Source organism: Ixodes scapularis, unplaced genomic scaffold, assembly GCF_016920785.2.
Source record: "Ixodes scapularis isolate PalLabHiFi unplaced genomic scaffold, ASM1692078v2 PGA_scaffold0__279_contigs__length_252992795, whole genome shotgun sequence".
NCBI classification, from domain to species: domain Eukaryota; kingdom Metazoa; phylum Arthropoda; class Arachnida; order Ixodida; family Ixodidae; genus Ixodes; species Ixodes scapularis.
In genome coordinates, this window is record NW_024609835.1 from 206,885,063 (window position 1) to 207,029,241 (window position 144,179).

The 144,179-nt window shown below is 45.9% G+C and overlaps 1 protein-coding gene and 1 pseudogene across 1 annotated transcript; both read right to left on the reverse strand.

Annotated features, from left to right (window-relative positions):
- Positions 1 to 938: 938 nt before the first annotated feature.
- LOC115323974 lies at positions 939 to 1,796 on the reverse strand (annotated as a pseudogene).
- Positions 1,797 to 17,660: 15,864 nt separating this feature from the next.
- Positions 17,661 to 108,444, reverse strand: LOC8024715 (protein VAC14 homolog). Its single transcript, XM_029984440.4, is given in 18 exon segments — positions 17,661 to 17,810; positions 24,197 to 24,321; positions 26,207 to 26,369; positions 31,395 to 31,474; positions 33,939 to 34,057; positions 34,146 to 34,320; positions 40,594 to 40,820; positions 42,190 to 42,255; positions 52,133 to 52,401; positions 58,197 to 58,331; positions 59,260 to 59,366; positions 73,088 to 73,197; positions 80,074 to 80,181; positions 83,426 to 83,488; positions 91,946 to 92,113; positions 95,196 to 95,267; positions 95,269 to 95,347; positions 108,254 to 108,444. Coding segments are annotated over 18 exon segments (2,229 nt in total). The 5' UTR covers positions 108,364 to 108,444; the 3' UTR covers positions 17,661 to 17,757.
- Between the last annotated feature and the right edge of the window lie 35,735 nt (positions 108,445 to 144,179).

Consider the following 144,179-nt stretch of genomic DNA (forward strand, 5'->3'; position numbering starts at 1 on the left):
CGACCAACGTTACTCGATCAACTCAGTTGGCAAACTCCCACGGAGCGTGATCCCTTCTCGTATTCCTCAGCCGGGCTATGCATAGTACACCATAGCCGGGTTAACGCTGTTCGAAGCGCCAACCTTCATGCTCGCTGCGGCGAGTCTTGCAACAGCAGTTCAAAACACGGCCGCAGCGGGCAAGGATGACGCTTCAAACAGCATTTCCGAATCTAGGGGTTGTCAGCGGAAACCAACGTTAGCGGAAACTGACGGGTTTCAGCGCTGGTCTTTGAAGGGATCACGCTCCCCGTGGGTAGACTCCCTGCCGTGGGAGTTGGCCAACTCAGTTGGAAGGATGGATGAATGAATGTTAAGAGCCATACCCTTTGTAACAAGCGGTAGCTTGAAACACCTAGCCTAAGTCTAAAAAAAACAAACATATTAGTACTCCCGCCTTTCTAAGACCTATTTTCTTACCCTAACTATCACCAGGCGGTGTGGGATATCACCAGGATGACCTTCGTCATCACTTCTCACTGGCGAGGGAGTCGTCAATTTTCCTCTGGCCAAACCTTGTCGGCGTTACCCCACCACCGGACCCACTGGGAGACAGGATTGAGACTTTGGGCCGGAGCCACGTGGGAGGGAGTCCCAATTTTCCTCTGTCCCGCTTGTCCCCAGTTGTGCTAGCTAGTTGTGCATCATTCAATTTTCCCTAGATACTTTCCACCAATCTTCTAATCGCCCCTTTGTGACTGTAATCCTTTTCTCTTCCGTCCTTCAAGGTTCAAGGTGTTTAATGGCACAACTTCCACACAGCCGAGTGTCTGAGGCAGCCAAAAGGCAAAAGCCCGTACAGCCAAGTGCTGGCTGCCTCCTCGGCTGTGTGTTAACAGGTGAAATGATGATGATGAATATACAAATGAAAGGGAGGAAGAAATGGTAGGTGCACAAAGCTACTGAGCTCGGAGGGCACGCGACACAGTCTTACTGAAGTCGCGGAGTTCGTCCCCAGTCCTCGGCAGGGGTGGGCGCGTGCGCTCAGGTAAGTACAGGTACGAGCTCACCGCGGCGGGGAACAGCGAAGCTTCGTGTCGCCGGGTGCGGGCGCGGAGAGGGATAGGGCAGCCTGTTCGGCTAGAGATACGGGGAACTGATGCTAGGTAGGAGCCGGCCAGCAAAGGGCCAGCGGCAACAGCATCGAGTCGGACACGCGCCACTGTTCGTCGGTGGCTCAGGCGGTGCCAGCCAAGAGACCGCAGGCGTTCATCGTAGTCAGAGGAATGGTCTTGGCGGGCCAAGGTTCGAGTCGCGCGGGGCTGCACACTTTCTAGGCGCTCAGTGAGGTGTATCTGATGAGGGCTCCATATTGAAGAACAGTACTCCAGTCAAGGAAGTACCAGAGCCGTGTACAGTGTTTTCAGGGTCTCCCGTCCAAAACGCCGTGAAAATCGAGACGCGAATCCCAGTACCCTGCGAGACCTGCTTACCACCTTAGCCACATGGCAGCTGAAATCGAGTGAGGGCGTGGATGATACACCCAAGATGCTGAGCTCCTGTACAGGTGGGAGAGGGAGCCCTCCAAGCGTGTAGTGTGGAGTCTGGACCTTCCTGGCCGAACTGAACCGTATCACGGCACACTTGTCGTGGCTGACACGGAGGTGTTTAGTGGCAGACCAGACAGCCAACTTGTAGAGGTGAGCTTGCATGGCGGCAAGATCATCGGGGGAGCGTATGCACATCGCCAAAGTAGTGTCGTCGGCGTATTGGATGGTGAGGAGCCTGTCGGATTGCGTAGTGTCACGAACATACATATTGAAGAGTGTTGGGCCAAGGACGGACCGTTGAGGAACACCCGAGGGGGCTGAAAGGGTATGCGATACAGCACCCTTGTGCCTTACACGAAAGCTGCGATCAGCGAGGAAGGCATCAATTCAATGCAACAAGCTGCCTCCTACCCCGCAATCCGACAACTTCCTACTAAGGCAGTCGTGGTACAGCGTGTCAAAAGCGCTGCTGTAGTCCAGTTGGACCACGTCGGTGGGAAGGAGGCCGTCCATGTTGTCACTAACGTAGTGAGACACAGTTGCCAGGGCGGTCTCACAAGAGTGAGAACGTCGCAACCCATGTTGGGATGGTGGAAGGAGCTGGAGGAGCTCCAAGTGGTTGAGAAGATGCCTGTTGATGATTCGCTGCAGGGTGCGGCACAGGATAGAGGTGTGGGAAACTGGAAGGTAACTAGATGGGTCGCCTGTCGCCAACAATCGGGCAGGACAGAGTTGTCCAAAAGAGATTGGTAGATAGCCAGAAGGGATGGAAGAACGTAGGGCTGGATCATCTTGAGGAAGGTGGGAGGGATACCGTCGGGACCAGTAGAAGAGGAAGGTTTGATGCAGCGGAGGGCCTCCTCGAGATCTGAGGAAGTGAGAGAGAGAGATGAGAGGGTATCAGGGTTGGACGACAAGTTAATGTCCGCATCATGGCGGGAAGGTAGGAAAGGGGTAGAAACAGGTGTGAATGCTGAAGCGAACTGGCTACAGCCTACCAAACATGTCGGCAAACTCCCCAGATGAGGAGAGCATCCTGCCATTGGGACGTGAAAATCGGCTGCTGTCGCGTAGTCTGCGACTGGCTGACGTAGGACCAGAACACCTTTGGTTCCTTCCGCGCTCGGAAAGCAATCGTGTTAGCAAATGCAGTCTCAGCCGCGTTTAGGACGGCCTTCAGGGAGCGCTGGAGTGCCTTTGCTCGCGAAAGTGTCTCAGCGCACTGCAGGCGGGCCACACGCTTGAAGAGTGCCCGCTTCTTCTGAGCAGAGCGGATATGTTCTTTTGTGATCCACGGGGGTCGAGAGCGTCCCCGGCGAGAAACAACACAGAGTACGCACCCCTTCTGGATCGCACACACATAGTCGCACCAGAGGTCCATGTTCTCCAGGCAGGATCGTCACCCATAGTCGTCATGCACCATGGGGTGAGATGAGACAACCTAGCCATGTGGTCTCTCTCAGTCTGGTGAAACTTCCATACTGCGCGAGCGAAGTGGCCCTTGCGGGGAAGCGCCATGGCGTATGCGAGTTCGATGGCCAGGTGGTCACTTCCGGAGAGGCCAGGGTGAACATCGCAGGAAAGGCTTTGAGTTGGATGGGACACAAATACAAGATCGAGGAAACTGGAGGATGGGATATAGGTGGGGGAGCGGCAGATCTGGGAAAGCCCCAGTGTCGACACCAGGCCCAGAAGAGTGTCGTCAGGCGCATCAGAAGGGATGGGAGTATCAGTACCCCACTAGTCAATATGGCTGTTGAAGTCACCGAACAGCAGTACTTCGCGATAAGGCTTCGCCAGCGCTTTGGTCAGCGATACGTCGAGGAGGTCATAGGCAGTAGCCCTGGTGGACGGCGGGCAATAAGCTAGAACTAGGAGGGAGCTGCCTTTTGGGTGGCGGAGTTTAAGAAAGACGGCCTCCAACTCCTGGTGCTCCAGGTCATACCTCCTGACTGCCGGGAGGCTGGACGGCACGGCAATGAGCACACCACCAGCGTGGGATGGATGGTCACGACGATGGACGTTAAAGGAGGCCTGGTCGAAGAGCTCGACGTCACAAACGCCAGCGTCCAGCCACGTCTCCATAAGGAGAATGACAGTGCTGCCGGGGAGGGCTGAGGAGGCGAGCTTGAGGTCTGACAACTTATTCTTCACACTCCGGCTGTTAGTGTACCAGAAGGTGACTGTCTTGTTGAACGGATTGCTCGGCTTGGGGGACGGTGATGTGTCAGAAACGCCCGGCGTGGAGGGAGATGAAGAGTCAGGGGCAGCCAGCACCTCAAAGAAGTCGTCTGCGAGCGGTGGCAGCGAGCAGACTAGGCAAAACCATGGGTCGCCTCCTTTACCTATCTCGCGGTTTTCTCCTAGTGACATATGAACGCAACCGCGATGAAACCAACCATCGCACGAGTCGCAGCAGATGGCCGCTTGATTGTCTCGCACTCGCTTCGTGCAGCTCGCACAGGAAGTATGCTGCGGCCCAGGGTTTGTTGCGATGTCGCCGGCCAGCAGAAGAACACAGACGGTGCGAAGGTCGAGGCGGTGTCCCGTGATGCCAGCCCGAGACAGTCGGCGGTGCGGCTGGGAGATGCGCCGGTGTTCCGTTGCCGTTGTCGAGCTAGGCCTAGCAGGTGTAAATGGACCGACGGCCGTCCATGCGGAAAAGCTCGGGGGAAAGGGGCGGGCGACGTACACTGAGATCTGCTGCTTGGCATGATGGTCGAGAGCTAAAGAGTTGTCAAGTTGGAGCTTACAAAGCGCTACAAAGATACAGCATACCCGGAGCAGCGCAAACATGCGACTACCCGCCATGACATGACATCGTCGCCAGTAAAACCCAGGGCCCCGGCCAAATCCGTTACCCCTTCAGGGAGGGCAGGGCGAAGCCTCGTGCACCTCCAAACCAAGTGCTCTATTCTCTGTTTCACTTTATGATGTACCGTAGGAAAGGCTGCAAGCGCGAGCTCCTTGCTCTAGGGCACCGCTCGGCGCCACAAGCTCTCGTGCGTTAAGAGCAGCTCCCAACGCTATGAGCTCGCGCTTCTAGCCTTCCCTGCGGTACAACATAAGGTGAAACGTAGTATAGTGCCTCGCTCTCATTATGGCAGGCGGCACATAATGTGTTTGTCTTTTGGAATTTGGCTCTATAGGAAGTATTCACTGGCGGCCATAGCTGTGTGCGCGGCTGCTGAACGCGTGCTGATGGCGAGCTTCCCTGGTTCTTTTGCAACGTGCAATCCACACCATCAAGATTGTCGGTCTTGGCAGCCTATTAATGTGGGCTCGTTCAGAGCATGCGCTCTAGACATCACCCACAAATATGGCGCCCAGTGAATACTCCTAATATGAAGTATTCACTTGCGGCCATAGCTGTGTGCGCGACTGCTGAGCACGTGCTGATGGCCAGCTTCCACAGTTTTTTTTTTGTAACGTGCATTCCGCACCCTCAAGATTGCCGGTCTTAGCAGCCTATTAATGTGGGCTCGTTCTGAGCATGGGCTCTAAACAGCACCCACGAATATGGCGCCCAGTGAATACTCCTTATACGTCCTTGTCCTCAAAACTCCCGTTCTCGCCTAAAACAGCAAAGAACTTCCCAGTGAATTGTCAAACACATTTTCCTTTCTTATATCCTGCTTTCGTGACCTGTGCACTGTTAGATCTGATTTCTTCTGCATTCTTTCCTCCCACATTTTCCTCTCTGCCTCTTTCACCCCCTTTTCGAATGAATTAGTCTGCTCAGCACAGTGTGTAGGTATTTAAATGTAAGCTTTCGGGTTCGGTTTGTCCATTTTGTGTTTAAACTTTTCATGCATAAATACTTAACAGAGATTGACCATTTCGGTCAATCTCTGTTAAAATTTCAACTTACTAATTGCCTCCCTACTCTTAAAAGACGACTACCCCATGTCCCTTTGTACTCCTTCATTTGGTGTTTTTCCATATGCTCCTAGTGCCAATCTGTCTGCGCTTCTTTGTAGAGTTTCTAATCCTGATTGAACCTCCGATTTCATGCACAGTACTGCATTGTTAAAAGACAGTCCTGGTACCATCACTTCTTTCCATATACCTCTGACCACTTCATATCTATTATGGTTCCATAGTGCCTTGAGCTTCATAATATATGAATTTCTTTTCCCTTTTCTAATTATATTCTCATTGTGTTCCTCTAGATCAGGAATCTCAAACACACGGCGCGTGGTCCGCATCTGGCCCGTGACTCGCTCGGAAGCGGCCCGCAGGCAACCGGCTGCGAGAACCCGTTCACATGTCTCGAGCGGTAGAAATGGCATGCCCTGAAAATGTCTCACGTCGCCGAATCATTTCCACTCCGCGTAGCTCTGCTCTTCAACGTGTGACACTGTTTATACTGTTTGGTTTTCATTTACCTTGTGTTTCGTTTTAATCATTGCTTCCGAGCTTTCTTCGCTCAAGGACGGACCTCGGCTTCACGAACTCTCGCTCAACGGAGAAAAAAAAAAAAGAAAAAAAGATAAAGCCACGAGTTCGAGATTCTCGCCTTCAAATCCTATCACCATTAAAATCCGAGCATATTTCCCTCCAAATTGCTGCTATACAAGCCGTTAGTAAAGCAAAATCCGTCTTATAATTTTTTTTTCGGGACATGTTGAGCAGGAATAATTCCCGAGTGAATTGAGCAACGGGAAAGATAGCGTGCTTAATCTCTTATTCTCTTTAAAAATGGCAACACGTTGGCGGGGTGGTACCATATTAATTTGTGCTATTATATCAGGTAAGGGGCCTGAATTCGTTCAATATACAAATCAAATCTAAATATGTCACTGCCAAGCTCCGAGTTCACAAAAGGCAGAGAGGCATAATAAACTCCCTACTCTCCCCCTCCCCACCCCCCTTCCTACCCCAGGGCCCTGCTTTGGCCCTCTACTTTTCTGCAGCTGGCTATCTGGCCCCCATACTCAAATTAGTTTGAGACCACTACTCTAGATATTTCCTTCCCTCATTGAGCCAGACTCCCAGATATTTGTATTTTCCTACATGGTCCGTTACAATGTCTTGTATCCTCAGGGGCTCACTCTTTTCGTCGTTAAACACCATCTCCAGACTTGTCACTACTAAAACTCATGCCCAAGGTGTCCCCTTCCTCTCCACATATTCCAGCTAGTTCCTGTAATGGATCCTGGTTATCTACCATGAGTACTATGTCATCCGAATGCATCAGTCCTGGTGTTACCTGTATTTCATCTCTCCCTCCTTTCATATAACTCACATCAAAACCTAAGTTGCTCTGCTCTAATTTATTTTCCATTTCACTGAGATATATCATGAAGAGCAGAGGTCACAGCAAACAGCCCTGCTGCAGTCCTCTTTTTATTGGTGCGTGTTGTGTAGTTTCTGCTTCCAATGTTCTAACTACCTTATTGTCTGTGTATTTGCTGAAGAAACCTAACCAAACTTGTATCTAAATTGATCGAGTAACGTTGTTTTCGACGGCGTGTTTGCCGGCCAATTTGCGCCCATGCAGCGAAAGAGATCCTGAAGTGAAAACAAGTTGTGTCACACGCGCCGGCGTCCTCTCAGATGTCGCGATCCTAGCGCGTGTTCGTAAGAATGCTGACGAAAAAGGAGAAAACGCCAGAGCCGCTGTACTCGCGACGTCCCATCTTGCGTCTGCTTTGGTCTCCGTCGACTGTCTGGCAATCACTGCGCATGAAGCAGACAAACTTTCGGTCCGCATTAGTTGATACTGTGTTTCGACGCTTGATTTGTTCTGTTCTAGCGCTCAGTCAAAACCATCGAAACTGCATGTGTGGCTGTTTGAAGAAAGAGTAAAAAAAACGGGTGAAAAATGTTACAAATTTTGAAAAAAAAGAAAAAAAGAAAAGAAAAAAAAAAGGAGGCTATGGACGAAGAGGAAAACAAACAGATTTCCGGCTTTTTTTAAAATATTTGTTGCTATTTTTTTTTTTTTTTTTTTTTTTTTTTTTTTAATGAGAGAATTAAAGCCTTAGTCGCACGGTTCTGGCGTGCATCCGGCGGAAGAAATGGGTAAGGTGGGGGGTACATTTTTGCCTTTAACTTGTTCGAGATACCAAGATAGCGTTCTGGCTCGGCTGTCTTTGTGGCGCTTGATATTGTTATTTGGCGAAGAGTTCCAGAGTGTTATTCGCAGATTTGCCGAGTTGCTATTTCAGGAGTGGAACTCATGAAATGTACTTGGGAGCAGCCACGGGAACAGTTGAAACAGCTGTTTTGGAGCAGGTTGGGAGCAGCTAAAACTACGTTCTGGAGCAGGCTAGTAGCAGCTCAAATCAGTCTTCATTGCACGTCAGCTTGTGTCTTACACGAGCACAAGAACCATTTCAATTGTGCTTAGCAGCACAGATGAGCGTGAGTGGTTAGGGATCTAGGTGGATTGGATAACAGTGAAACTGATGCGAAAACTTGAAACAAAACAATATCGGGCTGAAATGTTAATGACTTTGCAGAGGCGTACTGTTCCTAATCTGGCCCAAGTAAACTCGCACAGACCGCCACTGATTCAGAAGCTCCATTGTCGCGGTGAAATAGCGAGGATAAAATGGGACTATTCCTTTCAGTCATGCCTTCGCAAAGCTTGATGACGTAATTGTGGGATCGAAACAACCCGGCTCATGGATTAGACACGAGAACTGCCTGAGCACTCGACTTCGGCACGTAACAATCAGTGCCTCGGGGGACACTCGGATAATGGCTCGCGACCAGCCATTGCGGCGATGAGAATCGCCAAACTCTAACAATGCATGGAGCTCAGCAGGTGTTTTTTACTTTGCCAACCCCGGCGCATGGCAATGATTAATGTTGGCGGCATACCTAGGATAGGCACCAGGCCACGTGGCCGCTTCTTCTCGCTGAGTTTAGGGGATGAACGATGCTCATCTTTCTAGAATGTTTTGGAGCGCAGCTCTTCGGCGCCCGTTTCCGGCTTGAGCGGGGTCGCCGTCGGCGTAACCGTGATGTCACGTAACCCCGGTCACCCCCGTGACCCCACGAAGTCACGTGACCCCCGTGAAGTCACGTGACCATTACACCGACGGCGACGCCGCTCGTTGGGAGAAGTAGCAGGCAGGATGAGGAGGACGAAGGAGGGGTATACCCTCCACTCAGTACCCTTCTCTTTTCCTTCTCAAGAGCTGCGCTCCGATTCGGCGTTACAGGGAGTTGTAAACGGCTGTCATTTTTTTGTCGACTGCCATTGACTGGGCAAGTTTATTCAGTTATTAAGCTTCCGTCCGAGCGCAGCCAAAGCTACGTGTGGCCGGAGCCAATCGCACGCCGGTAATACGTCACGCGATCCCGCCTGCACTTTTGTATCACTCCGCTGCGCCGCTGGTCGTCCGCACCGCCCGCTCTCGCCGAGTATTTCGTCTGCTACGGGTGTATCAACGGTATCGTCTTCTACAGGTGTAAAAAGTGCCCTTTCACGTCCTGAAATTTAGTCACAGGGGATGTCAGTACGTAGGCTGGCCGCTGGCGTCTGTGTCCGAGCTTTCTACCTGTTCGGTATTTCGGCATAGTTTCGAGATGTAAGTTCGCACTGCGAGGTGCCCGATGTCCCGGCCGATGCTGTTTCCTTGTATTGTCTGGATATACCAGGGCTCGAAGCCCAGTCCTTTCCACCAGCTTCTCGGCGTTCAATGTGATCGGCAAGTAAAGGGGTGCCCTGATTTCGCCGTGTATCAGTGAACTGTAGTGGTCCGAACGCTTTTCTTGTTTACAACACATTCGCGGTACGACGCGGCCAGAGTCTCCTGCCGAATTTGAACGTAGACATTCATCACGACCTCTCGCACCTGACGCCCAAACGTGCCTTTGCGAAAGGACTTTTTGAAACGACTCCCCGAGGAAAGCAGCGAAGCACACGATTCGGCCATTACGGGAACGAAATCACACAGAAAAACCGAGCGCTGGCGCCGCTGCAGCCGTGTTGCCAGCGGATGTACGTGTTTTCACCAAACCACATGCATTTACATGTATTAATGAAAACATAAACTTCAGATATTTAATTCCTTTAGTTGCGAATCATTCTGTGCACTATACATCTGGGATATTGTGCAATGTTTACGCACAAAAGTTATTTAAAAAAAAAAAGCTTCTGCGGACTATTTTGTGGTTCGTATGCTCTTCTCGATGTTGCAAACCGTCCCTCAGCCTTTGGCTGCGCTCGTACGGAAGCTGAAACGAAGTATAGAGAGAGATTTTAAGTAGTAATTGCGAAATTGGAAAAATCGTTTAATGGCTCCTTTAAAAGACCTCTGACACGCCAAAAAAAAATTTTTTTTCATGCTAGGCGTTGAAATGGCATGTCAGGACATTACAAAAAAATAGTTTCACTATAGAGGAGCGTAGTTTTTTTTTTATAAAAAATAGAAATACGAGGCCCAATTCAAAGTTCCCGCCAGTGCACTGTGACGTAACAGTGTACCGCAAGGTGTCGGGGCGGTCAGAAGGGAGGCATCGGCGGAAGTCACGTGAGTTGTATCAATCCTCGTGCTTACCGCGAGCGTGTGTGATATTTTTTAAATATTTTTGTTGTTCTCCGCACCTCCACGAGCGATCTAATCAAACAAGGTTTTCTTTATCTGCTTTTCATCGCTTAATGTTGCTGTAAAGGTAGAAGAAGAGGAGTCAGTGAATTGACGTGATCAACTACAATGCCTAGAAGGTGCTGTGTGAGGGACTGTCCCGGTATTTCAGCAACTGAAGAAGAGATCACACTGCATGCATTTCCGATTGACGGCAGGCATCTCCACTCTGGAGAGTATACGATGATTCGACGACCTCGGTGTCCGAACCTTCAGCAATGCAATTGGGCGTGCCGTACGCAAGCAATCCTAATTCCTGCGAGCGTTCTAAACTTTTTTGTCAAGACTTGATAGCTTCTTTTGCGCCTCATCGGACTGATTGCATGCACTCGTACACTGGCTTGTACTCGCAACGCTTTCATCATTGACCTTACTGACTCTTCGCCCTCAACTTTTACAGCACGCTAACTAATCAACGGTGCAGCGATAAAGAGCTAGTGGAACTTAGGGTGCCTTCAGTGGAACTGAAACTTCGTTTTCTACAATTGCTCGTACAAAGAGCAGAAAAAAAAGTCTTAGGCACGGTCGCGGAGAGGACGGGGAGTGAAACTCACGTGACTTCCTGCGAACCCACTTTTAGTGACGTAGGTCGATGCCTCCCTTCTGACCGCCCCGACACCTTGCGGTACACTGTTACGTCACGGTGCACTGGCGGGAACTTTGAATTCGGCCTGCTATTTCTATTTTTATATAAAAAACTACGCAACTCTTTAGTGAAACAATTTTTTTGTAATGTCCTGACACATTGCCATTTCAACGCCTAGAATGAAAAAAAAAATATATATATATATATTTGGGGGCGTGTCAGAGATGTGCCAGAGTTTACAGGTTAGAGGTGTTATGACACGCCAAAAATAAAATATGAGATAACAATACTGCTAGGACCCATTGTATGTTCCTATAGACCTGTTCCGTTTACTCTCGTCCCCAGCCCTCTGCTAGGCATATCCTTTATGCGCGATGAAAAAAATTAAACATTTCAACCTACACATAGCAAAAAAATAGAGGGGAGAGGCAAAACGAGAATGGGTGACGGTTAAGGCGCGTTCACACTCTTGCAACCGAGTACGACCGAGAAAGACTTCTTGGGACCGGATGCACTGAGCGGAGCTGGTCCTAAGAGATCGCAAGAGGCTTAAAAACCGGTTTGGTCTCTCTCGGTCGCACTCGGTCGCAAGAGTGTGAACGGGCCTTTACGCTTATTTCCTAGATGTAGACGGTGCTTACGCCCATACTGGAATTTCGGATAATCGAGATGGCGGCGCTCTTGTGAAAAGGTCTATAATCCTGCTAAATTTGTTTTGAAAATGCGCGATGTTGCGTGGATAAATCGATTTATATGCGGGTCCCTCGGAGGGGCGGATCCGGGCGGAGCTGGAGGCTGGTTACGTAGCCAGCTTCCAGCGCGGCGTTTCCTTGCGCGCACTCTCTTGGCGTCTCGAGCTTCAGCTTCCTCGCTTACCTTTCAAGTTTCGAGCATGCGGTCTGTGACGATTACGTCTATGGCATCGCTCGCCTTGTCAATGTGTTCGACATTGATCGCAGCAGAGGTGTTGGAAGTTGTTCATTTTGAGTTACGGACGAACTCGCCGTGGTCACCGTTGTCCGAGAATATCTCGCAGGCGCATGCAGGGTGGAAGGTCAACGGGCCGGGGGTGAGAGCGAGATTAGCGTTCGGATTACCGAGTTGAGTAAGCCGTTTTGATCGTACCGCGGCAAGGAGAGCTTGGGCGATCAGGGGTGCCTAGTGAGAGCGTTCATGGTCACGTGGTTTATGGACACCATGGTGTGACTAACTTGGGCAGTGTTGCCTGGTCGCCAAATGAAAATGATAAAAATTTGTAAATTGAGTATTGCAATTACCAGAGCCCTAAAAATCGCGTAACTTGGTGTATATACTATGTAGCCTATGAGCATTTCATTTCAACAATAATCTATCCGTTTACTTTTCGTGTCATAACATCTTTAGAGAGATACCGACACCCCCCTGAAATGTTTATTTTTTGCTAGGCGATTAAACATGGTATCAGTCTACCCAATCAATATTTTGCTACAGCGCGACATAGATTTTTAATAGTCAAAAGCCGCCACTGATCAAAACCGAAATTGGACTAGGGAAGAAGAAATTTGAAGGGGCAGCTGCCGGAAATCACGTGGCTACCCTCCGACCGCGTTATTATTTTTGTTTTTTTAAGCGCAGTGCGGCGCCCGTTTGTGGGTTGAGCGGCGTTGCCGCCGGCGACACTGTGACCGCGCGTTGCATTATGGGACGTTTTCCCGCTAAAAATAGCGGGAAAAAAAATTCCTGCTAAATTTAGCGGGGACATTTTTCCGCTAAATTTAGCGAGGAATATTTTTCGCTAAACTTAGCGGGCAAATTTTTCCGCTTAATTTAGCGGGAAAATTTTTCCACTAAATTTACCCAAAAAATTGCGCCGCTAAAAAAAAAGTTACCACTTAAACATGGAAGACCATGACCTGTATTCTCACACGGTGATTACATTCAGGCCCAAGTTGTCCATGCAGGATATTATGCTTCAAATTAAGCACTAGATAATAGACGGTGATCACAGCTCAGAACTCGATATCCGGGCCGTTCTTGGCCTTGATCTAACCAAAGCGTTCACCACGTTCTTGGCCTTGATCTAACCAAAGCGTTCTAACCATCCTAACCCAGCCAAACAAACGAGGAATTGGCTTCAGAGAATACAATTATATCAAAGACTTTTTTACAGACAGGACAGCCACTACCACCGTCGGTGGCGTAACCTGGGAGAGCATTTCGCTTGGGAATAGAGGGACACCCCAAGGCTCGCTCCTGTCTCCCTACCTCTTTAATATGGCCATGCTAGGATTGCTAAGCAAGCTAGCCAAAATCCCTAAATTACAGCATAGCTTATATACAGATGCCGTCACACTCTAATTGTAGGGAGCGACGGAGAAATCCAGGAAACTTTACAAACCGCCAATCAATGTCGTCAACGAATACGTAACACCTAGAGGACTCTCCTGATCCCCGCAAAAGTCAGAGTAACTACGTATAAACCAGGGGTGGCCAGGCTGACCCGGCCTGAGAGCGGCAAACAAAACCACGAAACTTCCAAGAGCCGCGGGGGGGGGGGGGGGGGGCAACTTATGTCTGGAACAATAAACAAAACTCAGACTACTTTCAAACCATCAGAGTCAAAAGCAGTCCAACTGTACGTAAAGTAGCACTAGCACAAGGCTACCAAACCGTAACCTGCCTTTTGATTTAAAACGCGTTCCATTTCTCTTTTTGGGGAAGTGCTCGTGTGACCGGCAGGGAGGAGGGGGTAGGGGAGGGAGCCGCGAGCCGCACTTTAACACGCGAAGAGCCTCAGCTTGGCCACCCCTGGTATAGACCTATGTGCAGAATAGTAGAAAAATGTCTCCATACCCCCTCAAATCACACTCAGATGTAATGGACAGGGCATTCCAATAATATTGAGCATCAGGATCCTTGGACTCAGAATACAGTCCAATGGACACAACAATGAAGTGATACAGTCCATAGACTCGCACGTTCATCAAATGACAAGATACATTTCGCGCGTCACCAACCGACACCATGGCATAAAAGAAACTAATATACTCAGACTGGTACAGGCTTTCATCATAAGCAGAATAGTCTTCGCTACCCCTTTCCTGCAACTAAAGAATGATGAACGTTACAAAATGAATGTTACAAAGAGCCTATAAGCAGGCTCTACACCTCCCAATAGGTGACCGGCGTTTGAGCCGGAAGTTTCGTCATCCGAAGCGAGGCACCACATGACTTCGCGCTTCCGGTTCGTCCGGCGCCGGTCGTGGTTCGTCCAGCTGCATCGAGAGCCCTTCTAGGCGAGGTAGCCGCGCTGTATTCGCGGTAAAAATTGTTCCCAGCTCCGCGGTACGTTGTTCTAACGCAAGCCAGAGAGGGCATAAGATGTTCCAGTCCCCGTGAAACAAAGCATGGAAGCAACGATGGGTGATGCAGCGAGATGACCTGTGACAGACAAACGTCGGTGACCGTTTATGCGCGGTCAATATTGTTACAGGCCAGTACAACGTGTTCTCTCTTTCTTCAGGTAGGGGCCGCGGGAAATAATGATCTCTAACAGTCTTTTGGCACCCACCCAAAAGGTCTCGATTAATCCGCGAAGGGGTGAGCACTGCTTGTCGTACAAGGCACCCGCGAGAACGCGGGATGCTATCTCGCAGGCAATCAGTTCATGGGACGACGTTTCGTCGACATACAGTGCCATCGCCAGGCCGTTTAATCGTTACATCGACAGCTCGGATTAACATTTTCTGAGATGAGCCGCCGCAGACTGTTCCCGCGAAGCGGCATGAATGGGTGGCTTGCTACAATATAAATAAACAAAAGGACAGGTCAGCTTTTTTTAATATAAAGAAACAAAAGCAAATGGGCAGCACCTTCATATTGACGGATAATAAAGCGGTAGTACGACCCTGCGTAGCTCATATCAAAATCGGTGTTCGTTTGTGCATGCTTTCTTACTCGACATCATTAAAAATAACGTGCGGGAAGGGGGGGGGGGGGGGGGGGGGGAGGGTTATGGTAGTTCACGGGGGACTACTTAGTTGAAGTACCAAAAACGCGTGAGTGTTAAAAAGCAAGGATTGTCACATAGTCAGATATCGTCGAAACTAACTTTTGTACGGAAGTGGCGTTTCAATCGCGCGAGAAAACATATTATCTGAGTTTGAAACGCCCGTCTGACCGACTTCTTTCCCTGTCTTCAACTTTTGGTTGCCTGAAGATTTTCTTACCCAGACTCAGGTGTTCTAACGAAAAAAGAAAAGTACGCCAGACCTCCGATCGGGCATTTCAGCTGGCCGCGTCCCACGGCTTACATTCGCGCCTATTTCAGTCGGTGATGTGATCTAACGTAACCATCAAAAATAAACAGAATCCAAATGAAAAACGCTGGCTTAAAAGGAAAACGAAACATCTAACCTGAGTTTTCACGCGAAGATCCGGAAAGCGCGGTGCGAGTGCAGCTTGCCACCGGCCGCACTCGCTCTGCGCTTTCGTGGCCGTTCTCGATGCTTCTGCGTACCGATTGCTACTTAACATATGCGTAGAAGTAACTTGAGACGTTCAGAAGTGCGTAAGTCACCCAGCAGCAGAGGAAGGTGGCCCGGATTGATCGGGTTTCAACACCCGCACACGCTTCCATAGCTGTCATGGGGCTGCGTCGGCTGCTAGCTACGAACCGGAAGTGAATAATACCCAGAGTGCTTCGAGGCTGCTGCCAAACGCCGGTCACCTATTACCACCGCAAACGAAAAGTTTGAGGCTCTAGGAATACACAGTACTCTTGACGAGCTCATAGAAGCCCAAAGAAATGCCGAACTTGAAAGGCTCTCATAGTCCTCGACGGGGCAACACATTCTCCAATTACTCGGGATTACATACAACACCCAATTCGAACGAAAGCGGGACATTCCCATAGAGCTCAGAAAACACATACAGACCCCACCATTATTTAAGAACACCCAACCTTTGCACAACCAAGAGCGCAGAAAGGAAAGAGCCAGAGCCTTACAGAAGCACTTTGAAAGTTCTAAAGACATGGCCTACGTAGACGCGGCCGAGTATCGTGATTGAGACGCCATGGTAGTGGCTGTACTTGATCAACAAAATCAAACCATCGCTGCAAGCTCAGTCATTACAACATCGCCAGAGGTCGAGGAGGAAGTCGCAATCACCTTGGTGTATGACTCATCTTCAACCGAATTCATAGTCAGCAACTCAGACAGCCATACAAAACTTCGTGAAAGGGCGCATTTCGCTCGAAGCCCTCAAAATTCTAGCCCAGGTACCCAAAACCCGGCGCAGATGGACATAACTCGCTTGGGCACCGGTACACTCCTATCTCCCGGGAAACGAGGCTGATCACAGTGCAGCCCGAGGATTGGCCATCCACGGTGGCACGACAACCTCTCACGATGAGCAGCTCGAATCCCTTCGTCGTTCAGGTAGGGACCGAATGGTGTTCTGCAAGGAAATCCTACAATACTACAGACGGGGCAGGGGGCATTACCCCGCCGCTCACAAAAGCTTAGATAAAAAGCAATTAGTTACTTGGCACCTTTTACAAACACACACATTCCCAAACCCAGTAATGCACAGTCACCTCTATCCCGGGCTACCTATATACAGCAGATTGTAAATTATGTGCAGGTAGGGCCGATCTTCACCACATCATGTGGGCAAGCCCCCTGATAAGTACCCGAAAATGCACCAGCTCATTATCTCCCCTTCCCATTACCACCCTTGAGCAGTGGGAGATTGCACTGCTTAGCTCAGACCCGGATCTCCAACTCCGGGTCCTCCAGATGGCCGAAGACGCCACCAAAGCCCAAGGTCTGGCCGCCGCCTTAGGAAGAAATGGACGGGCCCTCCCACTCCCCTCCTCTCTAAACCCCAGCTCGGACAAAATAAAGTTTACTACTACCACTACTTCTAGTACTACTACTAGTTTTTTTAATTTTTTAATCAACACTTTTGTTGTTTTTTTAGAAGCCACAAAAAATGGGTATCACATTTTTTAAAATTTTTATTATGGAGTATGTGCCTTCAATACCCACAAATTTGATTATATTTGGCACGTTTATCTATACCAAAGAGAATGGCACGTGAAACGAATTTCAAGCCTTAAATTGTGTTTTGGGTAGTTGGCTCTCATATGTCATGTATAAATAAAAACCTTGGCGAGCATAAATACCCTGTCAGTGACCCTTTGGCAACATTACAGACCAAGTTTGAACCAGAGCTTCTTCAAAAACTCACAGGAATGTCAAAGGAAAATGGCGGGCTCCAGACTGTTAGCAACATTATAAACCCTAATAAGAAATTATAACTTGCAGAATAAAAAAACTTGATTATGCAACTTACCAAAATGATTGAACCAAAAAAAAAGAAAAAAAAGCTCACCAAGCGCAAAAAAGGTCCCGTGCATTACTTACGGTGGCACTGACGTGCATCAATAGGGTTCTTCGTTTTCGGGTTTTATTTTTGTCAACGCCTATATTAACGTTGGCCAAGTTTAATCTTATTCCAAGGGTTGTGTCCCCATTGTCCTCTGCGAGTCCTTGCTTAGGGCTGTCCTTCCTCTTTTGTGCATCTTAGTTTAGGGGTTCAAAGCTGCCAAAGTCTTCAATGGGTTTTGCCCATTTTCCTGTTGGAGCCATCAGGCTGAACCTCGATTTTCTTTTGTTTTTGCTTTTCTATTTAGAGTCACAGTCTAAAACAGTTATAAAAAATATAAAACAATTTTTTTAATAACGTGTCGTCAAATTAGAAAAAAAAAAAAATTCCTCTGTCCAGAAAATGATGTCACAACCATGAAAATGAAAATAGAAACCCGAAATCGAAGAACCCTATGCGTAAGTGGGTAATCAAGCACCACTTTCGGTGACCCTAATGATCATCTGTTGAAGTGAGACCGACCTACTTTGCAGAATAATCAGCATTCAGACACTGGCAACAACACCGTAATATGAGCAATTAATTTTTAATCAGACATATAAATTAAAGGTATGTACACGACTAAAGTAGCCAAAGATGGTGCATGCCGAGAATCAAACGAAGCCGCCTAGCAAGCCGCCTGCACGGAATCCGAGACACCGCTAAGCCGCAACAGTTGATCTGAAGAGACAGAGAGAGCATCCTGTCAGCTTCCGGAGGCAAGAGCACCAGTCTTGCACAACAGATACACGCAATCACCTTGACACCGAAACCATTTCGTGGTTTAGTTGAAAAACCTACATGTACATATCAAGTCAGCCTGTTTTTAAGCGACGCCATCTGCAAGAATAATGCCAACTTCAAAGGGACACTGAAGTCCCAGAAAACGTTTTCTGTTATGTCCTGGGGTAGGACATGCGTCATAAAACAAAATTTAAGACCCCGCCCCCCTTTCCCCCCAAAAAAAATTGAGTGCAATATTTGCGTTGTAAGCCTCATTTCGAGTAAGGAGCGATTCCGGAATTTCGGCACATTGTTCCGAACAAAGCACCAAACATAAGCATGTCGCAATACTAAGTTAATGTCTACAAACAAAAATGTTGCAAGAGAACTTTTTTCGAGGGAAGTACTTTTAGTAACATACCAATCCTATCTAAAAATTCAAACAAAAACAAAGATTTTTGTTTTGCCGTTTTTTTTAAAGCTTTTTTAAGGAAGCACATTCACTGGAAACATGAAAGTGTTCTGACAATCACAAAATCAAAAGCATCATTTTATGCAACTGTGAATGAACAGTAGTTTATTGCCACCGCTTAGAGAGAGGATGTAACTCTTTCACGTAAAATGTAATTTTACCTAATAGTGGTAAACAAGCAATTCGGGTTAAATCACATCTGGTGTGGAGCATTTACTCAAACTTCATAGGAACAGTTCGGCTCGGGCGCAGCACTATAAGTGAAAAGACACATAAAAAAATATTTTTAAATGCCAAACAAATAAAAAAGTTTTCTTTTCGTATACTTTATTAAAAATGTTATATCCCACCAAAAATAATTTTAATTGAAATACCAAAAAAAAAGGTATATAGTATATACAGGGTGCTTACTTTTAATTCAAATATATTTATACTGAAAAATCTGTCAAAGGCAGAATAATGTGGTCTGTGCAGGTGGAGTTATACGGCCAGGAGGACGTATTACAGGTGGCTAATCGTCACAATAAGTTGAAAAATTAAAGGGCAACTCCGGTTCATACTTTCGATTTGGGATTATGACTGTTTTTAGTGCCGTCCGCGTCCCTGAATTGCAAGGTGTAAATTTTTTCTCGTTATTGTGCGTAGTTTCAAAGATATCGACGCCTCAAAGTGTTGTTTGGGGCGCGGCCAACAAAACCGAAACTAGCCGCTCGAGGCCCCGGCAACACTGGAAATCAGCTGCTATGTGAACGTGACGTAAGGATCGTTCTCGTTCAACGAGTATGCAGGCCGAGCGGCACCTACCTCCGTTGCGCTAGCCGTCGAGATAGGAGGTAAGCTGATTTTGTTTTAATTCTGTATATGTGGTAATTATCCAGCATATGTAGCAAGTTAGTGCGTATATTCAAAAGCTACCGACTGGAAAACACGTGAACTCGTTCGGTGCCATACTCGGCGGCCGCCGCCGTGCCTGCGCTATGCCGTACTCGTCGCTAGTATACCCAAAAGCTAGCGACTGGAAAACGAGTGAACTCGTTCGGTGCCGTACTCGGCGGCTGTCGCCGTGCCTACGATCTTCCGTACTCATCGCTAGGTCTAAATTGTCATCGGGGCTGCGTGGATGGAGCGGCGTTGCTCTACGCCACGCTGACAGTGACGTACTAGTACTGGGGGCCCTCTCGCTTTCGCGCTGCGGGTCAGTCACAGACACAAAGCTTTTAGGCTCTCCGGCGTGGGCCACGGTGCCCGAACAGACGTGTGCTGGGCTGTACACATCCGTTTTTCATTCTTTTTTCCTTGGGCGCGTAAAGGCCGAAGTCCAAAATCCACTCGTCGAACAGCGTTCACCCACACCTTTTCCGATTTCCGGTCCGTTGGAAACTTGTGAAAAAGCACCTCCGGGTTGTGCAGCGGGTTGTTTAAGCAGCCCACAGTGCTACAAGTTGTACTCGGCATCTTTCGAGGAACAGTTCGGCAGTCTTGGGCGCACCGAGTCGCTTGTCTTGGAGTCCTCACAAGCAAATAAACAAAAGGCTATACCGAAGCTACACGGGCTACAGATGAAAGCAACGGCTAAACACGCCAATCACAAGCCAAAGTAGCGGTGGTAGCGGCTCAAAGAAGCGCACTCCGCGCAACGCCCAGACCAGAGAAAAAAAAAAAGAGAATGATACTGGCGTCACGAAACAATGTTGCTTTAGCGATCAGCTGGCCACCCGCTAAAGAGCAGCAGCTCGCAGCGGGTTGCTTTTTTATTATCGGCATTAGTTGAGAATGCGGCGTCCCCCAGACGCAATATTTTGGCTGGGGTCGTATTTTGTGTCACTACAGCGATACCAGTAATTTATTTGATTTTGAATTTTGGCCGGAGTTGCCCTTTAACTAACATATGTTAACCCTTTACTGACAAGATATGCAAAAACAATTCTTAAAACATTTACTTTTTAAGATATTAATGTTTAACAAGGTCAAATAAAAGAACAGAGCTGAAATAACAAGAACTGTAAGATAAAACTTGCAAGTTATGACCTTGTTGCCTGTGGGAGACAACAGGCAAAAACCTTGTTTTTGCCTGTTGCCTGTTGCCAACAAGGCAAAGACCTTGTTGCCTGTGGGAGACAACAGAAAACAGGCAAAAGAAACAGGCAAAAACAAAAGGCAAAAACCTTGCGTAACCTCTATGGATCACTATAAAATGTCAATATTAACTTAATATTTGTGTATATGATAGCCTCAAGTAGAATGGTTCCCTATCGTAATTTATTAGTCGCAAGAAGACAACACTTGCCCATATTTTTTGGCATTCCGCCGGTCTCAATTGCCGTGTACTTGCGCGCCCAATTTCTTTTTCTCGTCAGCTATTTGCGTATTTTTCACTAGATGGCGCTGTAGTTTCAATCGTCAAGACAACATGATAAACCCGAAACTGTTAAATAAACAAAATTATTTCTGTCGAGACCGGTTATAACTAAGTCAACAGGAATCGGAAATCAATTCGTTATACAGTAGACAGCCAAACCGATTTATAACGAACAGCAGGAAACGCTACGATCAGTTCGATATAGCAAGTAGTTCAATATAGCAAAAAACATTTACAACGAACTTCCACGATGCGTTCGTTGTAAGGCAACAGCTTCACTTTCTCTCTCATCTCTTCGCTTCCACCTTTAACAAAGCCCAGATTGTTTTTTTGTTTTTTTTGCACGCGTGCAGTTTTTTTTTTTTTTTAGCTTATCTCTTTTTTTTAATCACTTTTCTTTGTAGGCAACCGCTTTGGGAGGAAGATTTTTTTTTTCTGTGCATGCGTGCAGCGTTTCTTTTTTTAGCTTTCTCCCCTTCTGAATCGTTTTTTTTTGTCAATTTTGTTCACGACTTGAGGTTTTGCAATTTTCTTTCTTTCCTAGATTTTTTTTAAGGGGAAGGGGACAGGCTAGAAGACGATTGTTTGCACGTTTTTGGAAGCCTTCCCGGGGGGGAAGAAGTTTGATATACCCAATATGTTGTTCGTTATAAAAAGTACTTTTTACATGCATTTTTATTTAAATTTTCCGTAAGTTCGATATCGACAATAATTCGCTGAATGTCAGTTCGTTCTAAACGGGTTTCACTGTAGACCATTTACAATGTAACCATTATAGTGCAGAACCGGGTATAACGTGGCTTTTTTCAACCACCGGTTCACCTCCCATACAACTCCATGTAATTACATACCGCTTAAAATGCAGGCACGCGAGGGGAAATACCGGTTATAGTGCGGTTTCTGGAACAACCCGCCGACCCCGCCAGCTGACCGGCGCAGCAAGCACGCTTCCCTCTGTGGCACTAGATCACTAGATAACGGCGCTAGCCGCAAGCGGCACTCGCCACTCGCAGGGGCAAAGATGGCAAGGACGTTGCTCGAAGAAGCGAGGAAAAGCAAAGAGAAAGCGGCGCGTCCAAACACATGCGTCCGTAGCGACCGCAGCGACTGGAACAACCGAAACGACTGTTGCAAGGGTCTGCAACCATCAGTTGTCATAGCGACGAAGGGACGCACGCACGTGTCGTTCACGACAAAAGGAGTTGGAGTGAGCCCAACTTTCCCCCGCTGCGTTGGAAACAACCGAAACAACCACAACGACAGACCAATCGTAGGTCGAGGAGAACTGGTTGCGCACGCTGCATGCCGGTCGCGTGCCGGCTTGTTCTACCTGCAAACATAGCGTCGGTGGTGACCGCCGACGTGGATGGCGTGGTGGAAGCTCATCGTTCTGCGTAAAAGCGCTACCCTTGACTGTGAATTTTAGTCGTGTTTCGCTACAATAACCCAGCACATACTAGAAGGGAAGATCCACCTACTCGTGCGGCGATGTCGTGGCGGCACTCTCAAGACGGCAGAAACACCCGTGTCGTTGTGTTTGTTTACTTCGACTACAGTGGTGCTTCCTAAGCATTTGTGTCCTTGAGCATTGCCTGGATTTCTTATTTGGAGCATTTCAGGCGTGTGCTCAAGTTCAAGGTATTACTGGTGCATACCGTATAAAGGATGCAAATTTTCACGCGTTTTCATCACCGGAGAAAAGTGATTAGTGGTAACCATCCTGAATGCTAGCAATGTCTATCCGATCACAAAATCATATTTTTACGTTGCTAAGATTACATCGTCTTTTATAATCATAGAAAAGGCGTGTAGCGAGATTTGTACTATTGGCGAAGTCATGTATTAGAGTTGTGATCGTCCAAAACGACGTACTGCATGTTTTTCTTTTGTTTTTTTTCATCCACTGTACCCTGAAAGCCTATCATGAAAAAATTAATAATAATAATAAAGCTTTAGGCTATAGAAAACTGTCTGTCTATATACTGTTACGGCATTGAATGGCAGTGCGTCCCCTTTTTAGAGGCAACGCTGAGACAGCTGACAGCGGCGTAGAGGCAGTCGCTGTGCTGACGACCCGCTGCACTTGTTGCAGTGGTTGCAGGTGTGCGTACACGCGGCGCAGAACAGTCGTTCCGGTCGCTCCGGTTGCAATGGACACAGTCATAGATAAAGCGCTCGTTGCAGATGTCTGAACCAGCTTGAACACCTTCGGTGACGAGGTGTTCAAATGCCTTAGCGTTGTCGAAGACCAGGTCGTCCTCAACGCCGTTAAAAGGCTGCGCCAGGCCAAAGTCACTCATTTCTTTCAAAATGTGTGACACACTTTAGAGAGAAGTGTACTAGTCTGGTAAAATGAGGGCTTTCCTCAGACTAAGGTTTATTTTTCATCTAACATAAAATAAATTGTTTTACAAAGGTAAGTTGTCTCATGGCATGTATTTTGGCCTGAAAAATTGATGTTTTGGTTATGGCGCGGTACCGCTTATAGTGCGGAGTTTTGCGACTCCCGTGACATACGTTATATGCGGTCTACATTGTATCCGCTATTTCATTATAACCGACTTCGGTTATAACGACATGCAAAAGGAAATGGGAAATCAAGATCGCTTTGCTGTAGCCGCTATTTTGTTATACCGTAACTGACTTTGCTATAACCGGTCTCAACAGTATGTGGTTTGTTGCCTGTAGGCAACATTTGTCAGCAAAGAGTTAATTAACTTTTCAATTAGTGAAAATAAGCATATTGTTCCGATTATAAACTTGCTGAGCGTCATCTAAAACCACTAAATCAATAAATTTTAGGAAGATTTCAAGCATGTGGTAAGTGCGGGGCGACTTAAAGTCTTCCCTCATGCAACAGGTGCAACGCCATCGTTTTGAAAAGGCAAATGGTAATCTTTTCATTTGCGTTTTCCACTTGTCACGACCGTATAACTCACCCGCACAGACCGCATCATTCTACCTTTCGTGGATATTTTAAAAAACAGATTTGTATGAATTAAACTCAGATACCTCGTATGATATTTTGTAAAAATTTGTTGTGTCAATGAGCCTTGCAAGTAAGGTTTTCGGGCCCCATCAGTTCATAGGATAAAATGAAAAATTGGCAGAAAATTCATTTCTTCCCTTTTCCCGTAAAAAGATGGAACCTAATTTTCATGTTCAGATCTAAAAAACAAATAAAAAAACATCTCCATCTATCAATATAATATGCTTCCCTCATGCCTCGTGTAAGTCTTCCGACACCAACTTCGAAAAGGACGTCGCGCCCTCCCCGTACAGCTCCCCATTAAATGGAATAGCTGGAAATGGAGCTAAAATTAAGACCCACTCCCCGCAACATTCGTCAAGTATAAAAATTTTAAAAACATACTACGGCAACAATTTTTCTACACCTCTTTGCCATAAAAAGGGCATGAAAACATTGGACGCGTCTGGGAGCTGTGCCAAGAGGAAACTTGCTGGTCGACTAGGCGGACTAGCTTGTGCCACCGGGGTGGTCAGTCCTCTCACTCAGCCTGGTGGCAGGCTTGGACTTCTTGTGGCACTCTTGGACTTGCTCGAAGTGGTCCAAAAGCTCCTGGAAGTCAATCTTCGACTTGTACGAGTCGCTCTGCGGGGCCTCGGGGGTGGTGGATCTTGAAGACATGGAAGGAAGATGGAAAAACACTCGTGAGCACCTGCCGAGTAATATTTCGCTGGGCGAGTGAAAGACAATAGGCGCCCAAGAAGCCATCTTATGAGCTGGTTTCAGTCTAGGGAGCAACGGAAAGTTGTTACGAAACATGATTACACGAGTTTCCGCGGTGCCCACCAGGGCTCTTCGAAGCGAAAAACGCTTCCCCCTCGTCGGGAATCGAACCCCTGACCTCTTGCTACGTAGTTTGATGCTCTATCCTTGTGCCAGCAAAGCAGCTTGAATGTCGTTACAGCTGCTGTGGTGTCACATGATCTCCAGATAAAAATAGGTTACACGTGATGACCAATGCCACGATTAAGTAACCACTTGACAACTATAAGTGTTATAGCCATGTTACGTGACCAGATTAGTGATGAATCAGTGTCGTGTGATGTCACTTTCCATTGTGGTGTCTTGTGACATTATGCATGTGACCACCATTACGCTGATGTTGTCACACGATTAACAGAATATAGACATTGAGTCTGTATTTTGTACATTTCAGACTTGATAAGTAGGATTTTGCATCACATTACTAGGTGCATCTTACACCCACCGACTATATATGAAGACCTTTACTTATGTACAGTCGGGGACAAAAGTCTCCAGGACACGCGAGCTGCGACTGAAACGCATTGCTCTGCCATCTGCCAGCGGGTCGCCTGGTTTCGAGATCACAGAAAAGCGCATGCGCGTCCTACTGTGCCTGCCAACATGTGCGCTTTCCCACTCTTCTGCGGCGCGGCGCCTAACTCGGAATCGGGCGCGTGGTACCGCCTCGGAGATAGCGCTTACTGACATGGCACCTATCAAGCAAGAAGTCACAGCCGCTCAACTGAACGATAAGCTGAACTGGTTATCAAGCAAGGTGCGCTGACACGGCGAAATGCGGTGCAATGCCCCAGGCAATATCTGGAGCTTCAGAATGTGTAACAGACGCTCGTAAGCTGCAAGCACTATCTCCGAGGCGGTATACCACGCGCCCGATTCCGAGTTAGGTGCTGTGCCGCAGAAGAGCGGGAAAACACACATGTTTGCAGGCATAGTAGGACGCGCATGCGCTTTTATGTGATCTCGAAACCAGGCGACCCGCCGGCAGATGGCAGAGCAATGTGTTTCAGCCACAGCTCGCACGTCCTGGGGACTTTTGTCCCCGACTGCACCTAGAAAAAAACACACAAGGCATAAGGACTGTACCACCAAATGCCTAAAAATGAAACAACTCTCTCTTTGTTGTTCTGGACATACTGCACACTATGCTACAAAAGGTTAAGTTTAAAGTGGGTCTTGGCAAACCATACGGGCCACCAGAGACAATCTGACAATGGGTGCAAGCAATGCAAACTCACAATAGCATGTAGCTACATTCTGCTAAAACATAAATATTCTGCTAAAAAATGAACGACGTTTACAATTCTCTGTAATGCCGAATTAGAGCGCAGCTCTTGAGGAAGAGGAGGGGAGGGTATGGAGGGGAGGGTATGCTCCCCCTCCCCCTCCGCACCCTCCCCTCATCCTCTCCTGCTCCCCTCCCATTTAGCGGGAAATTTAGCAAACATTTCCCCGCTAAATTTAGTGGAGAAATTTTTCCAATAAATTTCATGTGCCGTCGCATTCAATCACGTGATGTCACATGCGGTGTCACATGGGGGTTGTCGTTATGGGAAACGTCCCATAATGCAACGCGTGGTTACGCCGACGGCGAGGCCACTCAATTCGGAAACGGGCTCCCAAGAGCTGTGCTCTAAAATTGCTTTTGCAAAGGAAGTTCATTCTGAGACTGTTGTGTCCCATCATCAAGGCACTGGGAAATCCAACGAGAAGCGGCACGGCACTCCGCTTACGTCTGCTGTTCCTGGGTGGGAAAAAGCTGCGCGTGGGGCACGCAGGCGAGCCGCGTGCGCAGGGTGTGGAAGGCCTCGCTCTGGGGCAGCAGCATGAGCAGCCCGTACAGGGACTTCACCAGGAACGAGTTGCGCGGCGTGTCCAGCAGCTGCAGCCGCAGGTCTGCACCCGATGAAAACCAAGAAATGTTCTAAACATGCGGTGTGCTCCTATTGGCCCTTTGGCGGAGTGGCCGGTGTGCCAAGTGAGCCCAAAGTGAAAACTACAAATAGCCCAGCAAAGCCCAACACGGCGTCAATATGACGTTTATAGCTCGCCAAAGACGAAATAAATACCAACACCTCCTGCGACGCGCGCAGCTTTGCGTTTAGGAGGGCACTTCCAAATCTGTAATCAGAGCCGTACAAGTATGGCGACGACCGTCGGAGGGTTAAAGGACCTTTCAAGTTGAAGGAAATACATCGGTTGATAATTGAATACCCTTCTTAGGATGCAGCACTGCAAAAGATTGAAAGAATGAGGAAACAAGAGGTAGACGAACAAAAGACAAGAGGGCACCGACCCAACTCTCTGTATATTCATCCCCTACTCCTTCACGAGAAATAGTACCTCGTAAACTGAGCTCTCTTAAGTATAATAAGCACCGTCTGGGGAAAGTGAAGGGCAGCAGATCATGCCTCACCCATCAGAACACATTGACATAGTGCCATTGTATCAAATTTTATGTCTTTTTATGCCCCACACTACCAATGCTCAAACAAGAATCGTAGAAAAAGACAATATACACACGGATAGGTGCCAACGATGTTGGTTCCCTCCAAAAATGAGGACTGTGGGAAGCACGACCAGGATTGTACACAAGCACGGAGGCTTAGTGGAAAAATTTTTGTTCTACTTATTCCTCGCGAAGCAGAAGAAGACGAATATATAAGAGTAGTAACTCGGTGCCCTTAGTTTCTTCCTTTGTCCATCTCCCCACCGTGTCCTAGTCCTTTTCTGCTGTTGAATCAGCAACTCACCCGAGCCTACATCTTAAAGCATGCAAACTTAAAGAAAAGCTAAAAAGGTTTCTTTTCTTCAAATATACTGTGCAAGTTTCAATGTAGGCATATTAAAAATAATCCACAGTTTTCTTTACATTTTGCACTAAAGCATTGTTTATTTTCCATCATGAGCGATGCGGCACCAAGGAAAAAAGCCACTCTTACGTGGCTTGACGAGCTCTCAGTACCTCAACAATGCAAATGACAACAATGCGTCAGCAAAAAGTTTTCATGCGTTTTCTGCCTGCTCGGTTCGTCCGAGAATGTGAACAGGGGCCGTTAAAAAGGAAAAACAGACGGCGTCGGACCACGACTGCTTGGGCGGAAAGCACTTTGAATTCACGGATACTTGTCATCGTCGGATTTATTTGTTTTGTTCCAACATGAACGCGGGAAGACCGTCAAGTTGCACGAACCACCTGTGGACTACGTTCAGTGCTTCATCACATTCAAACGGCCGCCTCCTCGTTTAAGCTGTCGTTTGCTCTTTCAAACGTTTCTGCTTGTCGTCTGCTCGTTCAAACGACAGCGGCCCATAGACCGGATGTTGACCCGGTAATTGCGATAAGAAGTGCACACCTCAAAAGACATTTAAGTTTGAACGTTGCTTCGGGTAAGTAGGCTCGGTGTAAACATTAAATAAAAGGAGATGTTGATAATTGTCGCCAGTGGCCATCACAGACTTGTTATGCCTGATTCATTCAGTCCAATTCTGCTTGCGATTTTCAGTATCGACGTCAACATCTCAGTTACGGTTCAGGCTTTTGCAGCCCGAGCAACGTCATGACTAAAAATAGCGAGCAGAACCTACTGTATTTACTCAAATCTAGGCTGATAGTTTTTATAAAAAAATTAAGATCGTAACTCGGGTGTCGGTCTAGAAACGAGGATGCGGCTCACGCCTACACCACTTCGCAGGAATGCCAGCTACCCAAACCGAAACTGCCGTATCTATTCGTGGCCGCAGAGTTGCACGGCTTCATGTTTTAGAAAACTTTTGGTGCACGAAAACAACCAAAACAGCAGCAGCCGGCGACCCCGAATTTGAAAACGCGAACATGAACCGCTAACACCCCCGTCGGCTTAGTGGCCGATCTAGTATTGTATACACCAACTCATGTTTACAAACAAACCGGACCGCCCCTAGCGGACGCCACCGGCGCCGCGCATGCGCGGTGGATGGTGGGCAAGAACCCCGAGGTCGCCCATAAACAAACCAGTGAATTTCGTTTTTGTCGGCATCGGTGGGAGTCCCCGTGCTCTTTTTCGCGTTGGAATTGTTGATTCTACGTCCTCCTAACAATGTCTGACTACTTGAGCGGCTTCAGCAAAACTAACGAGGCAAAACTTTCCGTGAATAACGTGACGTGCGGCGATTCATTTCACGTGGACGCTGCAGAATGGGCGCTAAAGCCTGACTCCCACAATCAGATTTTGCTCGCTGTTTTCAGACGCGACGTTGCTCGGACTGCAAAAGCGTGGACCGTAGCTGAGATGGTGGACGTCGATACTGAAAACCGCAAGTAGAATTGGGCATTACAAGTCGGTGATGGCCACGGGTAACAATAATGATCAACATCTTCTTGTATCTGTTTACACTTAGCCTACTTACCCCAACAACCTTCAAAAGTGTTTTGAGGCCTGCACTTAGTTCTTATCGCAATTACCGGGTCAACGTTTGGTTTACGGGCCGCTGTCGTTTCAATGAGGTGACAACAAAAAGCAGCCAAGTTTGAAAGAGCAGACGACACTTCGAACGCATGCGTAATGGGGTACGGGTAAGAAGCACCGCGTCCCACGCCAACAGACCACTCGAATGTAACGTTGTCGGCGTCTGTGTGAGTCTGCATACTCTTTTTCGCGCTGGAATTGTCGATTCTACGTCCATCGCAATGTCTTACCACTTTTAATCGCCTAAGCGAAATTATCCAGGCTCGTTACGCCGCTAAACTTTCCGTAAATAATTTGACGTGCGGCGATTCATTCGCATGAACGCCGCAGAATGGACGCCAAAACCATGATGAGATTCTTCCAGCTATTGTCGGTAGCGACGTCGCTCGTGTTGCAAAAGTGTAGAAGGTAGCGGCGATGATCGACGTCGATACTGAAAATCAGAAGCGGGAACAGAGCAAGCTTAACAAGTCGGTGACGGCCAACGGTACCAATGAATCAACATCTACTGTTTACACGGAGCCTACTTAAGGGGGGACACTACCCAGAAAAAACAATTTCTGCAAAAAAAGTTGATTTTGAAAAATGTCATATTTACATCCACCAACATCTAGAGAGTATTGCCAGAAAGTTTCATTAGTTTACACTGCATAGTTAATTTTTTATAAATTATTTTCGGTCCACTGATGCTAAAGAAAAGGTAGAGGTTGGAGCACTTTGAACGCATTTTTCTCCATTCCACTTTTTGGCATAAATTTCACTTTAGGAAAACTATCGTTTTGTTATTACGCAACTTGGATTCATTTTTGTGAGTGTTTCTGGGGTGAAATTTTAAGGGGAAGATAACTATGAGCTTGTATTTTTTATTTTTGTCATTTTTCATGCTTAAGAACTAAAAGTTTGGACAAAGGATGGAAATCTAAAAAACTGTATTTGTGTTTATGTGGCTTTTTTGTCATGAAAGATGGTATAACATAGAAATATAGCTCCATAGTTATCTGCTCTGAACTGTCCTAATGCAGTGTAACACATGAAAACAACAAATTTATAAGTAATTTCAAAACAATAGTTTTCCTAAGCAGACACGCCCACTTTCGTCTTTGAACGTTTGCAGTTTTTTTTGTACTTCACCCAGGTTAACAAAAATTGGCAGAAATGTTATCGACATCAACAGAAACAAGCCCTGTAAATATAATTTAAATCAGACAAGTGGTTCAAAAATTTACTTTTTTGGGTAGTGTCCCCCCTTAAGTCTTTTGGGGCCTTCAATTACTTCTTATAGCAATCACCCGGTCAAAGTTTGGTCTACGGGCTGCTTTTGTTTCAACGAGCAGACGACAAAACGCAGACAAGTTTGAAAGAGCAGAGGAAAGTTCGAACGATCAGCCGGCCGTGCGAATCTGAAGACGCACTGGGACCCTTGGGTGGTCCGGACAACTTGGAGGATTTTCTCGTTCCTGCTGGAACAAAGCAAATACATTTAACGACCACAAAGTGTTGCCCGCACAAGCAATCGTAGTTCAATAGCGTCTGGTTTGCCCTATTCCCGGCTACTATCCACGTCCTCGGACGAACGGAGGGGGCAAAAACACATGAAAACGGATCTTCAAACCTTTCTAGACTCTTGGTACAGCCCCCATCGCAGCATTTTGACGAGAAGGCAGTTTTTTTGTCTCGTTTCTTCCAAAGGAACACAGGAATGCATGTCTGGCACGGCGACTTCTGCCCACCGCCCCAGACCGGAAGTGCGTCCGGCACGCCACCACCGCGGCGTGACGTAGGAGAGTTGAGTTCGTGTATATCGGAAATAAATGCCATTCTGTGTTTAATTTATGGTGTTTTCCCATTCCTTTCTGATCAACCTAGAATCGAGGATTATTATTTTTTTTTTTTTCGTCTTTGCCGCTTTGAGGGGTCGGCCTACAATCGATGCCGGCCTAGAGTCGAGTAAATACGGTACTTACAATGTGAATCAGGCTTTGGCACCCATTCTGCGGCTTCCACGTGGAATGAATCGCCACCTGTTACATTATTCACGCCAAGTGCACTGCGGTGTAACGAGCCTCATTATTTTCGCTGAGGCCGCTCAAGTAGTCAGACTTTGCCAGGAAGACGTAGAATCAATAATTCCAACGCGAAAAAGATCGCGGGGACTCACACCAACGCCGACAACATCCCATTCCAATTGGTTTGTTTATGGGTGACGGCGAGCTTCTTGCCCACACCCCCATCGCGCATGGGCGGCGTCGGTGGCGTCCGCTAGGGGTGCTCCGGTTTGTTTGTAAACATGAGTTGGTGCATAGATGGCCGCTTCTAACTCGGTTGTTGTTAGAGAGTGCTTCAGCTCCCTTTTGAATTCCACTCAGTAAACATTTAGCAGCTTCAACCTCTGGCGGTCATTGCATCAAGTACACAGAGATGCTTCACCTCCAAGGTTTACACTGAGAAAGATGGGCAGGTCTGGGTCACTCACAAGTAAAGATTGGCGACTCAATGAGTTGGACGAGCTTGTCTATCTCCGTCAGGAAGTCCACAGTCACTTCAATGTCGCTGCTGTGCATTGATGCGAGCTAAGGAAATAAAAACACTGGAAAGCATAGGACATTCTCAGAAATCAATGCCATTTAACAATGGAAAGAGCAGTCCAACTGTTGCTGTGCTAAAGGTAGCAATGAAAATATTGCATCTGCAGAATAGGGAACAGTCAACTCCCTAGATCAGGGTTTCGGATACTTTTTCGTCCCAGGGAACCCCAGCAAGCCTCAAAAAGTCCCAAAAATCCCCCCCTACCTTGTTGCCAACCGATAATGCTGGGCAATAAAGGTGTTTAGAGTGTCAAAAAGAGTTAATCACACTGACAAAATAAGACAAAATGGAGGGCTATAGACAGAATAAGGAGGCAGAAAGGTTAATCTGGGGCACAATGTAAAATATATAGGTACTACACAGATTAGTGCAAAGGGCGAGGTTGCTTTGTACGTAACAACAACTCAATCCATGGCTCAGTCCATAGAAGTTATGGAACCCAGTTTGAGAACCCCTGCTCTACATCAATGCAGACAGAAATTGTTTCTTTTGTTGGCAAGTTTCTTTTTGCTTTGTTTAAGTTTCGATAGTGTAGACCAGGGGTTCTCAAATGGGGGTCTGTGGACTCTTCGGGGTCCCTGAAGCCCTCGACCGAAGCCCCCCGACCGTCAGTCGAGCCAAGCAATAAACCTTTTGACGTGACATCTTACCCAAAGGGGTACATGTACGGAAACTTATACAACGGGAATAGACTTTACCCTAGGGCGGTAGCAAATGACGCCAGTGGCATTACTAAGGGACAGCGGCACCCGGGGCGACGGCCCGCCGAGACACCCTCGCATCCCCTGCTCTCGTGGCCCACCCACCGCGAGAGCGGCGGGGGGGTGCTTTAGCTTGCTTTAGCTAAAAACAGTCATAATCCCAAATTCAAAGATGTTGATTGGAGTTGCCCTTTAAGGTAAGTACAGCACACAGAAAGACGAAGACAAGAACACAGTTATAAAAGTTCAGTTGTTAGTTCAGCACTTGTCCTGTGTTCTCCCCACCTCCAGCTTTCTGTGCACTGCACTTATCTTAACTAAAGATAAGCATCAAGTGAGTAGGGTTGATTATTCTTCGTTCCAGAGCTTGAAAGCCGTCAACTTCTGCGCTTCTGCGCAATCTGCGACCTGCTAGCACCAATGTACCACAAGACTTTCACTAGCAAGATACCGTATTTACTCGAGTAATAGCCGCACTCTTTATGAATAAGGCCTTTGCGTCTGCTTTCGTGCAGAACACGTATACAGCCAATCATCGCTTAGTGCATAAATAACATAGCGAATAACTAGATCGCAAACATGATTTTCCATACAAATGCAATCTTCACAGACGGTATCTTCGCGCGAAGACGTCATCTCTGTCCTGTAAACCGCTGGAATCATGCTGCCGATCGCGCTGATTGGCAAGCTGCATGCTCCACGCAAAAGCGAACCCTTAGGTCTTCTTCATAAACGGTGCAGCTATTACTTGAGTAAATACGGTAGTCCATGCCATTGCCACATAAACTGCTAACCAGAGCCTTGTGAAAACCGAAATGCCTACATGTAACGAACAGCTAATGTAGCATGTCTGACGGCACATGGCGCAAGGGGGGCCAGAAAAGCCGCAGCATATAGTGTGGGACGTGTATATTGACTCTGGATGTTTGCTGGACATCCTAACTACATTCCGGCCATATTTCGTGTAATTGCAGCCGTCATTTTAAGGGTATGGGTACATCTTTGGAGCTTTCAAATGCATTTTTCTCGTTTTGCAACTTTGGGTTGTCTTCACAGTTTGAGCACCGAGCTTTTGATGTTACAAATTTTCCAATCATGAATTTTTTTTTTTATGTATTATCTTGAGGATACACAGAGTGCCAATATATATGTAGAATGCAATATCTTAATTATGTTTTTGCAAACTTTAAATGAATTTCTAAAGGGCTTCTAAAGGGAAGCCTCAATGATGTCTTTATTTTATTTTTTAAATGAAAAACTAAAGTTATAGTTTTGGGCTAGATACTGGCACTCTACACTTCACAGGGGGGAAAATGAGCTATTGCACCATGATTGTTATGTATGTTTAGTGTGCCTAAGTGCATACACAAAAAACCTTTCCTATGTCATTGTTTCTGCTTCTGAACACAAAACTATAGAAGCAACATTAAAACTAATAATTGTTTTGAAAAGAAAAAAACTGATTATGATCAGCTGAAGTTACATTATCCTAAAGCAAAAATTTAAAAAAGCTTCTCTGACCCACGCTATTTTTTTACCCTACCAGACAGGTTCTTTTCGAATGTTCACTAAAAGTCCAAGTTAAAACAGCAGAGGCTTTGTGTGCACAGGTCACGATAGTTATGAAAGGGGCCAAGACTGAACTTTGAAAAGCATCAAAGAAACATAGCGAATCTGTTGAGGTCTCACTTAGTCACCTCTGAAACAGCAATTGACAGTAGAAAGGATACAAGAGGTGGAGCATACGGCAGGCGTGCTCGTAGTTCTGTGTCAGCAGGCACAGGGAGATGGTTGCCACGGGGTTGTGACACCAAGTCCTGTACAAGCAGCAAAACAGGGAGCAGCTCTCCTGCACGGGAAGCCACCACTCGGTAATGTAACAATGGCCCCCTGTCAAGAAATAGACGATCCCTCGTGGCCCAACGCTGTCCGCCCACCTGTGTGCGTAGGTCCTTGAGCTGGTTGCGCAGCTCAAAGAGCTCGGTGGAGGTGAGCAGGATCGTGTTGAGGGTCTGCACCATGTGGGCCGCAAAGCGGAGGTCCTCCTTGGCCTGCAGGATGCTCGCCATGGCCCGGTAGATGTCCTCTGCATTCAGCAGCATGCACAGCTGCCTGGGACCATGCAGAGACACACACCCTTCAGGCAGTGCCATGCCCCCTGCGTCCCGTAGCTTTGAGCGCTCGGCGACGCACAAGGAGCCCGCAACACTGCCTAACCACGGCCACTAGGCCAGAGTACTCCGGCAATTTTTTGCTCTACTCCAACTAACTATATTTTAGGAATCACCGGCCTTTATCCTTTCTGGTATGCTACTTAGTATTGTGAAATCGGCTAGTAAAATGATGCCAAAACCAACATTCAAGTATACCCGCGCTTTTCAGTGCCGTGATGTTGGTGGAAGGCAGGCTAGCAAGTCGAGCAGAAAGTCTAAAAAATTTACTATGCTGAGCATTTTTTTCAAGCTGCTGCGAGAGTGCTGAAGCAAGCTTCCAAAACATTCATTTGACACCATGAAACTGCTTGTAATCACAGTTGGGTATTGAGTCTACAGTCCAAGGAGTGAACCCCTGCCTTCCGCTACAGTCACTTTTTCAATGTTGCCAGTAGAGACTTTCACTCAGATAAAGATTATGAGGACCAAAATTGTAAATTCAATATCGTTGCGAAAAATACTTATTTTGGCCCAACATCTGGCAGACTATTTCAGTGATGTCTGTTGGTGTGGTTAGCAACATTTCATGCAAATCGTGAACTACGAAGAAAACGTCAGACTCGTTAAGTACTTCACCAATAGACCTTTTCCGAGAAGCGTTCTGTGCACGCGCGAGTGCCCGATGCCAAGCAGCGGAAGTCGGCGCGAGAAATCAAGGAAATTTGGAAGGAGGCTGTCGATGAGCCGGTAGAACACGTAATTGCAGCGTATATATAATTCTGTTACACAAAAAAAGTGGACGGAAAGAAAAAATGACAGACGTTTACAACTCCCTGAAATGCTGAATTAGAGCGCAGCTCTGGAGGAGGGGAGGGTACGGAGGGGACATTATGCTTTTCCTCCTCCCTCCTTATCTACTCCTCATCTACTCCCCCCTGCTCCTGCCCTCCTCCCCCTCTTCTCTTGCTCCTCCCTCTTTCTCTTCCTCCCCCTCCCCCTCCCTCTCCTCCCTCCCGCTGCACGTTACGGCTATGCCAACAAGAACGGCGACGCGTCACGAAAAAGCGTTACGGCTATGCCGTCGGCGACGCATCACGAAAAGTGTTACGCCAATGTGTTACGGCTACTCCGACGTGTCACGGAAGCGTTATGACTACGCCGACGGTGGTGCGTCACGAAAAAAGCGTTACGGTTACGCCGACGCTTAACAAAAAAGCATTACACCGATGCGTTACGGCTACAACGACGGCGACACATCACGAAAAAGCATTACGCCGATGGCGACACCGACGCATCACGAAAAAGCTACACGCCGATGTGTCACTGTGACGCCCACGCGTCATGAAAAAGCGTTACGCCAACACGTTACGGTTATGCCGATGGCAACACCACTCAGGCCATAAACGTGCGTCTAAGAGCTGCGCTCTAAACATTACGTTTAGGTGGACGCCATGGATGCCCCTCTTTAAAGTCCCGTTGGTCGCGCGACCAGTCAACAACTTCGTAGGAACAAGGTACCTAGAATGGCGGCTGTAACTCTAATCTCCATAGTCGCCAGCTGTGCAACCTGTGCTTCACCGGAATCACCAGTTCTTCACACCTTCACCACCTCTTCCTATAGAGTACGGACTGCCCCCCTCCCGCGGCCATGCCTATGGTCACCCAACTTTTGAGAATCTGCCAGACTGAGCGAAATTTTCCCTTTTTGTGATTGGTCATGCCTCAATGGGGCGGGGCGCCGACGTACACCGTCGACGCGTTTAGTCGGCGCCGGGGACGTAGAACACAGTCGTTCGGCTCATTTCGGCTACGGCGGCCCGATTTCAGTTCGAAAACCCTCTCCCCCGGCAGGAACGCTGCCCAGTTCTATCGCTGGAATGGGGTAAAAAAATGGCTGTGTGAATGAGGCCTCATGCTTCTGATTGCCTCCTGCCACACCTGACTGCCACCGTCGCCATCGTTGCTCGCTAGGTTACCTTGTTTTTTGCGGGTTCCCCCTGGTACTCCCTACGAAGCTGATCACGAAGTATGAAAGTCCTTGGGTGCGTATCTTTGTGCGGCTCGTGTGCCCTCACGCACATGCCGCAGCTCAGAGAGTGAAGAAACTGGTAGCGTAGCTCCCATTATTGTTTGGTAGCCCAAGTCACTTCCTCTATTTTTAGTTCATGCAGCCACCGCCTGGTGCCGTAAGTATGTGGAAAAGGTCTATTGCAATGAAACTTGCGGAGTACCTTAATCATGTAAACTTACGAGAAATGGTCTCCTCCGGGTTCCACCGCTCCGTTGACCCAATTCCGACGGTACTGTCGAGACCGGTTATTACGAAGTCAACGGGGATTGGAAATCACTTCGCTATACCCACTATTTCATTATAACCGACTTCGGTTATAACGAAGTGCAAAAGAGAATGGGAAATCATGAAGGCTTCGCTGTAGCTGCTATTTCGTTATAACCGGTCTTGACAGTAGTTGGGCAGCGTCAACCGCGGGTGCCATGAGTAGCGTTGGAATGTGGACGCTGTTCTCGCTGCTACCTGCCCCCGTCAGCGCATCGGCATCGGAAGCGGCACTCTGCCCACAGTCACCCGCTTGTTCAATTTACTTGTTTGCCGTTTTCTCGGTTTGCCATTTACTTCGGTGGAGAAGGGGAGAGAATGCAAAGGTCTCGCGTGCGCCTCTGTGTAGGCTTGCATGCTTTTGGCACCTTAGCCTTCGCAATAAGCGTGGTCGGCTGTCAATACACTTCAAATAATCCGGTTCAGAACGCGTGCATTTCAGTTGAGACCACGATCAACTTCGATAAAAACAATAATTTGAAAAAAGCAATTTCGTTATAACAAAGGCTAACTGTATCTTACTAAGCTTTCCAGTAAATTTCACCCCAGAAAACCAATACTTCAGGTGTGTGGGTGGATAAAATAATAAATGATAGGCTTCTTAAAGTGAAAACAGGCTTAAAATGCCAAATCGAGAAAAATGCATTTGAAAGTTCAAGCAATGTTTCTCTTAAAATAGTGCTTCCCACATCACCCTGAACGCTTCGGAAGCACAACGATGAACCTCCGGAGGACGGCACCTTTTACACTTTCTCTTAGTGTAAGGGAGGATCCAGTAGTACATTTTGGGCACACTACAGTAGCCTTCAAGTTCGCCAACGTCAGCTAGGCCTAGTGGCGGCTTTTCGGGATCTAGTGGCGGCTCTCCGGGACACTCTTCTCACCTCAGCTTTATTATCTTTCACTCAATCGTCGTCAACTCGTACTCTCTAGGGACGTCAGTGATCAGCAGAGGTGACACAAGCATGGATGGTCCAGCATAGTCCGTACGTATCTCTGAGTGGTGATGCAATGGGAAACGGCGACTGGTTCGGGGACGGCGGAGCAGCGTTTTCCGAGGTTGATCTTCTCCGATGCCACTTGGTTTTCCAAGCTTGCGCTTCCAAGTACCAAATGCATACGAGTTCCTACCGTTAGCCGCCGGCATCGTAGCAAAAGAGTCAGAGAACGTTGAATAAGCAAACACAGATGAGCTAGCTAGGAACTATATAAAACACAAACTTTCACACCTGCTGCTTCAGTGAGTGGCCCAATAGGAGTGCATACAGCATTTCGAAGTGCTTCAGAAAGGGTGTTTTATGTGGGATTCTACCGCCTGAATGCATGGCATAGAACAGTTAACTGGAGTGCAAACGAAAGAAGAAACGCTCTTTCCAAAAAGGGGTCCCGCTCCGAGATAGGCCTAACCAATGGGGAGCAAGCGCGCTTCGAAAAAGGCAAATGCAAGGGTCTGCTCCCGTCTCTGGCCAGAACACGTAGCCATGACACATCGGAAATAATTTGTTTCCAAGTGAATGCCATGTAAATGAAAGTAAAACTTTGTAAAACATTCTTCATGAGTTAATGCGGGCTCCCGAAGAGATTATTTCTGGTCCTCTTCAGTTACTTGACCCGATTTCGATGAGAGCTGGTCCGCATTGGCCGCGAGCGTGGTGGGCATCATGCGTAGTGTCAGAACGTGGACACCTCTTTCTAGCTGTGTCAGCCCATCACCATCGGAAACGGTGCTCTGCTTTCCATCACCCGTCTGCCATTTCCTTGAATTAGCCGTTTGCCTCGGTTAAAGTGAGCTAGAGGAGAGGTAGTGAGATCAGGCACCGATGCGGGCCATGCATTTCTGTGAAGCGGCGAGTTATGGAAAGGTCCCGAATGTATGCGGTGGCTCTGCGGATGTATGGGCTAAAGGATCCGGCCAAATTCGACCGGTTCAAGAGCGTTCCGAAGGCACTTGTCGAGCAGGTTTGGCTTGCAGTTTGGTGGTTTGGCAGCGTCAAAAGGCTCCTGTCCTGAGCCACTCTTTACCCCGTGTTACCCAGGTCTGCTGTCGTTTATGGCCAATAAACTGTCGTGCCAAATCGACGTTGACAACGACACTGCTTCGCTCCGGGGTGCCAGACAGGCTGTCACTGGTGGAAAGGTGAGCAGCCGTCGCTGTTGTCAGTACCCAAGGAGGAAGAACAAAAAAAAGGTTTTTTGAACAGAACTTGTATCGCAAGAATAAGCTCCTGACCGAAACGTGTTCGATGTGTGAGCTTCATCTTGAGCCATCATTTATGACGCGAGACTTTGTTCACATTTTAAATGGAGACAAGGTGCCGCATTCCCGCTGGAAAGCCAGAGCACTTGCCAGGCGCCGTGCCGACGTTGCTTCCAAACGCACTGAGCTACCTATCAAAGAAAGCATTGCAGCCAAGGCCCCCGAGAAAGCGAAAGAATGCCGAACTTCTTCAGTTGATGACAGCACTGATGAAGTTTTATGTCTTAACAAGGCTTCACTTTTATGTAAAAGGTCTGAACCAGTCGCGAGAGCCGCATAGAAAAAAGAAGATGCACACAAAGATCAGTCGCTGCTCGTAGCTAGCATTGCTCTGAACTCGCCCTACAGTGCTCCTAGAGTGTGATAAAAATGCAGAAATTGTGTTTTTGCTGAGTTTAACAAATAAAAAGTGTATTCATGTATAAATAAGAGGTTGTTTGCTGTTACACAAGTTCTTTTTGTCCAGCAGTATTTACCCAACAGGTTTCTTTGAAACTGGCTGTGCGTGCTTAACGAGACATACAATGGTGAATCAATAAAGGAGATTAAACCTTGGGAGTAGCTTTGCACAGTTTCAATACTAGGGATAAAAGGTATGCCCTGTTGAAACTATTGCATGTTATTCTTGAGGCTTGAGCAGCGATTGTTTATATGTCTAGGAAACATCAACACTATCCTGTCTCAATATTACAACTTCCCATTCATACACGTGAGCGAAGAACTTTTTGTTCGTTTAATAGCTTCACCCTGTTTCTAGTGACAGACTCTTGGCAGGCCCACCTGCCATAAAATATGCTAAAGGCAAAAACACTCGGGTCTCGAAATGCCGCCCCGGAAATTGGTCTGGCGGTTTTCGCCTTCCATGTCATGTATTTCTGCTTCGTACCCTGCGCAAAGCGAACACGGCCAGTCGAATTGCATCAAATTTGTCTCGCGTATTTCCTTTATGGGGTTAGGACCTAAAACGGCAAACATTACGAGCCAAAAAGCTTCAACAAAAAGTAGTACTTAGTCGCGCAGCAAATGCAATGCGAGCCACCCAGGCCACTTGCTTCATTCAGCCCATGCGTTCGCAGCGCCCTCTCGAGCTGTCAACACGAAGTGCAGCAGCCGCCAGCACTCGCTGAGCTCACTACCCCTCCTCTAGTTCACTTTACCTAGGTGGAAAAGAAGAACGGAATGTGAGGGTTTTCGCACGCCTGTGTGTAGGTTTGCAAGCTCTCTGCACCTCTGCCTTCCTAATAAGCAAGGTCAACCGCGGATACACTTCTAATCATCCGGTTGCAAATGCATGTATTTTGGTCGTGAACACGTTAAACTTCTATCAAAGCGATAATTCAATAAAAGCAATTTCGTTATAACGAGCGATTACTGTACTAAGCTGACGAAGACAAGAAAGCCACAGGTTAAATGTCGTTCACCATTCTATATGCGGCATTTACGAAACGCCATTCTCTTCGTAGTCGTCAACTGCGCAAGTGCAAACTTGGCTTCCATTTACCGTCTGCCATGAACCACTATCCCGAGTGAGTTGAATGCAAGCCGAACCTACATAATAGTGCTTTGTTCCCAATTGTGACATTTGTTCTGGACAGAAGATAAACGGCAGCTAGTTCCGAGCACGTGCTGCGAACACTCACCTGATGATGAAGGAGCCCCGGTCCTCCAGAAGCTGCCCATCCGAGCTGAACATCTCCAGCAGGGACAGCATGAACCGGCCGAAGTAGCTGTTCATGCCGCTCGCCGTCATTGCGGCGGCCGCTGCACCCGCGCCGACGTCGCCCGCATTTACAGCCCCCTCGCCAGACTTGCAGCCAGCCGTCGAGGACGAAATCTCAGCCAGCACTTCTAGGTCGAGCAGCACCACCTGTTTCCGAATGTTTCGTATTGACATCGTGTTTTCCGATTGCTTCGCTATGTTTCACCACAAGAACGATGCAGACTACCTGACTAATTATGAAACAAAGTGCACAAAACACAGGACCGAAGAAAGACACCTGTAACAGACGAGTGCTCATGCAAAAATTAATGTTTGCTTTTACATTTCGTAAACAATTTGTGTGGGCCTTTCTTGGCCCGTTTTATGTATGTTCCGTTTTATAATGAATAAGTACTAATTTGCCTAGTTTTGCATGCTTCTGCAAGCTACCCGAGTTGTTTTACTTTTCAACAAGGCTGTGAATACGGAATTCCATTCAAATGTTTTCTTGACTTGAGGACTGCATACATAAAACAATATGAAGCAATGCCTACCTCCGAACATTTGCGGGCTGACAACAGTCACTGTGAAAAGAAAAAATAAGATTGGACGGAGACGCGGGTCCCAGAACTTTGTGAACAAAAGAAAACATATATGCCCGATTCCTTCAATAAGCAGCTATTTCTTGTTAGGCCCCCTGTACTACCTTTTTCTTTAATGCAAAATCTGTTTATGGGTTGCTTTAATCCTCTAGGACAGGGGTTCTCAAACTTTTTGGTCTCGCAGAACCCCAGGAAGCCTCAAAAACTGCCGCGGAACCCTCCCCACCCTCCCCTCCCCCTTCCATATTTGCCGACCGAGAAGCAACAGATGCACAATTGTAGGCAATTTTGCTTGTGTTGCTTTCCATATATCCCCACCATATCAATCACGATGGCAGTACAAAGTGAGATGAAGGCGCTTTGCATGGTTCTGCCGTGCAGTCTGCGGCAGGGGGGGGGGGGGGGGGGGGTTGCAATTTGGGTGCTCGCGGAACCCATGAGACCAGCTCGTGGAACTCCTGTGTTCCCCGGAACCCAGTTTGAGAACCCCTGTTCTAGGACATTACAAAAAAGTGTCACACAGGTTCCCTCCACGCCCAAAAAACGCTTTGTCCCTAGCCAGCAATTGATGCCTGGACCTCTCGTTCTGTAGTCCGAGGTAGAGGTCTGAACAGGCTGATATTTAAAGACAAGTAGTGTCTCCCATAGAGAAGCATGAAAAACTGGGCCCAGCCACTTATCAAAAAGCCATCTGGTGCCGCTGTTTGCAGCCAAGACGAGGAGAGGACTTTATGTCGTAGCTACGATGCGCGCGGTGTCCACATCTTTATGCATCTTACACCGTGCACTCATCTAAGCCAGCGAAGCGGCTTGGATGAGCCCCTCTGTAGTAAATAACGACACAATACGTTAAGAAACTAATTTGTGCAGTCCTCTCAAAGAGCCAACGAGCCGTCAGGTGTGTGCGTGTTGTATGCCCAACTGAAACTGCTCACCTCGTCTGAAGGGTCGGACAAGGTCTGGAGCAACATTGGGAAGATTTCATCCACGTGGCGAAATATCTGCAAAAGGACACAGGATTAAATAACTTCCGACCTACGGTGATTCTGTGTGGTACCCGCAAACGTGAATGCACTTATATACTCTTTCCAACTTGAACACCTAAAAAATTAGCATCTCCACTAACAAACAAGTGGTGCTTCAATGAAAAAAAAAATTAGTACACTGTGTGTAATCCATTGAACTGAAGTGTGCCAAAGTACTAAGGAACTCCTGCAAACATTATGGCAGGAGTTCTCAAAGTTTTTCATCTCAGGGAATACATATTGCTATAAGTGCAGCTGACCAAGTAGGCAGCGTGCAAGTGGCCCAATGGTTATCGCGCTTGCCTTCCACGCAGAAGCCCAGGGTTCAATTCCTGGTTGCGTCTACACATTTTTGTTGATGCTGTAGTTCGAGAACAGTCTTGCTGATTCGAGGTTAGAATGGTCTATGCACTGAACCTTCTACGCCGAATGTTCCAGAAGCCCATGCATGTACGAAAGGGGCTCCGCGTGGCAAGGCGGAGTCAGTATCGCTTCAGCATACGATCCTGCTGTTACGCCGCCATCGACGCTCTACTGTTATCTTTTGTTTACTTTTGTTTTTGGCACAAGTGTGCCCCATTAAACGTTTAGTTTCTTCAGTTATCATCAACTCATCCATTGTCATTCGTGACAATATCTTTATATTGAGAGCCAAGGGCCCAGATAACACTGGGTCCAGGCCCAGTGTTACAGTAAAACCTCGTTATAACAAAACGGGATATAACAAACTAATGGATATAACAAAGCAATCATAATTCCCCTTGCTTGCTAATAGTGGGAAGAAATGGACATTGGCTATAACAAACTAATGGTTATAACGAAATAATTACGACCGCTCCTTCAACTTTGTTATAACGAGGCTTTACTGTACCTGCTTTTGTACTATGCCTAGCTAAAGCCATCACACATGATCAATGATTTGCAAGCCATGCTGTAAAGCCTCTGATGTATTTCTGGACCATTTACAGCATCTGGTGGTTAGAATAGACACACTAATTTAAGTTTCCACATATAGGTAGCTTCTTTTTTTGTCCCCCACGAGATAACAATTTTTTTAGAACAAACGCGCAGCCAAGGAAGAGCATCTGCGGTCGACTTTGTTGCCGACACTAGCACAAATGATGTCGCATCATAAGAATTTATTTCCGACGGCAATTTTTTGTCAAATAATTCAGGAACATTAAAAACTGCACGTCAGTGAGGAGGCTTGTTCTGGTTTGGTCTTGGTTTTCATCAGGGTTGGGCAGTATCGCGATACAAATGTATCGCGATAGTATTTCAGAAATACATTCTGTATCAGTATTTCTGTATCGCGATACCTTTTTTTCACCAGTATCTGTATTCCTGTATCGAAATACATTTTGAATGTTTCTTTGTATCGCGATACAATCAGGGTGAAATGTATTTCGTTACATTTCTTGAGAAATACCCCCCCCCCCCCCGCAAAAAAAAAAATATGAATTTGAAAGATTTTTTTTTTTTACTTCTGAGGACATTAGGGTCAACGAGATGCTGGGGCATTGTTACCATGCTGACCGAAATTCCTTCCGATTCTCACACCTGTTTTTCTATGCGTCCTCTTTTCTCTTCTGAGAAGTGTTGCATAGTCGGGGACTCGAACCAGGTAGCGTGCCAGGAGTGGAGTCAGAGCATCTTCTGCCGCAGGTCCTTAGGTAGGGGTTTCTTGAGTCTTTGTTTGCTGGCATCCAAAGCCCGCTGCTAATCGTCTCGCTCGCCTTAGCGTACACAGTTCACCCAGCCGGCAAAGCTAATTCACAGTCCATTCCAGCACGAGCCTGGCGGTGGTTGACTTGAAATAGTAGGATGACTCAAGCACTGAAGTTCAACACATATTCGAATGCGTCTCCGGCTGCGCCCATAATATTGCACGGCGCAAGGGTACGTCATCAGCCGACGTGAACGTGACCCGCTGCTCTGGTGATCCGACACCCAGGACGGAGGTCAGTCGCGGCCTCGCCGTGCCGACCCAGATTTCGTACACCTGCGACTCGTCTCGAGCGCGCTGTTTATCGGAGAGCTCGCACCTGTGCCGGCAATGTCAGGTCGCAATCCACGAGGTCGCTATCTGGAGTATGCAAGACGAAATTTGAGGACTGCAATCCGTCCGTCGGTGGCAGAGGTTCGGTTGGAAGGACCTTCACAACAGGGATGCCACCGTATCGTTTTATCAACCGTAACAGAAGACATGCTCCAAGATGCTTCAGGTGGTCCACTGTTCTCGAAAATTCCAAATGACTCTGCCTGCATGATGTTCAACAAGGTAACCTACAACGAAAGCACGTATTGTCCTTCCATACAACAGCGCGGTAAAGTTTCATGTTTAAGGCCACACCTACAGACAAAGAATACCAGTTCATTCCACTGTGACGTCATGTGATAAATGTTGACAAGGGCGTCCTTATTGGACAGGGGAATGGTGACATTTTGATGGAATTTAGGATGACATAGAATTTATATACAGGTCTAATTCTTTTCGCATCCCTCGTCAGACAGACAGGATGTCAGGGAAGGGACCCCGGTCAGTCCTTGATCGAACGTTTTTTTGAGCCCACTGAAGACTACTCGTCGTCCGAAATCACTACCTTCAAGGCAAAGTGCCAAGCCTATGGGAAATTAATTTCAGAATAAAAAACTTCCACTTCAAGCTTCATCTCGTTTGGCGTCTCAAACAAATTTGAAAAAAATATATTGCAGTATCAGTATTTCTGTATTTGTATTTCTGCCCTCCCTAAAATGTATTCCTGTATTTGTATTTCCAAATAGTACTTTTTGTCTCTATTTAAAATGTATTTCCGATACGTATCGCGATACACTTTTACAGATATATTTCAGTATCAGTATTTCAGCTACTATTTTAATGTATCCCAGTATTTGTATTTCCAAATACATCTTTGAGTATTTCTGCCAAACCCTGGTTTTCATGTTCTTTGCTGGTCTCGTGTGAAAGTCCGGAGTTTTTGTGCTTGTTTACAAAGCATCTGGTGGTTAGATTAGGCACTCTGGTTTCAGTTTCTGCAGAGCTTTTATTTTTCCCACAAGATGGCAATTTATCATAACCAAATGCACAGTTGAGGAAGAGCGCACTTCACGCAGCGTGCCTCCTCAAAAGTGTTTGAAGTCTTGCGATTCGAGCGCATCTGCTGTCCATTCTGCTAATAACACTAGCACGAGCGAGTAGGAAGATGATGTCAGACCAGCATATTTTAGTTCTGACAGCGACGATTCATCAAAATGGGCCTGGGGGAGATTGACGACTGCGCGTTGGTAAGGCATGTTTTGTTTTTCATGTTCTCTGCTGGTCTCTTGTGCAGGTCTGGGCAATTTGTGCTTGTTGTCAATGTCAATACATCTTGTAGTTGGATTACATACTCTACTTTGAGTTTCTATATAGTTTTTTTTTTCCTACGAGATGGCGTTGTACCATTTACAAATGTTGCTGCCAAGGAGAGGAGGAGATAGCACTCCGCGTTGGGAATATGGTGTTTACACAAGTTTGTGGGGGATTTTGAACTGAGTCGAAGGATTTCAGATGGAAAAAGAAGACAAAAAGAGGCGACGTCCGTTGGCTATGGGATCAAGATGTATAATATCTGCAATGGAAAGACCGGCCCAATGTACAAGTGATGAGCACTATACATACTGAACAACTGCATCTTGAGCCTCCCCCAAAAATAAAGGAGTGGAGCTGCAAGATGTGTTACGAGGAATGCGAAATTAAGCACAAGGCAAATGTTTTCTGCAGTACCTGCTGCATTTAACCATGTTTTACCACACCCACAAACTGCTTCACTGAATGGGATGTACATCACAATGGTTGAAATTATGTAGGAAAATTTGGTGAGTTCTTTTTTAACTAGAACACTGCAATTTTCAGTTTGTCTCACTATTGAAATATGGCATATTTTGTAAACAGTCGGCGACCGATTTTTCGGACTTCGCAGGGACCGAAAAAAGCGTCCGAATAACAGAGTTGTCAGAAAAATCAGCAGATTAGAGACTTGCCTTTATTTCATCTAAGCGGGCTTAAAATAATACAAATGCATTCCTCACTCCAGTATCAGAAAAATAATCACAGATATCTTAACCATGTTGAATTAACCTGAGACTGGGGTAGAAAAGATACATCAAAACATAGAAGGGACATGATGTGGAGAGGGTGAGTTTTGAGACGTCTATTTTCTGTCCCTTCTACATTTTGTTGTTTCTTCTCTACCCCAGTCTCAGGTTAATTCAACATGGTTAATATTCAACAGAGATCTTGTTGGTTATGTAACCTTATATTAGGCTACAAGGCACAAAAAAATCACGTGACCATTTTTGTGCATTCACTGGCGCTGTACACCCCAACCAGCGTACGGTTTTTCACTATCACAAAACTGCAGGGTGAAAAACGGAAGGATCCAGATGGCGGCGGCTGCAAAGAAGAGGGAAAATTCCGAGGACACCTCACTCCAGTGAGGTGTCCACTCAACTCACTTCTTATGAGTTGTGAATGCAAAAGCATGATGTCGTTCTGCTGCTCCCTTAGTTTGTCTCATTACGGACGCTCGCCGGTGCGCTCAAGGTCAAAGCAGGCCCATCAGAAATAAAACAAAGAAAACCATAGCAACGCAGGTGCTTTGTCACAAAAGCCCTTGTGAGGCCGGCAGGGTTTGTTGCACCTGCGCAGTGGGGGAGCGTGATGTCGCCGCCAGAGCGCAGTGTGAGATAGAAAGACGTGGTGCGCTGCTTGTAGGAATATGCTGTATGTATGAATGCTTTTGCCTTCCTACATGTAAGCAAGTGCTTTATGCATAATAGGAAGGATAGCCGTATGTGCAGAACATGTTTGGTCCTCGGTCGATTAAGAGATCGCTTCTAAACAAGCAGTGTCTCTCGCTAAAACTATATAAAGCCAACTTTTTTTGTTAACGTAGCAGCTTGGGCGAGTTGGTTGCACATGATTACACACACCACAGCGCACTATAGCAAACAACGCTCACACCTTACACACGAAAAATAAAGCAAAATTCAAACAAACCGCGCTGACTGACAACTCTTTTTATATAACTTTGTCTTCTTCAACCTCTAGCACCCACCGAATTTCCCAAATCACGCGCACCGATCTCCTAGATGCCTAAAAATGTTTTCTCTTTTTCTGTCAGGTGTAAAGATGGTGTACAAATACAGTTGTTATAGTTCCTGGCGATATGTTCTGCTTCAATGATTTCTCGAGTTAATTGGTTTCTGTTCCTACCTAAAATTGTACAGGATGGCAGGTGAACGTCGCACCCACAATCCCGGCAGTGTATGCCTAGATGCCCGGAGTTGGCTCTGGAGCTGTTGGTGTTGTGTTCCCGGAGCCTATCATTAAGGCATCTTCCGGTCTGACCTATGTACACTTTCCCGCACGAAAGGGGAAATGAGTACACCACTTCATCGGCACACTCAACGAACCTGTTCTGATGGTCTTTGGTGCAGCATACTGTTGCACCAAAAACCATCAGAACAGGTTCGTTTTACACAAAATTTAGCGGAGAAATTTTCCTGCTGAATTTAGTGGGGACTTTTTTCCGCTACATTTTGCGGGAAATTTTTGGCACTAAATTTTGTGGGGAATTTTATTCACTATATTTAGCTGATAAAAATCCCACTATATTTAGCAGAAAAAATTCCCTGCTAAATATAGTGGAAAAAATTCCCTGCTAAATATAGTGAAAAAAATTCCCCGCTAAATTTAGGTGAATTTCCCCGATGAATTTAGCGGGGAATTTTTTCCACTGAATTTAGCGGGCAATTTTTCCCGCTATATATAGCAGGGAAGTTTTCTGCTAAATTTAGAGGGGATATGCTTCCACCAAATTTAGCGGGTAAATTTACCCATAATGCAATGCGTGGTGACATCACGAGTGACGTCACTCGTGACCCTCGTGACGTCACACGTGACATCATTATGGGAAACGTCCCATAATGAAACGCGCAGCTGCGCCGACACCGCTCAAGCCGGAAATGGGCACCTAATTGCTGTGTTCAAAAAGTAAATTTAAAAAGCATGAAACAGTCGGTACCCTGACCCTCTCCTCAGAATAGCTCCCAATTTCACTGCAAAATGGCAGACTGTGGTGCTGCATGTAGTCTACATAAACAACTTTAACATGGTAGGGTCAAGACCCGGCACATCCTCAGTTCTTCAAGGAACAATATCATTTTAAGGGGGGACACTACCCAAAAAAGTAAATTTTTGAACCACTTGTCTGATTTCAATTATATTTACAGGGCTTGTTTCTGTTGATGCTGAAAACATTTCTGCCAAATTTTGGTAACCTGGGTGAAGTACAAAAAAAACTGCAAACGTTCAAAGATGAAAGTGGGCGTGCCTGCGTAGGAAAACTATCGTTTTGACATTACTTATATATTTGTCATTTTCGTGTGTTATATTGCATTAGGACAGTTCAGAGCAGGTAACTATGGAGCTATATTTCTATGTTATACCATCTTTCATGAAAGAAAAGCCACATAAACACAAATACAGTTTTTTAGATTTCCACCCTTTGTCCAAAATTTTTGTTTTTGAGCATGAAAAATGACAAAAATAAAAAATACAAGCTCATAGTTATCTTCTCCTTAAAATTTCATCCCAGAAAAACTCATAAAAATGAATCCAAGTTATATAATAACAAAACGATAGTTTTCCTAAAGTGAAATTTATGCCAGAAAGTGGAATGGAGAAAAATGCATTGGAAGTGCTCCAACCTCTACCTTTTTTTTAGCGTTGGTGGACCGAAAATAATTTATAAAAAATTAACTATGCAGTGTAAACTAATGAAACTTTCTGGGAATACCCTCTAGATGTTGGTGGATGTAAATATGACATTTTTCAAAATGAAAATTTTTTTGCAGAAATTGTTTTTTCTGGGTAGTGTCCCCCCTTAACCAGAGTGCTTCTATCACTTCACTTCCAAAAAAAGAAAAACATTTTGCAAGTATATTTTCTATGCTGTCCAGAATCGAAAAATATCTTGATTAATGCACGGGTTAGCCTTCAAGGAATGCTTCTTTTTAGCCATAGCTGAGGATCCCCTCGCACTGATGGAATAAAACAGAAGCCTGAGACCCCCTCATAATGGGAGGTTCATATTGCTCATATCTTTTCAAAAACATGCCGCAGTCTTTAAACTTGGAGAACACTTTACTTAAAGGCAGTCCGGGAGATCGGGGAACACCGAGGAAGCTCTGAAAAACCCAGATTCCAGATTTGCCTTAAAGGGATACTGAATCCAAATTTTGAACTCACAAAACAAGGCTGGACGGATAGGCGGGATGCTGCAAAACCAAAAATCTTCACTCATACAGCAGTATCTCTAACAAAACACCATATTTTCGGAAAAGAAGTGCGCGACTGAACCCGGCCGACGAGGCTAACGAGACAAGTCGCGTCACAATTCTCACTCTTTCTTTTCCTCGCTACGTCCCGTCAAGCTGGTGAACCGGGGCGAAGGGGAAAGAAGCAAGGCCGCTTCTTCTCATTCTCAAGTTTTACAGGGGGATCATGACGTCAAAACCCTCACCCAATCGCGCTCTTCTTTTCCAAAAGTACAGCCATCCGTTTAAGATGTCGATATACGAGTGATGTTTTGGAGCTCATAGCATCCACCGTTCAATGCTTCTGCGCTCTTATTTTGCAAAATACAAATTTCGGTTACCGTATACACGGACTCATCTCTGTTACGTCATGGTGCGATGGTGGCACATCAGGTGCACTTCCCGTCTGGTGCTGTGGGCAGAAGTCCCCATGTGAGACGTGTATTTCTGCGTTGTTTTGGAAGCAGACAAAAACCTGCCCTCTCATGAAAAGCCGTGACTGGGGCTGTACCAAAAGAGTCGAAAAAGGTTTGAAGGTCAGTTTTCATGTGCTCGGTTCGTCCGAGAACGTGGATATGTGTTGTGAAAAGGAAAAAGTGGACGCCGTCGGACCACGATTGCTTGGGCGGGAAGCACTTTGGGTTGAATTCACGGATACTTATGGTCATCAGATTTATTTGTTTTGTTCCAACATGAACGCCGGAAAACCGACAAGTTGTACGGACCACCTGCGGACTACGTGCAGTGCATCTTCAAGTTCAAACGGCCGCGTGATCGTTCAAACTATCGTCCGTTCTTTCAAGCGTTTCTGCTTGTTGTCTGCTCTTTTAGACGACACCGGCCTGTAGACCAAATGCTGGCCCGGTACTTGCAATAAGAAGTAAGTGCAGGCCTCAAGAGACTTAAGTTTAAAGGTTAGTAAGCAGGCTCGATGTAAACAGTAGATACAAGGAGATGTTGATCATTTTTAACAGTGGCCATCACTGACTTGTTATGCCTGATTCACTTTGTTCGATTCTGCTTGCGATTTTCAGTATCGACGTCTACCATCTTAGCTACGGTTCATGCTTTTGCAGCCCGAGCGACGTTGCGACTGAAAATTGCGAGCGAGATCTCATCATGTGAATCAGGCTTTAGCGTACATTCTGCGGCGTCCACACGGAATGAATCGCCACATGTCACATTAAAGTACTCAGACATTGCCCAGGAAGACGTAGAATCAACAATTCGAACGCGAAAAAGGGCAGGGGGACTCACACCGACGCCGACGTCGCATCTCAATGGTTTGTTTATGGGCGACAGCGAGCTTCTTGCCCATACTTCATCGCGCATGCGTGGTGCCGGTGGCATCTGCTAGGGGCGCTCCGGTTTGTTTGTAAACATGAGTTGGTGTATTTACTTGCATAATAAACGCACCCCCAACGAGCATCAATATTTTGACTTTTTTTTTCCCCCTCCCATAATTTATGCACCTCCAATTTTCGCGAGTCTCGAATTGCGTCCAATTTAGCAAGACACCAAGCCAGTTTTCTTTTGCAGCCAAACACTCAGGCCAAGTCAAGCCAAGCCAGGCTGCCCTCATAATGGCCGCAAGTGCGTAGTTGTGGTAGTTACGGAAGTGATCAACCGTGAAACCGAGTGTCGCGCACACTTGACGCAACTTGGGTGGAGGATTTGCCGAGCTTCGAACATTCTTCGCCTATCGTATCCATTGATGTCAACAAACAAGCCATCGTCTGTGGTTTGCTTTCGGACAGTGAAATCGTGAAAGTGGTTAGGCCTAATTTCATATACTCCAGGTAAATGTGTTTATTTAATCCGCAACAGAACGGCGCAGCGAGGCGCACGCTGCGCTGTAGGCTGAGTGTGTCTGGTAGCCTCTCCATGAGCTAAACGTGATCCGCACGAGCGGGCTTTGGGGGTCGGCAGTTGGACTTCCGTTGGACTTCGTACGAGTTCTTACACGCATAGTCACGGATTATACCTGAGCGTACCCCCCGGATACAGCAATAGGATACTAGCAATATATATTGCCTAAAAACGGTGGTGTTGCTTGGTCGTGTTGCTTTTCATGCTGAATGAGCTTCGTAAGGCGCTTTTCCTTCCACAAAAGGCACCCCAAAAGCACCCTAAAAAGGTTTGCAACTTATAAAGCATGGCCATTGCGGCGCGCCCTCGACCAGCCGTGGGTGCGCCTTCATCCCTGGATACGTGCCACAGTACCTTGCCGTGTCATATTGGCACCTAATATGACATTTGCACGAAGTGTGTAAATGCAAAAATTTTACCCCTTGTAATGAACACTCCCTCCCCAAATATGTGTCAATTTTTCGGAAAAAAAAGTGTGTTTATTATGCCAAGTAAATACGGTAAGTATCCCTTTCTGTTCAGAATCCCTTTAATGAATCTCAACAACCAACTGCCGTCCCCGGAAAACAAGCGAGTCCCCTCAAAAAAACTCCCAAGCAACATCAAATTCCAAAACACTGACCTTGTTGGGGATCTTGATGTAGAGGTGGAAGAACCAGCGCAGCACCGCGATGCGGGTCTGCATTGACACGTGCTGCAGCTGCTTGGTGAGCACGTTCACCAGCGGGGTGAGGTCGAGCTCTGCCGGGTTGTGGGCTCCCTTCTTGGGGGCGGGGTGCGGCACACCCTCGTCAACCTTGCTCTCGTCGGTCGGACTCTCCGGCCGGTCGTCCTCTTGCGTCACCAGCTGCATCAGCCGCTGGTTGACTGCCCTGGCCGTCTCGCGGATGTCTGTGCGGCAAGTTTGGAAACTGTTTTGGGTGAGCGCAACGACCAAGGTGTCGCGGTGACATAGACGGCTAGCCTACCAAAGCGCGTCCCTCCACAAACGGGAGGGCGAGTGATTACGCCCGTGATGAACGCAACGAAGCTCCTGCCCCACAGTCGTCTGCTCTTCGACGGCGGGATGGGAGGCAGACAACATATAGGCCACGATTCCCTGGTTTGTTGAAGCGCATCTGGTATTGTAACATTGACAAAAAAACAATGTACACTGCACGACTCTTAGCAGAAGCGGGTGACTGCTGGTTTTTTTCCGTTTTTCTCTTAGAGTCGGAGCTGTTGACAAAACCAGAACTAGTCTGGTGCAAAGAGCGCATTTGGGGCGCTAACCTAAGTGGTGAAATTTGATGCCTGCCAATAACCTTCGGAGTGAATGCAAAAATGCGCCTGTGTTGTGTTCGTACCAATAGTGTCTCGCAGTGTATCTGCGAGACACTATATTTTCTTTCCCCCTTCTCGAAGGTCAAGTCCTCGTTCCTGAAGTACCAATGTATTTCTGAAAGCTGTAGGCAAAGTGAGAGAGCCATTACTAGGACTAGCAGACATCGCCCCAAACGCCAAAGCTGATGCCGTCGCACCCTCTGCTTAAAGGGACACTGACAGGGTATTTATGCTCGCCGAGGTTTTTAGTTGTACGTGACATATGAGAGCTCAACTACCCAGAACAGAATTTGCGGCTCGAAATTCGGTTTCTTTGCGCCCGAAAACCGCCGATCAAGAACTGGCCAGTTCGAGTCTCGCTCACTCTCTTTTTCGCGGTCACGGGCCGTTTTCTAAGGTATCGATGCGACCACCAAATTTAATCAAAGTCGTGGGTCACTGAAGGCACACACTCAATATTAAAAATAGAAAAAAATATGAAACCCATTTTTTGTGGCTTCTAAAAAGCTGTAAATACGTTGATTGAAAAAAAAGTTCCACAGACAACCGGAAGCATTCTGTGCGTTCGTCGTTTCGTGTATCGTGGGACTCGCGGGGACGGCGATGGCAGCGGACGACGGGCGTGGGGCCTCTATTTCAGAACTGTCGTTCGCGGTACCGGCGAATTCTGTCTACCGTTAAATGAGAAATTTTGGACTGATCAAAAGAATTGGTATTCATCCCGTACGACACGCCCGGCCACCAAGCCGATTTGCACGAAGACGTCGCCGAGCCGTCGCTCCCTTCTCGTGGCTGAAGACATCGCTCGCGCAAACGTCAAGCACGACGTGTCTGCTTCGAGTTGAATATGCACGCGTACGATTTCTTTACTAGGTGCGTATGTCCCCAAAGCGTGGTGCTTCCCGACTTCGACCCGGGAGTGCTTTTGCTAGAGAAAAATCGACAGCAAACTTTCCAACTCACCGGCTGAATTATTTATTACTAAGGAAAGGGATCCCCCACAAAAGATGTGCCCCAGTAGCTCAGTGGGGAAGACGTCCGGTTCACACGCGGTAGGACCGGGTTCGATCCCCCGTGGAACTTTTTGTTTTTTAAACATTTTTCATGTTTACATATCTTTTTCTTTTTTTTAAGAATTATTACTGAAGAAACAAACAAAAAAATAGCAAACAAATGTTGTGGACGATACTTCGCTGAATTAAATGGTATGGGATTTCCGTTTTGACACATGCGAACTCAATGAAATCACTTTCCACAAAATGCAAGGAGCATATAAATCAGGTAGCGTCCGCTTTCCGAGGTGCCCGTATATGTTCTACAGGAATTGCAGCCAGACATTGGTCCCGATCCTGTTGATCTTTCGGAAACTCTGTCGCACAATGCCACTTTTTTTTTCGGATGCAGGACATGTGAGCCAGCTCTTCACGCAACATCTTGGGTGTATTCTTTTCGGAGCCAATCATGGAAATTCACCACGGGCACTCACTACTCATCTCCAACTCCTCAATGTACAAAACAACTCATCTTGGAGTACAGAACAACGAGCGGAACATAACTGCAAAAGAATCGCACGGCGAGCAGTTCCCGCACGCCGCACCGCACGCCGCATGTCGTGTCGTCTGCTACGGAGAAGAGAAAAAAAAAACGCACGGTCGGGTGTAGCCACGTGACTTCCGCCACTCACTTTCTTCTCTCCACTTCTCCGACCTTTGTGGGGTTTCGGTTTCGGTTTCGAGCAGTTGCGTCTTTTGGCTTTATTAAAAAAAACACGCTACTCTGTTGCAAAATATTAATTGGGTAGTCCTCCGACACCATAATAAAGCGCCTGGCAAAAAATTTAAAAAAATTTTTTGGGGGGTGTTAGTGTCCCTTTAAGTAGTGGGCGACATTTATGCTGCCTCTGATTGGAGGGGTAGAGTGGGTAGACACAAAGCCTTTGTGCCTGCTTACTATCCTTCCGGCCAGAGATGGCGCTCTGACGTCGCTGCACCCACTGTGCGAGAGACGGAGGGGCTTGCTTGCCAGACAGGTTCGAGCAAACCCACTAAATGAGCTACGCCAAGAGTACCGACACTCCACTCCCCGACTGTGTTACAGGCGTCACCATTTTGCTGCTTGGTGTGGGCGGGCTGGAACTGGCGATAGTGACAATTTGAAACTGCAACTTCCTCAACTTTAGATACATTTTGCCCTGTCGTGCAGTTTTATTATTTTTGTTTGTGAAAAAGTATTTCGGACAATAGAAAATTAAAGTTTCAGATAACAGGCAATAATAATTTTAAGCAGAGAGATGGCTCAAGTGTCACATGGCATATTCATTGGCTCCATGGAGACACACTAATCTTGATGAATGAAAATTACGACAAAAAAATCAATTCTTGGAATCATTTTTTTCTTGATCAATAACTCACAGACATATCATTAGACTTCTGGAAAACAGTAACTATAAATTTTTATATTTGGCCATAAATTTAAGGGGAGACCTTATATTTAAAACACAAAAAAATGACAAAGGAATATTCTTGTCTTGCAGGTCAACACATTTTGTATTTTAAGTACAACACACCCAGAAAGAGTACATTTATATAGTTACATTGATTCAAATTTTCAACGATTTCATTATAACAAGGAACAACTGCACGTATAAGTATTTTTTTTATACCAAATGGGATGCAAATAAGCTTGTCTGTGCCCTGCAGCCAAAATAACAGTAGGTGTGAGAACTTCATTTAAATCAGATAAAAATGACAGAATTATGCTGCAAGACCAGTGTCTTCCCTTTACAAACGAAGTAATGGGCGACTTGATGAAAGATGTCCTCACGACACAAGTTAGGGCGAGAAACTCCTGTAATCTATGTAATATAAAAGGTATCTTCCCAAAAAATGCAGAGTTTATTTCATCGCTAAAATGAACTATGCATAGCCAAACGCTTATGCTCCGCCGAAATGTAGTGTTAGTGGTCCGAATTAGATGACAAAGTTTCATGTTTTTATAATGAACCGTTATCTCAATCAAATGTCACAAGGGATTTTTTGAAATTTCAATAGGAAAATGGGGCCCATTTGGACCCACTTTTGGTAACTGGCACCATTCAGCTCCACATACTCGAGAGCTGCGTCAGCCGACAGTTCCCCATTAAAAATTTCCAAAAATCACTCCTAACTTTAGAATAAGATGACGGTTAGTTCCAAAACTTTGGCATTTGTTCAAACAGCAACCACTAAATTTGGGTGGAAAATGGGCGTTTTGCGACGCATCCTATATTTTTTGGGGTGAAAAAAAAAACTCTGTAGACTTTTTGGGAGTGCACTCTATACAGTAACTGACAAGTTGGAAAAGGCAGGGAGGGGCCTCAATTGTCCCACCTTTGGCGCGAGCTTTTTACCTTCGAAGACGCTTCAACATGTGCTCCTTGAGCGCAGGCGTGCGGTCAAAGAATGGGGGAAGGCGTGACGCGCGTGCAGGAGGTGGGGTGTTCGAAAGACACACAGTTTTCGTTCTCTCAGCAACCATAGCTCTAGTAATGATAAAGTCTCCAATGATGCGGCCACTCTCGATACAGCGAGGACTGCATCGGGCAAAGTCGTAGGGTCGGGGGAAAGAGGAGTGACTAAATGGGGATGTCTGCACGACAGAAACGTAACAAACTGTAGAAATCAAATTGGTGGCACAAAGACAGTGGGAGCCCAGAACGGGAAGAAATGTGGAGACGTTTGCGTGCATGGTAGAGCGGCCATTTGGCCAAGGCGGGACATCCGCTTACCCAGGCTGACTTGAGAAAAAACAAGGAAGAAAGCAATTTCCAGTTCGCCCGACGGCGAGTTCGTTTCGCAAGCAATGACAGTGTGCGAGTTCTCTCCCAGAATGCATCATACTCGCGGAGTGCAGCACGGAGAACCAGTCCGAAACGAACTTGCCGAAAGCACGAAGTGCGGCCCGACACTGTCGCCATCCGTGTTGTGGTTAGGGTATCGGCCTTAAACCTAAACAAGTGTCCTGATGTTTGACACAATAGGCGGGAATGCGATACTGCAACGTGTGGTTTATATTTTTAATGACATCAGAGGGTTCAACTGTCGTGTAGATATTTACGGATGGTGTAAGTGCTCGCAAAAAGCCGACTAGAAAACAAAAGTTGAGCAATCTTTCAATTCTTATAACAGCTTAGACTAGAGGAATCTATCAACACTGTTTATGCAGAAGCTTAATCAGTTTTAAGTGTGAACCACTGAAACGATACCGTACTGCTTAAAACTGGTCCTTTGGACCTCCAGCAATATGTTTCGTGGTATTTTCATTTTTGATCGCAGCACACAGCTGGATCAGATTTTATGCCTAATGAAAGTGGTAAGAATGACAGCTTTCCCAAACAAGATACTTATCACTCAAGCATCGGGCAAAGTTACCATACTTAACTTTCTCAACCGCCAAGTGGATGTGTCACAAGTTTCTGCTGGGTGAGTTTTGCGACAAATGTCATCCGCTCGGCAAGTCCAGAACTGGGTACTGTTTTGGAGATAACTTTTATCCAATGGTAAGCGATTTCGCAGAAATTATCTGTCTGCCATCAGCAACAAAGCATGTAGTTGGGCTAGCCCAACTATCAGCCTTTCGTTACCCATCGCAAATGAGGCACAGGTAGTTGACTGCTTCCTTCATGAGCTAGCAGGCGCTCGAAATTGAGGCTCGCATTCAATTCTGTCGACTGCGGTACGCAATTTTTAGACAAAAATCCATGTTTTTTTTCAATTCCGCACGGTGCAAATGACATTACGTCGCAGACAAACCCCCGTCGTCTGCTCTCGCTCATCGCCCGAACGATGCATGATGAAATTGCCTTCTGGTGCACACTCGATTCCCTCGGTGCAGCAAGTGCATGCACACTTGAGTGCTGGCACCGAAACGAACTCGGAGAGTTCAGCCACTCGTTCAGCCATACAGAAGTAGCAGGGCAGTTCATCCACACAGAAAGGGCAGAAAACCCTGACCAGCCCGCTTGTAGAATGGCATCGTCAAGATGCCCCCAATACTCTTAAGACACTTCCGAATAATTACGCAAGATAGGAAAGCATGAATATATGGCCTGCACCTCCTTAGGACCTATTCACTAGCTGCCATATCAAAAAGTGTTACCGTTTGGTAGTCCCATTCTACGGACTACTGAGCAGTAATGCCCCCAACCCTCTCCCCTACTTCAAGATTGTTGTGTCCAACTGCCACTAACTTACTGTCCCTGCATGACTGCAATACTCACGCTTTTCCCAAGGCACATTGGTTCAGAACTGTGTGCACAATTGCAATCATAGCCGAAGACCTCAAGTCTGTGAGAAAGATTCGAGGCTTCTTTAACAAATACTCACTCCGTCGATTGTCGTCGTAGGACAGTGTGGGCAGCACGGCCTCCAGGATACCCGACGCGTGTGGTATGAGCGTTCGGCCCGACAACGTCACAAACTCCTTCATCCAGTTGATGGCGGTGTACTGGACCAGCTCCTCTGCAAACGACACGTGGAAACGGGCCAACATTGAGGTCCCAGACCGAGAGCCTCCTTGTAAAATTCGCCTACCTATCAGATGTACAGATCAACTTTGAAACTCCTCATTACAGCTCGCCATATTGGACGGGAACCCGTTGCCTCCGAATGTAGTAGAAATTACAGATAAAACAAAATATGGATCAGACTGTGAATTATTATTTTCCTGTCCTCCAGACTGAGGCATTTGTGCTGATGTGTTTCTAGCTTTTTCTGATGTTTCCATTGTTGTTTTGTATTTGTCATGAAAACCGGGATTTTGCTTTTATGATTGTTGTATTGGTGACTTTCTGCAGAAACATATGTCATTTTTGAGAATAATCAATTGTTTCCTTTTTAATATGTCCCATTTACATAAAATGTGGATAAAAAGCTTTACTACCCGCTTTATTTTCTTTTTTTACAATATTCACTATATCTTTTTTTTTATATGATGCCGCGTCAGGGTGCCTTAATGCATATTAAATAACAACTTAAAAAAACACGGAAAAACAAGTTCTGACTTTGTCTGCCCTAGCCCAAAGGATTTAGGGGTAGGCAAATCGAAGAACGACATGAACCCTTGCGAACTCTTGACTTGGGAGGAAGAGAAGAGTGAATTATGCTGCAATTCTGGTGGTGTTACTTAAAAAAATTTATTTTTCTTGGGTTTATTTGCCAAACAATGTTCTGTCCATGGTGGACGCCAGTGGTTAAGTTCGGCTGAATGCCCTTGCCCATCTTCAGGACGTGCCGTCCACCTCTATAGGTATTTTGTCTCGACTGGACTGGAGAATGCTGATTTTACAAACACTCAAATGAAGTAGTATACCTGTTGCCATCCAACCCCTTTAAAGAGAAACATAAAAAAGAAGAGCCATTGTTCAGAGCATGTACTGAACATACAAACCTGGGGAATGGGAGTGGACAATAAGGATCACAATCATGGCCGCAAAGTCCACGCGCTGCGGGTTCTTGATGATGTTGCGTAAAAACTCCCCCAGTGTCGTCTCACACCTGCACAGGGATGAGCACTCAATGAGAATGACCTGGTTCCATTTGATGAATTGAAAAAGTTTCCTCATCCGATTTCAATATTCAGACTGATAAATGTCACCGATGAATGCTGCTGCCGTTTCCAAACGGCTTATATGTATCCCTTTCCCAAAACCATTATTGAACCAATGGTTTCACCACATAAACCACGGTCGTCCTTAGAGAGAAAATATTTATAAATAAAATTGCGCGGTCGATGACGCAGAGTGATGCGAATGGACGGCGTCAACTGATGCAACATGATATTGCGTCGTGACTGACTGAAAATTCTGGTGATGTTGCGTCGTCCGCTGTCTCGCGTAAAGCGCCACCAATCACACACAGAACAGCTAGCACCAAACACGTTCTCGCGGACGCATTGCACAAATTGCTTCATCGCACCGGTGTGTCAACTTTTTGCTCGGTAACTTCCTCTTCTATGCGCCCACTTCACAATCACGCACGGCACAATCTCGACGTCGAACGTATCGCATCCCAAACACCCGGGGCGAGGCCGTCTGCAATTAAGCGTCAACGACATTCTCTCTCACGGGTGCATTTATGCTGTTGAGCAGCCACCCCTCGCTCCGGCGCGCGCTTTGGCAGCCCCATTCTAGCACACAAAAACTTATAGCGCCGAAAGAATGGCCAACCAAAGGCAAAAGAGCGGGGAGCGAGGAGCGCGATCGCAGGACCACCGGAGCAACCGCGATCGGCCGAACATGCGGCGCCTCGGCCGCAACCAATATTGGCGAAAGGATTAGGGTGTCACTTCCGTACTCGTCCTCTCCCGGCGCCGAAGCCACCCGCGATAAATGCATGCACGCTTCGTTCGTTTTCAGCAACATGACACTCGCCCAGTACAGCTGATGTCATAAAACAGAAATTGCTCCACATTGATGGAAACATGCTAGTATTGAGTTTAGCGCAGCATTGTGCCATAAAACAAGGGGTAAACTATAGTCTGCTGCAAGACAATATTTTTGGGGGAAGTTCCATTTCCAGTCGTGCTCGGCCGCGCATGCTCACGACACGTGGAAGTGTTACCGAAGGTACAAAGCGCTGGAGGCAGGGTGTCTACCACATGTCTCATTTTGCAACAGACAATAGTTTGCCTCACCTATGCCCTCGAGGGAGACTTATGAATAAGCGGAGTAGGCAGCCACCTAGGAGCTCGGAGGACAGCAAATTTAAGGGGGTGGCAAGAGCGACACTGATCGCTCAAAAAAGCTAACCTTGCACACATGGCACCAGAAAAGAATATTATGTAACATTTTGTCAAAACTGTTAGTAACTAGAAAAAAGAATATAACAAAAACTCTGATCCTACCTTACTCATGAAGATTAAAAGCGCTAAAAAGATGAGGACCAGTAAAAGAAGACACACGCACCACAGAGCGCTCTGCGGCGTGTGTGTCTTCTTCTACAGGTCCCCGTCTTTTTAGAGCTTTTAATCTTCCCAATGTATCACCAACTAGCACGAGTGAATAACCTTATACTCTACTTTACTTAATGGCCACACAAAGGCAATCGTTGAAATTTATGTATAGACCCCAGCAAATGAACTGGCACAGGGGCTCGGAAATAGGGCCTGTGCCGAGACTACGAAAGCGTGGACGTCCCGCCGAGAATCTCGGTGAAAGTTGCACTTAGAGATCCCAACACGCTCCATCTCGTCAATTGCAGGGCTCCCCATAAAAGCACAACACCCTCCAACCTCGACACCATCCTGTGAGTGTCTGACATTGGCGGAGGAACGTCGTCCTAGTTGCCACTGTTTCATCTAGATGCAACACGAAAAAACTTCTCGACCTCTGATTCGGGGTGGGGGCAGCAGCCTCGTGAATTCCAGGTGGGGTTAGCTAGTAGCGCACTGCTCAAATGGCTGACCGACTGGCGAGCATGTTTTGGTCACACGGTCCACCTCAATGATGTTGAACCCCAGAATTTAGAATTCTTATCTATGCTAAATGGTACAAACACCCCCTCGAAAGTCTGACGTAAAAGTATGGGAGTGCTATGTATCTGTATCTAATTCCCATCGTAAGGACACGTGACGCCACAAACCACACGCTGCGCCGGTCAAGTGCGACGCAGCATATACTTAGTCACACGCGCAGCGTCGGCCGTTTGTTTTGTATAGTGTCGAAGAGTGCACACATGGACCGCTGGACATGACAGTTGAGAGAGGGTCAAGGACGTCTAAAGCGATGAGATGGCATTGGCACATTAATATATAAGACAGAGAATTAAAATTCACAGGGTCTCTTATGTTATCCCTACGACTGGAAGGCGAAAGTCCAAGCACCGATGTAAACGTGACAACAAACCTTCTAAGACAGCGTGCACTTTGACGACACACTTTTGGCACCGTTTCATTGGTACCTTTCGTGTCGCCGACATGTTTTTGCTCAAGGACTTTGAAGGTCGACTGAACGACGAGACGTATAAGGCTTTCGCCTTAAAATACCCTGGAAGCTTGCTACTAACAGATACTTGTTTCGCACAAGTTTACACAAGTTTTCGCTCTGCTGCAATCCCAGACAAAAAAAAGATATACAGGCTCGATCAAGCTGAAAAAGAACAGGGAGCACAGAAGGTGTCTCGCACAAACCCCACTTTTTGTGCGGGGTTTGTGGTTGAGTTTTTATTTTTTTTATTATATTTTCTTTATATTTTTATTTATTTTTTTATTTAATTTTTATTCTTTTTTTTCTCTATTTATTATTTATTTCATAATAAATAGCACAGAAGGTGTCTCGCACAAACCCCACTTTATGTGGGGTTTGTGGTTGAGTTTTCATTTTTTTTTTTATTTTATTTGTTTATTTATTTTTTCACTATTTTATGTTTATTTCGTATACCAATTATTTTTTATTCTATTTTTACTTACAAGGGATGTACAGTGTAGACCGCATATAACGTATGTCGCGGGAGTTGCGAAAATTTGCACTGTAAGCAGTACCGCACTATAACCAGAACATCAATTTTTCGGGCGAAATGCATGCCATGAGACAACTTATTTTTGTAAAAGAATTTATTTTATGTTAGATGAAAAGTAAAGCTTAGTTTGAAGAAAGTCTTTATTTCACCAGACTAGCACACTTCTCTCTCAAGTGTGTCACACATTTTGAAAGAAATGAGTGACTTTCGCCTGGCGCAGCCTTTTAACGGCGTCGCTGGTTGCGGACAGACGTTGGGAGCGTTCAGGATTGCTAACCCTAATCACTTTTCTCCGGTGATAAAAACGCGGGAAAATTCGCATCCTTTATACGGTATGCGCCAGTAATACCTTAAACATGAGCACACGCATAAAATGTGCCTAATAAAAAATCCGGGCGATGTTCGAAAACACAAATTGCTTAGAAATCACCACTGTAGTCGAAGTAAATAAACACGACGACACGGGCATTTCTGCCGTCTTGAGAGTGCCACCACGACATCGCCGCACGAGTAGGTGGATTTTCCCTTCTAGTACGTGCTGGGTTATTCGCTCACACAATGAAAATTCACAGTCAAGGATAGCGCTTTTATGCGAAACGATGAGCTTCCACCACGCCGTCTACGTTGACGATTACAACCGACGCCATGTTTGCGGATAGAAGCAGCCGGCCCGCGACCGGCATGCAACGCGCGCGAACACTTCTCGACCTGCGATCGGTCTGTCGTTGTGGTTGTTTTCCAACGCAGCGGAGAGACGCACTATCCATAATTTCACTCCAACGCTTACAACAACAACAACGCATGTGAACGACACGTGCGTGCATCCCTTTGTCGCTATGGACACTGAAGCCTCTCTCTTCGCTTCTCCCCGCTTCTCCGAGAAACCTCCTTGCCCTGCATCTTGCCCTGCGAGTGCCGCTTGCGGCTGAGCCGTTATTTAGTGTCTCACAGGGAAGCGTGCTCGCTGCGTTGGTAAGTCGGTGGGCTGTTCCAGAAACCGACTATAATCGGTATTTCCCTTCGTGCGCCTGCATTTTAAGCGGTATGTAATTACATGAAGTTCTATGGGAGGCAAACCGGTGGTTTAAAAAAGCCGCATTATACTTGGTCCTGCACTATAAGCGGTTACGTTGTAAGTGGTCTATACTATAACAGGATATGCCATATAGGTTTTTTTGACGGATGTATAGTACAAGAGATGTACAATACTGGTTTACAATTTATTCTCTTGCTGCCCATATTGGTCACTTACAGGTCTGTCCACATGACAACCTTCTTGGCAGACTTCCCCCGGAGCCTAATGCCCTTCTACCATCCATAGGCAGCCTCCACCCACGGCCTGCTGGAAACACTTTTTTCTTTTTTTTTTTATTGCACCCAACAGGTGAAAACCATTGGGTGCCTTCATGCCATATTCATGCACAAACAAAAGTCTGACCGGTCGTAGGCCGTGCCGAAAAGAGGGCCGAACTCGATCGGACGCTAGCCAATCACGACCTCATGTGAATTCACAGGACACAATGATCGACCGGCTCCTGATCGGATTCGGCCGTCTTTCTGTCCTGTCGTATGATCAGACGGATGTTTGGTCAGGCATGGGCATGCTTGACTAAACCATGCCCGACCAGGCCATTTCCGGGAGTCTTTGTCCAGGACCACCTGCTCACATGCATCTCTGAGGACCAGTTTGGAGAATTTTCTTTCTAGCAGAGAGTGACGCCCACAAATCATTGATAAGGGGTAAGGGGTACTGTTCAAGTTCTGCCACTGGTTGATGGTGACTTTAAGATCCCCGCAGATCTTCAGCACACGCACGATGGGCGCAGCCCATGCAGAGGTCTTTACCGGCGCGCCTTCTCGCTGCAGGCAGTGCAGCTCTTGCGTCCCTTTATGCTTAAGTGCAAAGAGCAGAGGCCGTGGCTTGAAAAATTTGGGACAGGCAACGGCAGGAACGTGCAGTCTTGCCTCAGTGCCCAGAAAGGTGCCCACACCTGGTTTGAACAGCCCCTCGAAGTCGTGCACTAGGCTTGGCACAGCGGCCACTGCAGGGACAGCAGCTTCCTTGGACTCCGACATCCGAATTCTCCGAGGCTGCATCCAGGTTTCGCCACGAGCATTGGCAATAACCCCTTTGTTACAAAAAAGGGCAGGAGTGCATCCTTGTCGCCAAAACGCATGCTGACTTCGGCCATGCTTTGGACACGGGAAAGCTCGCACGAGTAGCAGCGCAGCACGATGTTCAAAGCCCGAACCGGCACGGATGGGAAAGTTTTCTTAAAAAGCTTTCCCAGCCCACCGAACGAGCAGACAGCGACCCGCCGAGCGAGCAGACAGCGAAGTTCGGCAGTTTCAAATTAGGCCTACTCTGCGCTCGTTCGATGCAGCCGAGATATCTTACCCTCCTTGGAAGCGTCGTTTCTTCTAGTTTCTGCCCATAGAAGCTTGCTATGTTGGAGGCTATCTGTGGTTCGGGAGAACCCCGTACATACAAGCAGAAAAAATGTGGGAACTATGATACCAGCAATCCCATTGGTTGCGACCCAAACCAGGGCTCACGATTGGCCGCCTACAGTGAAGTAGCTCTTTGTTCGCCTCTTGCGCGCGGTATCCGCAGCTTTTTTCGCTTCTGATCGTGTCGCTAGTTTGCCGCTGTTTAGATTCGTTTTCCCTTTTTGTTCCCAAAAGTTTTTCTGCCGAAGAATGCCTCCTTTTAAAGATAGCACTTGCAGTAGCTTTGGCCGGCGTTCTCGACGGCGAAAACCAAGATGTCGATCAGCAGGACTCCTCGCAAGAGACGGGGACCCGTCTCCGCCGCCGTCGTCACGATCTTCAAGCTCAACTGGTGCTTTGCGGACATTGGAGCCTACAGCTTCATCCCCGAAAGTTGATCGGCTTCATGTCTCCTCCGAATCGGATGTGCTGACCGCATCCGAGAGGGAGCTCACCCTGCTCCATTTCAACGCAAGGACTACGGACGAACCGGAGCCGAATGACGCTCCCCCTGAAAAGCCCCTGGACGGCTATCGGCTCCTCAATCTGCCCGCCATGCAAACCGTTGTTGCAATTTTATTCTGCCCCAAGTGCCACGGAAAACTACTGAGCTTGCGAGAAGAAGGAATTGGCTAAATATAGCTCAACTTGCGGAGACATCGTCGCAACGCTGCACTCACAATCAATCGGAAAGTTTCGAGAGAACAAACTCGCGGTGCGTCTCTGGGTCGTTGAAAGAGACTGTGGCATCAGTTCCACAAAGCTCACGAATCTTTTCGGGGGCCTCAACGCTCCACCCCCGTTGTTCATGTAGTTGAAGGTGCCCCTAATGAATCAGATGGATTTCAAGTTTCTGGCATCCTCCGAAAATAAAAAAATAAAACAAGTTGAAACTTCAAACCCATTTTTCTCAGTTTCACTTTTTGGCACGAATTCTTGTTTTAGGAAAGCTATCATTTGACATTCTCAACACAGAGGGACATCATTCAAGCTTCTCTGGGACTGATACTTTCTGGAGAACAAGATAGACTACTTCACAGTTAAAAAAGTCTACTCCTTCATGAAAAAAAAAATTTTTTCTGAAACAAAATTTGACCATCTTTTCTTTTTAGTTTTGGGATGTTGTTATTTTCGTCATAATTGAACATTTCACAATTTATCTTTAGTTTAGGATGCATTGTGGGTATTGTTCTTCACATTAAAGCAAGACGTTTGCCACCAGCTAGTATTATTTTTCTATGATAGCGATTTTATTTCTAGAAATTTTTCAAAGTGTGCTGTGAATGAGATGATTATATGTGTAGAGTATGCACCTGGTGCAGGATATGCATCTTGTACGGAACAAAAGCTCGAATGTATAAAAGTTCAGGGGAAAAAAAAAAAGAAAAGCAGCTGTTGATGGATGTTAGGCACTAAAGATCCAATTTTATTGTGAAACAATCTATCTGCCTGAAGCGTCACAAAAAACTAGAAGTTACAGCCCTGCGCGCCTACCTAACACCGCGACATGTCCTTTTTTTATATTTATATATCCCAGGAAAGGGGCATTTTGTGATATTTGGTCTCACTTTCGAGGGAGAAAAAGGGCACCCGGGATTTTAAGTTATATAAATAAACAGGTAGCTGTTAAATCTGAGTAAACAGGCTTAAACAATTTAATCAAAAGTAAGAAAGAAAAAAAACATATGGATAGGTGGCGCAAGTCACTGCCCAGCTGCCACTATGCATCCATTCCTCCATCCATCTATTCTGTTTTGAAGAGCCCAGATTTAAAAGAGGGAGTAAGCGAAACTGAAACCACGGAGACGGCTTTTGCGTAGATAGGTGGAAAGTGCGCATGTGTTGTGCAGTCGCTTGGAAAGAAGGCGAGCAAACGGAAAGAGCGACGACGCCTGCCCCAAATACTTTGCCTGCCCGATCGGCGCTTTTGCCTTTTCGTAATTCAAACGCGGTTCATAATTCACAGTTCGTAATTCAAACGCCACTACCGAATGGTTGGGAACCCTCTCAAATATAGGCACACTATTTTTGCGTTCCGTTTCGTTCCGAATCAGAATTTTTGGCTTGCAGTTCCGAATAGTGTTGCCATTGCTACCGATTTCTCAGATCTACCGATTTTGCACAGCGTCTGTTGATTCCCTGATAAAAAAGAAAATCTACTGACTTTTTTTTTTTTATAGATAGAAAAACCTTTTCTAAGGAAATAACAATATGCAGTTTAAAGCACTGGCTCTCGTATTAGCCAGCAAGCGCATGGGGGATCGGTGACCGAATGGGCTAGAGCGCACCAGCTCGGAGCACATGAAGCAAGAGCTCGTGCTGCAGAACCCAGGAAATCCTGGGTTCAATCCCAACCCCCGCCCGTTTCGATCTGGGTGAGCATCGTACTGGCGTGCAGTCGAGTATCACTACTGCGTCGTGCACATTAAAGACCCCAGGCTAGCGGCTGTACTGCACTGGCTAAATTGCTCATCTACAGGGAGTTACTCGTCACAACTTTCAAATGGATAACCAACTCCACGCTGTATAAAGATTTACACAACCCCCCCCCCCCCCCCCCCCCCCCCCAACAAGCGCATGTAAAATTATTAAAAACAAAACTATACATATGGATCTACGTATCCCTCGATTCATTCATCTATCCACCCAAAGCCGTACACAGGCAACGCAGCCGCGTACGCGCTTTCTCACGAAACCGATTGGATTTTGGCTTTGCCTGGTTTCGTCCACGTATGATAATGAGCGGTGACTCTTCAGATAGCGGCAACCTCACCCGATTGGCCGCCTCCGAAAAGAAAAAGTACATAGGAAAGTATAATACAATGTGAAAAAAGTACTAAAGGTAAGCATTCCGCTTTCTGTAAGGGATGTGATGTGCAAATGGCCGCTGAGAAATGCAAATCAAATAGAAAAAAAAAAAATGTGTAACAAGCAGAAAACACAACTAATTTCTGTGTATGTTTATCAGTATAATATTTATTATGCTATATTATCTATTCGCGATCAAGCGAGTTCTTTGACGTATGTATTTGTCCTCCGGGAGAATTTGAGAATGAGGAGAAGGGGCCTCGCTTCTCTCCTCCTCGCTTCGGTTCCCCAGCTTGACGGGACGAAGCGAGGAGGAGAGGGAATGGGAATCGCGACGTGCCTTGTCTCGTCGGCCTCGTCGGCCGGGTTCAGTCGCGCACTTCTTTACCAAAAAATATGGCGATCCGTTAGATATATCGCCGTATGAATGATATTTCATGGTTTTGCAGCTTCCCGCCTATCCACCCGGCCTTGTTTAGTGAGCTCGAAATTTCGGTTCAGTATCCCTTTAGAGGACACATGCAAAGGAAAAAAACTTTTTTTTAAACAGGCTAGATGGAAAAAGAATTTTATAAAACGAATTTAGAACAAACAAAAAAAATTTAGAGCTATATTTATGGCGCAAAACGAGTGGTAGTTGGTGCCCGCGGGAGTAGCCGCTGGTCACGTGGTAGGCCTTTGCGCCGCCGCAAAGTCACGCCGCCGCCGCACGCCGAGCGTTGTGCAATGCCACTTCAACGTGTTTCTCTGCGCCGCCGTCGCCGCTGCCATCACCTGACTGGCACACAGGTCTATCACGTCTGCTTGCGCTTTTTCCGGAGTTCCCCTTTGGGCTCTAAAACTTACTTATTAATCTTAGTTTTTTTTTTGTTATACTTCGAAGAAAGATGAATAAGTTACTTTTAGAGGCCCTAGGAAGCTTCCGAAAGAGCGCAAGCACCACGTGATAAATAAAGACCAGTCACGTGATAAATAAGGGCCACTTTTCTGCGGCGACCGCAGGCGTCAATTACAAATTCATATAGCACCGTAAATATAGCTCTTAAACAACAATTCCTCTTTAGAAGCGGTGCAAACGGGATGTTTTGGTTGTGATTCAAGGTTAAATTGCGTCCGGATCATGAGTAAATCTGCGTGCTATAAAGCTTGTGGCGTTCATTACTTTGCTTTTTTCTAACCTGTGCATTAGATTTTTGTGGAATGATACGACCAAGAGGTGCTTCTCGCATGGTCTGTGGAACATCACGGCGCTAGCATTGGCAGAAAAAACGTCTCTTTTGTCGGCTTTGCGCCGACTGCACGTCTTTGGCCGAAGAGTAAAAGCTATACGCACTCCGCAGTATACTTCGGACGGAAATGGCTATACGCACTACGCGGAACGATATCAAACGAATGGTTACAACGAGTTTTCTAAGCGGTGGCGTAGCATAGTGGTAAGGTGTCTGCTTTATATGCAAGTGGACGCAGGTTCGATCCACAGTGTGGGCCTCTTTTTTTCTTTTTTTTTTTTCTCAAACATTTTGTATTGTTGAGGCATTTGGCAATATTTACGACATTTCTTTTTTACAATAAACACTGAAAAAAACAAATGTTGTCAACGGAACTTCGCAGAACTAAATGGTATGGGACTCCCTTTCCGGAGGTGCGATCGGGGACAGCGGGGCTTGGGTTGCCGGCTGGACGCCGCAAAGCGACGTGTACTGGTTAAGTTTTGTAATTAGCAGCCGCATACTGTGGCCGCAAAGCGGCGTGAACGCAGGCAGGGGTGTGTGTTAACAAGCTCCCCAGTGATACACGCACCGTTCAAAAAGGGTGACCCAAATGGCATGAGCTCTCCACGTAGTGCGTATAGCCATTTCCAGTCGAGTCATACTATGTAGTGCGTATAGCTTTACTCTTGGCCGAATATATCAAATATTCGAGTGACGGAATACTAGGAATTCAATTCGAGAATCGAATTATTCGGGAACTTCCTATTCGATTCGAATTCGTATATTCGAGTATTCGCACACTCTTACTCGTTACTACACCACTACGGTAAAATCCCGTAAAGACGCCCGTCCCTGAGAGATTGCCCATCCCATTTTTCGGACTAAATATCCGTAAGATAAAACTTGCAAAACATTGCCCACCACCCTGATTCCCGTCGAATATCACACACTGCCCAACGGAAATCTCATCAAGCCGCTGTACCAGCCAGTGTGACAAGCGACTTCCAAGCAGGTTCTCACATTTTCGTCTATGACTTGCACGTGCAATATTGCTTCCTGTGACACGCAAGCTTGCGGCGGGTTCCCATGTGTTTATTGCTCTATGAAATCCTAATCTGCTGCTTCCGCGATTTGCGCAATCCATTCCCGTGAGATGCGAGTTTGTGGTGGGTTTTCGCGTGTCCTGTGCACCGTGAGACGCAAATCCGCTGCGTCTAGAATCTGCAATATCCTTTCCCATGACACAAAGTTTTTAGTGAATTCCCGCGTGTTATCGCATAGTGAAACACGGATTCGGCATGCCCACAATCTACCGGTTTCAGTTCCCATGTCACGTGGTTTGTAATGGGCACCCCGATGTTTATCACTAATATTTTATGAAGTTTTGCTGTTGCATCTCTAAACATAGCCCACTCCTGTTTTCACCATTTACCTCTTCATTTTGGATGGGTCTTCTTACGAAGTTTTAAGGCACATTCAATTTCCACAATCGAGTTGCAACTAGAATATCTCTTTTCTGTGCCGAGCGCTCTTTTCATTGGCATTTCACCTGGAAACAGCTTTCCTGCTCTTGCTCGAACCAGTGCTCTGTGGTATCGCTATTGGTTTAAGACTTCAAGCTGCGATTTCACCGTGCAGATGTCATCTTTATGAGCACCAGGCTGTTGCCGGTACATTAGTATTCAAATAAAACCATTTACCCTTCCAGACCAGCTGTGCTAGTAGCTCAGTGGCTATAATATCCAACCACCACCGTACCTACCCTGGTTCGAGCCCTGCTGGGGCCTGAATACTATATACCGTAATATCCCGAGTCAACGCCCACACTCCCATGGCCTGAAATTCTCAAAGATTGTGGGGTGGGCCATGACTCGGGTACCGAGCTCAAAAAGTTTCGAAAAAGTTTAAAAATGTGATTTTTTTTGTCTGTGTATAGCGAAGCTAGACAGGAGATTAACTGAACTCAAATCTCGGGTTGGTATCTTACTTGCGACTCATTTTACTGTCGAGCAAAATCCACTGCTTTGCGTGTAGCTCGTTTTTGCCTCCTCCGAGCAAGCGCAATTCGAAGCCACGACCGCTGCAGCCTTCGGTCCATTGTGAACGGAAAAAAAAAAAAAAAGAGAATCATCGAAAAAAAAGAAAAAGAAAAGAAAAATCGCAAGAAGCCACAGTGACCGAACAAAGGTGACGAAAGCCGAAAGGAAAGCGGGTCCCCGCTTCCTTTTCGACTTCGGAACCAAGCAAACCGGCAGCCTTTAACCGACGCCTAAAACAAACCCAGTACAAAAGCAAAAATAAGATGACAAAAGCGAAAACCATAAAAAAGCTCTCTCCGCGGGCGCAACCGTTGCCGCGGAAAGCGCGCGCACGCACAAACTCAATGACCTTCGAGTTTGTGCGTGCGCGCGTGCGGCTCCGGGACAACTTTTTGTGGCAGTACAACCGGAGCTGCGGGCGGCCAAGGCCAATTGGGCACCGACGCGGAGCGCAGCCATTGGTTGTTCTCAGAACGCAGCCACCGGTTACACTCTGCGCCAGCGCCCGATCGGCTTGTGGGGGGGGGGGGGGGGGGGGGGGGATGCTTTGGGAAAGGAAAATGACGCTTTGTTTCCAGGCTTATACTGCCGGTAGGTCTGCGCCATGTTGGGGGAAAGGGAGTGGGAGAAAAGAGCACGAAAGAGGCTTCAATCGCCTACAGCTCTGACGGCGTTTGACCCCTTTGCGGTTTACCGATGGGCATTTTTTTATCTTTTGGGCGAACACAGACTTTCAGTTAGGAACAAAAGGAAGCGGCGTTCTATAAACATACTCCGACTTCTCGCGGAGTGGTCGCGACGTTCTCAAAGAATGCCAAGTCAGCCGGCGTAGGTTTTGGACAAAGAAAATCGAATCCAAACGAGGCTTTTTGTTCTGAACCACTTGTATTCGCAGTATTGAGTTAGTCATCCGATCCGCGTCCTATTTAAGTTGCGGTTTCGCGGCCTGACTTGTCTTTTCGGTGAAAACGGACTTTCAGTTATGAACAGAAAAAAGAACATAAAGCGGCATTCTGTTATCTCTTTCTCTCCCTCCTACTATCTTTTTTGACCCTATGATCCGCGCGTCCAAGCGCTATATTGCAAACGGACCTTCTGGCCTTTTATATTTATTTCTTTTTCGGGAAGGGGGGGGGAGGGGGGTGCGAGCAGGAGAGGAAGGATCGGAAACGTGTCTGCTTTTGTTTGCCAGATAAATATAGGTTCGCTTTCTTATCTTTATTGTGTTTCTTCTGCACTTGCATCCACCGATTTGGTTTGGAGCCGTGAAAATGCAGGAGGGCGCCCTTTCTTTTCTTTTTTTTTTTCTGTTTGCCATTTGTGGGGCTCGGAATTGACGTTTCTCAGGTCTGGGCGATGACTCGGTGCTTTTTTTACGAGATCAATTGCCCGAAACGGGTGGGCATCAATTGCCCGAAACGGTGGGCGTTGACTCGGTGCTTTTTACGAAATCGATATTTCGCCCAAAACAGGGGGTGGGCGATGACTCAAGGGTGGTTGATGACTCGGGATATTACGGTAGTATAAACTTTATATATATAACCTGATTGTCTGTAACGCTCCCAGCGTACTCCTTCATAATGCTCGTTGAGAAGCTTGTGATGATGCTCGTTTATGACAATATTCTCATTGAAAAACACTCATAAAAATATGTGCTTACCGCAATACTTTCAAAATATAACCCACCCATATTTTTGGCTCGATTTTTCATATTTTTCAAAAAACACCGAAAGATAGCCCACTTCTAGTAATTGCAGGACCCTGGCCAATGGTCACCTCGGCAGAAATGGTGTTACTCAGCCATGGCGAGAGAATTTTTGATTGAGAACGACAGTCAAATTTAGTTCATCGCTCTTCCCTGCAATCTCAAGTTTCGCAAGTACCAGAATCAAAAACTACAGTACTACTTTGCAACTTTTTCTTACTGCACACCGAAAGTTATTTTACTCCTTATTTTTACCTGATTTGCTTTTGATATTATGTGGGCTATCTCTCGAGGTATTACGAAAATCCCATGAAAGGCACGGCCTAGCATTTCCATCAGGCAGCAGCTGTGGGAAGTCCCACTGAATGTCGCATTAACTTGACGGGATGGCTGATGTTTTGGCATTTTTACCCTAAGAATGTTTAGCCAGGAAGACGAGACGGGTGACTTTCGGGGGCGGGCGTCTGATCTTGATCTTTCTATGGTAGTGGTACTTCACAGACTCACATCTTCTTGAGCTCCACAGAAGGATCCTCGAGGATGTTGAAGAGTCCGTCCAAGATCTCGGGTAGGAAGATGAGCATGTCAATGTCCGGAACAGAGTTCATCACCGACACCTGAACGAAGACGACATCGCCCGTGAGCACAAGCAGTGTTTGCGTAAAAAAGCCACAGGCGTGGGTGCTGAGCACACGCAATATGTGTGCAGACTAAAGGGACACTGACACCACCCCAAAATTCATTTTTCCTATTTTTTGTCAGGCAATTTACATGGTGCCAGGAGACTAGCCAATCTATGTTCTGCTGCAGAGTCAAGTATATTGTTAATAAAGCCAAAAAAATTTGATCGCTCAAAACCGAAATTGAAACATGAGCACTGAATCTCACGACCGGAAGTCACAAGCTACACCCCCGACAGCATTTTTTCTTTTCCTCCGCTACTCAGGCGTGTGATGCAGACGACGACAACGACAAACTTCCATGAATTGTTTGTCGTGCGATTGTTTTACACTTATATCTCTTCCGCTCAATGTTCTGCACTTGAAGATCAATTGGCTGGCATCACGAACCACTCTTAAAAAAATAGCAGCTCCACGTTCGTTGCAACGTCAGTTCGTTGTGCGCCGCCATCGCGTAGCCCAGCCTGCGGTACGTCGCCATATTGAGAATGACGTGTACATGTACCTGGAATCCTGCGTCACCCCAGTCATTAGTGACATCTACTTGGGGGTAGTGGACTGTGCGGTAGAAAGTGCGCTTGAAAGCAAAATAGTGAACAAGGTCGCCAGCTATGTTGATGACTTCCTGGTAATTCTTGAAGATGGCGGACTAATGGACATACAAGTAGCAGACATTATGGAAACCTTTGCAGAGTACAGAGGTGGCCTTAGGTTTACATTTGAGGTGCCCAAAGAAAAGGTACTTCAGTTCCTAGACCTTTCGCTTCACCTGGGTGACACCCATGTTTGTTGGTCGTAGTGCCCACGATCCAAGGAAGGCTTTCTGAACTATGGCTCGGCCCACTCAAAAGTCATCAAGAGGGGTATAGCTCTAAAGTGTCTGGGCTAGGCACTAAAAAGGTCCTGTCTTCATATTATGGCAGCCAGCTTCAGTATGCAAGTAGGCTAAGAAAATCCGGCTATTCGTCAGCCCTGTTGGCTGATGTGGCAAACGCTTCGGTGAAGAAGGTAAAAGGCTTCCGGAACAACAAGACCAATGTCGAGAAAACAAGACCAGTGGTGATACCGTACCTGCACAGGATCTCCCATAATTTAAAAAATGTTGCAAGCCACTACCGTAATGTCCCGAGTCATCGCCTATCCCCGTGTCATCGCCCACCCCACTTTTTGGGCAAATATCAATTTCCAAGAAAACACCGAGTCATCACTCACCCCTTCCAATACCCCAATGCTGACTCCACGATCCGCATACATTTATAGTACCCAAATGACGCGGCTGTGGACCTTGCAGTTCTAGGACGTCCGTGACAGAGTAAAACGAAGGAGAGAAAGACACCTCTTTTTGTTTACGTATTTCCACCACTAGCGACCCCGAAGTCGTAGTGTATCCGTGCGAAAAGAAAACGATAGGGATAACAGAATAATAGTTTTTTTTGCTTTCAAAAAAATTGCTCTACAAAAAAAAAAGCTTGAGTTACGCCTAAGCACTTCTTATGAGTTGTGAATGCAAAAGCGTGCAAGTCGCTCGTCTGCTCCCTTTTTCGTCTGCTGCATACTTTTCGTTGCGGGTTGGCACGCGTGCCCCCCTGGGCATGCTGACTTCGGAAGCTTTGTGTTAACGGCGCACTGATGGACACGCAGCGCCATCGGGTGAGCGGTCGTGGAAACTGACGAGTGCAGCGGCCAATGGGAGCCCCGTCAACGCGCGGAAGCCAATGCAACTGAAGACGAAATCCATCAGTTTTACTTCGCTCCTTTGGGATCGGGGAAACTAGGTGCCGTTTTTGCACTTGAAATTGATAATGTTAGCTTGCTCCATAATACACTTAATGCTTTTGCATTTAAAAAAAAAGTTGGAAAGATAAAACAAGCAGTAACCCATTTAGAGATTACTCGGTAAGGGAACACCTTATTATCCTGGAATGTAACCGCGGAGTGTAAAGTGAAAGTCTGTCTACGCCGAAGTAGGGTCGCCGCGGACCCGCTTCTTCTCCCGGCAAGTCGTAGACGGCGGTTTTGCAATGCTTAAGACAAAGCCAGTGGGGGGTAAATAAAGCTTTGCTAGAACACCGTACACAGACGTTTGTAGAGCGTCCCATTTCGAGCTCTGTGCTCCTGGCCGCGCAGCAACGCCGCCTTAACCCGCGTTGACAGTACACACGCATGTATGCACCAAACAAGAAAGTTGAGCAAGAGCTTGCGATTGACAAGGCACCCGACTTGGCCCGACATCAAAGTATTTGCCAACACGATCGCCGGCTTTCCCAGCATTGCTCTTTGTCACTTCTTTGGTCTGCTCGCTCGCTCGCTCATTGCACCTGGTTGGTTTTTGTATATTCTTGTAAACTTTATATTTTTTTTATTTAAGGAGGAGAACATAGCAGTGTAATGTGCTTTCACAGAACAAACATTCGCGCTCTATGCCGATTGGCGGTGTTCATGGCGTGTAAGCAAGCAACGGACTTTGCAATAGTAAAACATTCTTTCATGCGCAATTTTTGTATAAAGCAATAAAACTAATTTGAATCTTGAGTTTAATGTATCTCTTCTGCAGCCGCGCTAAACACGCACAAAAAATGGGCGTTTTTTTCTTTCCGATTTTTTAAACTTTTTATGCTCACCCACCGACACATGGCCCACCCCACTTTTTTGTATGAATTTCAGGTGGCAGGAAGGTGGGCGATGATTTGGGAGATTACGGTACTTTTTTCAGCACCACAAAACAATGAATCAAATTTGCCCTAGAGTGAATGTGCATGGTGAGGGTCCCACAAAACACAAGTGCACCAAGAAGCATGCAAAGCAATAAACTTTTTCCGAGAAGCGTTCTGCGCACGCGCGAGCGCCCAATGCCAAGCAGTGGAAGTCTGCACGAAAAATCAAGGAAATTTGGAAGGAGGCTGTGGATCAGCGAGTAGAACACGTAATTGCAGCATATATATAACTGTGTTACACAAAAAAAGAAAGTGTACGGAAAGAAAAACACGTTTGGTTGGACGCCACGGATGCCCCTCTTTAAAGTCGCGTTGAGGACGCGCCGCAGCTCAGAGAGCTAAATAACTGGTAGTGTAGCTCCCATTATCAATTGGTAGCGCAAGTAGGTCACTTCCGCGATTTTTAGTTTGTGCAGCCACCGCCTGGTTCCGTCGGAATGTGTAAAAGGTCCATTCCTTTCATGTGCTTTGGGCGTTGTATATAAGATACCACTTCCGTGTGGCAAGAGCTACATAGGCCAAATGGGCAGATGCCTCAATGATTGACTCCGGGAGCATGATTACTCTTTGAAGGCTACAGTGGGTAGAAATCTTCCGATCCACCGTAGGAGTGCAAGAGCAGACCATTATTCGGCGAGACCAACATCTTGAAGAAGAACAAAGACAAATTGACCCGCAAGGTACTGGAGGCCTTCCACATCCTTTGTGAGGACAGGAATTGTATTAGTGTAGAATCCATAATGCTATAAAACAAAGAAAGAGAATTCCTTCAACAGACAATGAACGACCCACATGGGCCTTACCCCACACGGGGCTGGTGGTAGATGCAGAAGTCTGTGGAGGATCATTTGGGTTTTTTCTTTCCGTTTAGTTTCTTTTCTTGTTAGTAAACATAGTTGTGACTGGCACTCTTTTCTGTCCTGTTCTTCTTTGAGTGCAAAATACCTCAATATGTTAGACTACCAATTAGCCCAAATGTCAACTTTACTAAAAAACTTATACTGAAATATATCCGTACAAAAGTATTGCAATACATATCAGAAATGCATTTGAAAAAAAAAAAAAGTATTTGTAAATACAAATGCAGGAATACATTTAGCCAGGCAGTAATACTCTCATACATTTTTCTTTAAAAGAAACCTTTTTGTGATGTGAACCCTTGTACTACCGGCAAAACAATTGCTATTTTTAAAACAGAAACGATACAACTTTTTGCTACATGGTATCTTCACATATGAAAGCAATCCAAAAGTAAACATACGACTTTGCTGCTAAACTCGGCTATTTTTGATGAGAAGTAACTTTTTAAATAGCTTGCCGGACAGGCACAACGCCACTTCAAAGAGATTAGGCGTTGTGCAAGTGTCAACAAACACGGGTTCACATTAAAACAAACAAAGATTGCTTTCACGGTGGAAAAGTTCTAAACCACGACAGTATTGTTTTTTGTTGTTTTTTTCGGTTTTCAATACATACGAGCACCCAGCTTGGCATTGGCGATAAGTATACTATGTTGACCGGAGTTGTGCTTCAAAAGCGAAAAATTAGTCCTCCAGTGAGAACCAAAACTTGTACTAACCGTAAGGTAAATATTGAAGTTGAACTCGGACGTTCTAGAGTCTGAAATTATTTTCGCATAAAATTGTCATTTTCCTTTTAACATAAAGCTGTGGGAACTTCTTTACTAGGTTGGAAATATTTTCAATCCAGAATGCAGTGCAGTTCTCCTTTAAGTATATTGCATGCCTTCAAAGCAATATCGCATGAGCCTCTAAATTAATTCTATATCTACCGAAAGAGATCCAAAAAGTCAACACACTCTTTACTGTGTTCACCTTTAAGTTAGTCTTTCTGCTCTACCTTTTCCTTAGGCGAATGGGACACTAGGAACGCATAGAATTGCAGCACATACTATGTCTCAAATGAACAAGTCCAAAAAATGCTGAACCAAGTCATGTGCCTTTCGCATATGGCCATTCAGCGTAAAGTACAACAGACGTCTCATTGTCGTAACAAGCTCAATTAGGGTTAGCTGCTTGGATTGCTTGCACCAAACTTCTTTAGTGTGTTCTTCCACTTATTCCATATGTCCAACTGCATTCAATTCCTCAGTGGTATGAATGCCTCCTGGCACAACAATTTTTAAAGCTGATCTCGTATAAACCTCTCGCAAAGTTGAAGGTCTATACTTTGTTCCGCCTTACGATGGACAGCAGAGGAAGCTTCGAGCCATCCGAGCCAATCCAACGCTGCAAACACATCGGGTGACAACGCACCCCAGGCATCGCAGCACTTTTTTTGAAGGTCACGTGATGCTCACGACAATAGTGACCCAGATGGACCACAGCATCCTTTGCGGTCCATCGTGAAGTGAAACGGGGCATAGTGAGCGTGACCCTGGTCAGTCTTTACTAATAAAATCTATTCAGGCCACACAAAGCAGACCAGTAATATTGCTGCTTCATGAGTGATCCCAGAATTTTTTTCAGGAGCCAAAATTTTATCACCGAAGCAATTAAATTTTTTTACAGGGGCCAGGGAAAGGGGGAAGGAAGGGGGAGACAAATGCCCCTCTCTTTCCATATGCCTATGTGTCGCTTTATCGTTCTTTCCTTGGGACTTACCTCCATACAAAAAAATGCACTCCTAAAATTATTTCAGAAAATTCCATTCCATCACCACTCGATCATTGGCACAAAGTGGGCAGTACTCGAAGCAATACCAACAGTTGATATATCCTTAGATCAGCGATTCTAAAATGGGGGTTCATGGACCCTTTGGTCTCCCTGAGCACCTCTTGGGGTCCCAAAAGTCATCGACCGTTAGTCAAGGCAAGCAATAAAACTTTTGTTTTCACTGATGTTGGCTGTCCCACAAAGCTAAAGAGATCAAAACATCTGTGTCAAGTGAGTGCAGTTGATATTATTCCCTGTTTCAGAATCTCAACCCTGGTTTCTATGCATTTAGTTTTTTTAATTTACCCTTTTGTGATTGTAATTGTACCACTGCCGATCCAGAAGGGGTCCCTGCAATATAAGAGGTTGAGATCCACTGCCTTAGACCCTTGTACTGAAACCATCATCCTTCACCCATTGCTTAAATCACCAACAGAGTTCTGTCTTTAAAAAAAAAATGCCGGGGACTTCTCTGCCTCATCGCATTGACTTATTGTTTCTTTCCAATAAATTCTGTGACTGCTGCCTTTCCATGCCCCAAGCTTGGGCCCTTAAAATGAATACGTTATAAACAAAAAGTCTGGTAAATGTAAATAGAGCCTATGACAAGGCACTGCTCCGCCTGACAAATTTGTGCATAGAATTATTTTGCACTTCTATTTGAAGACAGTTTCTTGTGCTTGTTTTAGACCATTGATTATTAACTACACATGCGGGGGAACAGTGGTCGGCGCACACCAGCTCGGAACACATGGAGTGAGAGATTGTGCTTCAGAACTTAGAAATCCTGGGTTCAATCCCCACCCTTGCCCGTTTCGATCTGGATAAGCATCGTACCGGTGTCCGGTCATGTATCACTACTGCGTGGTGCACGTTAAAGACTCCAGGCTAGCCGTTGTACTGCACTGGCTAAATTTCTCATCCACAGCTAAGACACCACATGCCCATTGAGGACGACTAACTTTCAGCTGCGTAAACATACACACATTACAATTTTATTACATGCATTTCTCCAGCATGCTGATGCCCTGCACAATTAACATACTTTCAGACTTCTTTCTGGAAGATTGCTCTGTGCAATCCTTTGAGCCATTGGCTGCATGTGCTCGTCCACACAGTTAATTTCATTTTTTATTCCTGTTGCTAATCTACCCTCAAAGACTGCCTGCAATCCTGACAGAATCAATTAAAAGGAGATAAAGGAATAAAACCTTGCTTTTCTTATTGTATTTCACCATCACCTTAAGACGGACCGCAGTAAATGCCCTGAGCTATCGCAGCCAGTTCAACGCTTTAGACGTGTCACATGATTGCGCGCGACACTCGCACCGGGTTGGCTCCAATGGCTCGTTGCATCTGCTGCGGTCCACCCTAAGGTGAAACGGAGCATAGACTCAAACAAACGAGAAAGGCGCATGACATACCCACGAAACGATGAACGCCCTGGCAAAGTGGTTCTTAGTGTACACACGTTCCCGCAGCAGTGGCATGAACGCGACCAGGTCAAATGAGGCGCTCTCCGTCACTATGTCCTGCACCACAAGCAGAGGGCACAAACGTCACACGACAGACAAATGGTAAAGGGCAGCAGATGGCAAGGGCACTCCTAAGGGCAGTAGAAAACACAAACACATGTGACGGACGCCAAGAAAGCTACCTCGCAATGCAGTCCACTGCCAATTGCAGACAAGTTGCACCATGGCGTTTGATGCGGCAAATACGTAGTGCACTTTATGGCAATTTCACAGTGGATGATGAAGTATGAAGTTTCGATAGAACCTAGATAATTTCATGGCTAGAAGTACAGAATCACTGGTAAAATTTTCACAGTCCCGTGACTGTTTGTAAATTTGTGATTCGATAATACAAGCACCTGGTGCACACCAAGGTGCCTCGTAAATTAGCTACTACTTTGGTCTTTTTTGCTCACTAAATATGGTTGCCAGGCAATGCGAGTAGGCACCATTATTCAGCAACAAAAACGCATATGGTGAGCCTGCACTTTTTCGTTTGCTGATTGCTGATCCATGCGCTTAGCAAAGCTTATATGTTTCTTTAAACCATGTGTTGTTTGTGGTGGCCGATGATTCATTAGCTACACACTGTTCGATTCTCGCGCTGTAGGTATTGTCAGCAGGTTAATGGCTTTTGTTGCATTGTAGGAGCCCCACACGGTTGCATCACAAAAAAAGTAATAGCAGTGCGCAGCATCTTCCGCGAGTGCTCTTGCTTTTACCGTGCTGGAATCAGCATAAGAAATGAAAATTTATTTATTTATTTTTTATTTATTCAATATACCCTTCAGCACCCCCAAAGGCATTACGAAAAAAAAAGGGAAAGGGGGAATAGAGTAAGAAAAAAAAGAATAAACAAAATATACATTAACTATGAAAAATTTGCAAGTGGTAGGAACAACAAAAACCTGATCATTATAATTTAACAACAGTTGACACAATCAGGTGACCAGATGCCAGCACTCATCAATACCTCGGAAAAAAGAAATGCAGTGTCTGATGATATCCTGACAGGCAACACAGGTAAACAGTTCCATCGATGAGTAATCATTTTTAAGGGGGGGAATCAATGTTTTGGAATCGTTATGTCATGGATATTCAGCCCAAAAAGGTGATTTCTCAGGGGCGGGCGTTCACACGAGACTTATCGGTATATGCGATTTAGTGCGTGCAGTACAGGGTGTCACAAAAGAAAATTTACTCGGTCTTTTTTACCGCAAAAATAAACTAGGCATCGCCGAACGCCCATTTTCGGCCCAACGGTAGCGCCTAGAGGTCACAACCAGATGCCAAAGTTTCAGCCCGATCCGATAACTTAATCAAAAGTTAGAACTGATTTTCTGAAAATTTCAATGGGAAAATGGCGGCCGACGAAGTTTTCGAACACATGGGGCTCTATGGCACCAGAAACCGAAAACGGGCAAAAATGGGCTTATAACTTTTGATTAAGTTATCGGATCGGGCTGAAACTTTGGCATCTGGTTGTGACCTCTAGCTCTATCTTTGGGCGGAGAATGAGCATTCGGCGTTGCCTAGTTTATTTTTGTGGTAAAAAAGACCGTTAAATTTTCTTTTGTAACACCCTGTATTTTTAATACAAACGGCCAAACACAACACCACTGTGCAAAAAAATTGATAAATAAATAAAATACCAAACGATGCTTTAGTATAGTGGTTCTCAAATAGGGGTTTGTGGAGGCATTCCACGGGTCTACGAAGCCCTGCTGTATCAGTCAAGTCCTGCAATAAAAGTTGGCTTTTCTCAGACTGAGAAGAAAGATTACAATTTTCGGGCGAGTTTTCTCGAGTATATGTCAATAAAAGAAGTTTGCTTCATGCTAGCCCTTATTTATATCCACTTATCAAATCATTATCATAATTAGCCTATACCTTACCCTTCCCCTCAAAATGAACGGGGTCCTCCATCATCTCCACCGATTCACAAAGGATCCGCGAAGCACAAGTGGTTGAGAACCACTGCTTCACTACTTCTGCAAGGCCACTTGTGAATGTCCTATTTTTGGAGATCAGACACCTACACGCCGTTGGTGGCTGAGCTGTGGCACTGACGGCACAAAGCAACGCGCCAAGAGAAGTGCTTTGAAGGCACCGGTACAAAGAACGAAAATAAACATAACACTTATTGCGTGTTGTTCATATTCGTCCAAATAGGGTATATTTCTGAACAACAATAAAAGCATTGCTCGCGTTCGAAACGCACAACTTAAAACAACCAATTTGCGTGGTTCTCCCTCGTGCTGCTGGCACCTGACGACTCGTCAACATGAGAACATGAAACGAAAAGGAACGCTAAGTCTATTTACCTGGTCCGGAATAAATCATGATCATTCTCGTTAGATGAAAATAGGCACCTGCCGCGTTTTCACTAAGCGAGGGTCACCTGTTTCCATGTTGACACAATCATATTGGTACATAACTTTGGTTTATAATTATCTAAACAAACACAACACAGTAAACCATTGTGGCCAGCAAGGAAGAGTGCCCCAATAAATATATACTTAAAAATAAAAGTCTTTTTTTACTAGTTTTGACACAACATTTGCACTTGGGAGCAGGATGGCGCAGCAAAAGTGGATTGGCACACAATGGAGCAATCGGCGCAGCGCTTCCACCCCTGGGTCCAGCGCCACTGACCTTGGAGAACGTGTCACTTCGCCTGGGAACGAAGATGCATTCATTATTGCGTGTTTAGTTTTCATGGGCTTCCGGGGCTACAGGTTCGGTTTGATGTCGCCCTGTCTTGGGTTTGCTAAAACCGTTCCAGTCTGTTCGATTACAGGGGCCGATGGGTGTAGGTTTTGCCCACCTTGCAGTCGCAGCAGGTGCCCTGAAAACCTTGCCACTTCCACAGCGAAACGTGGCTTCTGTGCTTTTTTTCTCAAGTTCCGATAACAGAAACTGAACTAAGGAACAAGATAAAGCTGCGCGTTTTTTTGGCGATTCTGAGACTGAAGTTAGGGCTGCGGCTACAGAAAATCATCAACATTTGACATGGCCACCGAGCTCGTATGCAATAATGAACCTCAATTACACTCACTGCGGCAGCATTTATTCACTTTGACAAAGGGCGTACAGAGCCTTGTTTCTTACACCAATATTCAGTGTTTCGTCACGGGTCGTCCAACCGAAATACACCGTTGTTTAAAAAAGTAAGCAGACACCGAAAAACATTTGCCTATTATTTTTTGCAATGTTAAATATGAGAAAATACACGCCCTAGTCATGGCCCGCCAAAACTCACCTTCAGCAGACGGTCCAGCAGTTCCGACCCATTCTTGACGTGCTGGTCCGAGTCGGCAGCCAACTGCAACGGGGCGAGCAGAAAAACAAACCTAGTCGGGCATCTGGCCATTCAAACGTTTGTTTCCAAACTCCAAACCAAGTGCAGAGAGAAAGAAACAGCGATGGCAAATTTATCGAGGGTCCTTCAAGCTCAAAAAGCTGGGTGCTCCGATTTCAATGCTGGGCAAGATTGCATTGCCAACTCTGTCACCATACCTACAAAAAAAGGGTGGCTTTTTCGCCCACAATGAGTAAAGTAAAAGCGATAGGTGCAGCACATTCGTGCAATGCGAGGAAAAATGGTGTCGTCACGTACCGGAGGACGGAGGTACGAACCGGTTCAAGCACGCTGCCGTCGTGATTGGTGTCGTGGATGCCAGTGGCAACTACCACGAGTGCTCCGCGGCTGGTAAAGTGAGTGAGAAAACTGACCACCCAACTCTCGCTGGTGGTCAGTTTGGGCGCGACACCGGTCGGCAGCCGAGGAAGTCTGTTGTTCCCTCCGCGCTTGCTCCTGGGACAGAGCATGGCCCTGGTATGGCAATGCCATTAGAGAGAGTCGGCAGCAGCGACGACGCAAGCGAACGCGCAGGTTTTTCCAGTGTTGTTCGGCATGAAGAGAGAGAGTAATTTTGACGTTCAGCGACAAGCAGAGGATGCATGCAGAGAAACGAGGCGAAGCTTGGGGGAAGCCGACGAGTTTTGGCAGAACATATTTCACATTTCAAATTTGGTTCGAGAAGTAGAGATGTTGTAGTAAAATCGAATGCAATGGAAGCTTTTAAAACCCTCCAACTTTATGCATTGCAAGTGGATACAGCCAAAGTGGGATTTCGTATAACACGAGTAATGTTTAAAAATGCCTGTATCGAAGTTATTGTTGGCAGACGACAGGGGAAGGGGCTCCGCTGAGGCTTCCTCGTCATTGCGCCATTCTTTGCGGGTTGTGAAAGGCTCTCTTCTCATCCCTCTTCGCATGGCGCGGGCAATGGGAACACCCGACTTCTCTTTCCCCCCCCCCCCCCCCCCCCCCCATGTGGCGGAAAAAGAAGGGTTTTCCGTCTCCGCTGCGACGACAGACAACAAACAACAACACCGAAATCCTTGCAAGCTTTCACCCATAAAGCTACCCCTTTAAAACAATGGTTGTCTCTTTGGCATTTCCCAAAGACTTTCTAAATGCAGAGTATTTACAACACCTTTGTCCATGACTGCCCAAAAACAGTCTGTTACACACATTAGAAACTGCTCCAAACGGATTGTTCACGAACTGGAGCTTGAACTGCCGGTCGGCCACCGCATAATGGCAACTGGCTTTTGTCACTGCTAAGCTCAAAGCTCTCCTTTTGCAGCCGCGTCCCTTGCTCTTCCCTTTTTACCTCCCTGAGTCCGCCGCAGTCACCCCTGCACTCCTTCGTAACATGTGTAGTCCACTTTCCGGCTGCTGAACATGCACTGAGGAAAGCGCCCACTCCAAGAGCGGTTGCCGACTGCATACCAAGCGTGCAATTGACGACTGCACGTTCTATCCAGGCTACACCCCAGGCATAAACATAAAGCATTAAGAGCTAATCCTACAAATGCTAGGCACTAAAAAAAAAAAGCAGAAATTTTATCTAGAAAGTGCCTTTCCAAGTCAAGACCTCCACTCATCACAAAAATGACCCGTTGGGCTAGTCGGGTTAAAATAGCAAAAAAACAAATAACCCTTCGGAGACGGCCACACAAAATAAAAGTTCTGCTCACATCTTTGACTTGTCCTTGTTCGTAGCACTACCGACGTTTTGTTTTGCTATTCACATTTTCATTTCAACACCGGCCAAATTCCTAGTAAAACATGACGTGATGAGTCGCACCCCACAGAATACAACGGATCGTTTGAGACATTTCCAAGCTCGAATAAGCATGTTCAAAGTGTAGACACAAATGCTGCACACACTTGCCTCATCTGCAGGAAAGAGTCGAAGCCACTCACTGAAATAGGGTGATGATGAGTGCCTGTGCAAAGTGCCACTTGTTTTAAATATCTGCTTAAAAAAAGTACTGTCCAGACTTCTTTCATGTTTTACATGCACATACAGTGCATGAAATGAGAAACCCACCATGCTCCTTGCCACTTGCGAATTTTCGAAAACGACCTATTCTTTAACCAAACCCCCACGGATAGAAAGCACAACCCAATTACAGAACAAAAAAGGTTCTAAATGCATCCAGAGCGAAAACCTGCTGTCTCCAGAGCCTTTGTGCTTGTGCAGAGCACCCAGTGTTCACACTTAGTAAAGCATTTAGTTTCAGCAGGGGGTCAATTACAAGTAGGCAAATATTAGTGATGCTCATACTCCTTTTAATATCTCCACCGGTTGCACAGTCTCTCATCCGAATGGGCAGCTGCCATTTCGTAGCACCTTTGAAGGGAAACTGAACTCCCCAAAAAACAGCATTTTCCAGCAAAACTTGGTGGCACTCATACTCAAAAACCCATGTGATCGCAGGGAGAGAGCAATAGCACCGCCTCGCCATCACTCTTCCCCCATCGCCGTCGCCCCTTGCACAAGCACGTCATCTATGGCAACACACACTATCGCTCCCTCTCTCTTTCGTGCACCACCACCCTCGTCGCCGCCGCCGCTTTGGAATTCTAGGTTCTCTATCACGTCTTAAAAAGATGAGACACAGTCGCCAGCAGCACTTGCCCAGTTCTCACTCCCCTCCTCCTCACGCAATATTCACTCTCTGGCTCAGGAGTGGGAGTGGCAAGCACACCATGCTAAGCAAAGTAGAAGGAGGGCCACAGCGGCAGAAGAACAGCAAAGGGCGCAGGAGGACCCCGACAGTTGTGCACAAGCAACAGCGCGTAACTGCCTTTCAGAGATCTACTCAAGCACACCTCCTACAACTATCCTACTAAAAGCAAAGCTCCTAAAGGAAATATACTAAAGAAAATCTTTCAATAATGCATCCATTACCGCTGTCATTTCAAGCATGCCTCGTGTGGTCGTTTGCAACTATTCTTTAAGGACGCGCGTAATGAACTAGATTTTCCCCCACCAAGACATTTTAGTGCAATACTTATGTGGGAAAACTCATTTTAAGTTAGCAGGAATTCCAGAAGATGCTTTTATTTCACGATGTCAGACCTAAAACAGAAGCATGCTTTGTAATTGCTTAGCGAGACCCATTTCTTTGTGTAAACAAATGGGTTTCACAAAAACAAATATTGTACTAATATATATATATATTAGCGGGAAAGGCGGCAGCGATCGCGCCAACATGTCTGTAATCGGAAACTTCTGTCTTCTACAGCTGCTGCTTTCTGGGATCGCCGATTTTGGAAACGTCACACTCGGCGAAACGGTATCACTGCGGCACACGCCTGGTTATCGCCGGGGAATTCCCGATGACCGTAACCAACAATCTGATCATCGCTGGACCACTCAGCACTTCCGGCATGACAGTCTGTATCGCCTCTGTTCGGGAACGTCAGCTGACATCCTGGATGAACGGCACAAAAGGACCGTTTTTGACCGATCTGGCTTCAGTGGGAAAGGCGGCAGCGATCGCGCCAACATGTCTGTAATCGGAAACTTCTGTCTTCTACAGCTGCTGCTTTCTGGGATCGCCGATTTTGGAAACGTCACACTCGGCGAAACGGTATCACTGCGGCACACGCCTGGTGATCGCCGGGGAATTCCCGATGACCGTAACCAACAACCTGATCATTGCTGGACCACTCAGCACTTCCGGCATGACAGTCTGTATCGCCTCCGTTCGGGAACGTCAGCTGACATCCTGGATGAACGGCACAAAAGGACCGTTTTCGACCGATCTGGCTTCAGTGGGAAAGGCGGCAGCGATCGCGCCAACATGTCTGTAATCGGAAACTTCTGTCTTCTACAGGTAAGGGCAAATGCTCCCTGTTACCGTAGTGACGATAGATTTCTATTGCTGCTGCCTTTCCCACAAAGAGCACGAAACTTACTACTGTCTATGAAAGTGTTTTTTATAAGCTTGCTGATTCTAGCAGGCGATGTCGAGGAAAATCCTGGCCCTGACACTGATATGGCTATCATACTACATACAGCAAATACAGAAGGGTCAGTCAGCTATTTTGAGCAAACTTGACGACATCGAGAAAAGACAAACAAGGTTGGATAGTTTGATCAGCGACTTTGGAACTAGGATTGAATCATTAGAATCTAAAATGCAAACGTTTGAAAATGTAGAGCGTGACACATCACGAGTTTATAACCAGGTCCGTATCTTGTCAGAGAATGCGGACGATATGGTTAGGAAACTCGATGACTTGGAAAATCGTGGCCGAAGACTAAACCTTGTCTTTTATGGTATCGAAGATCGGGAGCCCCGCGAGAGTTGGGAAGCATCCGAAAATCTGATTAGGGCCTTCTGCCAGGATAGACTGCAGATAACGTTCGGGGAAGTTCAGAGAGCCCATAGGATCGGGAAGTATGGACCTAACTATAACCGCCCGATTATTGTAAATTTCGCATCCTACAAGGACACAGAAAAAATTCTTAGTAATGGTAGGAAACTTAAAGGTAGTAATTACGGCGTTTCGAGGGATTTTTCACCTCGTGTCAGGGAAATTCGTCGTAGGCTATGGGCGGTTGGCAAAGCACGGAAACAAAACGGCCAGGACAAGGTTTCGCTTGTGCATGATAAGCTAATCATAAATGGTGACGCCCATGGATGGGATGATATTACAGAATCTGTGATCAAATTAAATAAGCAATGACGACCTGTTTCAGCATTGAAAACCGTGACTGAGTGTGGCGTCCTCCTGATTAACTGTCAAAGCATAAAAAATAAAATTGATGACTTCAATGGGCTTTTGCAGATTTTTAATCCCGATATTGTTTTCGCAACTGAGTCATGGTTGGACGCTTCAATCAAAGACTCTGAAATATTTCCGTGTGATTAGCGGGTTTATAGGAAAGATAGAAATGCTCGTGGAGGAGGGGTATTTATCATGGTCAAAGAATTGTTCCACAGTGTAGAGATTAATGATATTCATTGTAACGACGTAGAATCCGTATGGTGCAGATTAAGCACTCCGGAAATGGGCACAATGGCATTGGGTTCCTTTTATCGTCCTCCGGGAGCCAGCGTTGAGGCTATCAGGTCATTAGATTCTATCTTGTCCACACTTCCTGACGATCGTTTTATATTGGCTGGGGATTTTAATTTGCCTGATTTAAAATGGGACGGGAATACACCGTCCGGTGGCGTTTCTTCGGCATTTAATGATGTAATCAGTACGTATGGCCTTAAGCAGTATGTCTCGACTGCTACTAGAGGTGCCAATATTCTAGATCTAATACTATGCAATGACCCAAATGTGGTTCGATGTGCGAGTGTCCTACCGGGAATAAGCGACCATCACATAGTTACTGCTAAGTTTATCCTGCCGCAATTAGTCCCTGCCAGCCACGATGTTAAAAAAGTGTACATCTACGGTAAGGCCAATTACAATGAAATTATAAATGATCTAGAGGACGAACTAAATATGTTTATGTCAAAATCACTGACTTATGATGCCAACTCACTGTGGACTGACTTCAGAAATCTGCTGTCAAAGCTTGTCGATAAGCACATTCCTTGTAAATATGTAAAGGACACACCAAAATCCGACAAACCTTGGATGAATTATAAAGTAAAAAAAGTAGTTAGAAAACGCTCAAGTATGTATTCCAAGTATAAAAAAAAATCCTACTGCCAATCTTGAGTACCGTCTAAAAGAGCTGGATATAGTTTATAGGAACAGCATAAGTACGGCCAAGGAGGATTATTTCTCTGGACTGGCAAAGGCTATCAACATAAATTCGAAAGCCTTTTGGAGTTACCTTAGAAAAACACGAAAAGAAAGAACAGGCATTCCGAGTATTACAAATACTGGTAGAGTCATAACAGATAATACAACTAAAGCTAATTGTTTCAATGATTATTTTCAGTCAATATTTCTCAAAAACGGTGACTACGAACATTTGCCGATTCTTACAGATAGAGTGGAAAATGCTATGCCTCCCGTCATAATCACGCTAGAGGGAATAAGAAATTGCTTAAACTCTTTAAAAGAAGACAAGGCCGTCGGTCCAGACGAGATGTCCCCCAAGGTATTAAGAGCCTGCTCGTGTATAGTTTCACAATACTTTTATGTAATTTTTTGTAAATCTCTTGAAAGCGGATTGCTCCCTAAAGAATGGAAACAAACGTATGTTGTACCAATTCATAAAAATGGTCCAAAATCAATTGTTGACAATTACAGGCCGATTTCCTTGAGCTGTATATCATGTAAGATATTTGAACATATTGTCTATAGTAGTAGTATAATTAAGCACCTAGAAGATAATAACTTTTTTTGCCCTAACCAACACGGTTTTCGTAGAGGTGTCTCCTGCAGTACCCAATTAATTGAGCTCTATCATGATTTAGTTAGTGCGGCTGAAAACAGACTGCAAACGGATGCCATTTTTGTGGATTTCCGCAAAGCGTTCGATTCTGTTTCGCATCAATTGTTATTACACAAAATGAGTGCTTTAAATATCGACCGTAATGTGCTCCGGTGGATAAAAGACTACCTGAGTGGGAGGAAACAGTGCGTCGTCCTGGGGGGTAAAAGATCAGAATACGTAGATGTAACTTCGGGGGTACCTCAAGGGTCAGTGCTGGGACCACTTTTATTTTTAATCTACATTAATGATATAGCGTCTTCCATCTCTTCTAATATCAGATTATTCGCGGACGATTGTGTAATTTACAGAACAATAAGGAACGTTAACGATGTCTCTTCTTTGTAAGAGGATTTGAACCGGGTTAGTTTATGGTGCGGGACCTGGGAACTGGGGTTAAACACAAGCAAATGTTTTCATGTCGCTTTTAGTAAAAAGAAACATAATATTGATTCGGCTTATGCTATTGGTCGAGACTCGTTGCGGAAAGTGCCTGAAATTAAATATCTTGGTGTCATTCTTTCAGAAAACCTTTCATTCAATCAGCACATAGATATGATCATGAAAAAGGCTGGCAGGGTTCTTAGCTTAGTCATCCGCAATCTTCGCTCTGCTCCACAAATCTTGAAAGGGACAGCGTATCGCTCACTAGTTAGACCACATCTAGAATATGCGAGTGCCGTATGGGACCCGCACCAAAAATATCTCATAGATAAGATAGAAGGCATTCAAAATCGCGCTGTGAGGTTTATTCTGAATAAGTATTCTCGAGCAGAGAGTGTGACACAAATGAAAGTTTGTATGGGTATCGAGCCTTTAGAAAAAAGACGTAAGAAAAATAGACTTAAACTTATTTACGCTATCAACAATGATTTAACTGGAATAGACAAGTCTAATTATCTAGAAATGCCCCACTATATATCGAGTAGGAGGGACCACGTAAAAAAAATACGCGAAATAAAATGTCGAACTAACTATATGATGTTTTCTTTTTTTCCGAGAACTATATCGGAATGGAATGAACTGCCGTCTGATATTGTATCAGCTAACAGTGACTCTTTTATTAGCCTTATTAATGCAATGTAAGTTTCTGTGTTAAGTACATCATTGGTTTTTTCGTAATATTGCTATTGTGTGCTGGTGTGAATCATGTTTATTGATGTTGTTGGAAATTGCTGATGTGTGCTGTTATGTGACTTTCCAATTTATAATGATATATGTGAATCATGTAACCCACTCCTCTGCTGTAATGCTCCGGCGCTGCAGAGAATAAATAAATAATAAATAATATATTTTCTTTTTATGAAGGTTTGTTTTTTACATGTGCCTAATCTAGGCACTAAAGAAATAGAGAAGACGCTAGAAATAAATTTAGATACGTCTCAATTTCACGGATAAAGATGGAAAACGCAGAATGTACAGCATGTTTTGAGCCTCTCCCACCTTTAGGAACCAGTTACCACAGTCTTCTGTAAAGAAAACAAGCTGCGTTATGTTCTTCTTATGTTTCGTGATGCTCTTGGCTCGGAAAACAACCCTAAAACATGTTCCAGATTAAAAGAGTGCTTCTGAATGCATAGCATTTGTAGGGCCAGACTTAGCATGTTCACGTCCCTGGAAGTAGCCTCGATAGAGGGAGCAGCGTGGAGCGCGCAGTCGCCGATTGCGCGCTCGGTACGCAGTCGGCGACTGCTCTCGGATTGGGAACTTTCCTCGGTGTGCGCTCAGCGGCAGCAGAGTGAGCCACTTGTATTACGAAAACTCTTGCTCGCAGGCACAAAAGCCGTGTGGGCTCCCTGCCACAGCAGGAAGCCCACACGGCGGTCGATTGGCAGTTCGAAATCTAGTTCACGGACAATCCGCTTGGTGCAGCCTTGAATATGTGCAACAGATCGTGGTTTCGGCTGGACGTGAGCAAAAAAGTTTCAATAGCTACGCATTTAGAATTTTTTTTTTTTTTGCATGTTTGGCGTGTTCTTAAAGGGCAGTTTGAGCATTGTGAGTCTACCCACCTTGCTGAGGCAGTCGAAGATGTCATTGAAGTTGGGCAGCACAGAGCCCCGAGCAACCTTGACCACGTTGTAGAGGGCCTCGCAGGCGTAGTAGCGCACCCTGCTCTCCGAGTCGCTCAGGCAGGCCAGGATGGGCTTCACCAGGTCATCCACGTACAGAGACGAGTCCTGTTCCAACAGGAGACCCAACTTTAACGGCATCCGCTCGAGGCAATGCCACTTCCCTTCTGTTCTGTTTTCGATAAATCAACGAGCCATATGGCACAACTCAAACAGAATAAAAATGATTTTTTGGGGTCTTAATTATATATGCTACCTGTTTTTTTTTTGTTTTTTTTCTATGTTATTTGTGGAGGAGACAGAGAAAAAGGCATGGCGCCTGACAGCGTCCCTTTGGTACAGCAGTGTGAAAATGAAGAGGCAGCAAAGACGATTTAAAACAATAATGAAACGACCGAACGACAATAAAACTCAATCGATGGTGAAATGTTGAAACAAGCGTACAATCAAGACAAACTTGAATGTTCCAAGTTGAATCAACTAAAAAGCCCAAAGTTAGAACCACATAGACCATTTCGCATTTTTCCGACATGCAAACTAAAAAAAAAAAAATATAGACACTAAATAAACAGGCCAAATCAAAACAAGGGTGTCGCACGATACCGCTAGGATGTGCAATAATAAATGTGAGCAACTCGGGTATCTGCAGAAGTGTATCTGGAGCCCTAGACTCAACAAACACGAAATTGGGGACAAAGCAAGTTCACGGAGCATGCTGATTGGACTCTCGCCACGACGACAAGGCACTTTTGTTGCCAAAGTCCGACCGAGGCGCACCACAAACGTTCGGCTACAACTTTCTGTTTGATGAGTCTAGAGCCTTCCTACTTCATAAAAGCACAGTTACTACGAAGCACAACTTCTAATACTACAAACATGCGAAAGAAAAACACAAACAACATTTAAGTGAGACTCGCTGCGAATAGGTACCAGACAAACCATTTCAACATATTGAAATGAAAGACATAGTATTCTGCATAACGAAAGAGCTCTTAAGTTGGTTTGACTGTACTACCTAGAAGCATGCTGTCACAAGAAAAAGAGTATGTTCTAGTAGCAAGTGAGAAAAGACTGGTTCCTTCTAGTATCTCCATCTCCAAACATGCTACAACTAGGGTGCCTCAATGTCCTTCTGCTTAGGGTGATGCCACCCTTTGTTGTACCCGATGCCGACAGCACGCACTCACGGGTAAAATACAAATAAATCGACGAAAACAAAATGTCGCCATAGCACAGTCAGCGCCACAAATGCGCGCCAGGACACGCTCTTCTGAACAAAAAACAAAAATAAAAGTGTGGGACAAAATGGCCAGATGTCTCCACTCTAAGCAAAGCGCACATGAAGGCACCCTAGTTACAACGAGAAGTGCAAGTTCCAGCCTAAAAACATAAGTGTTTAGTGAACTAATGCGAAAGACTATCACAGTCTCTCACATTGTGTGTTTAATTACATATTAATAAACCTAATACAATCAAACAAATTTATAACAAAATGGCTCTACCACAAAAACGCCCGTTTAATTAAGTAAAATAAAGTCTCGGCCAATGTCCCATGTACTCAATGTGTTTCTGTGACTACTACAACGAATTCCTGTTTAACAAATGATTCTGTTTAACAAAGCAATAGCACAGCCCCAAAAGGCAAAAACGACCGGCATTACAAGCTTTCCAGGTGAAAAGTAATTGATTTTGCATAAATTTTAGCTCTCAAGTGGTGCACGTAGAGAACAGAAATATTGCGGCAGCGGCGACAGTTACTGCCGCCATGCCCCTCCGCTGTTGATGCGCTATCATTTTTAGTGTTCATCCTTGTGCCTAAATGGCGCTATGTGACTATGTTGCTAATGTATATGGGTACAGGCTTCCTACTTCGGCACATAGCACCATTTAGACACAAGGTTGCTCACTAAAAATTATTTAGACCTAAAACTGAGAATGCGCGCACTCGTTTTCTTCTTTCTCAGGTTTGGCGGTGAATTTGAAAGGACCCACGCAAATTGATGTCACATCAGCCACCACTCCACCAGACTGTGCTCTTGTGCCCGTACCATCTGCAGCACACGTTTTGCACCATCGAATTTGTTCTTGAAAAGTCTTGGCAGGAAGAGCAGATTTGATGGTGCAAAAGAACAAGGTTTGCCGAGAAAAACGGCTGGTGGTATGGTGCCATGACATCACTAGGAAGGCATGTACAGCAAGTCCCCCGAAAAGATTTAGCGTTTCTTCAACTTCCGCAGAAGAAAGTATCTTCATGAGCACAGAGTTGGAACTGTGCGACGTCAATTCTCGATGTCGGAGAAAAATATATTGCCGTTCATCGGGGCTCAAGTTGAACAAGACAGGTCACAAGTGTGAGATTGCTTTACCTCATGACCTGAATACTGCTTAAAAAACCTCCCAGTGTCATTAAAAAAAGTGGACAACGAGACAAGGGGCGTGGTTCTCGAACAATCAAGCAGCCCCAAGGAGAGTTCATGAAAACGGGGGGGGGGGGGGGGGGGGGGGGGGGGGGGGTGCGGTGTTTTGTATTAAGACAAGATAAGGCTGCAGATAAAGATATCTTCTCCGTCAAGCTCGGGGTTTCTTCGGTTTTCCCCCAATTTTTATAAAAACTGCCTTAAGGTTACTTTTTAGACTTTATCCGTTGGTATATATACCGAAAACAGAGAACCTGTAATACGACTGAAGACCGTTTTCAGGGTTTCTTCTTCCTCGAATTCGAGGGTGTTTTATTGGGGTTTGTTTCATCCAAATATTCTGCATTTTTCGTTAACAATTATCAGTTCCGCACAAAAACGTGACGTTTATCGGGGCTCGAGGAAAATGAGACAGGAGCTTCCCCAACCTCCAGGGAACATGCGTCTGACCCTATCAAACTGTCTCTGCGGTGATAAGGTAAGGAAATGAGATAGGTTCCAGAGCAAAGAAGTGGCCTTGCAGACAGTTAAGTACCTGTTATGTTTTTGGGTGAAAACAAAATAAAGCCATAGCCAAAGGTTTATTCCCGGGAAGCTCAGGTATGTCTCATTCAAGGTCAGCTCCGATTCGTGGTTTTATGGCCTGGCCAATTTTTATAAAACCGGCTTGCGGGTCACTTTTAGGGGTTTATCGATTGGTGCGTATAGAAAATATGTGACAATAACTGCACCGTATGTCGCCGATAAGAAACGGCCGAAGCCCGGAAAGGTACCTTGCCCAGGGCGATGGACATGGCCGCCAACCCAATGAGGCCACCCTTCCGGCTGTTGGGGTTGTGAGCCAGGGGTAAAGTCCTGGCCCAGGAGCTTGAGCAGCTTCTTGATCTGCATCACATTGTTCTTGGCAGTGAAGTCCTTCACCATCCTGAGGGAAACAGGCAAAAGAGAGGAACTAGTCAATTACACGAGGTTGATGAACAAAGGACCACCCAAACGGTGCTACAGTAATCGTCAGAGATAACCAATCCCCTAAAGACAGCCACACTCGAGTATGAATTTGATTATAGGAATTAAATTAGTGTAATTCAATTACTTTCTGAGTAATTTGTACCTATAGTCGGTGACAGGTCAAGAACGAAGTGGAAGCTCCTCCCACTTCTTTCCACTTTAGTAGAGTGAACGCTGAAGAGGTGGTGACCTCCTCTCCACCGTTCGCTCCGCTGAAGTCGAAAGGGGTGGGAGGAGCTTCTACTTCGTTCTTGACCTGTCACCGACTATAGTCGTAATTTAATTGTGAGAGATTTTGGGGGTTAATGGCGCAAAAGCTACGAGGCCATCTGCGCCAAACTAGTTGTAAGGATCATTGTACTAAAGGAAAGGTTTTACAAAAGATGGACCAAAAGGCTAGAGTCGGTGTAAAAGGCCAATACTGCTAAGAAATTCCATTACCCGTTCAAAAGAGACTAGAGGATTCTCTCCCACAAGGAGAGCAGGATGAAATGGGATCTGATATTGGAAAAATTCAGGGAAATGAATGCGGCGCTTGGGCTGAAGGCCGGGACACAGCCACAAGATATGCAAAACAGTGAGCCTGTCACCACACTGATCACACACAGGTGGATCTTCTCCTGAAAGCAGATACCTATGAGTTATAAATGAGTGTCCAATTCTCAGGCGGCACAACGGTTCATGAAGTCGGCTCTTGCATGAAGAGCTTTCCCAAACTCCTAATGTAGGTTTGGTAACATGAAGCTTGTTATCGCACTCCATGTCCCATTCCAACTGCCAAGAATGAAGAATTGAGGACTTCACCAAGGGCTTAATATCTTGATAGGGTAGACAGGAGAGTGATTGTGGAAGGTTCCCAGCAGACCCTGCAAGTTTGTCGGCTTCTTCATTGCCATGAATGCCAATGTGACTGGGCACCCAACAAAATTTTATATTTTGACCCCCATGCAAAGCAGAGTTAAGTTTATATCGAATTTGTTGTACAAGCATATTTTTAGTATCTTTAAGAGAGCAAACTGCAAGAATCACACTTTGAGAGTCAACAAACAGGACTGCCCTCAGTATTTTACTATTGATAATATATTCAATCGCCATTGATACCGCATAGAGCTCCGCAGTAAAAATGCTGGCGATACAATCAAGTCGTTGAACCTTGGAGAAGCTTTCACAATACACAGCACAACCGGCAAAAGAGGAGGTCTTGGCACCATCAGTATAAACATGAAGATAACCATCATACTTATTTCGCAGTTCTCCAAACTCTTGCTTAATTACAGCATGGGAAATGCCGTGTTTGTTGAACTTTGCGAGAGACCAGTCGGATTCAACTCGCTGTGTTTTCCAAGGTGGAATACCGTTGACTTTCCGAACGAGGACGACCTGGTCCAGAGAAAGGTCCAGCGAGGAGCGAAGATGTTCAATGCGGAAGCTTAACGGTCTTACAATGCTTGATTTATTTTCAAAAAGGCGATAGAACCTTGACCTTGTGAGGGAAGAGTAAGTTGGATGCTGATGGTCGGCCAGAATCTTGTAAGCATATGTTAGACTAAGATATGTACGTCGTTTGTTCAGGGACAGCTCATTGGATTCTGCATACAAACTGGGGACGGGGGACGTCCGGAAAGCTCCTGTTGCCAGTCGCAAGCCGAGATGGTGAACTGAGTCCAACATCTTAAGGGCAGAGGGCCGAGCCGACCCATACACTACTGCACCATAGTCAAGGCGGGATCGTACAAGGGCATTGTATAGCTGCAGGATACATTTCCTATCAGACCCCCAAGACTTGTGAGATAATACTTTCAGAAGGTATGTCGACTGAAGGCATTTTTGCTTCAGCGCTTTAAGGTGGGAAATAAAATTAAGCTTTCTATCAAATATCACACCAAGAAATTTGTGCTCTTTCCTAACAGGTATAGGAGTTCCATTCAATTCCAGGGATGGATCCAAAGAGGGCCCACGTTGCAAAGAAAAGGGAACACAGACCGTTTTTGAAGCAGAGAACTTGAACCCATTTTCGTCGGCCCACTTGGACAGTTTCTTTATGGCTAACTGCAACTGGCGCTCACAACTAGAAAGGTTACAAGACGATGATGAAATCTGTATATCATCAGCATAAAGAGAATATGAAATAGATGGTGGCAGCAGTTGTGCGAGTGAATTCATTGTTAGCAAAAACAAAGTAACACTTAAAACACCCCCTTGAGGGACTCCGTTTTCTTGAACAAAGGAATCAGATAGGGCTGAGCCGAGACGAACTTGGAAAGTCCTGTCTGTCAGATATTCCTTTATGCTTCGCAGCATACGGCCCCGGATATTACAGGCATACAGGTTTCGGAGAATCCCATACCTCCACGCTGTGTCGTATGCCCTTTCTAAGTCGAAAAAAACCGCAACACAGTGCTGCCTGTTTACAAATGCCTCACGTATCACAGTCTCCAGGCGAACTAAGTGGTCAAGGGTAGATCGACCTTGGCGAAAACCACATTGATTGTTATCAAATACCCTCTGGCTTTCTAACATGTAGACCAGTCGCCTGTTTATAAGCCTTTCATATGTTTTCCCAAGGCAGCTTGTTAGTGCAATGGGGCGGTAGCTTGATGGTTGTGAGGGGTCTTTGTTAGGCTTTAGGAGGGGGATGATATGTGCGTGTTTCCAAGCCCGAGGGAAACATGCTTTTTCCCACAAAAGATTAAAAAACAGGAGAAGGTTTTCAAGGGATTCTGGAGAAAGGCGGCGCAGCATTTCATAATGAATTCCATCGGGACCAGGGGCAGAAAGCTTTGTCACATTAAGAGCCATCTCAAGCTCGCATCGCGTAAATGGCTGGTTATAGGATGCTGAATTTCCTCCTGACATGACAAGTTTTTGTCGTTCCGCACGAGCTTTTAACTGTCCGAAAGTAACACTGTAGTTGGCCGAACTAGATGAATTATAAAAATGTTCCCCAAGTATGTTGCCAATATCTTTTAGTGATGAAGAAGGGGCATTAAAAGTTGGAATGGCAAAGCACCTGTAATCCCCATTTACTTTCCTGTATCTGTCCTAGGCCTCTTTGGCTGGGACAAAGCTGGTTAAAGAAGAGAGATACTTCATCCACGACTTCCGCTTTGCCTGCTTCCTAGTCCAACGAGCCTTGGCTTTTCGTCGCTTGAACTCAACAAGGTTGCTTGAAGTGGGGTATCTGCGAAATCTGCCCCACGCCCTATTTTGGTCCGCCCGGGTTGTGGCACACTCCTTAATCCACCAAGGTTTACATTTTTTGGGTATATTACCAGATGTCTGTGGAATGGACTGCTCAGCAGCCTTTAGCATCTGTTCAGTAACATAAAGTGTAGCGTTCTCAGAGGACATAGACGAAAGAAGCGAAGGATCTAAAGTGGAGTGAAGATTAAAAAGCACCCAGTCTGCCTTGTCTAACTTCCACCTAGGGACCCGCTTTAAAAGATTAGGCAATGGAACGGTACTCTCTAAAACAACTGGATAATGATCACTTCCAAAAGGGTTATGAAGAACCTTCCAAGAGAAGCAAGGAAGTAATGAAGGTGAAGCAATAGAAAGATCAATGGATGTGAATGAGTTGTGTGCCGCACTAAAAAAGGTTAGCTCTCTCCCGTTAAGAAGGCACAGCCCCGAAGACAATAAAAGACGTTCAATCACACCACCACGGGAGTCTTGACGGGTACTACCCCACATAGGATGATGGGCGTTAAAATCACCCAAAATTAAAAAAGGTTGCGGGAGCTGTCCTATAAGTCCCTGCAGCTCTTGAAGGTTTAAAGGAATGTTAGGTGGTAAGTATAAAGAAACAATTGTTACAAGGCGGTCCAGAAGGAGACGTACTGCAACAGCTTCCAGCGGCGTGCAGAGCGGAACTTGAGAGCAAGCAACTCCACTCTGCACGACCACTGCAACACCACCAGAAGGGGTGGAAGAGGGGCGATCTTTTCTAAAAACCTGATGATGTCTTAAAATATTAAAGGAATTAGTGTGAAGATGGGTTTCTTGCAAGGCGAGAGCGACGAGCCGAAGCTGATCCATAAAATAGTTCACATCATCAATATTTCTTAAAATACCGCGACAGTTCCATTGCATAAAATGTAACTTAATCATCTATAAAAGGTATGTAAATAAGCTACTGAAAAAATAAACCTAATAAAATGAGTAAGATTGTAGAGTCAACACAAACTAGGTGGAAGACACTGGGATCATCATTTGGGCGGGACTACAGGCTTCTTATTCTTTTTATGTTTACTGGAGGGCGTTTCCCACTCCATATTGTCCTGGTCGGACCCAGGAGTGGACAGATTGTCAGCGTCCGTCAACATCTCCACCTCCTGAGAGGTATCCGTTGTTTTATGAGCAGCACTTGTCCGGCCAGGTGTCCGGGGGGGCAAACCCCGGCCACGACCGGCTGGGGGGGTTGCAGACGAGCTGGGCGACGAGTCGTCTGAGCTCGTCCGGTCCCCTCCTTTCACAGGAGCTGCATGGGCACCATGCTGCTCCTTCGGTAGGGGGGCCCTCTCTAGCGAGCAAGAGAGAGAAGTTCGCTCCGTCTCCCCAGCGGGGGACCTAGGAGAGGGGGCAGGCGTGGCTGTTGCCGGCCTGTCCTTGGAAAGAGGAGCAGCACGCGTGCTACCGCCAGGGACTGGAGGAAGCAGCTGCTGCCCCTGTCGGGGAGCTGGGGCCCTGAAGTCGGCCGCCAGGATCTCGGGAGAGACCTGAGTGGCCCTCGACTCCGAGCGTGGTGCAGGGCCCCTGCGCACCACGTCGGCAAAACTCCCCTTTGATAAAAAGGAGAACCGCTTCTTGGCTTCTGGGTACGGTATGTTTTCTTGTGCTTTGATGGTAAGGATGTCCTTTTCTAACTTCCAAGAGGGACATGCCCGATGATAAGCAGGATGTGGTCCACCACAATTAGCGCAGTGGGCCACAGCCGCCTCGCAAGTATCGGAAACATGACCTTGACTACCGCACCTCGCACACGTCTCCTTCCCACAACAGCTGCGTGTTCCATGACCAAAACGCTGGCAACGGAAGCACCGCTGGGGGTTGGGGACGTACGGGCGGATGCGGCAGTTCAAGTATCCTGCCTTGATTGTCTCAGGGAGAGTGTGCCTTTCAAAAGTCAGAATGACATGTCTCGAACGAATTTGTTCGCCATCTTTCCTAAACATGATGCGTTTTACGGCGACGACACCAGCACCTTGGAGTCCCTCGAGGAGTTCTTCCTCACTGGTGTGCAAGAAGTCGTCCTCAGAGAGGACTCCACGGACAGTATTTAGTGTTCGATGAGGGCTCACCGACACGTTCACATCAACGATGGTAGTCAGTTTGAGGAGTGCGTCACTTTGTTTTTTTGTGTTCACTTCCACAAGAAGGTCTCCAGTGTGCTGTTTTTTAGCCTTGTAGGAAAACCCTACAAGGTTTTCTAGCACCTTTGCTACAATAAAAGGTGAGATCTTTGTAACAGGTTTTTGTTCATCCAGCGAATGAACTATGAAAAACTTAGCAAAAGTTTCTACTTCACATTCTTTGTCGATGGTTTTTTGTTCAGGGCAGCGCCTTTTAAGGGCGTGTCCTGAACGGGGTTTGGAGGGGTGGGGCGCCATAAGAGGGCAAAGAGTCTTCAGAATCCGCGGTGCACCGCCCACCACCGAGCCCAACAAGGGGTTAGGTAACGCACCATAACAAGATGGGCTTGGCTGGAGACGTTACGCTAACAATGCTGCCGGGAAACTATACCCAAGTGTGGGTCAAGACAGAGGTCTATTGCCACCCAAGGTTAGCCCTTGCCGCCAAAAAGGGGTGAAAAAGGAGCAAAAGAAATGAGAAGGAAGTTAAAGAAACAGGAAAGGTAAAAGCGAAAGATCGGAGGGGATAGTAGAAGAAAAGGCGACTAGACTGAATCATCCTGGCCGGGCCTTACCAGGACTCCCGTCTACGAGAAGCGGGGGCCGAAGTGGTGTATTGCCTCACCCGGGGGGCCCCGAAGGGTCCAAACCTACCCCGGGCTCGGCTCAACCACCAGGATGCCCTTTTCCCCGGACACGGGAAAGCCACGCACAGCCAGACGTGGGCGGGTGAACTTGCATGGCTCGGGATCCGTGGAGACGCCACTCTCCAAACACCTGCTTTCACAGGTGCCCCCTGCGGGGGTAATTTAATTGTATCACGAGCATACAGTTCCATTGTCAAACATGAGTCCCGGGACCCGTTTGTTCCACGCAAGTGCGCGGGCTCTTTTACACCCTTGCTTTGATGTCGGGTGACGTCGTACATTTGATACCTACGGTAATTTAAAGGGGCCCTGCAATCAAATTTAAGTGTCTACCTTTTTTCGAGGTTTCCACATCTCTTCAAGTTCGGGCAAGCCAGCGGGCACGGAGAGAGTAACTAAATATCAGTGCGTCATATTTTAACCGGACGACGCTGAAACCTCCTCCACCTACGGGGGCGACCCGCAGTGCCGAAAGTATGCAATATGTGAAGTCTTTGGTCCTGGGCCTACTACTGGTCAGAGCCGCTAAAACCTTTTTAGTCAAAATACAAAATATAAGAGGCACAAACGGTTTTAATTATTTATGAAAGTAGTTTTTGTTGAGTATTTTAGATCAGAAAAAAACAAACGCAGTTTATAAAGTATGGAAACAAGAAATGACCCTTCAACATACCCGCCACCAAGCGGTGGAAAAGGCGGAGCATACTAGAAAGGGGTAGTACGTGGGATCAGGCACCGGCGAGCGGCGAGCGTAGAAAAGTCCCGGATGTATGCGGCAGCGCTGCGGTCGTATACGGGCTCGAGGATCCGACCGGTTTAGAACGTTCCGAAGGCTTTGGGCGACAAGGTTTGGTTTGCGGTTTGGCCGTTTGGTGGCGCGAAGTGGCTCCCGTTCTGAACTCATCTTAACCCCATGTTTGCTGTCGTTTGTGGCCAATGAAGTGTTATGCCAAATTAGTGTTTAATCGCGCAGCGAATGCAGTATGAGCCGCCCTGGCTTACCGCTTCATACAGCCTATCCAGAACATGCTTTAGTGGTGCCCTCTCGAGCCATCGACACGGAGTGCGGCAGCCGTGAGCGCTCACTGTGCTCACTACCCTCCCTCTGGTTCACGGCCACTCAAGCGACCAAAGACGTCATGATGAAGGTTATTTTTTGCTTGTTTTTGTAATTTTAATTTGCCTATAACTTTTAAACTAAAGCGAAATTCGAAAAAAGAAAAGTTACATTAAGTTACTACGCTCAGCGCGCTCAGGTTCGGTGCAAATTAAAAACCAGTAAAAAAGTCCTTGCAGGGCCCCCTTAACTACAGTTTGGGATAAATACTTCCAAGACCTAAATTGCAATTAATAGTACTCTTTACGTGGCTCTGTCATTCTGAATTTTTGTTCTATAGAGTCACAGAAAAATGAAAATACACTGAATGTCTGCCTCATTGCCCTTCTACTGGCTCGTGGGGCTTCGAATACTCCGAGACTGTGACAGTGGATGCACCTCTGAGAAACTGTCAAAGACACGACACCTGCAGATGGGTAAGAAAGATGCCCCACGTAAAGCGAGATTCTTTTTGATAGTAAGGATAAAGATAAAGGAATTTAAATGATGTGATTGCAATGTGTACATACATTCAATATCTTATCACAATTCATGTCAGCAATTTCAGAATTAATCAAGTGATTTAGCCTTCATTAGATCATTCTGGAGCCTGAAAACAGTAATAGATAACTTTTACAGTGAAATGCCAGTATAAAAAGAACACAAACAATCTTGGTGGTGTTTCAAAACAATAAAACTGATTCGCATCATACTAAAAAAATCAGCTCCAATATCAAACGATTAATGAAGGAGGTGAAAACAAAGGCACGAAATGTAATGATTGTGAAACGTACACCAAATCCATCACGGTCAGAGAAGGAATGGACAATTACACCTCAGTGCAGGAAAATGCTATCGCATCAAAATCATTGAAGTCAGATAACCCTCAAATAAAAGCAACTGCAAAGTAATTGCATTGCTTTCTTTCAGAAAGGAATGCAATTAATGCAATTAAGAAAGTAATACAAAATTATTAAGGAATCTTATCTGTGCGCTAGTAATTCTAGTTGTAATTAACTACTTTTGGAGCAGACTAGTCGTAATTGTAAATCCCTAGTGTCGTCCAAGTTCCTGTTTCTGGAAGATAGCCCCCTCATTGACTTGGAGAATTTGTGCAACAGGTTAAGCGATAACAATTTTGACCACAATTCTGAGTGTTTTTTAGAAAACTTGGAAAACAAGTTAATAAGCTCAGTTTTCCCCTGTCTTCCAACTAATGAGATGATATGGTCCAGGGCAGCTGATGGCAGTAAGAGCGGGTGAGGAACCCGACCAACCGTCACTTGTCCTGAGCATGTTTGGGTCGCAGACCTAAATTTAATACCAACAAATTAGGCAAATCTATAAGGTTTGGGCTATTTTTTCTTGGTATATGACTAAAGTTCAGAGGTTTCGGCTTAAACCAATAAAAACCGATAAAATGTATGCCGAATCCACGTTTGTAAATTCAGTTTTAACCGAAAAAGATCAGTTTTTAGGTTCGGTATTTTCGATTTAAACCAATCAAAATTGATAAAAGTACAGTATAGACCACTTACAACGTAACCGCTTATAGTGCAGGACCGGGTATAACGCGGCTTTTTTAAACCACCGGTTCGCCTCCCATAGAACTCCATGTAATTACATACCGCTTAAAATGCAGGCGCGCGAAGGGAAATATTGGTTATAGTGCAGTTTTCAGAACAGCCCGGCGACCGCGCCGACTGACCGACGCAGAGAGCACGCTTCCCTGTGCGACACTAGATAACGGCGCGAGCCGCAAGCGGCACTCGCAGGGCAAGGAGGTTACTCGAAGAAGCGGGGAGAAGCGAAGAGAGAGGCTTCAGTTGCCATAGCGACGGAGGGACGCACGCATGTGTCGTTCACGTGCGTGCGTCCTTCCGCTGTGTTGGAAACAACCGCAACAATAGACCAATCGCGGGTCGAGAAAAAGTGTTCGCGCGCGTTGCATGCCGGTCACGGGCCAGCTGGCCGGCTGCTATCCGCAAACATGGCGTCGGTTTTGATCGTCGACGTAGACGGCGTGGTAGAAGCTCATCGTTCCGCGTAAAAGCGCTATCCTTGACTGTGAATTTTTGTTGTGTGTTGCTATGATAACCCATCCTGTGCTAGAAGGGAAGATCCATCTACTCGTGCATCAATGTTGTGGCGGCACTCTCAAGATGGCAGAAACGCCCGTGTTGTCGTGTTTGTTTACTTCGACTACAGTGGTGCTTTCTAAGCATTTGTGTTTTCGAACATCGCCCGGATTTCTTATTTGGAGTATTTCACGCCCGTGCTCAAGTTGAAGGTATTACTGGCGCGTACCATATAAAGGATACGAATTTTCACGCGTTTTCATCGCCGGAGATAAGTGATTAGGGTTAGCAGTTCTGAACGCTCGCAACGTCCGTCCACAACCCGCGACGCCAAAGGCTGCGCCAGGCAAAAGTCGCTCATTTCTTTCAAAATGTGTGACACACTTGAGAGAGAAGTGTACTAGTCTGGTGAAATAAAGACTTTCCTCAAACTGAAACTAAGCTTTACTTTTCATGTAACATAAAATAAATTCTTTTACAAAGGTAAATTGTCTGACGGCATGCATTTTGGCCTGAAAAATTTATGTCTTGTTTATAGTGCGGTACCGCTTATAGTGCAGATTTTCGCGACTCCCGCGACATACGTTATATGTGGTCTACACTGTATGTCCAATCCATTTTGTAAAATTCTGTTTTAACCGGAAAAGGTCACTTTGATCTTCCAGACGTACCGCAGAGCCGTGGTGAAAAAGTGAAACGGCAGTATCTATCAAAACGTGTCCGAATGTATGGGATACAAGGATGCCATCACAATGTTTTGTAATGCGCGCATCATCAATCAAAACGGGAAGTCCGAAATGCTTCATGACTTCGCCATGTCCAAGCGTGTTTTCAAACTAGTTGTAGTGGAGACTGACTTGATACAAGCTCTGCATGTTGTGTTGTGTTGTGCTTCAAAACGTCGCACCATGTCTCTTTTGGCGGTCACAATTGGTTGATCGGCCGATATTTGCCTCAAGCAGCGCTTTATCTCCTCAGCCTGCCAGTGTCCAGTGTTAGCGTTGAGAGGGAATTCTCAAAGCTCAGGGTCATAGTAACAGGAAAGAAAGAGTGCAGATCAACGAGGAGAACCTGGAAAAATGTGTGTGTACTGTAATAAGATCACGTAATCCTGATGTACAGAAGGTGAAGTTCCATGTTGTTTAGGCATATGCTTCGTATCTGACTTGTTAGCCCTTCAGTGTTTTAGAGCGCAGCTCTTAGGGGCCCGTTTCCGGCTTGAGCGGCGTCGCCGTCGGCGTAATTGCGAGGTCACGTGACCCCCCCCCCCCCCCCCCCCCCCCGAGGTCACGTGACACCCCTAGGTCACGTGATCCCTGAAGTCACGTGACTTCTGGGGGTCACGTGACCCCTTGAGGTCACGTGACCCCCCTAAGGTCATGTGACCCCTTCAGGTCACGTGACCCCCTGAGGTCACGTGACCTCAAAAAGTCACCTATCCCTCAGTACGCTTCCATCTTCCTCCTCAAGAGCTGCGCTCTAACCGGCGTTACAGGGAATTGTAAACGGCTTTCACTTTTTTTCTTGTTTCTTTTACAGTTGCACAGATTTGCCAAATAAAGTGTCCAGTTATTTTTGCAATGTGTCTGTACCATTATTTTTTGAGTGATCACAGATATCAGAGTTACAAGAACCATCTGATCCGGTGTCCGTTGGTGTTTATTTTATATTCGCTGAAAAAAGTCTACAAACTTTTGTGGGCATAAATATACGTTGAAAAAAAAAAAAAATCAATTTTTAAAATAAACATTGAAAAAAGCATGCTGAAGTTTGAAAAAAAAAGCCACCGAAAATGCGGAACCCTATATATGTCAAAACATATTTTGCTGACATCAGAGTTGGGGAAAGATATAAAGTCAAGTTTAAGAGCTTGACACCTGTGGGGAAACAACTTGTTTTCATCTTTGTTTTTCAGGGAGGGGGGATGGCATTTGGTTTACTGACACAGTAACTTGTCACAAGCTTATTGAGCATGGGACTACCAGACTCTGCACTCCAACCACCGACAAAAATATAAAAAAAGACATCTGCTTTGCGGTGAAAGTTGTTCTCTGTAGCAACCAAATAACAGAGAGAATGCGAAGCACATCATGTCACATCTGTGTCCTCGTCGGCTTTTTCTTCAGCTGTGGGTTTCAGTCAGCCTCTTGGTAGTGTGGCATCATAAAGGCTGTCAAGGTGTGATGAAACAATGACGCTCGGACATGTACATGAACACCCCATAGCCCTGCACTCTATGAGAAATGCATATGGTTATCACGTGCACCTGCGAGCGAACAATGTGCACACATATCCCTCGGCATAGTCACTGCTCACAACCCGTTGATCATTCTTCTGCTTGTTTGTATGGAGACCTGGAACACTGCTGGGTACAAATGAGGACATTCTGACATAAATGTGCGAGGACCACCAACTGAGGAATGTTAGCAGCGAGATATGATCAAGAGTACAAAGATAGTGGCGCAAGTGATATTCTAAACAGCGCTCTGATCTGCAGTGGGTACAAAAGACTGACAACATTAAAGCTAAACAGCACAATGAGATATACTTGTAGACATCATCTGAAACAGTCACAAAGTGTGATATGTTTGTAGTCATCGATTTATGAGAGTGGTTTCTTCCCAGGCCCAATTATTTTACATAGCATGCACCTTTACAAGAAGAGTCGTTGTTTGGGCGAGTTGGTTTGACATCTTATACAATCTTGTGCGCAACAAAGACGAGGACAAAAGCAGAGAAGAGGGCACAACAGGGCGCCTTGTTGTGTCACAACAAGGACACAACAAGGCGCCTTGTTGTGTCCTTCTCTGCTTTCGTCCTCGTCTTTGTTGCGCACAAGATTGTATAAGACCTTTACAAGGCTTCCTCGCACACTACGTCATTCCGAACTGTCGGTAGATATTCCTATTTAAGGCACCTGTCGAATTTCCATTTCCAGCGTGGTAAAATACCATAACCGAGGAAACGCGTACAGCAGAAGGAACACCAGCCTGGCACATAAAGCGACATCAGTGCAAGCGATCTAAACTTGTAACAGGGGGAGCATGAAACAGTCCGAAATAATTTAGGTGATCTTTTCAGGCGTCAGCGCAAACAAGAAGCATTATTGTTTTGATGGATGTCGGACAATGAACCTTAAACTCGATCTGAGGTGTCCGAGCTCTTAATTTGCTGATACATGCAAGCAGTGCTGACTCCGCGGATGGACCTTTACGTACTACGACAGTGCTCAAAGATCTACGTCTCTGTGCACCGATGCAATGCAACGTAACGAAGGACAAGAAACCGAGAAATATGTGATCTGCCAGAAACTTCACGTGAAAAAGCACGTCTGTAATTTCCAGTTGGCGGCCTATCGCTCCGACTAAACGTGTACCGTAAAGGAAAAAAAAAAAAAATCGAAGCAAATGAACGCATTATTGGCCGAACGGAATGTCACGGTTGCAAAGAACGGTGCACACCATGCGAGTGCAAGTAAACATGCTTGACCTAAACACAGCTAGGGGAATCGCCGATGTTTGTGAAGAGAAATAACGATTTCCTCGCCACGTCTGTCGGTCACTGAATGCCGAAACGTAGTTTTCGTAAGAACTATGATTTGAACAAAACATCCGTGACAGAAGGAAAAACGCCCCAGCGCGCTCAACTTACTTCTCGATTTCCAGAGCCGCGGTCTTCCGTTTCTCGTACAGTTTGTCGTTTAAGGCGCGGACACAAGCCGCAGTCAGTGGTGCGTAATCTTTCTCGGTCAGATTTGCCATTTTGACTAAGTAGATTCGTTCTCTTTTTCTTCTAAAAGGCACTCGTTCTGAAGAACCACCCCATTAAAACACGGACGCCGACAATTTGGATTGGATTGGATTGCGCCGGCTAATTGAACTATGCGAGTTGCCAGACTTCACTAGGACTACGCCACCGGCGTCAACGGCGCTTCCTGAAGCTCTGCAAGTTCGTTTACGAGCTTGAGTCGGAGCGAACGCATCGAAGTTTTTTATTTTTTAATTCTTCTTTACTTAATTGTGAGCAACGTTACTAGATCTGTTTCCAGTTGTCAAACTGCCGCGAACTGCCACTAGAAGCGGTCCTTTTCAGTTTCCGCTCACCACGTAGCGCGTGTGTCGCGGTTTGTCCCTAGCACCAGGGGGGTAAAGGTGGGTGAGGAGGAGTGGCAAATCCCGTGCGCCGACATCCTGGGTCCCGAGCGAACGAACGCAAAAGAGAGCGACAGAACACGAGAGAAAGAAAGCAACGTTGCCATGGTAACGCGAAGAGTGAAAACTCTTAGCAATATAAACAGTGATAATTTAACGTTGTAAACTAAATTATGAGCTATTCTAACGCTTATAAAAAGCAATAAACTCATTACGCTGCATTAACTTCCCTTCTGTCGAAATCTCGGAAATCTGGTGGTTGCGCAGTTTCGTATTCCTCAACCGCGCCCAGCCGCGCCCCACCAGCGAAGCCGGGTATATGGTTTAGTTTAGCGTTAACGCGAGGCCGTACATCTGCGCGCTTTTCAAAAAGAAAGCTTCGAAAAAAACGTGAATATCTTTCCACCGGTAAGTTCGTGAATTGTTGAAGTTCACGAAACTGCTCTGATGATGTAACCGTGTTCGGGACCCAGAAGGTCTGCCTGCATGATCCGCCGCTTGCGGCAGCCAGAATGTATGGGAAAATGGCGGACCTTTTCCTCTAGAGTTAGTATGTATGATCTCTATGCCTAGCACGGTGGAAGAAATACATTTAGGTGGTGACTCTGGCCGCTCTCCCCGCGGAGACCGAGCGACCAGATCGTGTTCGAAACCGCGACTCCAACTAACTATAGGTGGCGCCACTCATTTTCCAAGATGGCGGGTTTAGTGAGGGTTAGAGATGCGTGCCGCTGTTGAGCCCGTCTAGTGTGCTGGCTTCACTGAGCGACATAAATTATTTCTGGTAATACAAGGAAGCTAATGTTTTATGAGCGCAGGTTACCCCTTTAACCTGAAAACAAGAACGGTGTTTAGCGTATTGTTTACGGAAGGATGCGCGTTTTAATTCTGGAGCGAAACCGAAACTTACCTCTATTTTGGAATTAATTTCTCGATATAGGCCTTAATTTCGAATTATTTCACGACTCAAGATGTGTCTCACATCGTAATTATTTACTTAGAAAAGTTGTTCGCGGAAGCTCTATTTTGTGACATATTGTTCGATCCAGGGTGATAATTGTAGTTGCTGAAAAAATCAGTGCTGATATCTGTGCGTTCTCGCAGCCTTTCTCTCGCTCAGTTATTCCAGCACAAGAATAAGAAAATAATTCTAATTTTTATAATATGTCCACGAAACGTATAAACTAATAAACGCTGCTCTCACTGCAACAACCCAAAGACGGAATCCGAGTCAGACAGCTGAAGTGTGTGTGTGTGTGTTTATAGCACCGCGTGACGTGTAGGACTTCATATTACATCCATTGTTTGACTGTTTGTCTATCTTGATAACTATGTCAGAGTTTTTCATATGCTAAAAAGAAAACAGAATTATACCTTTCTGGAAAGACTATTATTGTTAAATAGCGTATTCTCGCGATCTTGGCGTTAATTGGAGGCATACTTTGCCGCGATTTGTATTAATAATAATAATATTAAAAGTCACATATTTGAATAAGTAATTCTTCAAGTTCTAATATAATTTGTTGCTTATGATCTAATTTTAAACGCGCGAAGAAATATGACAATAAAAACTGTGCTAATTATCATCACTGGTTTTAGTTGCTGCATTTTAATTACCAATAAAAAAATAGTCTAAAATCAATGAAAACATTTTAACGAATGTGAGAAATTCATGTAAAATTACATTAATTGTGTATAAAGTATATTGTGCTCAAAGTCGCGACTTTTGACAACCGGCGAAACGCCCAAAGTCGCCGCAAATAACCTTCCAAACCAAATGCCCAAAAATAAAAAAAAATAAAAAAAAAATAAAAAAAGCTTTTTTTTAATTATTAGTTTTTTCATAACATTTATTTACTTTTGTATTTGCTCGCCGTTGTTTTGCCAATCTCAACCTTTCCAATTCGAAGGAACGCCTACCTGCTTGCACGTCTGGTCATTGCAGCACGTTTCGTTGGCGTTGGAAGCCGGTGAAACAGTTGTGAGTTTTAATATTGCGTATACGAGTGAACTCAAGCCCTGTGTGTTTGCGTTAGCTTTACGTGTTCTACACTGCGCATGCGCGGAGCCCGAAACTGCGGTCTTGGATGGCGCATGGCGATGGGGCGCACGCACAACGTGGGGCACGGAACTCTAACGCAAACGCATACCGCATGCGTTTGCTTCTATGCGCAATACTAAAACTCTCCAGTAAGGTACAATCCCATACCGGCTGCAGCACTACGTTGGGACAGTGAAGAGTCTTGTTTACATTCGGAAACGACATTTCGCGAGCCATGATCGCGAGCAGTTCCGCCATGCCCGCTGAGCAGGAGAGTCGGGGGACCCTCACTAGAGCGCTTCCCGTTTCCGCCGCGGGAGGGCGAGCGTCGAGCTGGAGACGCGGTTTCACCTTATGATGTACCGCAAGAAAGGCTACAAGCGCGAGCTCCTTACTCTGGGGCACATCCCGGCGGCACAAGCTCTTGTGACTAAAAAAGGGGCCCTGCAATCATATTTAAGCGTCTACCTTTTTTGCGGTTTCCACGTCTCTTGGGGTTCGGGGAAGCCAGCGGGCACGAAGAGAGTAACTAAATATCACAGCATCATACTTTAACCGGACGACGCGGAAACCTCCTCCGCCGACGAGGGCGACCCGTGGTACCGAAAGCGCGCGAAATGTGACGTTTTAGGTCCTGGGCTTACTACTGGTCAGAGCCGCTAAAAGCTTCTTTCTAGTCGAAATGCAATATATAAGTGGCGCGAACTGTTTCAATTACTCATAAAAGTAGTTTTCGTTCAGTATTTCAGATAATAAAAGAAACAAATGCAGTTTACTAAGTACGGAAACAAGAAATGACCCATCGACATACCCACCACCAAGCGGTGGAAAAGGCGGCGCATATTAGAAAGGCGTAGTGGGATCAGGCGCCGACACCGAAAGGTCCCAGATGTACGCAGCCCCGCTGCGGTCGTTTACGGACTGGAGGATCCGACCGGCTCCGAGCGTTCCGAAGGCCTTCAGCGAGCAGCTTTGTCTTGTGGTTTGGCCATTTCGCGGTATGGCAGCGCGAAGTTGCTCCCATTCTGAACTAATCTTTACCCCGTGTTTGCTGTCGTTTGTGGCCAATGAAGTGTCATGCCGAATTAGTGTTTAATCGCGCAGCAAATGCAATGAGAGCAGCTCTGGCTGCCGGTATCCAGGATGGATGGATGGATGGATGAATACGGCTGAGCCCTTTGGATCGGGCGGTAGCTTACGCCACCTAGCCATTTTGTTTTACCATTTAAGCTTAGAATATTTAAATGTGAAATTTATATTCACTCCGCAGTGCAAAGAAAGTGAGGCTATGAAACTTCCTTGCCATCAGTGAATAAGAAAATACCTAGTTTTCTCTCGATTTTTGCCACCATTCACTTAATCTTTGCTTGGTAATCTCTACAGTCTTGAAATCCACTCTCCCTTCGCTGTCTCTAAAACCCAATGACTTTATTAAATCTATGTTGTCTTCGGCAGGCATAGGGTGAAGCCCTTTACAGTAGAGTATCAAGTGCTCAGCCGTCTCGTCCTCCTCTCCACAAGCAGTGCACACTGTATCCATTTCCTGGTACTTCACTCTGTATGTTCTAGTTCGCAGAACACCCGTCCTCGCCTCAAACTGCAATGAGCTTCCCCTAGAATTGTCATAAATGCTTTCTTTGGCAATAACTGTTGTGTTTAATCTATAGCTTTCCAGAGCCGTCTTTGTCTGCATTCCCTCTAGCCACCGATCTCTTTCTGTGGCCTTAACTTTCTTCTTAACTGAGACTTGCTCTTCCGTATCTTCGCTATAGCCCAAAAACTTTCCTCTTAATTTCCTAGTGCGCTGTCTCCACTTTGTGTCTACACTCCTTATGTATAAACAGCTGAAAACCTTTCGTGCCCATTGCTCCCCATCCCTTTGCCTCAACCTATCCTCAAATTCTATCTTGCTCACCGTTTCCCTGCTCTCAAATGACGCCCGTCCCATGTCTCCTTGTACTCCCTGGTTTGGCGTTTTGCAATGTGCCCCCAAAGCCAGTTTACCTAGTCCGCGCTGTTTTATTTCTAGTCTCGCATGCACTTCGAATTTCATGCATAGCACCGCGTTTCCAAAAGTCAAGCCAGGCACCATGACCCTTTTCCAAATCAGAACACGCTTTAGTGGCGCCCTCTCGCGCCGTCGACACGGAGTGCGGCGGCCGTGAGCGCTCGCTGTGCTCACTATCCCTCCTCTAGTTCACGGCCACTTAAAAGGCAACTCCGGTCCATACTTTCGATTTTAAATTTATGACTGCTTTTAATGCAGTCAGCATCCCTGAATTGCACGGTGTAATTTTTTTTCTCGCTATTGTGCGTAGTTTTAAAGATATCGACGCCTCAAAGTTTTGTTTGGGGCGCGGCCAACAAAACCGAAACTAGCCGCTCGGGGCTCCGGCAACACTGGAAATCAGCCGCTATGTGAACGTGACGTCATGATCGTTCTCGTTCAACGAGTACGCAGGCCGAGCGGCACCTACCTCTGTTGCGCTAGCCGTCTAAAGATAGGAGGTAAGCTGATTTTGTTTTAATTTTGTATACGTGATAGTCATTCAGCATATGTAGCATGAGTTAGTGCGTATACCCAAAAGCCAGCGACTGGAAAACCCGTGAACTCATACGGTGCTGTACTCGGCGGCCGCCACCGTGCGTGTGCTATGCCGTACTCGTCCCTTGTATACACAAAAGCTAGCGACTGGAAAACGAGTGAACTCGTTCGGTGCCGTATTCGGCGACTGTCGCCGTCTGTGCGGTCTTCCGTACTCATCGCTAGGCCTAAATTGTTATCGGGGCTCCGTGGTCGGAGTGGCGTTGCTCTACGCCGCGCTGCCTGTGACGTACAGTAATGGAGGCCCTCTCGCTTACGCGCTGCGGGTCAGTTCCAGACGCGAAGCTTTGAGGCTCTCCGGCGCGGGCCGCGGCGCCCGAACACACGTGTGCTTGGCTGTTCACGTCTGTTTTTTTTTTTTTTTGTGCTTTTTTTTTTTTTTTTGGGCGCGTAAAAGCCGAAGTCCGAAGTCCACTCGTCGAACAGCGTTCACCCACACCTTCTCCGAATTCCGGTCCGTTGGAAACTTGTGAAAAAACACCTCCGTGTTGCGCAGCGGGTTGTTTGAGCAGCCCACAGCGCTACAAGTTGCACTCGGCATCTTTCGAGGAACAGCTGGGCAGTCTTGGGTGCTCCGAGTTGCTCGCTAAAGCGAGTCTTGGAGTCCTCACAAGGCAAATAAAAAAAAGGCTACACCGAAGCCACACGGGCTGCAGATAAAAGTAACGGCTAAACACGCCAATCACAAGCCGAAGAAGCGGTGGTAGCGGCTCAAAGAAGCGCACTCCGCACAACGCCCGGACCGGAGGACAAAAAGTGAACGATACTCACATCACGGCCCAATGTTTCTTTAGCGATCGGCAACCCGCTGGCCGCCCGCTAAGGAGCAGCGGCTCGCGGCGGGTCGCATTTTTATTATCGGCATTAGTTGAGAACGCGCGTCCCACGGACGTAATTTTTTGGCTGGGGTCGTATTTTGTGTCACTACAGCGATGCCAGTAATTTTTTTCATTTTGAGTTTTGGTCGGAGTTGCCCTTTAAGCAACCTAGAGCCACTCTATATGGCAGCGTAGCTGCCAGAGTAGCGACACGACGCAAAATTATCTAGATGCACGACGTCAGATGCGCTGATAGTGATCTCCATTTTGGGCCTGAGAGGTTGCCATGGTAACCGTGCTTCAAGCGACGCCGGGCGGCAACCTTTGTAGTCTAGTTGATATCTCCATTCGTTCATTGAAAAGTGGAAAAGTGGTATAAGACGCTTGGCATCGCGGTACGGCAAGAACCTCCGGAGGAACGGTGCCTGTTTTTTCTGAAAAGTGAGACAATTTGCAGCCCGGGGACTGTCGGGCGACGAGAGCTGCTATATGGTATCGTACGTGCACGGACAAGGCGAGAGGCTTTCGGCGCCGCCGGGATGGCGGCCGCTTCGTGGGACGAACGTACTGTCGTGGGCAAAAGTCTGGACAACACGGGAGCGCCGACCGAATTGCATCGCCGCGCTCCCTAACGGCGCGGCGCCTGGTGCCGAGACCCGCGCAATGCGCACGCGCGTCCTTTCTTATCTGCTGGCCCACTCGTTCGCTCGCTTCAACGCGATGCGCTCCTGAGCGATATAATGGGCGATAGGTGCCGCCCCGGGAATCAAGATTCCGAGTGCCTCGCTCACCGCTCTCGACGAGCTCGCGTGCTCCGCGGCACGCGCCATTTGCGCATATCTTTTCCGCGACTCGGCGGCGCTTTAAAAACTGTCGCTTCCCTCATTCGTTATTTTTAAGCTTCCCATCCTAAATTTGCCCGGCTACAATGCAAACAGCTGCTGCTCAATTTATTATGCACGCATTGTAAAGGGTCAAAAAGTAAAAAAAACAACGGGAAAAAGAAACAACAAAAAAACATGGTTCTGGCCACAAATTCTCAGCATGGTTGTTCGCGAAGTGACCTTAAAATGTTCAGTTTGACATCAGCTGTGATGACTTGTACCGAAAGCCATAAAATAAAGCGGTTATGCAACGATTTCCGGACAATGGCCAAATAATTATAGGAGTTGTTCTCCGACACTTCTAAAGTAAAAAACAGAAAAGCGATTTAGTCTGTGTGCCCTAGTAATAAAGCTAAACAATAACAAAGATTCAAGTTTCCGGCACCCCTCAGCTCTCCGAATGACGTGCTCAGTGACGTCGACGTGAGGATGCACCGGTTTCCGTGCGCTCCCCCCAAGGATGTTTACTCTTTCTCTCTCTACTGCTCTTCGTGAGGCGCGATCCCTGCGTCACCGTCACGGCATGTTTCCCATGGCCGCCGCGAACGGCTGCTGAGGGGGAAATATTTTCATGTCTGCTTTGCGATTACACAACAGAATTGCAGCATTTTGCAGGAAAGTGATGCTTTTTTGATTCTTTCTGAAGCTATCAACAATATAAAAATTACAAGCCACCCAAACGGAACCAGCGCCTCTTTTTCCTTCCGTTTTGTTTCTTGTTTTTTATGGGGAGGGGGGTTGAACAAATATTTCTTTCTTATTTGGTGTTTTCTTTTTGCTCGTCATTCACCATTTACCGCGCGTGCATGATCACTCGGAAGGAAGCCTACGGCTGCCTCGAGTACGCGAATACAAGTTCTTCAATTCATTGCGGCTGCATCAACATAAGCGACAGTTTTTAACGCGTCGCCGAGTCGCGGGAAAAATGTGCTTGAACGGCGCGTGAAGCGGAGCACGCGAGCTCGTCCCGAGTGATGAGCGAGGCTCTCGGAATCTTGGTTCCCGGGGCGGCACCTAGCGCCCATTTAATCGCTCAGGAGCGCGTCGCGTTGAAGCGAGCGAACGAGTGGGCCAGCAGATAAGAAAGGACGCGCGTGCGCATTGCGCGGGTCTCGACCACTGATCTCTATTTTAGTAGGCTGGATCGCGGATCGGGAGGCCGTCGGTGTCGCCACCGGCGGCCATTGCTTGACACCAGGCAATACACGCAAGTCTATGGGAGAAACGCACAAAAGCAAGAATATTGAAGCATCTACGCTGTGCTCGGAGGCGAGCATTTTATGGTGTGCTGCGATCCTTAAGTCGGGTGTTTGGAGATCGAGTCGGTATTTGTCAAACGTTCGGTCGCCGAATAAAAATATCAAAAGTACCAGAGCACCCACGACTGAGCTGGCAAGCTTGCTCTCGTAGGGGGGTAAGCAAAGGAACTTGCCGTCAATGAGACCGTCTTCGGGGAAGCCCAGAGGTTGATGAATGACAAAGAAGTTCCATATCGACAACGGCTTTCCGAGAGTGAGCGAATTCCGCGTTGCAAAGCCTTGGAGCTTGTCGTCTGCTAAACCCAACTCAACGAAACCGCCACCGACTCCGCGGTAACTCGCCTCATTGAACTGCACTACAGCGGAGTCACTCTCGACCACAAAATATTTATTTATAAGAATTGAGAGGGCTGGCAGTTTTAATGTTTGTAAGCAAGCTATTTGACGGGCTTATAGAAAAACATCCAAAAAGTTTCGGTGCCGAGAACAGCTTAGAAACAGGGGAAAACGGCACTTTTTCTCGTTCCTCCCGTAGAGTCCCATGCATTGGCTGGTGTCAATCAATGGCCGCCGGTGGCGACACTCGGCCCCAGCTGCCGAGGCCGCGATCCGCGATCCAGCCTACTACAATAGAGATCAGTGGTCTCGACACCAGGCGCCACGCCGTCAGGGAGCGCGGCGATGCAATTCGGTCTAAAGCCCCTTGATAAGGGTGTTTTCACAAGTACCGCCAACCATTGTTGTGGAAATGCGCAAGACACGTGCCACGAGCGGGTGCTCCGCCGCCATTCGCTTCCAAGGGCCGCTCATTTCAGTGCTGCGCCGCCATTTGCTTCCAAGGGCCGCTCGAGACCTGGGCCGCGTGCGCTCGCGCTTTTGGCGCTACTTGCAAAGACAAACGAAAACATATCGAGGGGCTTTAATTCGGTCGGGTGAAGACATCCATTGTTGCCCTGAATGTGCCAGTGCGTGACGCTCTCGCGCACTCGGTGCGTGACTTGGGCGGTAAAATGGCGCCTATGCATTAGCCACAGCTAGGCGCTCGAGCTGAGTGACACCGGACTGCGCGCACTTCAAAATGCATAAAAAAACGAATGGGCGGAAAAATGGCTGAGATGTCACCACTCAAGCAAAAGCGCGCGTGTGTATGAAGGCACTCTAATTCGGTCGGCGCTCCCGTGTTGTCCACACTTTTGCTCACGACAGTACCGTCCTAGTACTTTCGGACTTCGCTCCAATGGAACAAAATTACGCCGGCCACGACAGGCCGATTAGCTCGGGACATGACTGCTGCTCGACTGCCCCATAGTGAGCGAGTATATGTTTAGCATCATACTTCTTCAAGGCCCGAGCATCCCTTCAAGATGATATTTTCTCACCAACTGGTGAGGAGCGACGTCAACGGAGTTCAACCAAGAAGGACGGCATTGTGGTCTTTAGGAAATTGTTGACGCCATCAAAAGAGACGGACGCCAAATATGAGGTGTTCTTGCCGACAGGCCAAATGGTCGTTCGGAAGTTTACCGGCATTCAAAAAGTTAATATTTTTATCTGGTGTAGCACACATATTCGTGTTAAAGGGGCCACGAAATTATTTTTAAACTTCTTCTTCCTTACCTGTAATCCTCAAATCGAAAGAGAACTGTGAAATCAGTGTCATAAGTAAGTAATCTCTGGAAAAGTACTGCAGATCGCTTCACATGGAACCAGATTTATGGAAGTGTTGGTTTCATGCGTCTGTTGCTTTTTTTATCAGATGCAGTGCAGAGCTGCCATTAATGTAAAGACTTCAAGGTAGAAACCGTAGTCACGGACTGGCTTCACCACGCACTTGCCAGACATCAGTCATCTCAAAAGGTAAGCTGGTCTTATTAGGCTGACGTTAGCACAAAATTCGAACTTTTCCAAAAAATAGTAGAGTATGGTGTGCAATTTTTTCAAAGCATAATTTCTCTATGAGCGTATTTGAATGCTTTACATATTAAAGCCAGTGACACCTCTTTTGGTTTAATTTGATAGCAAATACTACAGGTATGAACAGTATTGAATAATTTTAAATAGAAAAATTTCCTTTGGAGTGCTTCTCTAAGAGGAAAAATTGCATTATTATAATAGTACCTTATTATGGATTAAAAGAATCCATAGAAAACGAATTTCAAGAACACTGTGTGATATTCGATGTAAATCTAACAAACAAAAGTTGGCAATGCAGTACAGACATCCAGCATGAATGTGCTTTAAAAACAAGGCGTAAAATAACTGCGGTTTATTTAAATCAGTTCCAATTCTTGCATATTTGAGTCACTTCACTTTAAACTTCACTGTTTCATTAGTCTCGCTTCAAAGCATGATAAACCACTGCTCACTTATCTTTGACGTAACATTTTTTCGTTGCTTTTTGAGGAACGTTCTGCACCACATGAGAGAGATGTGAACTGCCTTAGTGGGCCTTGAATGCACTGAGCTTTTTATTATATTTATCAGAATATTTTTAAAGCAAAGTATCCTGCATCGTTCAGTAAGTATACTTTATTTCAAAAGCATCATGCTATGTATGCCCAGCATTGTTCAAATATTATACTTTATTTTAAAAGCATCAAGCACTACTCGTCTGTCTAACAGTAACAACAAAGAGTTAACTTGTTCCAGCTCAAAATTTCTTTTCGCGTCAGTTATACTCACCACTTTTGAAAAAAAAAAAAAGAATTTGAAAAATATAAAATACATGCCATAACTAACGCTAAAAATGATTGGTGCGGTGCGGCAAAGCCGCTATGACGAAGACGTCGGCTCGCTCCGAGTGAAGGTTTGTCGTACCTTTTCCCGTTAGGAGGTCATATGTTACTCAATGTTTTGCCATTAAAAGTTAGTTCAAGTCACTGCAAAGCGCCAAGAGGAGTTAAAATAAAAAATAAAAGATGGAGTTTTTTACCTATTTAAAAAAAGCTTTAAGAAACCAGCGTCATTTTCGCGTTAATAACAAGAAGACAATTAAGGGTGCGCATATTATCTCTGTATATTCATAAATATAATTTAAAGACGCGTATTTTGATATGTTTTTTAAAGTATTGTAGTACTTATTTGTTTGCAAAAAAATGGGAATGTCTTTGAAACGCGTTTTTATGCCATGTTTGATATTTTTTCGTTTGCAAAGAAACATTCTATTGATATTTTTAATTTTTTTATGTGTTGTATATTTTATGTAAAATGTATTAAAAGATTATGGCGACATGAAAGCTTCGAGGAGAAAATGACGATTGTGCAAAGTAGCATCGTGAAATTTTCTAAGTTTCCACGCCTCGAGCTTCTCTATTTTATATCTCAGCGAAACAAAATTGTTACGGCGTTCATATATAACGGAATGTTCCTCCCAAGAACATGACTTTCATATATATTTTTAACAAAAATATCAAAGTCATGACCCGGACCCTGATTGCACGAACTGACTTAGAATCACCCTTCAGCAGGATTATTGGAACATACAATGGGTCCTAGCAGTACCGTTATCTCACATTTTATTTTTGGCGTGTCATAATCCCCTTTAAGCAGCAGTGAGATTTAGTATTGCGTATGTGAGCGAACGCAACCACTGTGTCTTTGCGTTAGCGTTGCGTGTTTCCCACTGTGGGTGCGCGAGGATCAAAATTGCGCTCTTGGATTGGAGCAGGGCGCTGCCGCGCATGCGCAGCCTGGAGCACGCAACCCTTAAGGCTTGTTCACACAGTTGCGCTTGACTGCGTTAAGAATGATTGCGTCGAGCTGTTGCTATGGCGGCCCTTACGACGAGCCAATGGGAGGCGCTGTTATGCACGACGCAACGCAACTTTTAAAGGGAAAGTTTTCCAGTAAAGGGTAAAATAGGCCGCGAAAACCAAGGCGATATAATTTTGCTAGAAGCAGCTGATGGCTGGCAACGTCGAAAGCCTTGGACCCATCAAGAAAAAGAGCACATGCAAACATATTACTTTCGAATGTTAAATATATACGTAAAAAAAAAATCATCAAGGGCCGGTTGCATGCCTTCCCCTCTAATGAATCCGTATTGGGTAGATGAAAATATTTCGTTCTGATCTAAACTACTGCTCATCGTCAGAAAGAGGCGTTTCTCAAGAATTTCTTTAAAAATAGGTAGAACCGAAAGAGGGCGATAATTTGCAACATTGGATCTCTCTCCTCTCTGGAAAGGCGGTCGCACAATAGCAGCCTTGAGCTCATCACGAATGTTGCCAGGCGCAATGAAGCCGTTCAGCATAACGAGCAGAACAAAGTGTTATTTGTTTTTGTTTGGCTCAATGCCTTTGAGAATATCATTCATTCGTTCATTCATTCATTCATTCACGCACCCATTCATTCATCCATTCATTTGTTTATTTTCTGTTCTCATGAACCGCTTGACGCCTTGATAATTATTCACACCAGATTGAGCACAGGCTAGTTACAAACGCCAGACCATGAAGAGGTCTGCGGTTTTTTAAAGTAACAGTTCTACTGGCAGTAACAGTAAGCGAGCGAGAAACTTGCACACAACATGAGTATAGTCGAAGGCCTGCCAGTCATGAGAGGAAATTGACTTGACGAAAACAACAATATTAATAATCTTGGATTGTCTTTAAATCTGGCATTCAGTGTGTGACGCCCCTGTGAGTGTTAGTTGAGACCCCGTTCACGAAGTAGCGATCGGCTAATTTTTCCTGAATCACAGCGGATACCTGGTACTCATATATCTACAGCAGATTCCACATGGATACCTGGTGCTCATATTAAAATATGGTCAATGCAGAAAGTGACTTTGTTCCTAAAACTTTTTCTCGGGTCGGGGCAGCAACGACGCATTCAAAGCCAAAGTTGGACAAAATGTTTAGGTAGTCGCATACTGTAGATTTGGCTGTGTTCATTGCCTCTATTAAAGTCCCCCATCAAAGGCGCATTTGGGGGGTAAACAAACGGACGAGGTGCGGAAGGAGCAGACGCACTTGCACGTCCTATCGCTTCTTGCGGGGAATCATAAAATATGTAACCTTTCTTAACAAAATAGTTCGACGCACGTACCTGTTAATTTTGTTTTCCATATCTTGATTCCCTAATAAAACGGCACTTCGAAGAGCGGATATTACAATCATTTACAAGAAATAAATTCGGCTGCTATTGTCTCCTGCAGATGTCAATACACCGTTCCCGAAATTCAGTGCCATCTGGTGACTGAAATGGCGGTTTATCTTTTACCGCACTAATGGCGTCAATGAACCTGTAGCATGCAGTATTTTATTGGGCACCGTCACTTTCGCAAGTCAACGGCAAACAAGAATGTGCTCTCCACTGTACAGTTCTTTCTCGATCATCTCTTGTAGTGTCGGTGGCCACAAAGATGCAACCAGTCAGAAAGAAGCGCCAACCAGATAGACGCCTTGATAAAGTTCTAAACATCAAGGGGCTTTGAAATCGATTCAGTGCTACCAACAGATTGACTGGGCCCGAGTTATAGAAATGAACGCTTACGCAGCTCTGGCATTAGATTCCTGCTTCGCAACGTGCTAACGTCTCGAATGTAAAGTTCTCGAATTCTGAGCTTAGGAGTATCGTCAACCTGTTCCTTCATCAGTAAACAGAAGGCCGCCATTAGTACGGCAAATATGCCATTTTTCAGATGATGATGACGATAGTGATTAAAGAGGCCAGACTGAATATCGGAAAGGGTCTATTGCGTATGGTGAGCCGGATTTTTGCAGTTGCAGTCCACATTTTGTTTGAGCTAGTTTAATATATTTTTACGATGCTTAACAAAATCTAGAGTAAAAACTTAATTGAATGCAAATAATTGGACTCTGAAGTGGTTTATTACATATAATGTATAAGCAAGGCCAATTTTTTGTCTTAAAATACACTATCGGTTGTGTCTGTTTAAATTTTCTACTTAACCGTAAAATACCGCGGAAGGGCCCACTTCCAACAAGTGCCCACTATAGGGAATATTCACTGGTGGCCATAGCCGTGTGCGCGACTGCTGAGCGCGTGCTGACGGCGAGCTTCCACAGTTCTGTTGCAACGTGCATTCCGCACCATCAAGATTGCCGGTCTTAGCAACCTCTTAATGTGAGTTCGTTCTGAGCATGCGCTCTAAACAGCACCCACAAATATGGCGTCCAGTGTATACTCCTTATACTCTATTTCATACTTAGCGTGCAACGCTGTCAAAGCTATTGGCGTGGGCGCGTGGCTTCATCTATATATATAGTTTTGTTTGAGCGAGAACAGGTGGAAATGATCAACGAGATCAAGACCCATGCTCGCGCTAGTAGCTTTGACAGCGTTGCACGCTAAGTATGAAACAGACCAACATCTTCTAAGCTTGGGAGTTCTGAAAATAATACGTTAAGCGCCCATCCCCTCCAAAGCCCCGGCATGAGCCGAAAAAATTCCCCGTTACCGTGGCCACGAGACCACCAGCTGCAATGACAAAGATATCATATGAAAATAAATGTTTTTTTGCTGATTCCGTCCACCCTGCCTTAATAACTCTTTAATGACCGCCATCTTGTTTTTTTTTACCGATTTGACCGGGCAAGAGTCCACGTCTAGATAAACCCAGTTTTGAGTGGTCGCTTCGCCGCAATTTTATGGTAATTTTTTTTTCTGGACGTTCCCGACATTTTGCAATAGAGTTGCTCTTTTTTAAGAAAGCGTGTTTTATAAAAAAATGTCTCACGTCAACGGACGTTGCTCACTGTCACACTTTTCTCAAATTTGAGGCATAAACTAATTTCTTCACACAAGCCCCGACTAACAACTGGAGGGTTAAGAATTATGTGTATTTATTTTACGTCCTGTTAAACAAAAAAACAACAACTTTAATTTATTTATATACGTTGGTGGTTGCTTAGTATTCAATGAATTGCTTCTCCCACCAGAGTGGACATGTCACTACAACCAGTGTTTGCGGTAACGCTTTAACGGCGTTACCACTAAGGATTTACTTAGGGATCTGTAACGCGTAACGTACTCGTTACATTTTTCAAAACAGTAATGGGTAGCGTAGTTACGTTACTCTTTACATTTATATTCTTCCCAAGATACTAAAAAAATTACACTTCATTTTTTTCGTATTTTAGGAGCCAGGCCATGTGAAGTTTTGAGTTGTTGGCGTTTGTCGTTGCGCTTTTTGTAAGTCTTAGTTGAAACCGTAAAAATATAACCTAATCATGTTCAGTTTGTGTATGGACGTAATGGTTCTTAAAATGTGGGGCTTAGGCGTACCTCTCACGTCGAAACTGTAAACGTGTTAATTGATAATTAAAGAAAAAATAACGCGAAAGTAGCATGCGTTACGTTTTGTCGGTAACGCTAGCGGTAACGCGTTAATTTTATTTGCAGGTGACGTATACGTTGGTAAGGCGTTCCTTTTATTTAAAAAGGAATTCGTTTTTTGTAACGCTTACAACACTGCTACCAACATGGACTTTTCGTGTGCAGACTGGGTTTGGCATATCCAAGTTAGGGTCCAGTCACATAAGTTTCCAGTCAAGTCCTGTACAGCTACATTTCCTGCGAAATTACTTTAAACCTGGTCAAATTTAGTGAAAATACACCATCATTTAGCAGGATACGGACATCCAGAACATATTTTCGGCTTCCAGTACCTGGAAACCTACTTCCAGCATCAGATGCCGTTTATTTTCGCTGACTTTGGAGTTTCCAGCACCATTTCCAGTTTAATCTCAAACTGTTTTTTTTTCCCGGTAGGGACGTTATTCTTTATTTAATTAAAGGCCCCTCTAAACAGAAAAAAAAAACTCTCGGGTAAAAATAAAACAAAAAAAAAAACAACGTACTTGACCGATGTGCCTTGAAAATTATCAGCACTTTATTGGCACTTGATTTATCTTGTGCCACTAGATCTTCATATCGTCCGCAGAAATATGCCGAGAAGATGCTTTTCTTTCGCACATGCCAAATAGAGGTTGGTCTCTGAACACTGAAGGCTTCGTCATGAACGACATCCACTCCAGCCTCAGAGGCGCTGAACCCGGGAAAGAACACGTCTTCCAGCCACACAAATGTTGCTATCTTCGACGCTTCGTAAATTAGGTCAACCACTGTCCATCCAATTACGTAAAAGGCGCCTGCGGTGAAATCTGGGTAGGGTATCCCTTTCACCTCTTCTTGGATACAGACCATTTCGACTCAGGGTTTCTATTGCCGCGAGTGCAGCTGACCAAGAAGGCAGCGCGCTCGTGGTCTAAAGGTTATCGCGCGTGCTTTCCACGCTGAAAGCTAGGGTTCGATTCCTGGCCGCGGAAGCGCATTTTTGTTGACTCTGTAAAGTAATGTTCTGGTAAATTCGAGAACCATGTTGGGCCTGTTCGAGGTCAGAATGTTCTACGCGCCGAACCTTCTACGCCGAGCGATCCAGAAACCCACGAGGCTACATAAGGGATTCCGCAAGGCGAACGGAGTCAGTTTCGCCCCAGCGTTCGACTGTGCTGCTACGCCGACTTCGACGCCCGCGACGCTCTGTTATTATCTTTGTACTCTTTTATTTTTGGCACAAGTTCGCCACATTAAACGTTTATTTCTTCCTGTTTATTTCCTGTTTCTTTTTGGTCGTGACACTATGTGGCCCTTGATTCTTGTAAACTAAACCATGAATAGCATTTCTTCTCTTGTTCGTCATTGTGTTAAGAAAAACGGGAGCGTTCAGGTATGCGTCGTCGTCAGCCTTAACAAAAAAAGCAGTTCAAGAGCAATGTTTCAGCGCCCACTTGAGCATTATCAACCCCTTCAGTGTTTGGTTCTTGGAACTGTCCACGTGTGTCCCTTGAATGATGTCAGAGTAAAGGTGCGCTTCTGCTTCAATTGTATTCTGTAGATTCGCATCGTCTGTTTAGGCGAGAAGGAAAACTATTTGGCAGCTTGTCAGGCATTTGAGTTCGGATGCCCAGGTTTCTCGAACAGCGTTTCGTCGATGAGCGTGCGTTGGTCCTGAAACTATCATCAAAAGGTTGTCTATTGGTTCCTTGGTAGGAACTTGCTCGCAAAGGTGTACTGGGTTGATGATGTACTCTGCAAGGTTTTGCGAGGACTTCGCTGACTTGATTGGTTCCACTTGATGGTGGTACTAAAGTCGAGATAGGTGGAAGTCGTTTGCAAACTGGACATACTTTTCTGGAGGTTCGACGAACAAGATAAAGACCAGTGCTAAAGTGAGAAGTAGACACATGCAAAGAGGAAGAGTTTGGCGGTTCGCATGGCTAAATAGTGCTCTAAATGAGTAAAAAAGCATACATAAGACCCGGAAATGTTCACTGAGGACATTCCACTAAACATACACTACAATTACCTAAGGAATGATTTGCTTCTTATTTAGCAAAACACACAAAAAGAGGAAAAAACAGTTGCGTCTAAGTAAAAGCATGGAATGTTTCTTCAACGTTTCGCTAGCTAATCACAGACTCTGTTCGTCTGTCCGTGCTTTGATTTCCCATGACCTAGCGACACGTGACACCATGATCTGACACCGTGATGTCAGATGGTGTGACCTGACGTCTCAAGAAACTTCTCCACAAAATTTAGCGAGAAAATTGACATAACGTGACTTAAGGTCACATGATTTGACGTCACGCGTCATTTTTCCGCTAATTTTGGCGGAAAAGTTGGCGACACGTTATTTGCAATGTTTCTCCCCTAAACTCAACGAAAGAATTCTCGTCATGTGACCTGACGTTATGTGACGTTATGGTGTAACGTGATGCCCCTTTGTATCCCGTAATGTTCCGTCAAGTAACCACGTCGCGTGACGTCAGGTCACGCTCCGTCAAGAAGCGAGTTGTGGGCTGTTGCAGCAATTTAGTCTATGAAACTCTAAAACAACCTCTGTTTTAATTTTCCTTTTTTTGCTTTACTTTTAAAATATATTCAGTCGTCGCAAACCGTACCTTTCTTACCTCTCGTTCAAAACTTCGAAGATTTATTATTGTATTATAGCTCCTTGAAGTTCACAGCTTAATATTTTCTAGGAGTGATTCCGCCATCTAGCGGTACTACCTTCGTGGTAAACTGAAGCTTGGTGCCGTGGAAAGCAAAGCTTTTCTGTCCTTTTGAAGCACACGTGACACATTTAGTCGGCCACACATACACGGCCCTTCGGTTCCCTCACGACCCTTATAACTGATGTGTTCTAACCAGCTCAATATGTGTGGAGGGCATGTGGTACGTCCTTGGTCACGGATGCTCGACCTCGTCTCGTTATATGCCCAAGCAAAGTCGAAGGCGCGGATTCATTCAACAACAATTACACATACTAAAACCGCGGATCATAGAGCCGTTTTTGTACATGATTGGTTTAGCGATTATTGAACACGTACAGAAATATGAAGAACACAATGGGGTTACAATTTTGACGCTATTTGGTTTGTCCCATCGGCTTGTAGTGTCGGCTGTGCCCGGACCTAAGGTCAACAGAATCGTCTTCTGCTGTTTTCCATTCCTTCTCGCGACTCTCTCCCCTCCCCTTTCCACAAAAGCGGGTGTCTGAGCAACACCGCCTAGAGGACAAAGCCGCAGTGCTGATATTTTTGCGTCACCAGCGAAGGCCAACGCTGGACACAGATTGGAAACGAGTGCTGCGCCGGCGTTAGGTTTCGGGTCATGTTTGAGTCGAACGTCAACGCATTCGTCCAATCTGTGCCCAGCGTTGTCCTAAGCTGATGACGCCATCTCATTCAGCACTACGGTTTTGTTATCTAGAAGGTGTTGGTCTGAGCTTCTCCCCGCAGGAAGGGGGGTGTTGTAGATTATGAGGTCATCAAGAAGAAGGACGAGAAAGATACGAGAGGGTTACGAAAGAATAAAACGACCACCAGAGAAACTGACGTTCCTGGGTTTCTTCCTCAACACAATTTGGTGTCGAAACCCATCGAGAGGACATGTACCGTCAACGCAGGACCCGTGGCGTTGTCCACACCTCCGTGACGCACCGACTCCCACTGATCGACATTCTGCTTCAGACCCCGGACTCGCCGAAGCTTGATTTGAGAATTCAATTTGATTACCTGACCCAAAAGCAAACTAGCCTAGTTAACCTCGACCGCCACATCCTGGCTTGGACCACGGGTGACGACTTTGAAGACGAGCTTGCGAAAGCCGAGGACTGCCGCCTGAGAATCAGTCATGGGATGACGCGTGTTTAACTCGCACTGGCATCCAGAGTCAACGTACCCCTCCCCCCCTCCCGAACGCCAACTCGCGCATGATGAACACCCCACCTAAGGCCGTGCAGCCCGGCGCCCCCCTCCCACGATAGCGACTTCCGACAACGTTTCCACAATCCCTACTCCAAGGAGGAATTAGACAGTCACACTTCCGAAACTACAGGACCAACCTATCTTGAAAATCTCAGGGATTGGCGAGAACTTTGGGACCATCTCGATGTCACGATTAATGCGATTTCTGTTCTCAATGCCATTAAAAATTCACGTATCTAACGGCGTATATAACAGGCAAGGCAAAACGAGCAGCTGAAAGAATTCGACTCTAAAAAAAAAAGAATACGACCTTGCAGTGCATACACTTCAAGACCCGTTTAAACGACGTGACATTCCAATCAACGATCCCATTGATCAGCTTTTGAACTTGCCTGCGATCAGCACTTACAGTAACGTGGTGAAAGTTCGGCAACTTCATGATGCAACACGTTTCCGCACTACGACTCTTGAAGGCTTGGACCTTCCACCCAGCAGTTACGCCGTCGTGCTCCACCGGATTCTGATGTGCTGCATTACCAATGTCCTGGCTGTCCTTTACCGCCAAAAGCTGAAAGAAGCCGCACCGCCATCGTCAACGACCACATCAAACGTGAGCCCTTAAGAACAGGTTAATATCATCATGGTATTTATGCGTGCCCAAGTGTAAATCTGAGAAGATGGCCAAATGGATCATGCAAGTCGCACTTGTCGACGTGGGTTATCTCCAATAAGATCCCAAGTATATAACCTGGCCCATAACCCTTAAGCTCCCGCACGGTAGACTGAATCAGGCGGCCACCGATCAACTGTCTGCTCTTCTTGCCACACTACCGAGCGCGAGGTGAAAAACTGTTAGGCCCAACTTTCACCCCAAAGTAAGGAAACCAAGCTTGCACGAGGGCGCTGTTGCTTGAAATGCGGCAAGAGAAATCACATCGGTCGCGTCTGCTGTTTATATAGAGGCTAGTCGTGTTCCAGTTATGTGGGTCACCATGGGACGATTGCGAAAAGGTCATAACTGCGGCGTTGATTCTCGCTGCCCTACTGGCACCGAGGAGTTTCTGTGTCACAGAAAGTTATGCTACTTCAACTTCTGCTGTTTTATGCAAGCACCAAACGCATCATATGCCAAACTTCTAGTACGACCACAGCAAGAAAGACTGGAGCGTCCTCACCGTGCTCCTCGCCTCAAATATATTAATCTATTGCCTAAATTACCCGAGAAGAAAGAAGCACATAGGAAACGTAGATGCGTGCGCTACGCCTGCTGGTCTGTTCTGGAGTCAAATTCGAAGTGAATTACAGCAAAAATTTGTTGCCGAACGCACGTGCAAGGAGGCAGGTCTATTAGATTTTTCTTTCAAAAAGTTACTGCTACAAACTACAACACGCATAGCGGGCAAAACTATACTTGTTTTGTGCGCATTACTGCCTGTGTAATTTCGCGAAAGGTTTATTAGAGAGCACAACACGCTCGTTAGATCTAGAAAACAGCAGTTGTAAATATTATTTTTTTTTATCATTCGGTTACTGCTGTTCTTTTCTTATCAAGTATACAAATGTCGCAATCGTATAGGAATAAGTATCGTAATTCCTCAAGGGATCAGATAATGAGAGCCTTAATATGAGCGCACCTGCTCGTGTTTAGAGCGACTACAGGTTTCTGTGTCAGTACCGGTCAGAACGTGGATCAACAAGACGACATGAACAAACAGGCAAAAATGTCCAACGAGACAAAATGTTCCTCGAGTCAAAATGTTAATCCAGGTCAGCATGTACAACGAGATAAAATGTCCATAGAGTCAAAATGTCTCATCCAGGTCAGAATGTTCAACCTTGTCAAAGTGTCCATCTGGGTCAGAATGTACAATGGAATAAAACGTCCACCGAGTCAAAATGCATTGCCTTGTCAAAACGTCCCACGAGACAAAACGTTCGTTGGGTCAGAATGCCCAATTTTGGTATTTTTGTCTCGTTGGACACTGTCCGCTTCTTCCCGAAGTTAGCCGTTTCTCGGATTTAGTCCAATAGTACGCTGGGAAAATGCCATGTGACTTTATTGTTGGGCCTCGAGATGCGCAGAGCTCAAGATCATGTGACAGTTCTCGATTTTCTGGTAGACCAAGAGAAGAGCCCGTATAGCGTTGCGGCTCATTCTACATTGAAGTAGAGTAGCTGTGAACAAGGGGAACAGGATGGGACGCGTTTGCAAAAAACAAACGAAGAAAAAAAAAAACTGGCAGGTTACTTCGGCGTCCGATGTTCGTAAAATTGGCGTTTTGAGACTCGATTATGACGATGTAACCTTCAGAGAGTGATAAATATCGGGTCAATATTATTGCGGTCATTCCGCTCGCTCTCTACGCGAATCGACTGTCCCCGTATAATGTGGTATTCGAGACTTGCGTCTTTTCTGAAGCGCCTTATGGCAAAACCTGTCCAAGTAATGCGGCCCGAGAGGCAACATCTTTGCCCATTTGTTTCCTTTGCTGCGTTGTAATGTTGATTTTGTCGATACGTGTAACTGCCACACAAACCTCATCATGCCGTAGGTCATTTGCGGAACAAGAATACTCTTGATTGTAAACTAATGCCAATGCTATATACATAGACCGACACTGTTAATGTCAAAAAGTTTGTTACTCTATAGGTGAGAACGGAAGGAGGAGCTTCAGCTGTCCCGCCTCTAGCGCGAGCGTCATAGATTCGACAACGCTATGGCGTCTCTCTCACCTCGAGTGTGCGTGAGCTTCAAATGAAAACAACTTTTATTAAAGTTAGCAGCTAGTCAGAGAGCAAACGCCAAAAATCGCCGATGTCGTATTCACCATAACTGTGTTGCTCAGTGAAAGTGCGACATTGTTAGCGCGAAGATGACATCGGCGCTGTTTTTGTGTTCTTTTTTTAAAGGACAATGGCGGGACTCATATTTTAGCACATCTCTTACTGATCCAAATAAGCAGTCTGCAGCACAGAAGTAGTTTAGACAGCATCCTTTCGGATCCAAAAGAAGAACAGGAAAAACAAAGAAAAATACGTCGATCGCCTGTTGGTGCTGACATTGTCGGGCGATGCACGTACTGGATCGTGACGGTGCCAGCAAATTGACGATGATGCTTCTTTAGCTGCCTGTCGTAATGACAAAGTTCGGTCAAGCTGATAAACGTTTAGATTATGGGTGTATTGGGGGGCGTAACACCGTCGGGACGGCGAACCTACCGTCGCTTGTTTACATATACTGTTCCTGATCCCAGCCCCTACCTCCGATGAACCCATACCATCATGGGCGTACCAACCGGGAGGGGGGGGGGGGGCAAGGCATGTGTTTTGCCCTCCCCCTCCCTCCAGTTTTCAGAGTGGGGGGGCAAGGCATGTGTTTTGCCCCCCCCCCCCCCCCCCCTTCCCCCTCCCTGAAACAGCCGCAACTGGGCAGGGCAAACACTGGCCGGAGGCGCCAAGGGATACCAAGGGCATTGCTCCCCGGCTCGAGGGGTCGGGGAGGGGGTCTGATTTGCCCCCCACTCAAAAACAAGTTGGTACGCCACTGCATACCATCGTCCGTGCTGACAACGCCTGACAATTTTGACCAACACCCAGCACCTCAGCCTCATCTGACGCGCCTGCCAAAATTGGACACACCGCACTTCTTCCACTGGCTAACCACGGCAACAGCGTCGATAACGGGCTGGCTATAAAAGGAGGACCCGCGTGCCTGTCTGCTGGGGCGTGACACCCTCGGAATGGCGCACTCAGCGTCACTCTATTCACAGGTTAGTTACTTCGATCATTGGACTACCTGTCGTCGGTCGAGTGACAATAGTTTGTTTATGGTATGATGCCCCTTTTACCACCAAAGTATTAGAAATTAACTTTGCACGTTTTTCGTGTCTTGTTTCCTCTCTTGTCTATCGCAAATACGGCTTCTAGTGGCAGGTGACGTTGAATCAAACCCTGGCCCTCATTCCTGAACTATTGATGCTCAGACAACAATCTTGCCATCTGTGCAAAAAATTGAAGGCCAGACACAAATGCTTTCCGAAATGAAACTACTAAAAGTTAAACAAAGCTAAGCACAGATTTCAAACTCGAGCAGTTATTAGATAGAGTAATTGCGATTTAAGCCGAGTATACTGAGTAAAGGCCCAATCCCCCCCCCCCCCCCTTCCCCCCCCGTTTTATCTGCTGTGGCTATCCCATCACCCGATTTCAAAATCAGTCATGTGCAGTCTAGATGCTATGACGCAAAAAAAAAAAAAAAAAAAAAAAGAACAGACTTTGTCGCAGATTCAGGAAACGAAACGTGGGCTATGGGTGATGCTAAAGTTTTAGAATTCTGTGCACAAAATCTTCAGGAGACCATAAGCTCTGATTGTGTCGAAAGGGCCCGTCGCCTAGGATGGTTCTCAAGGGGATGAAGTTGGCGAATAATAGTGAAGTTCTCTGGATTAAAAGATAAAGACCGCATCTTAATGCCTGGTCCGTTGCTTAAAGGAACGGATTTACTGTGGGAGACTTTTCCTTAGAAGTTCGCCTTGCTAAAAGGAAACTTCTTAATTATGCAAAAGAAAAAGTATGCCCTACAAGCTGTCGTTCAACAAACTATAGATGTATAACAATACATTTGTTTGTGATCCTCTGTTGGATAGTGTGGAAGTGCTGCCAGCACAGCAAATATTAAAGCAGAAGTCGAAGCCTGCCTCTTCTAATCAAGTTTTATCAAGGATTCGGGTTAATAGCTGACCTCTTTTAGTTCTCTTTACAAACATCCGAAGTGTAATTCCCATACACGAGAGACTTTCTTCCGCTGTGTATGATAAAAAGACGAGCATTGTCCTTTTATCAGAAACCTGGCTCAAACCTGGAATACTTTATAGGGAAATATTTGACTTTTTTTTACTAACTTCAATGTTTATCGCCGAGATATAAAGAAACGGAGGGGGAAGCGGTATCTTAATCGTCATCAAGAAATATAATCCTTCACTCATCGTAAAAATTGATAAAGAAATTAAAATGTCATGAATCTGTCAGCTTATACTTCATTAAAAAAGTTTAATCAGTGTCTGCTATTATCAATGACTCATCATTCTGCGGCCGTTTTACGATAACTTGGACCTGATCCATCGCTACCCGAATGCTGACATGTATGTATTTGGTGATTTAAACTTTGCATCTAATGATTAGCCATCAATTTCATCCCAAGAAAAAACTGCAACCAATTTCCTAGATATATGCCTCAACTTCAAACCTCACACAAAAGTTATTTGCTAGTCCTGAACCTCTTCCAGATACCGCCATCGACCGGACATGCGAAAAGGATTACAAATATTCTACGTGCAGAAACCTGGAGGCAAGTAAGACTACTTCAAGATGGTCTGAGGGTTTGGTGCCACACGGTTTATAAGGATGAGGGGTTGGCGGAATGGAAGTTCAGGGAGTGTAGACGCCAAGCCGAAAGGAATACGGAGTTTTTATGGCAACGGGTACTGGCATCGCTACCGAGGCCCGTCAAGATGAAGAGGGGCGTGTGTGAGGTGGTGCTGCTTGGTGACGCTAAGGCTCCGGAGGAGATAGCAAGGATTTTAGAGAAAGGACCCAAGTTTGCCGGTAAAGCAAACGTCAAGCTTCAGGAACTCTTGACACTGGTGCGAGATGTGGGAGACAGAGTGGATCAAGCTAAGAGAGATAGATGCATTTTAGATGGAGTCGATACCCTTCCCCGACAAAGAGGGGGCGTGTCCTCCAGTGGGCCTAGAGTTGGCAAGGTTGGGTCTTTTTGTGTGAACGAACATCTCAAGCTACTGGTAGCAGACAAGGAGGGCGGGTTTGTCCTTGTTACTGAGTAGGATTTTTTAAGTAAGGGCAAGCAGTCAATCGAGAAGAATTTTAAGGAAGCAAAGAAGGTTTCCCTCGCGAGGGTAAAAAAGAGGGCTGTTGAACTGTGCCAGAACTTAAGTCTGGACAGTTTAAAAGCGTCGATCGTACGGGCTAAGGATCTTAACCTGAAGGTTTTTTTCATGGTGAAGACTCATAAAGTGGACATGCCGTTTAGGGCTGTTGTGACACAGAAGGGGTCGTGGCAGATGTAGATGTCATCGTACCTTCAGCGTCACCTTTCCCAGCTTCACTTGAACGATCCTTTCAGGGTGAACAATTCAGAAATTGTGGTGGAGTATCTGACACATTCTAACCCTGGTACCTGTGATGCAGTATCATTTGACGTTGAGAACCTGTTTTATTCTATACCACATGACGGTCTTTTTGTAGCTATTCGTGAGGCCATTGAGGTGTTTGGAGAGGCCAAGTTCCAAAATATATGTGGGGTTGCCGCGGAAGGTTTTCTAGAGTTGCTGGGCTTTTATTTGGAATCCACATATATTGTTTTTAAAGACGTACAGCTCGTGCAGAAGCAAGGTGTGTGTATTGGTGCGAGTGTGGCTCCAGTGTTAAGTGATTTTTACTTTGCAAGGTGTGATAGGGACATTAAGAATAGATTGGAGGCAGGAGTCGTCCATGTATTCAGATTTGTGGACGACCACCTTGTTCTGTTCCGGAAAAAAGGGGAGTCATAAAGGGCGGTGTTTGTGTCAGACATGTTGGGGATTTTCAGAACTAGCGCCTCGGGCTTGAATTTCACAAGTGAGAACCCGGTGGAGGGTGGCTTGCAGTTTTTGGATCTGAAGTTGGCCCTTCTCCCGTCGCATGTATGTTGGACTTACTGTCCTATGGCGAAAAAAGGTGTTTTGCCCTATGACTCGAACCACTCCAAGATTATCAAGAGGGGGATCGCCACAACTTGCCTGAACGCGGCCTTAACGAAGTCCTGTCAGCACAGCGTAGCCGAAAGCTTCGGGTTACAAGTGAGGAGGCTGGAGGAGGGAGGATTTCCCTGTGAGATCATTAAGGGGGTGGTAGAGGGCTTGCTAAAAAAGTTTCTTGGAGGTGGGAAGAGGGAAGAGAGGGGCAAGCCAGATAAAAGACCAGTGGTGATACCGTATATACATAACGTTAGCCATAACATCAAAAAGGTGGGGGAAGAGCATGGCATTTTGGTTCTCCTTTCAGCTCCACAGAAATCAAGCAAGCTATGTGGGAGGGTAGAACGGGGTAACACACGGTTGGATATTTGTCAAAAAAAAAAAAAAAAAGCACGCAACAAAATACGTAGGATGCAGAGTGGGGGTAGTGTACAGAATTCCTCTGTGTTGTGGGAGGGTATACGTGGGGCAGTCGGGGCGATGCGTGAACGAAAGACTGAGGGAACATGCCCTGTCATTGAGGTCAGCCCCCTCTGGCAATCTCGCAGTGCATTGCAGTAGGTGTGAGTGTTTACCCTATTTCGACAACACCGTCATCTTGGCACGAAACAAAAATAGAAAGACAAGGGAGATAACGGAAGCGTTTTTTATTTACGAGTGTGACGAGGGTACGTGTGTAAGTGCCCCATCGATAACCCTGTTTGAATCGGAGTTATCGTTTATACAATCATGCATGGTGTAAGAGTAAGAAATGTGATTAGCGACGGTTGGAACTGAATCGGATGTGTGTCTTGTTGGTTTCGCGGTACGTGTGGTTTTTCCAATAATAAACCAGTTGCAAGTAGCGCTCTGTGGTGTGTGCCTCTCCTACTCGTCCGTCGTTTTTAGCGCTTTTAACCCCTAAACATGTTCAACCAACTAGCCCAAATCCAAACCCTTCTGCATTATTTGCTAGCACACGCGGTAACGACTTTTTGGATTTGCTGTTATCATCTGCACCCGATATTATAACCTCTCTAACATGCGGCAATGTCTTCAGTAACCACGAACTTGTTAATCTAAAAAAAGACCTATCTATCCCACAGAATGGACATACTGTTAAACTTATAAGGAGTTACAGCAAAGTTGACTACGGTTTAATTAATGAGGAACTCCTACACTTTTCTTCTTAATTTTTTCCGACTTCTAAACTCGCACCGTAGAAAGTATTTGAATTATATTTAAAATAAATTAGCTGAACTAATTGATGCTCACATTCCCCTTGTTCCTATTCGTTCCAACATCAACCTACTCTGCTTTAATAAATCACTAAAAGTACTCCGTACTAAGAAAAAAAAGAAAGCCTTTTTCAAAAGCCTAAACTATTCAGTTCTGCCGCAATGTGGGCGAAGTACTTTAGATTCCAAAAAGAATATGCTATTTGTCGAGAAGAATCAAAGAAAAAGTACCTGAATTGTGACTTGCCTGCCCTGCTTATAAACAACACCCTGAAATTCTGGAAAAATTTATCCCCGAGCGAGCCTCAAAGTAAAATATCCCTGATCAGCGACTCTGGCCAAAGTAAACCGTACCCAATTCTAGCTGCTCAACGGTCTTTAATATTTTTGTCACGTCTATTTGCAAACTGAGCACCGAATCAGCATTCCGTATGTGCCAGAGATTGACTACTGTTTTATGAAATTCATGTCAATCTCGCCCGCAGTAATCTTAAAACTAATTGATAACCTAAAAACTTCAGCATCTGCTGTCCCTGATGATATTAACTCTAAAATTTTGAGAAATACTGCTAACACGTCATCAAATATACAATGCTTACTTTTTGAACAATCATTATATACTGAATATATTCGTCTTGATTGGAAGATTAGGAAGGCCGCTCCAGTTTTTAAAAGGGGTGACAAGAATTCACCTAACAAGTATCGTTATATATCATTAACAATTGTTGTCGCAAAACTACTAGAGTATATTATATATTCCCATGTCATGTGCTACCTTGAAAACCATAACTTTTTACGGATACCAGTACGGATTTTGGAGAGGGTTCTCACGCCACCACCAGTTCCTCAAATTCACGCACAATATTCATAATAACATGAAACTAAACACCCAGACAGATGCCATGTTTTAGACTTTTCAAAAGCGTTCGACTGCTTGCCCCACTGCCGTCTAATATCTAAACTTCTCTCACACCTCATTCATTGCCGACCTAACCCTTTCCTGGATCCGGAACATCCTTTCCCTCAGACAACAGGCCTCTGTAGGCGGTAATTTCGCTTCTGAGCTTTCTGATATAACCTCTGGGGTTCCGCAATGTACTGTCCTTGGCCACTTTTTATTCCTAATTTACATTAACGACCTCTCACAGTCACTAACATCAGGTGTGCTTCTATTTGCTGACGATTGTGTGCTACGCAAAAATATTAACAATCCTGACGACCACCTGCGTCTTCAAAGGGATGTTGATCAAGCAGTACGTTGGTGCTCTAAATGGCAAATGACCCTTAACACTGCTAAATTCAACTTATTTCATTCAACCGTAAACGATCTAACTCAAACTTCATATATTCACTTAACGTTTTGCCCGTTGCCGCTGCTTCCGCTTAGCAGTACCACGCTGTTGAACTAAGCTCAAACCTTTCTTGGGTACAACATATTAATACGATTACAGCTAAAGCATCCCGTATAGGCTAGGCTACTTGAAGCGCAATATAAAATCTGCACGCCCTCACCTTCGAAAAGCTATCTTACAAAACGTACGTCCGCCCGAAATTAGAACACGTAAATCAAACCGAATATATTCAAATCGAGCTGCTCGTTTAATTTCATCATCCTACTCGCGTTTCGACAGCACATCATTCATAAAACAAAATTATTCGATTTCTTTGCTGGAAACGCGCTGTACAATTTCTTTTCTATGCTTAATTAAGCCTATGCTGCATTAGAGTAAACGGCGAGGATAGCTGCGTGAGTGCGCCGTCAGTGCACTTAACTGAGAAAGAGCTTTCTTTTTTGTGTCGGGAGCAGGGTGTAAGATAGACAGGTGGGGAAACGAGAGCCAAATGAGCGACCGGATTGTGTCCCCCTCGGTTTTCTCTTTTTCTGTGGCGCCATCTATGTCGAGCACCGCGGACTCTCACTCCGGGTGGGCGACCGGTGGCGACCGGCTAAACTGACGGAGATGGTTTCTGGTGGATTTTCAGTGGAGGACTGTCGTGCTCTCGGTTTATTTTGCGCACTCTCCCGTAGAGTTCCATGCAAATCCGATTCCGATTTTTTTCTTGTCGCCGCAGCGCCATCTGTCGCAAATCGGGGGTACCCGCAAGCAGACGAGTACACAATCCGGTCACGGCGCTGCGGTAGGCTTCTATGGGCCGTTTCCCCACCTGTCTATCTTACACCCTGGTCGGGAGGCTGAATTTGTGTACAAAACAGTAAGTGTGTTTCAGTAAACGTTCAGTTGTAAGTTAGCGCTTGATCCTGTCTCGTCTTCCTCGTGTCCTCGTCTTTTTAGGCGCTTCACAAGTTACAAAAATGTGAAACCAAAGTGCTCCCCATCTTCCTGGTTTTAAAAAACATTTCACGACAAGGCGAAAGAATTCCGCGATAGTTTATCAGTTCAATGTTCGCTAAAAGTGTTGCATTTCAGAACCAGAACATTCGCAAGCGGCGCCTGTGCGCGTAGGCAGCAAAATGGAGTTACCACTCGCACGTAAACGAGGGGGACGCATGGGGAACGGACGAGTGACACCTCGTCGGCGACGCCGGACAGTGGGCGGAAACAGTGACAATACCCTGATCGTACCTTCCAAGTAATTCTTCCAGAAATTTAAACAGGCTTGGACTCGAATAAAATTCTGAAAATGTCTATTGGACATGCTTTTAGTTTTGTCGCTTTGGTAGTGCCGTCTAACTGCCACTCTCCTGAGAGCAGTATTGTGTGTAGTGCCAACTTTGAGACTGAATAGTGAAATGATGTGATTCTTAGAATTATTAGGATTAAAATCAGTGGTTCCAAACCTGATGAAAGGGGCCTCTATCTCGAAGCGACTGACTGCAGCACGAAGCGAGTGCCTGCAGCACGAAGCCCCGACGGCCTGCAAAACGAAGGGTTCTTAGTAACGACAGTAAACGGATGTTTGGAGCTCATAGGCGGGGAGCGCAGCAAAAATAAATAAACGCGAAATGAAGCTTGCAACATCTGGGCCGCCATGCCACATGGTATCTGCTTCAAGCTGCATTGCTGTAGGACAACCACAGATATTTTATACACTCTGTTTTTGGGATTTGCTAGCTACCAACTAACACAGGTACCGATAGAGTAACCAAAGGGTTATCTCAACAGCGGCGGCGATCTCAAAAGAGCAGTCAAACCTAGTAGCCCGCGGTCCCCACATCTCCGCGGCAATGTAGACGACGTTTAGGGCTACATTACCGCGGGTCGGTTCGATTAATTACCTCCGTCGGTGCCAATGATCGACTACCTTGTCTCACACTCGAATATAGCGGAAGAGAAGACACACGTACCAGAGTAAGGACAGAGTCCAGGAGCATTTATTAGAACACTCTTAAAATGAACTACTATGTCCCCATCCAAAATGCCCCCCGCGCCGGCAAGGTAAGAAAAAGTCCTTACCTGGCCAGACGCGGGGTTCCAGAGAGCCAAGACCGGGGAAGCATCGGAGAAGTCGCCGACGCACGTCCTATCTCTTTCGTGGTCACCCGGACGAGTCCCTTTTCCGAAAGCGGGAAAACAAGAGGCGAAACCTCCTCGCCTGTCAGCAGTGATCCGCATCCGAGCGGGGGAGCGGAAATCGGTCCCCCCGGGAGAGAGTGAGAGGAGAGCCCCCCAAGCCAGGCGGCCCTCCGCCTCACGAACAGGTCGTAGCTCACGGCGAAGGCGGCCGAGCGTTCCGACCCGCGGCCATTATCGCAGCCATCGGGGAAGGGAGACCAGAAGAATCCCCCCAAGGACAAGCACAGATATTTTATACACTCTGTTTTTAGTTTAGCTAGGAAGAGCATTGGATGTTTAATTACGTTTTGGCGCTTGCGTGAATCAGTATTTTAGTGGATGAGTACCTAAAGGCGCTTGTCGCCAGTATAAAAGAACCTTTGGTATTTATCTGTCCTGAGATACCTGGCAGCATTGTTTTAATACAAGTATCTTGATTATTAACTCATTTGTTTTTCGCGCTTAGAGATTTATATATTTATTATTTCACTTCGTTTAACCCCAAAGGAAGAAGCAATACCGAATGAAGTGGATGAAAAAAAGAGAAACCGTGATTGATTGATTGATTATTAGGTGTTTAATGGCGAAAAATGCAACATGGGCCAGGCTGGGCCAAAGCATTTTTGAAAGAGTCTATAGTAAAAGGAAGGAATTACTATGCAGAAGATCTATAAGTGGTACAGGTAGCAGTTTTTTTTAAAGAAAATCTAAAATGTTACCAAAAGCAACTAAAGGTTTATCTCCCAGCAAGTAGGCTGGATGAAATGGAAGAAATCCGGAAAGTAAAGGAAAACTTGCTGGACGTTATTGATCAAAGAATTTGCAGTGAAATAGAATATGCAGTATAGTTAGCAATTCACCGCAATGCTCACAGACTGGGGTGTCCTTACCACAAAGAAGATGTCGATGGGTCGCACGTGAATGTCCAATTTTCAAACGACATATTGAAACTTCATGGCGACGGTCTTTATGGTGCGAACTCTCCCATACCTCCAAACGTGGATGGACGACATGTAGCTTATTATCTATTTATTTTTCCCGGTCTAGCTGCCAGGCATAATAAATTGTTTTTTTTTGAGAACTGGTTTAAAATATTCTTGAGGCAGCCGAACGGGTGTTTCCAGAGCATTCTTAACAGATGCTGCTAGCCTATCCGCCTTCTCATTACCTGAAATTCCCACATGGCTTGGTACCCAGCACAGCTCGATATTGTATCCCATTTGCAAAGCCAGGTTTAACTATACCCGTACTTGTTGCACGAGCCGATTCCTAGAATCATTGAAGGAACAGAGAGAGAAGATAGCACTCTGGGAGTCGACAAACAAAATAGATTTTCTGATATTGTTGCCTAAAATATATTAAATAACCATGAGCACACCATGAAACTCTGCAGTAAAAATGCTGGCAACAGAGTGAAGCCGCCGAGCTTTCACCAAGTGTTCTGAATATACAGCCGAACCGACAAAGTGTGAAGTTTTCGCACCATCAGTGAAGAATTGTGCATAGTCCTTATACTTAGCTTGCAAGGTTATAAACTCTTGCTGAAAACTAGTGGTGCAACAGATCGCTTATTGTATTTCGCTAGTGACCAATCACAGGTATAGTGCACCGGCTTCCAAGGAGCAATGCTTCAGACTCTCGTATCAGGCTACGCTCAGGAAGTGCAAGCTGCAGGGATGCAGACATGCTTTGAATGGGAAGGTTTAAAGGCTGTAATATACTTGGCTTGTTCTTAAAAAAAGTGTAAAAAAGGAGATACCTAAAAACAGCGGAAGGATTGGTGTTCAGGGTCAGATTTGACTTTATAACTTTAGCGTAGGCTGAGGGGCTGTCTTCGCTTTTCTAGTGGGCATTTGGTACGTCTATGCATACAAACTCGGGACAGGCGACGTTCGGAAGGCACCCGTGGCAAGTCGAAGTCCAAGGTGATGCACAGGATCTAGCATTTTTAAAGATGACGGTCGTGCCGAGCCATATGCAACCACACCATAGTCGAGACGGGAACGAACCAGCGAGTTGTAAAGTCGCAGGAGGCACCTCCTGTCAAAATCCCAGGACATGTGTGCAAGTACCTTGAGAACATTAACAGATTTAAGACACTTTCGCTTCAGTTCCTTTAGATGAGTCTGAAAAGCGAGCTTCTTATCAAAAATAACACCCAAGAACTTGCGTTCATGCCTAACGGTTATGCCAGTGCCATTCATCTGGAAGCTGGGATCTAGCGACAACCTCCGACTTCATGAAAAAAGGCAGGCACACCGTTTTTTCTGGTGAAAACTGGAAACCATTTTCATCGGCCCACCTACTCATTTTATTTATTGCTATCTGCATTTTGCGCTAACAAATTGACAAGTTGCATGAGGAGAAAGCGATCTGAACATTGTCTACGTACAATAAATAAAAAACTGATGGTGGTATAACTGCAGCGATGCTGTTGATCTTAATTGCGAACAAGGTAACACTCAAGACACGTCCTTGTGGGACGCCGTTTCGCTGTGTAAAGACATGTGAGAGCGTGGATCCCAAGCGGACCTGCAAAAAAAACAAAAAAAAACCGGTTTGTCAAGTTTCTTATGCAACGCAGCATGCGACCACGAACACCGCACCTATACAGGTCCTGAAGTATTCCGTACCGCCATGCCGTATTGTAAGCTTTCTGTAAATAAAAAAAGACGGAAAGGCAATGCTGCCGGTTTACAAAAGCCTCACGCACGAAAGTCTCCAACCGGACAAGGTGATCTAAGGTTGAGCGATCTCTTCTAAAACCACACTGGTTTTTATCGAAATTTTCTTTTGTTCCAGAATGTCTACTAGCCTTCTGTTTATAAGCCTTTCATAAGCTTTTCCTAGACAACTAGTCAGTGCTATAGGCCGACAACTTGCTGGTAGGGAGGGGTCGTTGCCAGGCTTCAAGATGGGAATTATGTGTGCTCGCTTCCAGCACTGTGGGAAACAAGAAGCTTCCCATAAATTACTAAAGAAAGACAAAAAATGCACCTAGGATTCAGCCGACAGGTGCCTCAGCAGTTTATAATGAATCATATCTGGACCAGGTGCTGACTGCTTCCTTACTGCAAGGGCCATTTCAAGCTCACACATTGTGAACGGCCGGTTGTAACCAGTATCACTTTCAGAGAAATCAATTGGCTGTTTTTCTGCCAAGGACCTAGACTTTTTAAATCTAGTAGTGTAAATTGAAGAACTGGAGGCCTCTTCAAAATGATTAGCAAGAATGTCAACCTGATCTTTTAGTGATGGGGATGATGAAGGAAAAAGGGGGATGTTGAAGGAGTGCTAAGTACCTTGAATTTTCTTCACACGATGCCATACCTCTTTTGCAGGAACAAAACTGTTTAGAGAGGATACATATTTCACCCATGAGGTCCTCTTGGCTTCTTTTCGTGTCCAACGAGCTTTTGCTGTGCACTGTTTGAATTTGATCTTGTTTTGAACAGTCGGGTACCGCAGAAACCTTCCCCAGGCCTTACTTTGAGCGTATATGGTGGTCGTACAGTCCTTGTTCTACCAAGGCTTGCATTTCTTGGGAATAGTTCCAGAAGTTCGAGGAACTGACACAGAAGCAAAATTTATAATTTTTTGAGTAAGGTAAAGAGTAGCCTTTTCAAGAGACATAGCTGAAAAAACAGTTGGATCGACCAATGCCTCCAGAGAAAATAAAGCCTAGTCGACTTTATCTAACTCCCATCTGGGAACACAAGCTCGAAGAGAAGGAAGTGATACTGAACTTTTTAAAATGTCAGGAAAATGGTCAGTACCAAAAGGATTTTCTAAAACCTTCCAAGAAAAACAAGGAAGTAAAGTAGGTGATGTCATGGAAAAATCAATGGAAGCAAAAGTATTACAAAGTGCACTAAAAAAAGTTGGTTGTCTTTTCTTTAAAATGCAAAGGCCAGAGGACAGTAAAAAAACATCCTATGACACCGCCATGGGAGTCTTGTCGAGCACTGCCCCACATGGGGTGGTGTACATTAAAATCTCCTAAGATTAAAAAAGGCTGTGGGAGTCGGCCCACAAGTACTTGCAGGTCTTGTAAATGCACTGGAAGGTTTGGTAGAAGGTAAAGCGAAACAATTGTAATTAGGCGGTCAAAGAGAGCACGAACCGCTACTGCCTCTAAGTGGGTCACGAGAAGGACAGGACCACAGGCAATACCACTCTGCACGACCACAGCTACTCCACCAGAAGAGGTGTTGCAAGAAACACGGTCTTTTCTAGAAACCTGATGTCGCCGTAGTACCTGTGTATGTGTTTCATTAGTATGAGTCTCCTGTAAACAGATGGCAACAGGCTGGCGCTCATCGCGAAAAAAAGTTAACCTCATCAATATTACGAAAAAGACCGGGGCAGTTCCACTGAATTATACCTATATTTAGGGGGTCTTTCTTCTTCCGATTAGAGTCACCAGAGGCAGAAGGGGTGGACGTTGATCTTGAGAGGAGAGCCTCCTCATCAGATATTGACCCACCCTCGTCCATGGGCTCGTCTGCAGCTGCCGGCAACTGGCCCTTGGAGTTCGACCGCCTTGTTACTTCCCCAGGCTTCCTCTGGGAAGCAGAGGTGTGGGAAGGTAAGACCCGGCTCCGAGAGGTCGAAGCAGCTGGTTGAGCAGGAAACGTCATTTCCTGTTCGGGGGTGGATGCTGGCAAAGCAGCATTCGCCTCGCGGTTCGGAGGCGGTGCCACTGGCACCGCTCCCGGGGGTTTGGAGGGGGACCTTGACGGGAGATGCAGGTCGTCCGGAGACGTCTGTGTTCCCATCGAAACCACTGGCCGCGCTGGTCCCCTGCGCACGGCCTCGGCAGAAGAGCCTATTGATACAAAAGCAAAACGCTTCTTAGCCTCAGTGTAGGTGGTGTTTTCGGTAACTTTTAATGTAAGGACTTCTTTCTCGTCTTTCCACAGAGGACAAGATCGGGAGTATGCCGGGTAGTGGCCACTGCAGTTCGCACAGTGAGGCTCATTATCGCATGCGTCTGTGACGTGCTCCTTGGTGGAGCACTTTGCACAGGTGTCCCTTTCCCGACAGTTCCGTGACCCATGGCCGAACCGCTGGCACTTAAAGCACCGTTGAGGCT